This window comes from Eretmochelys imbricata, chromosome 5 (genome assembly GCF_965152235.1).
Source record: "Eretmochelys imbricata isolate rEreImb1 chromosome 5, rEreImb1.hap1, whole genome shotgun sequence".
Taxonomy (NCBI): domain Eukaryota; kingdom Metazoa; phylum Chordata; order Testudines; family Cheloniidae; genus Eretmochelys; species Eretmochelys imbricata.
In genome coordinates this window covers 50,144,586-50,277,736 of record NC_135576.1, presented here as the reverse complement: position 1 = coordinate 50,277,736, position 133,151 = coordinate 50,144,586, and the positions used below count along the sequence as shown (strand labels likewise).

Genomic DNA, 133,151 nt, shown 5'->3' with positions numbered 1-133,151 from the left:
ATCTAAAGTATGGTTACTTGAGGTCTCACTAGAGTGTAAACTCAGCAACATAACCTACACTTATTTATGTTAAAGAATAGAAGGGGACATACAATCTTGGGAATGAAATCTCACCACTTCTTCATGTTATCCTCTTAACCCTGGAAAGGTGGAGATTCCTTCCACACAGCTGGTCTTGGCATCGGTCACACTTGGGATTCTGCAGCTTCTTGTGTTGGGTTGACTCAACTCCCTTGAGCACATGGTGACCTCAGTTTGTATATCTTAGTTTCAGGGCTCATAGGAGAGGGCCACCTTCTGATTCCTATTGGACATGTGCCAAGTGGGCCCCAGATTTACCCTCTCCTAGTTTCTTTGCTGCTTACATTAGCATCTCGAAGATGGCATTGGTTTATAACAAATTTCCTTAATCCTTATTGGGAGGCTTTTTTAAGTTTGATTCATTTCAAGGATTGCATTTCATTATTTGCCCCTACTATCAATTGGGATTCCCTCTCCCCCCAAGCAATTTCTGTTAATATACCAAAGTTATACCCTGGTTTATATCTTTAAATATTTATCCTTCCTTGTGCCTGACAATTCCTATTACTGCTAGAATGCAACAATTATTTACAATGAAAACCAGCAAAATCCTTAGAATCTAAATTTGGAGGACACATTCCATACATTCTTTGATTATACTAAGCATTGCACATGGTTTAGAACTTAAAAAAGAATGAGACATTTTCCACATATAGAAGTATATAGATCTGACTCACAAGACAAACAAGTGTGCAGATTCTAATTAGGGGTGAAGAACCGATTATTCATGGTATATTTGATTTACAAGAAACAGTGTATAATTTATAATTTGGTGCGAAAATGTGGCTTGGATTTCTTGGGGTAACAGTTTGCCCAATTTGACCTTCAATCTTACAGGCACATTTCTAGTTTGTTTAACTTGCAACTTACCCATCCATCTCTTCTTGATCCACTCAATGTGCAATGGGCCACTTGCAGAGAAAAGTAGAATATGACTCTTGTTCGGTAACTTGGGAGTTTTTTGGCTAGGTTGGGAGGAAGAAAAAGGTTTATACATATGCAGATAATGAAAGGATCTTGCCTAGCTGATGATGCCCACATTTAGCCGTTTTCGTTTCTATAGTTGGGCAGGGGAATGCACAACCTTGGCTGATCTGTGACTCCTTAGACAAAAAGAAAAGGAGGACTTGTGGCACCTTAGAGACTAACCAATTTATTTGAGCATGAGCTTTCGTGAGCTATAGCTGTAGCTCACAAAAGCTTATGCTCAAATAAATTGGTTAGTCTCTAAGGTGCCACAAGTACTCCTTTTCTTTTTGCGAATACAGACTAACATGGCTGCTACTCTGAAACCTGTCCTTAGACAAAGTGACTCATGTGCTGTGAACTATTTTCCTGTTGTTTTCATAGGAGGATCCTATTTTGGGCTAAACAGGTGGGATATCTTTTCTAATTTTTGAAGGCCAGAAGGCATCATTAGTTATTAACCATTCAAGGCATAGCAGTCCCATACAGCATACATCTGTATTTGTAAGTTTTCCCTTTTCTTGAATCACACTCATCCAGTACATGAGTTTGTTGTCAACATATGGGTGTCAGTGTTTGAATTTTAGATAAGTTTGTTCCTTTTACATATTAAAAAAATGAGAATCTTATCTCCATTTAGAAATCAAAAAATATATAACAGATGTTACTTTTATACTGAACTATAAAACTGTTCTACATTATATTATAGTGTGTTTTTTCTTGCTTCCATTGTAATCCAGGAGAGTTTTCCATTATTGGGTACAGCATATGATAAAATACTGCATATTTAGGAAATACATTTTAAAATTACTGTTATCAGATGGCAAATTATGATAGATACGTTTTAGCTCTTGCTGGTTTGAAAAGAGGTGATCTTTTCAAAACCAGTTAGTTGTCTCCTAGACCAACAAAATACAGTGTTTTCAAATCCCCATGATAACTAAATTGATTGTTCAGAAGTCTCATTGAGAACGAATGGCATCAATTACAATGACATTTTTGGGGAAACTAGAGCTCAAGATGAAAGACAGGATTTCAGAAGAATCAATTTTATTTTTTCTGGCTCAATCTTATAAATGGTTGAGTGGTTCTCAACACCCAGGAGCATCAGGCCCTCCACTTTTATAATACGTTTGCATATTGCATGTGTTGTTTGCTATTGCAGTACGGAGTTCTATTTTTTTTATGCAATTTTTTTATTTATGCAATTTTTCTATTGCATAAATAATAGCGAAGGGGGATAAGGTAAACCCTCTGCTTATTTGAAGGGTGTTCCACCACAGATGGAGTGGTAGAAAGGGTGGGTAAGGTAAGTAGAAGTAATGGGCTGAAATGAATGAAAACTAAGGCTGAACATAAAGAAAATGTTCTTGATGGAGAGATCTATCAGACTGATAGTCTCCTATAGGAAGAAGTGGAAGCTCCATTGCTTGAGACATTTAAACAAGACAAGACAAAGCTCTAGATTAGAAAATACACTATAGGGAACAATCCTCACTCTCAGGGGGATGCACTTGGTGTCCTAACAGGTCTTTTCTGTCTCTAACTTCTATGATTTCACCAATAAGCTATTATGTTCATAAAATATACAAATACATTTTCTGTAGCATGAGCTGGCTTGAGCATGGCAGCGTGAGAGCAAAATGAAGACAACAGAAGGAAAGTCAAATAATACAAATCTTGAACTTGAACCTCCAGAATGATATATGTTCTTAGACCTATAGAAGTTTTTTCATGTTACTGAGGCGGACAAGCCTGATGTTAACACATGGACACTGAAGAAGATGCAGGCCAAATTCAGTTCCACTGGTGTAAATCCAAAATAACAGCACTGATTAAAGTGGCATTACTCTGGATTTATACTGGTGTAACTGAGACTAACATTTGACCCAGAGTGTTTTGCTTGGTGATGCCTGCGGTGAATCCATTTTCCACCCCGCTGCAGACCTCATGTTGTGTTTCATAGATTATAAAGCAGCTTTTACATTTTTACTGATGTTAACTAACAAATTTCTCTTGGTTGTAAAGTATTTTGGAATGCCATTGAATAGTAATAGACTGGGGTTTTCATCTCCATCAACGATCTCTTGGGTGCAGCTGAAATGGGGAAACATTTGTGGCTTCCCAATCCTGCAGCCAGCCCAGGGCCAGTGTGGCTACTACAGTTTAGAGTGGTCCTAATCTATCTCCAGTTGTCTTTGCCCCTCAAGGGGGGGATGATAAGAGTGCCACATGCTCTCTCCAAGGGAACGTCCTACATTGAAGGTTATGGGGGGAAGCAGCATAGAAGTCGTCCATATGCGTTCTAGGCCAGCCAGAGACTACCCCAAGTCAAGAGATTCCCGAGGCTGTAAAATTTCAACTTATTGTCATAGGTAGCTATAGGGACAAGGGGCCTGTTTTCATTCTGTTACCACACCATACACACTCCCGAAAAGAGCTAAATTCAAGCGCTATGCCACGCAGGAGCCTGCTGATAACAGCCCTGGCTGCTGATTCACAAACATGGAAAGAAACAAGGCAAAGCTATACAATGAGGCCTGCCTCGAAACAACATGGGAAGCATATTTTAAAGATTCAGCGGCAAGCCTGGTTATTTTGTTGTCTTTCTGCTTTAGCTCAGCAAACAGCTAAGGAATGGGTAAAACTCAGTAGTATATACAATACTGGATTCTAGTTTTTTCTAGTCCTAAGGAAAATATTTTTGATGTGGCCCAGGACTGCTTGAGCCTCCCTTAATGGGGCAAAGCCTCCTCCAGTCTGCCCCTTTGAGAAATACTGCCACAGAAAGGGAGACATTTTGTTATTGGTGAGAATCATAGTCCCACCTAACCCCTCTTCTGCATCTCAGCAAAGCTATTCTGCAGCTCAGCAGGCAGTTATACTGTATTTTACTACATGAGTAGCTTCCATAGTCTTCCTTCATGGTGATGATCTTTGGCCATATTCTGCCCTCAATTCCTAACTCCAACTCCCCTGGAGTATGGCTTCCTTAGTGAAAAGCAGCCCCTAACCTCTACCCTAAACATCTGCCTCCATTTTGATATACACATTTTTCTCAAAACAAAAAGCTGCTGAATATCTGCTAAGAAAAAGCTGAATGCCCTCAACTTGCCTTGGTTCACTGGAAACTTTTGACTGCAATGGGAATGCAGAGCACTAGGCATCTCGTAAGATCTGAACAGACCTTGGCTTCAGCATTTTAAATATCTCTAAACTGTGACACGATTTTGTATTTCTCTTTTTTAAATATTAAGAAGATGTGCTCTTGAACCGATAAATAACACACAACTATATCAACAATCCAGAAAAGTGGCTCATTGGTTTGCTTGGTCTTGATTCCTCATTGGTGTGCAAATAGTTTTCAAAGGTTAATACCTCAAGGCAGCTGCTTCTGTAAAACCTTAACAATCACCAGATGACACACTGATACACACAGAGTCAGAGTGTGCTCGTGTGTCTGCTAGTAACTTTGGCTGGCCGAAGGGTCATGCAAATCATGCTCGCTTACACCTAGCTTGCACTGAGGAGCAATGCTTGAGCAGATTACAGCCCAATCCATCACCTGTATTCATAAAATTTGCAGAAAGGATACATGAAACAGATGGAACTAATAATCCCAATAGCTCACTGTAAATACCTAACAATTGATGTATGTGCTGTTTTTATGTCTCGCTCTCTCTCTATATATATATATACCTGTTTAGATTCATAAACTGATCACAACTCGGCCCCAATCAATTTGGTATTATCTCAACCCAGCTGTGCTACTTATGACTTAAACAGCTGAAGGTAAACTGAAGCAGCCCTCCTAAATACTTAATATTAACCTCATGCACCTACAAGTCAGGATTTCCAACAGGAGTTTACGGTTCCAAGTACTCACTAGTTGTATTAGCGATGAACTGGTCTCAATGGTTCCATTCCAAATTCAACTTAAGGCAGACACTTGACAAGAACCTGAATAAACAAGCCAATCTGAAAGCTAAATTTTGTTTTGATGTTCAGAAATGTATAGAAACCTATTGTTGCCGGCAGGGAGGAGGGATGCTGTAAGTTAAAGCAGGATTTTTTAAAAATTAAATATTGAACTAGAGTTTATATTTTTATAGCAATTTTCAAAGTGGCTATTATAAATATACTGTACTTATTGGAGCTGTATGAATAATTTGTAATTACTGGAATGGTGTATAATTTTCTGTATGCAGATTAGCCATGAGCAGATTGTGCAATTCTCTTTATTCCCTATTTGAAATTATTCACTGGGCTATTTTCTGTGAATAATTTTTGCTCTGTAGCTCACACACAGGCAATTTATTGCAAATATTCCAATTCAGGCTGTGTGTCAGCTATGTCAGAGGTAGGTAGTTTTTTTTTTTTTCCTCAGTGGAGGAGGTTAATGCTCACAATCAGGTTTCCTGTGTAAATTCTCGTGACAAATACATTTAAATTCACTTTCTGAAAATCTACTCAAATATTCACTTAGGGCTAGATTTGTCACTTTAACACAAATTCAGTAGCACCTTACTACTCAAACAGTCCCGCTGAAACCAATGGGCCTACTCACAGAGTAAGCTACTCTTCAGGGGGTGTGATCTTGTTCCCATTGAAGTCAATGACAAACCTCTCATTGACTTCAGTGGTGCAGGATCAGTGTGAGTACAAGGGGATCAATGGCTCTCAGTATGTGCCTTTCCCGTGACCATTCCTGTCAGTAAGCTCCTTTGCTAGAATATTCACATACAAGTGGGGCAAATACAGTCAAAGCAAATTCATTACAATATTCCTGTAATCGCTGGTGGAAATGTACGTAGGCTTTGCCCAGCTCTCATTCCTACTTTTCATATAAAACTGCCATTACTAGATTGACCTTCAGAGTAAGGGTTCCCTTCACTGTAAACTGAGAAGTATTAAGTTGCCATGACCTGGGCCCAGAGTTCCGTGATTCCTCTTTAAACTGGTGATTTCAGAAGCGCCTGTAAATGACCTGAAAATAGGGGAGGGGATCTTGTTTAATGGATCAGCTCCCCTGCAAACCTCTGAGACTCCTCAGAGAGACCTCTTCAGCCCTTCAGGAAGCACGGAGCGCTCAGTGAGAGAGAGGCCAACATTTCTGTACTGTGGTTCCTTTTAACTTCTTCCCCAGCCTACATAAAGTCTGCTCTGCCCAGACTGACTGATTTACTAAAGGCAATAATAGAGAGCTCTCTGAGTTCAGTGGGACCCCAAAAAGTGCAATGGATGTGTGTCAACTAAGTATGCAGAGCCACAGGCTGTGCCTCTAGGCAGGGAGCAGCTGCTGAAGGCTTCATCTGGCATGTTCACATGTTTAAAAATAGATTACATTTGGCAAAGTTAAAGTTCTAATGAAAACGTCTTTTACCAATGACTAGACGGAAATGGAAAATGGCAAAGACTAATTTTGATCATCTAGACCCGCTTCCTGACATAGAGGATTGTTCCCTATTGTGCATTCTAAAGTGCTTTCTGTAGTCCAAGTTTCCATTACTCAAGTGATGGGGTTGCCATTGTTTCCCTTAGAAGGCTGATCCACAGTCTCATTGCTTCTTTACCTCACTTGTAGCATCTGCTATGGTCGACTTAGAGGAACTCTTTAGGTTCACAGCTGGTGACAGGCAATGGCGGATTAACTCACAGGCCCCCAGGCTCTGTGCACAGGGGTCCCAGCCAATTTGGGGGCCCCTGGAGGTGGGGGGGGCAAATGTTCTTTGTGCCCAGGGCCCCAGTAAATCTTAATCTGCCTCGGGTGACAGGGTTAGTTGAGTGTTTCTCACGGAAAGGAAACTTAGCGCTAGTTTGTGTTGCAGATTAAGCTAGCTGTCGCTGGGGGAGCAGAGCTACACTTGGTGGGAGCAAATGGAGCCTTCTCCGCCGGACTTTTGGCCAGGCTTGCTTGCTGAAGTGCTGCATGGGCGTACAGGCTACCACCGGCAAGTGAGCTACCTGTCCATTGTGGCTAATGAATGCAAGTGCAGGCACACTCGGGCCATTGCTGGAGCTGATTCTTAGTATCTCCCTTCAGAAAGACAAGATGCCAGCTGCTTTTATGAAACACTTGTTATATTCTTGCCCAACAACCCTTCTCTTGACATTGACAGTTTCTCCAGTTCTCACCTTGTTGCTATCACCTTCGCTGGTTATTACCCGTTTGTGGTGGTGAAGCATTATTGAGAAGGTTGCAGGAAAGCAGTGCAGGTAACATCTGCAGTTCTGGGAGCTCCTCAACCACAGCCAGTTTGATTTTGGGCCTGGGTGCCAGTTGTACAAATTAATGATCCTGGCAATGGCTGACGATCAGGTAGCTACAGGGATTCTTTTAGATCTGTCTGTCAGGTTGCCTTCATTACCATCGGCCATGAAGAGTTGTTGACTGACTTTAAGCCCTGGCCCGGAGTCAGTTTCTCTCTTTCTCAGAGATCCCAGCGAGTAGTAGTATTGAGCAATGGCTTGTCACCCTGGGTGCTCCCTCCTGTGGGGATCTACAGGGTTTTCTTCTCTCGTTCCGTTTTGTCAACATGCATATGGGCCTTTTAGGGTGGTTAGTGAGGCGGCATCAGCAGCAGTTCCTTTTAGTCTTTGGATGACACCCAGTTTTATATGGCCAGATCTTCATCTCTTCTGACCCAGCTAGACTGGCTGAGCATTTGGTACAGGTGAGGTGTTGAGGACGGCTACCTGGCTGAGATCGGTCCAGATAAGACTGAACTGATGTTTCCCGTTCATAAACTAGTAACTATGCCAGGGTTGATATCAACTCCTTACAGCGTGGGAACGTTCCCGCAGTTTGTATGTAGGCTCACAGCCTGGGTGAAGGGAGGGAGCTCCTTGGATCCCCTTGCCAGCAGACATCCAGGTAGCAGCAGTTGCCAAAAATGCTTTTCATTTCTTGTGTTGTAGAAGGCAGCAGCATTTTCTTTCTGGTACAGAACTTGCTAATTGTCCCTCCTTTGTCACCATGAGGTTGGATTACTGCAGTGTGTGCTACATAGGACCATAATTTAAGCCTATTCAGAAATCGCAGCTAGTATAGAAGGTGACTACTGCTTATTAAGATCACATTACACCTGTGCTAAATAATCTGCACTGGACACCAGTTGATTTCCAGGTGATATATAATGCGTTGTTTTTACCACATAAAGCTCTGAAAGGTTTGGGCCCTGCCTACCTTTGCGATTGATACTCCCCTTACGTGGTTTCATGGCAGGGCACTACACAGGGCATACTCGATGAAGGCTCCTCAGTGCAGGAGCTCACTTTTTCCCCTTGGTCCTCCAGAACCAGTTTTGATTATTTTCAAGGACATAGTTCTCTGATCCTTGGATTTGGCCAAGCTGCGCTCAGTTTGGATCCATCCACAAGTCAGAGCAGCTTCAGGCCTGTTCTAGTTTGCACTGGCTGATAAACTTCATCCATGTTTCCTCTTGCTCTGATTTCCTCTTCCCCTACACTGGGGACTGTATGACACCAAGCAAATTGTCCTTTTGGCTAGTTAAGCCAGCTTTATGGCCCGTTTGTTCTGCCAGAAAGGCACAAAGGGGCTGCAGAGGCGGTGAAGATCTAGGCACGAGTATGAGTTAAGGGTGGGGTATTTTGTCACATTAAGTTACAGATTAAGAGGAGGATCATTCTCCACTCTCTATGTGGGGTATTGAGTGCATACATTTCTGGTCACCAGATGCACATTTACATATTAATCTTACTTTAACAGGTTTATGTGTTACTGTAAATAAGTTCCATGATGCTGGAAGTGATGCTGAGCAACATTTATCTGAGCTGCAAGGGAATCGATGTATAATATTCCTCTTGTGAATTATGGATATTGCCCTTTAGTATTAGGGTGAAAATGGTCTGTCAGTAAACAAGGCAGGGAGAGCTACAGATTTGCTTACCTAATAGTTAAAGTATTTGGTGTCTGCCATGAATTTGAATCAGTGCTCTGTGTTTCAAATGAAAGAAAACTAACTTTAACCCTAAGAATGCTGGTATTTTCCAAGTACACGAGCCAAACTAATTCGGATATACACTAAGGACTAAGTTTTATTTTATTTTTTTAAAGGAAAGGTGCCAAGTCTTGTGTAACCATGTGTGTGCAATTAAACACCTATACATGTACACAAACTTATCACAACTCTGCCTGTGAATTAGGTGATTGTGCATGGAGCATCTACTGAGACTGTCTGGTCCCCTATTTGCATGCATGATTCAATGACTGTGCATGCAAATACAGTTCATACTATTGTGATGTTTTCTATACTGAGTGTCTTTGGCTGATCTGTATGTTGTGTCATTGGGTACAAAAATTATTCTAAAGCCTTTACAATGAAGGCTAAACCAGCATGATTTAGAAAGATAGTGGCAAGGGAGAAAATGTGAAGAAAACTCTCTAATTCATTTTGCAGCTGCAGTTAAGACAGAAAACAGGATGCGAGTGTGCACTGCTAGAGAACGAGGAGGACTTGTGGCACCTTAGAGATTAACAAATGTATTTGAGCATAAGCTTTCGTGGGCTAAAGCCCACTTCATCAGATGCATGCAGTGGAAAATACAGTAGAAGATATATATAAAACAGAGAACATGAAAAAATGGGGGTTGCCATACCACCTCTTAATGAGACCAATTGATTAAGGTGGGCTATTATCAGCAGGAGAAAAAAAAAACTTTTGTAGTGATAATCAGGATGGCCCATTTCAAACAATTGACAAGAAGGTGTGAGTGACAGTAGGGGGAAAATTAGCATGGGGAAATTGTTTTTAGTTTGTGTAATGACGCATCCACTCCCAGTCTTTATTCAAGCCTAATTTAATGATGTCCAGTTAGCAAATTAATTCCAGTTCTGCAGTTTCTCGTTGGCGTCTGTTTTTGAAGTTTTTTTGTTGAATAATTGGGATTTCTAGGTCTGTAACTGAGTGTCCAGGGAGACTGATGTGTTCTCCGACTGGTTTTTGAATGTTATCATTCTTGACATCTGATTTGTGTCCATTTATTCTTTTGTGTAGAGACTGTCTGGTTTGGCCAATGTACATGGCAGAGGGGCATTGCTGGCATGATGGCATAGATCACATTGGTAGATGTGCAGGTGAACAAGCCTCTGATAGTGTGGCTGAAGTGATTAGGTCCTATGATGGTGTCCCTTGAATAGGTAAGCGGCAGTTACAATTACTTACCTGTTCTTATACCTATATATTTACAATTACTGCCAAGAAAGACATAGGTCTGGCTTCATTAAAAAACTGTTTTCAGCCTTCTAACCCACTCGCAGTAGCTTCTATAGAATGTTATTCAAATGGGGCAGCCTGGAGCACTGAGATTTTTGAAGCATTGAAATGAGGTGGTCAACTTGAGAACTTCATTTTATCACTGGGGAATAGCTGACTACAATGTGACCACTATGTGACCATTTGTAACTGAAGAGGTGCTGAATTAATTAAATTAACAAACTTCATATTCATAAAGTGCACCCAGGGCTGTATTTTTTAAAAAGCAGCCTTGAGTTGACCAGGCCCACTTTTTAAGCAGGAGTAGCTGGTAATATTTGCATACACAAAACCCATTTTATCCCTTGCATAGATTCCACTTGTAGGTGCTGTCAGCTGCAGATACATGGCCATTATCAGACATGGAGCATGCAAATGTTTGTACACACAGATGAAGGCTGAGGTGAGACCATTTGAAAACCTGGGCCAAAATATCTTATTTTGCCATTGTTGAGCAGGCAAAACTCCTGATGATGTTATTAGAGATTACGTATCCAGATGCTAAAAAACTGACTGCAAAATCTATCATATTGGACATGAGCGAGGAGTAGGAGGAAGTAAATCTTAACCTAGGGAAGCAAGTGCCAAATAGAGTAAATGGCTGCTGATACTCATCTTCCTTGCCAGCGTTACACAATGGCAGTTATTGGACCTCTGGAACTTGAGCCATCCATCAAGAGGACTCACTTCACGCTGCATTGAACGGACCTCTGAATGTAACTATCCTTAGATCTCTGAATTTTTTTTTATTCCTCCTCACAGTTTGCCCACTGTACGGGGGATGGGAGAAAATAGACAGAAGCGGGGGATCCTTTGTGAAATAGTAGAATGTGTCAAAAATATTTATTTCCTAGAACAGATACTGATTGCTATTTCCAAGAGAAGGGATGAGACATTTAGGCAGGCTGCAGCTTTTAGCCGTAAAGCTTCTGAGTTTTAGATTCTCTGTGCTGTAATTCACGGAGCAGGTGGTACATCAGAGATAGTGATAAGGCCTTGGGAGCTGGGGATAGAGACTGAGGGCGATAGGAGGTGGGGGGGGAGCATAAAGGGAGATTGTTGGGTTGAATGTGGGGGGCACTGGTTTGGGGAAAAACATGGGGGGGTCCTGTGGGTTGGGGGCACTGAAGTTGGCAGGAGAGGTTGCTGAGGGATTGGGGAAGAGATGGATGTGACACTGATTTGAGGATGACAAGGGGGTTGCTGGGATTAGAGGCATGCAGGGTTGGCAGGTGCTGGTTGCTACTTAGTGTGAGAGAGATTGATGGGCTCACTGGTTTGGGAGAGCTGGACTAAACGTGAGTGGGGTTGTTAGAATGTCAATACAGGGCTTTGGTGGTAACAGAAGAGATTGGGGGAAGCATGGGGGATTCCTTGGGTGAGGCGATTGTGGCTGGCAGGAGGGGGTTGTTGAGTCAGTGTGGGACTGGGAGGAGATATATATGGGTGTGGATTGGTGGAAACATGGGGCTCCAGATGGCGATTAAGTGGTTGGTTATGACTGCTAAAGCCCTAAATGGTGTTGGCCCTTCCTTTGCGAGGGACCATCTTCTGCCAGGCCTTACTGCCACAACTACAGTTGGCAAATGTGCTCAAGTGGGAGCTCCCTCATTATAGAAGATAGGGCATCATTCCCTGTGATGGCTCCAGGACTGTGGACCATAGTCCAAAACAGCCCAAATTGGGCAACATAGAGCATACAAGCATAAAGCCAATGTTCATAACTTCAGATATGAAAATAATACATGTATATGAATAGGATGAATACATACAGAAGAACACAACCTTTGCAATGTTACATGGCATATCTAGCATAAAACATATTCCAGTTATGTCATATTTACACTCATAAGCATATTTCTATAAAGCATTATGGGGTGCAATGTCACAGGGAGCATACCTGAGACTAGAGGAGCCAGCACTGAAGCAGGAAAGGAGCACAGCAAAGCTTGCCAGGTGGCTGGTTATCAACTGGAGTGCCTGATTGAAAAGGGACCCCGGCATCTCCGGTCAGCATTGCTGACCGGGCTGTTAAAAGTCCAGTGGGTGGGGCAGGCAAGCGCCTTACCTGGGTCCGTGCAGCTCCCCAGAAGTGGCGACGTGTCCCTTGGCTCCTAGGCGGAGGTGCGGCCAGAGGATCTCAGCGCGCTGCCCCCATCCCAAGCGCCGGCTCTGCAGCTTCCATTGGCCAGGAACCACGGCCAATGGAGCTGCGGGGGCAGCACCTGTGGGCAGAGGCAGCATGTAGAGCTCCCACCTAGGAGCTGAAGGACATGTAGCTTCAGGGGAGCCCCCGAGGTAAATGCCACCTGGAGGCCACACCCAAAAACCCCGCCCACATCCCTGCCCCAGCCCAGAGCCCCCTCCCACATTCTGAACCCCTCATTTCTGGCCCCCATCCTGGAGCCCACACCCCCCCAGCCCAGAGCCCATACCCGCTACCACACTCCAACCCTCTGCCTCAGCCTGGAGCCACATGCCAAACCCCTCAGCTCCACCTCCCAGCCTGGAGTCCCTTCCTGCACCCCAAATCCCTCACCCACCTGGTAACCTCTCCCACTCCCTGAACCCCTCATTTCTAGCCCCACCCCAGAGCCCGCACCCACAGCCAGCGCTCTCACCCCCTCCCGTACCCCAACCTCCTGCCCCAGCCCAGTGAAAATGAGCATGGGAGTGAGGGTGTGGGCAAGTGCCCAACAGAGCGAGGGGAGATGGCGTGAGCAGGGGCCTCGGAAAAAGGGCAGGGTGGGGGGTGGCCAGGGTGTTTGGTTTTGTGCGATTAGAAAGTTGGCAACCCTAAGCACGGCAGGCCCCATGTACTGCCAGTGGGCAGGCAGTAGTAGCTGGAGAACCAGGGAGACGTCTGGCAGCATCCCTTGTGACCCAGCTCAGCAGCAACATGGCCTTGAGCATAGCCTCTGTCCTGCTGTTATAGTGCCTGGGGGGGTGGTGCTGGTCACATGACAATCATGAGATGGCAGGACTATAACAGCTGCCTAGGGCTCAAACCATTGGGACGTTGTGTCTTCTCACAGCGGTATAGGGCAGAGCCTAGGCCTAGAGGGATGGCTAGGACAGTCAAGGGGCCGGGAAAGCAGCTCAAGGAAGGGGAGGTGGTTGAGCTTGTGTGGGTGGTAAATGTAGCTGTCTACCAAGAGGCTGTGGAAGAAGTCCAGGGATAAGGGACTATTTGCGAGCTCCAGACCCAAGGGGCAGTGGGCCCTGTGCTGAGGAGTGAAGGGTTGGGGTTTTTTTTATGAAGATTAAAACCTGTGGGGAGCAGGACTGTTTGGTCTGAAATGGGTGTGGCAGTGCAGGCCTGAGGCCTGGTCTGTGCCACTGCTCTTAAGGAGTCTCAGTCTGGAGCTTCCAGAAGGGGTTGGGAGAAGGCTCCCTGGCTCCTTTGCTTTCCTGCAGCCAGGAAGAAAGACTTGTCCCAAGGAGGGACACAAACTAGTGTCAACCTGCTAACTAAGGAAAAGGACTCAGCCCAGGAGAGTGAGGGACTGTTTGGTTTTTATCTTGCCTGGGACAAGAAAGACTCATTGGTTTGGCCATGGGGCAAAACTCCAAATCATCTACCAACTTGGGAAAGATTGTCTTCAGTGAGGGGAAATGGAGGCGTGGCTCTGCAACTTGATGCCAAGACTAGGTGAGTGACCTTATTACGATCTTATTGAAACTGAGAGAGAAGCCAGGGCTGAATCTGAGCCGATGCACTGGGAATGGAAAGAGTTTAATTTTCAATATACACCTTACTTAGAACCCTCTGCGCATTTAAAATTTCACTGCACAGACATCTGAAGCATGTTTTTTAGGTTCTCAATCATGCTGACTTCACGACAGGAGTTTTATGTCCACAACAATAGACAACTGCAGGCTAAAGCAGAAGATACTTCTCAAACACTGTTAAAAAATAGTCAGCTGTAAATGCTATGGTAGATTGTTGTGTTCTACCAAGCCCCGACACACCCCCTCACCTGGGATTCCCTATTTCTAAAGGGGCAACTCCTGCCCTGCCACAAAGGAAGGAGGTTCTCTGGCAGTAGGTGCTCAGCTACTACAGTGAGGGGAGCATAAGTAGACAAGAGTCCTGACCCAGCCCCATCTTAGGAGAGTCCCTATCTGCCATGATTCCCTCGGCCCTAATCTTTTTCTGCTCTATGCTCACAACATGCCCCACTATCTGCTTATTAACCCACTCAAAGACTGGCACCAGTGTGTGAGGAGCAGCTGAGGCCAGGGAAGAACTGCGACTAAAAAGGGGGCAATGGTGCCCAGAAACTGAGGGGAAGCGGGCACACAGCATGAGGTACTCCCTGCCACCTTTCCTGGTGTGGTTGGAAGTGTCTTTTCACTGATCTTGGTGGTGGGGCAGAGGGGGGCTAGTGAAGCTGAAGGGGGCTAACAATTTATTTATAGTACCTGTACAAATAGTAAACATAGAGGCTAAGATCTGCAAAAAAAAGGTGCCTCAAGTTAGGCTACTAAGTCTATATTTAGTGGCCCAATTTTTCCAAACAGGAGTTGCTGGATGATTAAAATATTAATCCTGATGGTTCTCAGGTTTAAAGTAGCCACAGGTTTTCCTTTCTCTCCTGGAGATGATCCACATGCTCTTAACAAAAACAAAGCACAGGGGAGAAAAGATTGGACAAGCCATAAGTGTTTTGGATTTTATTTTTTTCAAACTTGCTCCAGTGTCAAAGCCCTATACAAATGACAAGCTCCTTTTTGCTTCACTGTGTTTCTGCCTTTGCCATGAGCCCCCCACACCCGCCTCATATACTCATTCTCCTTCTACCCCCTGTAAGGAGAGTTCATTCTAGGCAGGATCATAATTTTTAAACTGCACATGTACTCCAGGAAACAGGCAAAATGGATGGAAACGATCAGTTAGTTTAATTTGCATACCACAAATGTCACATTTACAGCGAGGTTGCATTGCAGTATTAATAATGACATGTGCTTAAGTTTATTACCAGAAGAATATGTAGCATAACAGCAGTCTCTGAGTTGCAATATTAAACAGATGCTTTAGCTAATTCCCTAGCTGCTTGCTCCTGCTTAGCCTTCTCTCTCATCTCTTTTTCTCTCTCCATCAGAAGTGCTTGCTCCCGCTCCCATTCTTTTAGCTTCTGCTCATATTTTGCAATGTCTTCCACTTCACATGCTGGCAGCTTTTCCTTGGTAAGTTGGGTGGTCAGGGTCAACAGGCTTTCAGATTCAACCTTGCCAAGCGAATGCAGTTTTGAATACAGATCCTGTCATAAAAAAGGGTTTAAAAAAAAAATCCAGTCAGTCCCAAAATGTCCACATTATTTCCTGACCTGAAAAAAATGGCTGTTTTTATTTAACTGTTGACTGTGCCATTCTTAGGGGATAATTTAACTTATACATTTATCTTGGCAAAGTGATTTCACTGCAGTAACTGTCCATTTTTGCCATCCTTCCCAAATACACAACATCTAAATTAGTTTTCATTTGGCAATAACCAAGCTGAGACAATCAATTTTTAATTCAGTTAAGTGCTGGAGTTGACTGAACTCACAAAACTAAAGAGAAACACCATAAATAAAACTCTTATGTATCAAATGATAGATGACCAACCAACTAAGACAAATGTAAACTAAACACCTCACTGGTATTTTTAAGCCACAGATAATATAAGGATTTGCCTTGGATTGCCTCTATTAGAATCCCTTTCAACAGATGCAAATCATTTAAATAGTCTCCTAGTAATGTCATACTAAATAGCTCCCATGAGTCCTTGCAGCCATTGCGAACTATCGAATGCCATTACAGACGTTTTCCAACTACTGTGATCTGAAGCTCAGCTATGCTTACACAGACTTTGCAATAGTTCTTGCTTTAGCGCTGTTTATTCAGAGATGGACTCTATGCTCGGTTACACCAGTGTCGTTAACAGCAGAGCTTGGTCAGGAAGCCACGCAGTATTTTTCTTCTGAGCTTTGTTATATATTGACTGTGCAGTATTTCTTGTGGAGTACCCTGATGAAGCACACAAATATTAATTTGCTTAAGTGCTTCAAGACTTAGATCATTCAACAAGGCCATTTGTGGCTTTCTGGAAGCTTACGGTATAGGATGATATTGCATCATTAAGGTAGTAAAATGCCATTGTCAGTGCAACCTTCCAGAGAATAGGGGGAGGGGTTCTTCCTGGTGGAGGAAGATGACATGGCATCAAGCAGCTTAAAAAGCAGTTATTTACCCTTTGCTCACTCTTCTGAAAGGATCACATTTTCTCACACTGTGGTGGTCGAAATAAAATTCTAATATCTATTTCATAGAGTTGACCTCTACCAGGAGATGCATGAAATAGTGTCTCCTCTTCAGAATGTGCAGCTATGTTTCTACCATAGCCCCTTGCACGAAGCCTGAATAAGGGCTTTGCAGTGTCTGTGTGTAATTCACTCCCAAACAAGAAGGCAGACATGGGGCACCTGGACAGCTGGGCTAGAGCTCCTGTTGCAAGCTAAAGCCCATGTCCCAACCCGTACTGTGTTCTATATATTTCGCAGACCCACTGACCACATTCCTTCTTCTCCTTTGTCTGCTCAAAATCTTTCCCCCCTCATCTCTTGCAGGGAGAGTTGCCATGGAGCTCAGCTCTGCAGTGCCCAGAAGACTACAATGTTCCTTTAGCAGCCTCTGCACTTCTTAGACTGCCTGCCCTTGATGGACGCTGCGGGGGAGGGGAGTGGGGTTGAACGCTACATACTCTGGACCGATGGGAATTTTTTAAAATGGTTGAGATAGCGGATTCTGTAAAACTCTGATGTGACAAAAGATCAAGAATTGCTTTGAAGTCACCAGACCATGCAAATGCATGCTCATATCTGGACATACAGCTCTCCTATTTTGTTTGAAATATTTTTAATAAACATACTGGCATGTCAGTGAGAAATGTGACGAGTTAGTATGTATCTAGTTGTGGGGGATGGCATTCCTGACAGCTACTTTCACGCTGCCAAATTAGTCTTTTTTTGTTTAAAAATCACTCCAAAACTTTTCCTACTGCATACCAGAAGGAGGGGAGTACAGACAGATGAGGAGAGGGACACCCACATGTCAAGACATTAAACAAAAAGAAATGCAAAAGAATGAGGAACTAGATGATCTTCCGTCACCTATAACAACTGAACTCTTGGACTGTCCGGAAATACTCTAATACAGAAATGAAACTCATTTAGGAAAATAACAGACTGTAGATGCCAGAAGGCATTTGTAAATAGCTAAATCATTGATTTGTTTTTTTTAAAGCAATTCCCCTGGGCTCCACATGCAGACAGTCCAAAAAGGAACGTTGCTTTTAGACAGAATGGTTTGTGTGTTGCTTGGTGCCTCGCATGAGCTGTCTGTAGAGCCTTTATGTAATGAAAGCCCTGCCCACTGATCATTTAAACAGCTGGAAAGAGTTACTAGAGGAAAGTTGTACTGAACTGTAGGCCTTGGTGTGGTAGCTGAGGACAGGTAATTATTACAGGACAACGTCAGATACAGTCTAAATTATAACTCTAAGACAGAGGTGGACAAACTACGCACTGCGGGCCACATCCGGCCCGTGGGACCCTCCTACCCGGCCCCTGAGCTCCTGGCCCGGGAGGCTCACCCCCCGGCCCTTCCCCTGCTATTCCCCCTCCCCCGCAGCCTCAGCTCACTGCACTGCCGGTGCAATGCTCTGGGCGGTGGGGTGAGCTCCTGGGGCAGCGCAGCTGCAGATCCTGGCCTGCCCCAGTGCTCTGTGCTGCATGGTGGTGGAGCTGTAGCCCCGCCAGCCACCAGGGCTCCAGGCAGCGTGGTAAGGGGGCAGGGAGCAGGGGGGGTTGGATAGAGGGCAGGGAAGTTCGAGGGGGTGGTCAGGGGCTGGGGATGTGGGTAGGGGTCGGGGCAGTCAGAGGGTGGGAAACAGGGGGAATGGGGGCAGGAGTCCCTGGAGGGCAGTCAGGAAGGAGAGGGGGGGTTGGATGGAGCAGTGGGGGGCAGTCAGCGGCAGGGGTTCCGGAGGCAGTCAGGAGACAGGGAGAAGGGGTGGTTGGATGGGGCAGTCAGGAATGAGAGGAGGGGTTGGATGGGGTGGTGAGGGACAGTCAGAGGTGGAGGGTCCGGGGCGGTCACAGGACAGGGAGTAGGGGGTGGTGGATGGGGCAGGAGACCCAGGTGGGCCATCAGGGGCCAGGGAAATGGGGGGTTGGATAGGGGTCGGGGGCAGGGCCATGCCTGGCTGTTTGGGGAGGCACAGCCTTCCCGAACCGGCCCTCCATACAATTTTGGAAAGCCGATGTGGCCCTCAGGCTAAAGAGTTTGCCCACCCCTGCTCTAAGGGCTTGATCCTGGAAGATGGTGAGTATCCTCTACTCTCAGTCTCTTTAGCAAAGATGGAGGGGCACTTAGCACCTCTAAGGAGGCACTCTGCCGAACATCTTCCTTGTTAGCCAGTCTGCAAAGGATTATTTATGCTGTTTCCAAAAACAGCCCCTTTGAATACAAAGCGCAGAAATGAATCCAAAAGCATGTGTGGAAAAGCCAGGCAGAGCAAGCCCAAGCATGAAACAAACAGTCCTAGTAATTTCTTGGAGTAAACATGGAATGAAAGCGTAGCACAGAGACACCATTGTCATCAGCTACCCCTATACAAACAGTATGAACAACAGAGCTAACCACTTTCAGCTGGAAAAACACAAGCCAATATCATCTGAGCAAAAGGAGAAACTCTACTACCTGTGAGTAGTGTTAAGGCAAGGGTTTGCCCAGACATTGCCAGACTGAGGGTAACCTGACAGAAGCCCAAATCTGCAATACGTTTGCATATGATTTCATACACTTTAAATTAAAAAAAAAATCCACACAGCCTTAATATGTGTATGTGAATCTTCCTTGTGCACACCGCTCTAATAATTTGTACTGGGCACATTAGTAGTAGTTTAAAGACCAAAAAAGGGGGTGGGCATGTAACTTCCCAGACTGAAGTTAAATATGACTGTTATAGCTTCTAATGATAACATACCTAATTGGCAACAAATCCTGGACAATGTCAGACCAACGGCATTTGTTTTAACAAGCAAGAGCCCACATATGGTCAAATAATGGATCTGTAATGACACACCATTTTAGCTAACAGGATTTTGATTTATCAGTCTGACGTTATGAAAAGAGAAGATAAAATCCCAGCAGACAGACAAAATAGACAAGTGGCCTTGAGCATTTGTTTCTTTGAAGGCAATTTCCTGTTTGGGGCAGTAAAAATGTAATTCAGTGTCAGTTTTAAAAATGCCAGCTAGCTTTACTGATGCAGGTGGGGGTATCAGTCCATCAGCATAAAAGGAAAACATAAAAGGAAAACATTTACTTGCTGCTGTACACAGTGGAAACCTACTATAGCTTGGTTAAAACGGTAAAAAAGAAAATCTTACTTTAAATTGGGTAAGGTACTCAGGCAGTTTAGACTGCTCTGTTTCTTCAGATTCTATTTGCTTTGGCTTGTGTTCTGATACCTTGACTTCTTCTGATGGTTCTGCCTCAGTTTTTACCTCAGGGACAGACTGCAAAATCGTCTCCAGAATATCAATCTGAACAAGAAATCAGAATTGTTACCATGTAGTTTGCAAACACAATCCAACATCATTTCATGAAGGTGTTCTAAATATAAACATTGATTTTGAGATGGCTGTACTATAAGTTGAACAATTCCACAAGGAACATGATTCACTGTTTCAAGAATTAATGCGGTCTAATATGTTTGGGAGTGTTAAGTTTGGGATTTTCATAAGCGTTGAAACTCTGTTCCCATTCAAGTCGATGGTAAAACTACCACTGACTTCATTAGGAGCAGAGTTAGGCCAATGCTTGGTCTTTCTGAAAAATCCCACCCGGCCACTACTCCAATTTCTGGCTATAAATATTTCATGGTGAAAACAGTACAGACACAACATACCACAGCATTTATATACTGGGAGCTATTTCGGAATGCTTCTGTAATTGAATCTTCACAGGACATTTCAATTCATCTTTGGCTAAAGTGCACTGGGAATTTATGATCTGTTTAACTGGCAGAAAAAACATCTTTAATTCAGCAATTTGATAATTTAATAGGAGGAACAGAAAGAAAACACATTGGCACGTAGCATCCACGGTACAGACTTGGTTTTAATTTATGCGAGATCCTGGTTCTCTTCAGATTGCTTTCAGCTAGATGTACTTTGGCTCTCTGAGAGAACTACCCTGTCTCATAACCTAATTGTAGCAGAACCAAAAGGAATGCATTAGGTTAATGAACTAACTCTATAAACAATTTTTGTATGTACGATCAATGCAAAGGATGGTACTGCTATCTTGATGCTGTTGTGGTATTTGGGGAAAATTTCAGGTTTTTGTAACAAGTTAAAGTTCTGTCTAGTCTGAATTTTTTTCAGGTTTAACTGTTACAAATGCAAGGAGCTGTTATCCTACTGAGAATCCTGATTCTGCAGGCATGCCACTAGGATGAAGTGGATCTATAAATAACCACTGAACATTCTAAGCCTCTGATACTTTCCACAGAGCAAAAGTGATCTTGATGCCTGCAGTTTGTTTATTTTTAAAAATTATTTTCCTACTGTCTGCATTTGTATAACACTTAATGAACCAACATCAAGCTTATTTGAAATAGAACATTTCTCAGTTGCTGTTTCTTGAGACGGTAATCTAATGGGACCATAAACCAGCTTGAAACTACCAATAATGAAACAACAAGATGAGATAAGTGGCAAGAACAAAAAAGCATGCTTAGAAATATGTGTACTCTCATTTATGGAATTCCTCAGAGTATCCAGAGATTTGTTAAGAGCATGTGTATCTTTTTTGTGCACAGCAGCAGTCAAATAATAGTTACAGTATTTATAATGATAACAAAAAGGACACTGAGTTCTTAGAAGAATAAGCTCAGCAGGGAAACAAAGGCCTTGCTAGTCAAAGATTAATGGAAGCTTTAAACCTTAGTAGGAAATTAAATATCTTTCTAGACCACTCTAGAGTTTGTAAAAGCAGACCACAATATAGACCCAGTAGCTTATTACTTACTTATTAAGTCATACTATTGAGATGGTTATTTTGAAGTTTCTCTTTAGATAACAAAACAACTCCAACCAGAAATACCTGCACACACTAAAAATGCATGGGACTAGGTTGTGGAATGGTTTAGAGGATCTCTCAAACAACTGTACTAACTGGGGTTACAGAAGTGTGGGTGAATTTAGTGGTTTTGATATGGCCCCTATTTACTGACATCCCCAAACCACCCCACAATTAATATAATTCTGCATATCTGACAGTCTCATTCAAGGGAGCCCCAGGGCACTGTGGGAAAGAACGTTTTACAGCACTTGATCCAGCTTCCAGTGGACTCGCTTCAAGATTTGCTGCTGATTTCAACAGCAGCAGGACTAGCCCCTGTGTCTCATCTGGTCAATGCTATTAGTTTCTCTCTCTCATGAATGCTACATTCACTCAGAGATAATGATTACAAATATCTAAAAGAAGCTAGCTCTTAAAATGAGCCTTTAAACGGAGATGGCCAGATCCTCCGCTGATGTAAGTCAGCATAGCTCAGTTGGGTTTGAATATGGCCCAATATTTTGCTGTTTTGTGTCATGTTTATGATAATGATTTGGAGATAAGTCACTGGTAACTGAGAGCAGAATTACTCCTCAGCAGAAATGAAGTTTCTTGGTGCTGACTACATATACCTCATGGGTTCTACTAGTTCGGCCCTTGAGGATACTAGTCATGAGTCTACAGACGAGTGTCTCTGATTGTGACTGGTTAAAAATCAGCACCAACTTTAATTTCTGTTACAGTCTGACCAAAAAAAGGTGCAATTTAGACTTGATAAAACTCTTCGGTGTAGAAGTTTCAAAAGTACCTAAGGGTGTGTCTATCCTGCAATGTAAACCCAGGGTTAATAGAACTCCAATTAACAGACTCTTGGTTTGTTAACCTAGGACTTGAGCAGCTACACTCATATGTAATCCCAGGTTAGGAATTGCTGAACCCTGGGTCCAGCATCTACATTATTCAGGCCTGAGTTCAGCCTCCCAGACTTCCTAACATCCTCCCAAAATGAAGTTGTTCTAGCTCTTTGTTAGTAGTGTAGTATGGGAAAATTTGACTGTCCACTGAGATTGACTGTCCAGAGGACACACAGTTGGCTTGTGGGATACTTTTGATGGACTCCCTCAACACGAATCCAGTGGAGCTGCATCTACACTGCAAAGCAATAGGGCTTGAACTCTGGATCCCAGCTTGACTCAGGCTCGTGGAATCCTGGGTTAGTGTGATTTCTGTGTAGACAGAAGGAGGGTTAGGCTTGAGCCTGAGTTTGAACTCTGGACCTACAGTGCAGTGTAGACATGTTCTAAGTCACTTATGTGCTCTTGAAAATTTTTATAATCACCCTGATGGTCCATTCATTAAAATTTGCACAAAGAGGGGTCTGCCAAATCAGGCCATGATTGTTATTTCATATGCAGATAAAAGAAACACAAATTTAGAAGGGACTAGATCAGATCTGAATTTCTATAAACAGAGACAAAAGTTGGTTTCAGGGTTGTGGCACCAAGGGCCATGTTGTCATTGCCCAAAGCAGGCTGAATGGGTGCTTATTTACTGTGTGATTATAAATCTAAACAAACAGACTTGCCAGGACCTACAAGGCTTCATCCTTAAGGCCTGAAAATCAAAACCAAATGCACGCACCGCAATAACTGGTGCTTTGTGGGGTTTGTTAGGATTTTTATATTCCTTAATGACTCAGATCACTGGTGTCCAAACTGTGGCCAAGGGGCCATCTGTGGTCCTTGGGACTCTGAGTTGTGTCTTTAAATAGTATTTCACATTTCAGAAGAAAATTAAGTATTTAATTAGGAATTGGAAATGCATCCCTCAAGCTGCACCCTGTAATTTCCAAAAATAGCCTCAAACTGAGTCCCACCTCCTCACTGCTTCCTCTGCAGCCCTAGAAACTGCTCTGTGGTGGGCCTGTGGGGTGTTTTGAGAAGCTGCTCAGCAACTTCCCAGTTGGCCACCTGCTACATGGCAGGGGCAGGTAAAGAGGTGCTCTGGTTGTCATCTCCAGTTCCCCCGTCAGGCTGTGAGAGCACTGGGGAGAACTGGACAGGAGCTTGGCTGGCTCTGCCTGAGCCTAGAGGAACTCCTAGCAGAGGGAAGTTACCACCCCACCCCCCACTCCCCGCCAGCCATCCAGGGGAGGGTATAAAAAAATTAAGCTGAAAACCAACAACTAGCTAAGGATTCCCTGATTCCATGCCCCCGCCCAGGCTGCTCAGATTTTCACCAGCTGCCAATGGTCCTTTCGAGTCCATTGGGAATACACTGAATGCAGCGCACTCCAACCCATTTCCCCTTTCCAGTCCCCTGAGCTGTGGGCTGTGAGAAGGGAGGCACAGGAGTAGGCTCTGCTGGCTTTGTGCCCATTGTGGACTCTCTCACACCAGGGGAATCCTCAGCAGATGGCTTGGCTCCAGAGCAGAGAATCTGTCCCTAAGTACTGACTGTGGCCTCATGACCTTGTAATATGTCTGGCTCTCAGGCTGGAAAGGCTGAGCACCACTGAACAGACATTGCTTGCTGTCAAAGATGCATCAGAAACAAAGATGCAGAGCGTCAGCTTTGGCCCCACTTTGTAGTGACCAAGACAGGGAGTCCATGGGTCATACTTCAGGATTCCATGGGCTGTGTGTGACCCTCAAGGCCATTATACTGTGCACAACTATTCCATGCTAAACTGTCTTTTACACTTACAGCTTCTTTGCAGAGCTTTATATCCCCTGGGAGTGAGGCCACATTGTCCATCACTTGCAAAGCTCTGCACAGGTATCCTGGTGTCCACATCAGTGGCATTTGATGGTACACAGCTCGCAGTCCTTTGTGCAACTCCACTTTTCCTGTTGTACAATAATATCTAAGAGTTAATACTTTACTGTTTGAGCCCTGAGATAAGGAATGACAAAGGGCTGCACTAAAAACGTGAAAGTAACTCTTGTAGTATCTAAGGAAATAATAACTTGCTCCAGAGCCTTACAAACATTTACTAATTTCGCCTTACCGCACCCTAGTGAGCTAGGTAAGGATTAACATCTGTCTTGCAGCTGGAGAAACTAAGACAGCTGTTAGGCCAAACTTTTCAGCAGAGGCCTTCATTTGGGTGCCCAACTTGACTCGTTAAGCCTCATTTCTGGGAATGTTGAGCACCACAACTCCCAATGACTTTCACTGGTGTATTAGGTGCTCAGCACCTCTAGAAATCTGGCCGATGTACCAAGAGTTAACACATTATAAAACATGAAACATCTATTCTACATATAGAGAAATGAAGATCAACATTCCACAGTGTGATTATATGTTGGTAAATGCTGACTTACAATGGTAACCAGTCTAAGCTCTTGACTCTCACCGCGGTAACTAATGGTGTATTTTTGTTATACCCTTTTGATCCAGCCTTACCTCGCTTACTGGAGTTCATATAACCTTTAATTGTCTAACTTAGTTAAAATTATGGCTCTGACAATGCAAGCAATTAAAACACACACTTTTCTTACATGGAGGAGGATGATTTAGGAAAAGCACTGTAACAAATGCACAGACAAAGCTTATTGGACTATGGCTAAATTTAAATTGCTAAAGTGCTCCAGGTCAGGCTATGCCTAGAGACATCTTTCACTCTTGCAGAGGTCTGTTCTGTTAGTGTTGGCAAGATTGTAGAATACGTGACATTGCAGTAAATAGCTTTTGATCCACTGAATGTCAATGTAATGGGATGAGGACTATTCCTCACAGACAACAGTAAAGTACATTTTCTAAATAGAACCACTTCCCAGCCAATCTATATGGCATAACAAATCTGAATGCCGACCAAACAGCAAAAATCTATCTGTAACAATATCTCGAAGGGATGGTAAACTAACAGCCCCATGGAAAACTTGTTTTCAAATTTACTTACAATTTTTATCTCCCTTTTGATTGAGTGTGCAATTTTTTCTTACAGTCAGGTTAAATCAGAATCAACATCCTTATTCTGCCATTACACATTTTACTTTGCAGTTACATTTTCAAAACATGTCTAGTTTTTATTACCTTTGATAGATTTCTAAAATAAACTGATACAATGATGGAGCAATCATGTAAAGCTTGCTGCTAAAATAGGTGTTTACCCAGAGGTAAATGGCAGTTTTGCAGTGGAGAGGGAAGAAAATCACTATGCATTTTATAGTCTTCTGTGAAACGCAGGAATTATGAAAGTTAAAAGAAGTACAGATGTGAAATTTCAAAAAAATTCAGATCGAACGCTATTTATTTAAATAACATTGCCTAACACACCACACCTGGTGCTACTTACACACATCCAGCATACTTGGTATGCTGCGAAAAATGCACTTCCTATATCAACTATCTCACTTTGGAAACACTGAAGTTCCAATGAAATGTAAACATCTAAAAGAATACCTCCTCTTATTCCATTGTAGCAGGGCAACCTGAAGGGGAAGCCCACAGGGAAGGGAAGGTGTGAAACTGATGACAATTTTAGGCACAATTTTCACAGTTAAATCTGTTCAACTCCATTCTTAGTTCACATCCTGGTGACCTCCCCACCCTGACTGACGCAAGCTGAAGATGGATGGAAAATCACTCAGATCTGGTTTGTATTTGTATCAAAACTTTCCCAATATTTAAGCCTAATTCTATTGTCTGTGAATGATGATATTTTAATATACCAAAGAAATAATGTAATAGGACTCTTTTTATTGAAATCAATGAGTACAGTTCAGGAAACAAATATTGGTACGTAAGGAACTTACAAACTTACCAAGGAATGTATAGCCATACAGCTGGGAGCTAAAACCCACAGTGTTTGTCTGTTTTAGGCCTGTAAGCAGAAGAGAGGCTCCAAGATTTCTTTCCTCTTCCCACTGTAAATAATTCAAAACAGATTAAGTCTTTCTTGTATAAAACATTAATTTACAATGGCTACAGTCAAACATAGCATGTGCTAGCCTTATATCATATAACATGGGGAGGTAAAAAATCCTTAAATAGGTCAGTAATACTGGAAATCACCCCTTACCAAAAACTCAAAGTTACAGTCTTAGCTTGTATTTAAGAGGATTTGTAACTTCTTGGAAGACAGTATTAATACAAATTCAGTAGCCCAGATCCTTAATTGGTATAATTAAGCATAACTCTGTTGAAATCAACAGAGCTATCTTCATTTACCAATTGAAGATCTGACCCGGTGTTCTGAAATTCATAGTATTCAGAAAACAAAATTGCACAGGTCTATGCACGGAAGCAGTCGCCCTCACCCTGCAAAAAAGGGGGTGGGAGCAGGCCAAGGGACCAGAAATTAAAATGTATGAGTCTTACAACCACAGTGAAGAGAATGCTAACAGGGTAGGAAATCATTGGGCAGAGGAAATGCCTCATCTACAATTGTGAAAGGAATATTAGGGCAAAACCAAACAAAATGCGTCGTACCAACACAATTGGTCTAGTTAGTAATGCCCTAGGACTCACTGGAGACATGCTCTGCTCTTAGGAAGGAGCACTGTATGAGCGTCTGTAAAGATCCAGACCACCCTTGAGGCTAGGAGACTGGGGCCAAATTAGTAAGTATACTAAAACCACATGAGTAGTTTGGCCTTGGGAAACATACAGTATTCTCCTTCAGCAGAACAAAAACAAAGAAGCAGACTTAAAGAATTAAGGGAAAGAGGATGAACAGTTGTCAGCCACAGACTGCTTTCAATTTGCTTCAGTTGTCTCTAAAAAAAGTTAATTGTAAGTGGATGCTTAACACAATTAATATTTACAAGGGGAAGGAACACAAGCCACAACAGGAAAAGAACAGGTTAAAGATTATTTAGATAAGTTAGATATATTCAAGTCAGCAGGGCTTGATTAAATTTATCCTAGCGTAGGTAAGGAACTAGCTGATGCAGTCTTGGTACCATTAGCAATTATCTTTGAGAACTCATGGAGGATTGGTGAGGTTGCAGAAGACTGGAAAAAGCCAACACAGTACCTATCTTTAAAAAGAGGAACAAAGAGGACCCAAAAAATTATAGATCACTCAGCCTACCTTTGATCCTGGAACAAATTATTAAACAATCAATTTGTAAGGACCTAGAGTATAACAGGGTGATAAGCAATAACCAACATGTATTTGTCAAGAACCAATCAAGCCTAACCAACCTACTTTCCTTCTTTGATAGGGTTACTGGGTTTAGTAGATGGGAGTGAAGCAGTAGATGTGATATATCTTGATTTTAGTGAAAGTTTTGACAGTCCCTCATGACAGTCTCATAAGTAATCTAGGTAAATATGATCTAGATGAAATTATTACAAAGTGGATGCACAACTGGTTGAAAAATTAGTTATCAATGATTTGCTGTCAAACTGAGAGACCATATTTAATGGGGCCCAGCGGGGTCTGTCCTGGGTCCAGTACTATTCAATTTTTTCATTTAATGCTTGGATGAAGGAGAGGAGAATATGTCAATAAAATTTGTGGATGACACCAATCGGAGGGGGATTACAAGTACATTGGAGTATAAGATTAGAATTCAAAATGATCTCGATAAATTAGAGATTTGGTCTGAAATCAGCAAGATGAAATTCAATAAAGATAAGTGTAAAGTACTTCACTAAAGTACTTTTCTACTTTGAAAAATCAAATGCACAAATACAAAATTGGGAATAACTGGCTAGACAGTAGTACTACAGAATAGGATCTAGGGGGTTACAGTGGCTCACAAATTGAATGTGGGTCAACAATCTGATGCAGCTTCAAAAAAGACAAATATAATTCTGAGTAATGCGAGTGTTGTGTCTAAGGCAAAGGAGGTAATTGTCCCACTCTACACAACACTGGTGAGGCCTCAGCTGGACTACTATGTCCAGTTTTGGGCACCTCACTTTAGGAAAGATGTGGACAAACTAGAGAAAGTCCAGAGGAAAGCAACAAAAAATGATAGAAGGTTTAGAAAACTTGACCTGTGAGAAAAGACTAGGCATGTTTAGTATTGATAAAAGAAGATTGAGGGGGCAGGGAGAGGATCTGATAACTGTCTTCAAATATGTTAAAGGCTGTTATAAAAAGGACAGTGGCTGACTGTTCTTCATGGCAAGTCAAGAAGTAATTGGCTTAATCTGCTGCAAGGGAGTTTTAAGTTAGATATTAGGAAAACCTTTTTAACAATAAGGACGGTTCAGTACTGAAATGAGCTTCCAAGGGAGGCTATAGAATCATCACTGAAGGTTTTTAAGTACAGGTTAGACAAACACCTGTCAGGGACAGTCTAGGCATACATGGTCCTGCCTCCACACACAAGGGGTTGGACTAAATAACCTCTCAAGGTCCCTTCCAACCCTTCATTTTTATTATTTCTATGAACACAAAAGAGAATGAAAGTAAAAGACAGTGAATTGAAGGGGCCCTAAACTCTTCAATAACTCTGTTTTATTGCATTGCACTCCAGTATCTTGGTGTATCCTCCTCACCCTTGAAAAACTATTAAACAAATTAATATCCTCATGGGGAGTAAAAATTGAGCCAAGAGACTCCTGAAGTACATGGGCTTTCAATAGCAGAGGGATTCAGCATCCTGAATTAACAAGGTATTTAAGGGCACATTTTCAAGACATGGCATTTGTGTGTGTATATTCTATCACCTGATGGTGTCTGAATATGCATAGCAAACACACAATGGATTCTGTCATGTTGACTAGCATTTGTGGTCATGGTAACAGTGCAAGCGATGTATGTAGGTGATTTGCATATACCCAAATAGAGGATGGGATTTTTGTTCCCCTAGATTCATGATTATGCAATCAGGAAAGACAACTCAAATGACTGACTTTTATAGACGAAAGGGAAGAAAGGAGAATAGGGCAATTGAACAAACAGGTATCAGCAATGAAAAATATATGAAATTACTAGCCAATTGATTAAAACCTTATGACATCTGTGGTTTCTTTTAATATGTTACTAAATATGTTTCAAGTAACAAAAATGGGGCCTTTAAGCACTCTTCTTAAAGAAGAAGTGCTCCGCCCAGGAGCTGAGTGAGGGGGATGTCGCCACTTTTGGGAAGACCCCCAGGGAAGCGCTGCCCAGAGCCCGCCTCACCCCATCCCATGCCCTAATCCCCTGTCCCCTCCCACATCCAAACTCTGCTGCTGGGAGGATGTGGGGGGTGCAATGGCCCGAGACTGCCCCAGCAGCTGTTGGTGCGACTGGCACAGGGGCTGCCTGAGCTGCCCCTGAGCCAGGCACACCAGCCACTGCAGAAGTCACGGAAAGTCACGGAATCCGTGACAAACTCGCAGCCTTAGTGATAAGAGACAAAGCTAGTTAAAAAAACCTGAGTATTGTATACTGAATCCAATATTTCCAGAACCCAACAGGTGTCAGAAATCCTCGTGAAAAAACTACACAGCACTAGACCCTTACCGCCATCATTGCCACTGAAGAACATCCCTACCTGTGAGTAACACTTACATTCTCTTTCTGTGGTGCTTCCCAGACTGCATTGTTTAGTTAATAAATTGTAAATGTATCTTTTTATAGCTTTTCTTTATTTGCATTTATAAAATTTTTCAAATGACTTGGAGCCCAGTACTAGTCAATCCTGCAGATAGAAAGAAATGATGCCTAATCTGCACCGTAAACTCTGGTTCTTCTTCATTTAATCTCCTAAACATCTAGAAATACCCAGCCTCCTTTTGAGAGACAGAGATAACAAAAGGGACACCGATTTTGCTTTTCCTATGCTGATAAAATCAGCTGAAATGTTGGCACCTGATCACTTCATTTTCTAAGTTAACTTGGATGGGTGTTACCTAGTTTAGTACCCCCACGGGGATGCAGTAACCCTTTGAACCTGAGGCACTGTAGATAGTTTTAATGTGCAGCGAGCTTACTGTAAATTCTGATTTGGTTGCCAGGTATTTGTATAAGACATGGAGGGAGAGAAGTTGTGTTGAGAATTCATCAAAGCTTTCCTGAAGCATGATCTCAGTAACTACTGACACAGCATCTATGGAGGAAAATAAAATAACAATTTACAGGCTGAAAACACTGGCAAAACTCACGGTGACTTCAGTGGATGCAGAATCAGAGTCATAATGAGATAGGAAAAAAAACAGCCTCCTTATACCTAGTACTAGAGAACTACTATATACAATTCAGGCTACTCTGAGCCCTGGTCTACACTACAATTTTATGTTGGTATAACTACATTGCCCTAAGCAACAGTTCTACGACCTAACCCCTGGTGTAGACAACTACTGTCTCTCAGGGAGGTGGAGAACCTGCACACATCTACCAGCAAACTGGTAAATGACTTCATGATTAAGCTGTTTGCAATAAATCTGCTATTAAATGAGTATTCTATCTCAGATATCTAATTAATACTCCCTACCCTCACCCCACCACATAATATACAATATGCTTGACTTCAAAAACATGGGGAAAAGGTAGTTTAGATTGAAGAGAAGTTAAAGATGGTAGAAAGCTGATGAATCCTAAGTGTTTCAAAATTATGCAAAGACACCAAAGGAAACAGAGGAACCAAATGTAATCATGTGGAAAAGTAGATTGGGGCAGGGCGGAAGATATGTTAAACTCCAGAGGGAAAAAAAGGGCTTTAAGAGAAACAATTTTGGTTTTAATTCACTATAAGACTTTTAAAAATCCAATGTACCATTGTTATGAAAAGCATAAAATTGATGACATAACTGATATGTGGTTTCTTACCTTCATAATTTTCATTCTTTATAAAATAATCCAATAATATATTGAAGATAAAGTTATCTGGGAAAATTCCATATTGTACCTAAAAAGGAGAGAGAGAAAAACACATTGAAAAATATCATGAGTGCTCTATGTTTGGAATTGTGATTTTAATAAGTGCTACAGTGATTAGAACATGGGAGAGGCATCTTGTATAATGTGGTGTTTATTTGTTTAAATTTAATCAACAAAAGAACTAACACACATGCTTGCAGACTTGGGCCATGGATGTAAGCGTTCAGAATCAGAGCCCATGTGCTTATCACCCTGATAACTACGTTTCTATGACATGTCCTTTCCTCCACCATTGGTGGTTTTCTGTCCTCTTTTTAGATTTCTTCAGGATTGGGTAGGAACTGTCTTCCCATCTGTCTGTACAGTGGCCAGCACATTTTGGACACTACCACAGTGCATGCGGGGGAAAAGACATCAAGTGGGGAAAAGTAAAAAAAAAAAAAAAGCTGGGAAGAGCTTTATTTCAAGCTCTGTTCCATCTATATTTTTAAATTCCACAAAAGTATGTAATCCAAGACTGCAGTCTATGGGGAGACTTGCTTATGATAGGAATTCAGAATAAGCTACACTTGTCTAATGCTGATCAAATAAAATCTTGCCTTTTCTCTTAAAAACCTCACCTTGTTTTTTAATGTGTACAAGGCTTTGTCCTGTGCACCATATTTGATGCACTGTCTGATCCAGCTGTGGATAGTCCAGTCTCTCAGGTACCAGCAGTTCGGACTATGTCGAAACCTAAAGGACAAAACAGAAGAGTCTTAAGTTACAATTAATTTCTTCCCAGAAGTCTCACAGATGCAAAGGGCATAACTTAAAACAATCAGCAGTATTTAAGAACACCACCATCACCTCACCCCACAAAAAAGGTGTATCTTTTTGTAGCTGCAGCAGTATGAAAGCTCTGCCTATACTTTGATGCCTTAGGCCCAACTTATTAATATTAGAATGGCAAATCTTTTATAAATTTATCCTGCCTACCTGAACTTTGATGAGTCAGATACTATGGGACCTGACCCCCCCCCCCCCGCCCATGATTTTGTAGTACACTTCTACTCCGATATAACGCAACCCGATATAACACGAATTCGGATATAACACGGTGAAGCAGCGCTCCGGGGGGGTGGGATGGGGCTAGGCTGCGCGCTCCGGTGGATCAAAGCAAGTTTGACATAACTTGGTTTCACCTATAATGCGGTAAGATTTTTTGGCTCCCGAGGACAGCGTTATATCGGGGTAGAGGTGTATTAGCAAGCATTATCTATGCTCATCAAAGAAAGGATCTAGCCAGTCCTTCCATTCTCCTAGAGGAATATAACTTAATCATGTTATGAAGGGGACAGAAAGGAACCGAAAAGGATTACTTAATTTTTAAACTGAGTTCATCTAGTTTGAGCTCTTGTATAACACATAGGACTTCCCTCAAATAATTCCTAGAGCAGATCTTTTAGAAAAACATCCAATCTTGATTTAAAAATGGTCAGTGATGGTGAATCCACTGCGACCCTTAGTAAGTTGTTCCAATGGTTAATTACTCCTACCATTAAAAATTTGTCTTATTTCCAGTCGGAAAATATTTTTGAGGTGCCTGGGCCTGATTCACATATCCCACCTCACATACCCCTGAGTACCTCAATTGCTTTCAGTGGCATTACACTGATTTATACCAATGTCAGTCTGATTAGACTCGGACCCATGGAAGTGCTCACTGAATAAAAACAAACATTAAATTTAAACAAGTTAATTAATTTTTCCTGTATTTACTTTTTGTTACAATCATAACTTCAAGTGGATTTCCTCTGGGGAGAAAACCTCACAAGCCAAGTTGCAACCCAGAACAAATCTCTATGCCTCTATCAAGTTGGGGTAGGAGGAGGTAAAGGAAAGCAGGATTTAAAATGGAAGTGTTGAGACAACCTTAAATTCTGATCAGGTACAAGGTTTTAGGACTAAATGTATTTTCCAGTGAAAGCCTATTCTTCCCCATCTCCCTCCCCACAAAAAAAAAAGAGCATCTGAAAATAATATTTTGCACCAGAGAATGAAAAACCTAGAACTCATGCTCCATCTTATATAGTAGCTCCAATTGGTTTTCATAAACCTCACAGTCAGCTTCCTGCTGCTGCTGGTCATTTTCACAAAGGCGATCAGCCTATGATGAACAGCTGAGGATTGGGGATGGTGCAGATCCAAACTTGCAAGATTAAATGCTGGAAGGTTCATCCTTATTCACCCAAATATGTCTCACAATTTGTTCGGAAAATTAGTGACCAAAACCTGCAGATTCTTGCAGTAGTTATAGTCTGTAAAATAAACTAAAAGCCCCTATGGTAGGGTCCGTCCTGCTCTTGGGCTGAATTACATATCTAAGTGTCAAGAGATACCTGAAACCTTTCATGTTTTGCACTGTGCATCAAGAAAAGGTTTTATGCCTAAAGTACAAAAGCTCCAGTTCCTGCAGAAAACTGCGATGGCTGAGTTGTACTAATGTGCAGATGCTAGCAGCCTGGAGCTACGCTACATCACCATTTAGTTGCAGGATTGGCTCTTCCATCTGAATGAGCATGCCTTCCAGAACATTTATCAGATTATTGTAGCACCAACCCTCTCCCCCTCTCCTCCCCCGTGAATTCCTACAAATTGTATCCTATGGCTAAAGGCTATACAGATCACCAAGCTTGGAAACCAGGGAGAAAATGTTCAAGTCTATAGAATCTGCAGAGTTGCTAGAGACTGGACTGCCAAAAGCAGTGACTTTGAGATGTAAGCTACTAAATAAGGTCTAAGTATAGAGTTATTTACGTGGCAGATGAGAGCACACTTTTTAAATATCAAGATATAACATGCACTCTGTTGATCTACTTGCTTTCTACTCTTCTCCCTCTTCTTCCCCCCAACTCTAATATTGGGAACAGCAAGATCCTATATTTGCTTTAATGAAAGTCCTGCTTCACTAATGCTTACAAAAAGCATCAATTACACACATTCAGACTTAATCATATCTTGACGAAACAATTATCTAATTGCTACAGACTATTTCACCAGTCATTTTAAAAAAAAAAGGTCAGAATGAAATCTTGACATCCACTGCCAGATAATTCAAAGTTGCTTCATTAAACAGCTAACATCCTTTCCTAAGTACAAAAATACAGTCCTGCACTAGAAAGACATGACCGTAATACTTTCAAATACACTAAAAATATCCCACTGATCTCTACCTGGTCTTTAGTATTTTTTTCCAGTGGGGTGGTAGTAAAGGCTTGAAGGGAACATTAAAAGAATTAAGACTAATAATGGATCTGAATATTCATCTTTAAGCAGAGCTGTGTTTCTCTTCTAAAAGATACCAGACACAGCGATGCCTCCATTATTTCTCCCTGCATGCTAGAAGCACTACAGTATATTGTAATGCTGAAATTTTTTTCTTGATTCAAGAGTTAAATTGCAAGTGAATGGTAAAGGGCTTTAGCAGGAAGTGCTATGTTGTCTAAAAACTGGAGTCAGCCTGAAATTAATTTAATTAGTGAAAGTTTCTGAAAATGACATGACCATCAAAGTCCTTGGAGGGTATACAGTAAAGATGACTAAAACACTGGTGATTGTGACCTGGGACTGGTTTTCCTTTGTGGGTGAACAGCACCCAATATGATGTGGGCACCACAAGTGTACAAATAATAATTATTTGTATTACTGTAACACATAGGAGCTCCAATCATGGACCAGGACCCCCTTGTGTTAAAAACCCTGTACAAACACAGAACAAAGCTTGTCCCTGTCCCAAAAGAGCTTACTATCTAAGAAATTAATAATTACTAAAGAGTTGTGCATGGAAAGGGAAGGCGGGGAGCAGTGCCAAATTAACTCACTTTGTCTCCAACACTCTCACAAATCTTGGGAGACAGGCCAGTCCTTGCCTACAGACAGCCCCGCAACCTGAAGCAAATACTCACCAACAACCACATACCACACAACAGAACCACTAACCCAGGAACTTATCCTTGCAACAAAGCCCGTTGCCAATTGTGCCCACATATCTATTCAGGGGACACCATCACAGGGCCTAATAACATCAGCCACACTATCAGAGGCTCGTTCACCTGCACATCCACCAATGTGATTTATGCCATCATGTGCCAGCAATGCCCCTCTGCCATGTACATTGGTCAAACTTGAAAGTCTCTACGTAAAAGAATAAATGGACACAAATCAGATGTCAAGAATTATAACATTCATAAACCAGTCGGAGAACACTTCAATCTCTCTGGTCACGCAATCACAGACATGAAGGTCGCTATCTTAAAACAAAAAAACTTCAAATCCAGACTCCAGCGAGAAACTGCTGAATTGGAATTCATTTGCAAATTGGCTAAGTCATTATGCAAGGTAGCCTATTTCCTCATGTTTTTTCCTACCCCCCCACCCCCCAGATGTTCTGGTTTAACTTGGATTTAAACTTGGAGAGTGGTCAGTTTGGATGAGCTATTACCAGCAGGAGAGTGAGTCTGTGTGTGTATGGGGGTGGGTTTTTGGAGGGGGGTGAGGGAGTGAGAGAACCTGGATTTGTGCAGGAAATGGCCTAACTTCATTATCATGCACATTGTGTAAAGAGTTGTCACTTTGGATGGGCTATCACCAGCAGGAGAGTGAATTTGTGTGGGGGGGTGGAGGGTGAGAAAACCTGGATTTGTGCTGGAAATGGCCTAACCTGATGATTACTTTAGATAAGCTATTACCAGCAGGACAGTGGGGTGGGAGGAGGTATTGTTTCATATTCTCTGTGTATATATAAAGTCTGCTGCAGTTTCCACAGTATGCATCTGATGAAGTGAGCTGTAGCTCACGAAAGCTCATGCTCAAATAAATTGGTTAGTCTCTAAGGTGCCACAAGTACTCCTTTTCTTTTTGCGAATACAGACTAACACGTCTGTTACTCTGAAACCTTTAAGACAAGGAGTCAGTGAACTAGAGAGATCATTGTGAAACTAAGTATGTAGAATGAAATAATGTACCTTGATTCTACTACCAAAAGTAGCATGTCTCCTCCTCCCCCTGTGTGGAAATAATCTACTTTAGTAAGGTGACTGATTCAAACTATTGCTTAATACTTGCAGAAACTAGTTATTAATATATCTTGGAGTTGGCAGTTATGATGTACAGATGTATTCAGCACAACTGACATGACTTCAGCTGAGAAACTCCCTACTATCAATGAGTTGTAGATAAAGCCTGCATATTACACTGAGAATATAGTCCTAAACTACTGATTTCCTGCATCAGGACTTTATTTGTTATTTATAGTAATACTGAAATATTTCAGTGTTTTAGACGACAGTGAATAATGAAGCAATTTATCAGATGCTGAAAATGCATTAGGGCTGGCTTTTCTGCTCAAAACCGTAAGAAGTGCAGAACAAGCTGAGTTGGTTCCTTTTTTAAACATAAGAATTGCCCTTTTAAAATTTGTCTGATGCCACCAAGTGGTGAAATTATATATTACCACATTCATATACAGGTTTCAGAGTAACAGCCTTGTTAGTCTGTATTCGCAAAAAGAAAAGGAGTACTTGTGGCACCTTAGAGACTAACCAATTTATTTGAGCATAAGCTTTCGTGAGCTACAGCTCACTTCATCGGATGCATACTGTGGAAAGTGTAGAAGCATTCATATACAGTTTTTCAAGGAAATTACAGTAGTCCTGAAGCCGACAACAGAATGGTAAAGAAGGCAGCAAATTCTCTTCAGTTAAAAAAAAAAAAAAAAAAAAAAAGTAAAGATGCCAGAACTTGCATGCTCCAGAACTAGTTCACAGAATCAGAGCAGTGGCAGATGGAACAGATCAATTGAGCTGTCTAGTCCTCTCTGTCCTCCAAACCATTCAAGATGGTTCCCTAGAAAAAAATTCTGATTTTTAAATTCTACTTTAAAATGTCCAGTTGTTGATGGGGCTTCTGTCACTACTTCCCTTGAGAGATTATTTCACATTTCAGGATGGCCTTGTGGTTAAGGCACTGGACTTGGACTCAAAGGTGTGGATTCAATTTCCAGCTCTGCTAGAGACTTACTTCTTGCGTGCAATCTCTCTGTTTCCCATCTGTAAAATGGGAACAACAACTTCCTTGGTCTTGTCTATTTAGACAGCAAGCTCATCAAGGCGGGGACTGTCTCTTATGAAGTGTATGTGCAACGTACAATGGGATCTCTGAGGCCTCGAGGCGCTTTTATAGTAATTGCATTTTGTAGAGGATTTTTACTGAATTTCACCTGAAATTTCCCTTTTTTTAAATGTCATCTTGTTATTCCTAAACAACTTTGAACGACCCTAAATATTTTTTTCTCTCTCTCTGGCAATGACAGTCTTCACATATTTGGAAGATTGCTATCATACTTCCCACCTCTACCCATAATTGATGCTCATAGCTTTCACTCATCTTAACTTTCCCCATAATAGTTAACCTATCAGCTGATTGGTGTATGTTTTTCTCCCTTTCATAGCATGGATCCTGTCTTATGTTGAACACTACAGTGAAATTCTTCATTTAACTTTTAAGATGTCTTTTAGTTCTCTAGAACCAAAATGGGGGATGGATCTGGATGCTAATCTGTTTTAATCTGGAAAAGGAACAGAGTCAGGATTCTTCTCATCCACTTCAGATTCTAAAAGGTCTTGGAGCAAAATAGAAATGGAAATAACAAGATGAAAAATGCCTCAACTCCTAAGAAACATCTCTAATTGCCAGGAAGAAGCGGCCTCTCTGGAATTAATCCAAAGCCACTCCACTTTCTAAATGCAAGTCATATGGAGATGCAAAGCTCCTTGGCAATGCCATGTTTTTTTTCTTCCAAGGCACATTTTTCAAGCTACAGTGCATAATGATCAAATAGACTTAGCTTGGAAACTAACATGCGAAGAAAAACGTCACCTAAATGTCTCCTTTGTTCGTCAGGTCAAGCTATATACCCTGGGAGAAATCCTCGGCATTTGAAATGGGCCCAGAGGCAGTGATCATGTGTCAACGTCAAGACAATTGCCCTGCAAAACTTTGTGGTTTGGAAATTTCCTTTTTAAAACATGAGTGAGTGAAGGAAGTGTCAGTTTTCTCTCTTTTCAGCTATATCCGTGTGTGTGTGTGTGTTTGTCTGCACGAGTGTGTATACTCTGTTTAAAATCCAAATCCAGTACAGTACGTAGTCATACCATTCATGCAAGAAAAAGACAAGTCATTTCTTAACATAATGACTCTAACTTCAGGTAGGAGCACAGGGAACAATTTTTTATTTTTATTTTTTTTACTTTTAAAGTAAAATAAAAACATTATATAGAATTAATGTAGAATACTGTTGCTACATAGTATAACGAATCAATTATCTTTTAAAAACAGATTGATCAAGTCAGTGCGGGGGGCGGGGGGGAAGAGCAGAATATTTGTAAATTGGGGGAGCAGAATAATTGCCAGGCACAACTGCTCTCTCCTACAAGTAGGCCACTATAGAAAAGGCTCACCGCACTACCTGAAAAGGGTCATGTGTTTAGATTATCAACCATTACGTTTTAATTCTTTATCTGCTTTCTCTAAAGGAGTTTAAACCTGTTATCCCTTGCCTCTGAGCTATTCTAAGCATTTGTATTCCACCCACTGCCACAGCATCTATATGGTTGCCTTTTTTTTCTTCCCCAAGTAATTTGTAATTTCTGTAGTATCTTCCTTCTTAGCATCACAAAGAGCTTTCCAAGCACTGATGAATTTAGCCTTACAATAAGGCTTTCAGGTAGGGGGCAATTATTAAGGTCTTTTAGAGATGGGAAACTGAGGCACAGAAGCATAGTTAAGTTTCAGAGTAACAGCTGTGTTAGTCTGTTTTCGCAGAAAGAAAAGGAGTACTTGTGGAACCTTAGAGACTAACCAATTTATTTGAGCATGAGCTTTCGTGAGCTACAGCTCACTTCATTGGATGCATACCGTGGAAACTGCAGCATAGTTAAGTCACCCAGCAAGTCTGTAGCAGAACAGGGAATAGAACCCAGAACTCAAAACCCTGTGGCCAGGCTTCACTACTTAATCATACTTGCCACTCCCTTCTCTCCCCTTCCGATTCCATTGCCCTTTTATTTTTATCTTGTCCAAAGTGTGGTTGGTTGGTTTTTGTTTTTAACACCCATGTGCAGTAATAATCAAGAGTGGTAAAAGCACCAGACACATTTGGTGTGGATTTTTGTTGGGAGAAGTACACACTTGCATATACCATCATTTAGGAAGAGTTTAGATGTGCATGGGTTTGCATGAGAAATTCATATGATCATGGAAAACAATCTCTTAACAGTATAAGGAATAGTATTTACCATTCAACAATCGTGAAAAGGCTAACATTTTGCTCAAAACTATTCTGCTGCATAGAAAGAACAGCTTCAAAAGGTCTCTTTCCGTCAGTGACTGAGGGGCAATCAAGCCACATGCTGGCAAGATCTGGTCCATCCATTACTGACCCATTTAGTATATTTGACAGTCATTTATGTGAATTGCCTTACAAATGACTGACAAGCTGAATTTTTGATATAACAAGCACTTCTGCCCAATGTTGTCAATCTCTAGCCTTATGTCATTTCAAATGCTCCTCTTTCTTTTGATAGAGTTAACACATCTCTCTGAACAAACCAGAAAAGAACAATCTTATGTTTAGAGAGGAAAACAGGATTGTCAAGCAGTTGCAAAAAAAGTAAGAGCTGCTACTCATTTCATACAAAAATATTAATGGAGACTCACTGCACAAAGACAAAGGAAATGCTGTGTTTTCATAAAAATACACAAAAGCAGCATTAGAAAAGAAATAGTAACAGCAGCAGTTCTAGAACCTGCAGCAAAGCCCAACAGGGAGAACACACAAGGTGCCCCCCTTCAGGATTTGATACTTTCTCAATTGATGGAAAACTCCCCTGGCTGTTACTGCAGTTCCTCCAGAATCTTCTAATGGCCACATCTCTTCAGAACAATATGAAACAATACACTAGCGATAGTCTTAAGATGCATCAACAAAAGTTCGGTTCTCAAAACAAGGTTCTCATCATGCCTCAAGTCCTCCTCAATATGATTTTGATTAAGGGACTGTGGGTGTTTTTCATAACCCAGAATAACAGTTCTTCAGACTCAGGCATTGTCTAGACCAGGATTTAAAGGTGCTAACTAACATGCTTTAAAAAGTCTAGAACAGACAAGACATATTGCCTTTAACGCAGTTGAGGTGACTGAGTTAAAGCCGTGTCTCCCAATTGTTTGCTGTGCAGTTTATATTGCACTTTGGGAGCCTACAGAAGAAAAGCACTGGGGAAGTGTAAACACTGCTAATAAACTCAGAAGATGGCATTTAGCCTAGTTTCCTGTAGAATGTAAGTCAATTATTTTATCAGTGTTTTAATTTTTTTTTTTACATTTGAACAAAAACTAATGAACAAACATCTTTTGGATTTTACTTTTTCAGATTCTCAGCAGGACAGAAAGATGCATTAGAAAGAGATTAGTTTCACTCCTTGTTGCTCAAGGATAAACCCCCGATGAAAGACAGAGACCCAACAAACACTTTAAAATACTGGCCCTATTCTCCCCAGTCCTTAGGATGAACAGAGTATCTGATTGCACATCTCCCTCTCTCTCAATCCTAACAGAAAAGAAAAGGGGATAGGAGGAGAGAAGAAATCAGAATTTCTTGCCACGGGTATGAAGAACTTTCATCATGAAGCTGAAACTCCTTTGAGGTGCAGCAGTTAAGTAAGTAAATGGGGAAAGCCTTTTCTTAACACAAAAAAATCTTACTGACAATGAAGGACACAGCTCCTAGGAATTCTGCCTCTTAAAAATACTTCTGGGCTTTTACAGTTGAAAATGACCAGATTTGAATACAAATGCCACTAATAATCTAGTGTTAGGATGCAGAGAACGATACGCTCAGGAAAACATGGAGCATGATGGGGTGAGCTGTTGCTATAGCAATTCTACCAGAAGATAATCTCTAGTGCCTTCCTTAGTCCCCAGTGCAACCATAATAAAGTCTAATTTACAACCAACACTTGCATTAATTATATCTTCCCCTAGTATACTGGCATGGAAATACAGGTTATAAAATTATGAGCTGAGCAACACTTTAGAGTTCTTGCTTTGGGGAGGTCTTTGAATCTCAGCAATTTCAAAGTTTCAGGCTAAAACTTATTTGTTTTAAGGTTTGTTTTAAGGTTTGACAAAAGAGCAGTTGTACGGCGCCATTGCGTATCTGCGTATCTCTGAAAATTAATTAGACACAAAGGCTATAAAACTACAGCAAATGTAAGTAAAACTTTTTCCTTCTGCCCTTTTAGTCACTCAGCCTTTCTGGATGCTCGTCACCGTCCTTACTGATTCTCCATTTGTCTGAAACTTGGCACACAAGTTATCAGCCAGATACATTTTTCAAAAACAAGTAAACATGTTGTTGAAAACGTACTTAAATTTTCTATTGCAGTCATCACCTTCCCATCTGGGCTCATTATACAATTAGAGAGAGAGAGAGAGAGGAAGCCTTCCCAAAACTGGCAACAAGCCAATTAAATCCACTCCCTGCCCCTGCTAATCTCATATTGAAAGTTATTGTTAATTTACAGAGAGTGTCAAAAAGGTATGTTTCAAATGCTGTATTACTCAAGCACTAGCTATCAAATGACCTCATTTTTGAGAATGACAGCTTTATTTTTCAGCTCCTTGCTTGTTATTTGCTCAGATTGCCAATATTTCAGCCTATGGCCAACCCTCCATACTTAGCTGCTTCGAAAAGTTTTGCTCATTTTAATCTTAAAAAATGAGTTTTACAAGTGATGGCCTACTTTTTACTTTGTGCTAACAAAAGCTGTGCTGCCTCGCAGGAGGAAAGGAAGGCCTAAGGGCTATGTCTACATGGTCCCACAGGTTAGATTATGGGGTGTGAACTGTAGCGCACACTAGCATGCCATGCTTTGACTCCCCGTTGTGGACACTGCTGGGGTGAACTAAAAGGTACCTAGTTTGTTTTAACTTAGGAATGGTCTATACCTAAAAATTTCAAGCTGACAGGACCATTAAATAATTTGCTTAAGGCCAAAGAAAGAATCTGTGCCAGAGTTTGGATTAAAACTTGGGGTTCCAGGATTCCAGTCCCATGTTCAGACCACTACCATATGCCTTTCCATTTCACATTATAAAATAATACACTGTGGGTGCCATTAAAAAGAAAATATTGCCAACAAATACTGCATTACCACCATGACCTTCTATTCCAAGAACAGAAAAAACTGCAATAAATTATTGTGGGAAGCACTTGTAAATACTGACTTTTTAATGGTGGCTAATATATAGCTCACCTAGAAAGCCTTCACTTTGTAACAGACGTGTTGCGAAATCTGCTTATTCTATTCAAATTACAAATACTTCACATAATTTCTTTCTGGCACAGACTGGATGCTAGTTTGAACTGTGCCGCTTGCCACAATTACTTACACACTTGAATATCACAGGGGCAAAACTGAATCCATGCAGATTACGCAGCAACCTTTTCTTCTGGCTTCTGTACCAGAAACTTTAATTAATGCGTTCTGAGACCAAGCCATTTATTCTGCAGTGTCGTTCACTTTCAGACCAGATGCCCCAGAGGCAGAAAACAAAAAAGGGCAGTGCTGCAACAACGTAACTACTGAACAGATTTTATAAGATGATTTAACCTTTCAGGGGTGAACTTCACAATTGCTGCCACAAAATTTTAAGTAGCACTGGCACGAACCAATTTCCAAATTTAAAAATTCACCGCAATGATCATTCATTTCAAAATGTTTTAACCCAAAGTGGGTGATACCATTTCCCTGTCCCTGCTCCACATCTCAGAACAAGAGTCCATGTGGCAGATGAACATGGTTTTACTTTACTATTCTGTACTCACAATTCTTCACTATGACAATCTGATTCCATTATGCATTGCTACCTGAATTCATCATCAATAGAGTGGTGTCAGAGCTAGAATGAATGAGATGAACTGCTAAGGAATACAAATGAGATTTTCATATTAAATGCACACACAACACTGACCAATTGATTCAGGCTCATTTGATGTTTTGGCCACAAATTGGCAGCTATTTCCAAAATGTAAAATGTTAGCGCATTGTTAGTAGATCCTGAGGCTTCCCACCTATGGGAATACAGAGAAAAATTCACTCATGGAGACAAAATCCTTATCTGACCACACTCTCTGAAGGCTGCTACTGGGCTGCTTACCTTGAATCAGTGCTGTATCTCAGCATTACAGTCATGTCTAAGGTTTATCATGTATAATAAGTGAAGTAGAAAAGCCTTATTATACTATTAACTGAACAATATTACATTGTACAATATTGTCAAGGCCATATTGTACTATAGCTCCGGATAATGGGTTCACCTCTCTCCTCTTCCTTCTTTGATACTGTTAACGTTACCACCTCCCCTCATGCCGCTCATGTCTATAATCTGGCAATCATCTTTGACTTGTCCCTCTCATTCGCCTCCCGCATCCAGGCTGTACTTAGTCTTGCTGGTTCTCCACAACATTTTGAAGATCCAGCCTTTCTGTCCTGCTTACAAAAAATCTCATGCATGCTCCAATCAGCTCCCCGCTTACTTACTGTGCAGCAACCCCCTCTTTTCCAGCCTCCCCAACATCCACAGTGTCTTCCTCTCTCCGGTCCATCCAGAATCCAGCTGCTAAAATTAAAACATTCCTCTGACCTCACTAACCCCTATGAATCTCTCCACTAGCCCTCCCCTTTTCCTTGGTATCAATTGTAACTTCTTGTCCTTGACTTCAAGGCCATATATAATTTTGCCACTCCCTACTTATCCAGCCTCATCTCTTATCACCTTGCTCCCACTCTGCCCATGGAGAGCACTCCTTTAATCCAACTCTCCCGCTAACACCTCCATGCTTTTTTTTCCAGCCTCTACGTTCAGAGCACCGTTTGTGAGCTAGCCTGACAGGCAATTAGCATTTCCTCATTTAAATCCTTCTGAAAACTCCCTTTTTTTGTGATTCTGCCAATAAGTGAGTCAATAACATTCATCACAGTCTTTATTTTAAAATTAGATCAATCTCAACAACTGCATGATTTTACGGTAGTAACATCTTTCCACCTGTATCTCCTCTTTGCTGTTTGTCACATCACTTTTTGTGACATGTCTGATGTCCAGATGTCAGCTTTGAAGGACTCAGACCATCCATTTCTTATACAGCACCTACCATCCTGTTGGATGCTATGAAGTAATATGCAGTCTAGTTAAGGATTTGATGATAACAATCTATTTGTATCTCCTTCTTTACAAACCACTCATCTATTTAAGCCTCTTTTATTCAGTTACCAAACAAAACCCAAACCTTGAGTTCATCAAAAACAAAAAAAAACAAACAATCCAACCCTGCATCCAAACTATGTTAGCCAACCTGAAGATTTCCCAGTACATCCTGTCTTCTGTGTGCCTAGCCTTCTCTAATTTTTTGGGGACAGGGGCTGTCTTTATTACTGTACTGTGCCGTGCCAAACTTGTTGTGAATACTAAACAATTAATAATGATAGAGCTGGTCGAAGCATTTTTCCCCAAAAGAATAGTGGGGGGGGGGGAGGGAATAAAGGTAAATGCCCTAAAGTCAGTAGTAAGTCACAGTTAATACAACTTACAGATATGTATTGTAACTAATTTACTAATGGTGGGGTGGGGAAACACTACATTCTTGGATTTACAGCAACTGCTTAATATGCCAGTACTTCCTTATCAAATATTGAATTTAATCTAACAAGCATACTTATACAAGGAATATGGCTAGTTTTGCATTTTACACAGTTCTTTAAAAAAAAAAAAAGTCAAGGCTTTTGTTTAAAAAGAGACAGCAAGAACCTAACTTGAAGTTCTGTATATATTACTGGATAAATGGTCAGAGCTGTTGGTTTTTCCAAGCTGCGTAGTTCCCATGTTCATTCAATTAGGCTGTGTGGCTCAAAGCTCAGACAAATGACTTGAAAATGCCGGGGGATATTTTATTGTCCTTTCCTTTCCCATTCGAAAATGAACACTGTCAAGTTTGGTAGTCAGAAAATATGACCCACCTGTTGGGTTTGTGATTGCTGATGAGCATCAGAACATGGTGCAAGTGTGCGCATGCAATGCTATTCCACCCCACTGTGCTGGCTTACTCAGCTCTTGCATTCAGACAGTGAACTGACATTTACAAGCATCCAGCTTTCTGAAGCGTTCATCGTGCATAAAGCTTATAAATGTCATGTTACCCATTGCATACAAAACCAGAGCAGACAGGCAGAACGGGCGAAAGTACTACATGTGTGCCTATCACATTCCTGTGCCTGTGATCACAGCTAAAATATTATGCACTGGTGAATCAAAACAGTTACTGGCACTGATTTATTTTCCAGGCAGGCTCTTTTAAAACCCCCAAAGAACCGTGGCTTTCCAAACAGATTAATAAAATCCTAAAATTAAGTTAGGAGCTACAATCTTTTGCCTGGATAAAGGAAGCCATCCGGGTGTGTGCGCCCATTGCAAAATAGTAGTTTGGTGGAGCATGAAGAGGTGTAGTCTTCCTTTATAATGCAATAACGCCATATTCCAATGGATACTCAGGTGAACATTTTAAGATGTTCATGGCAGGCAACATGTCTTTCTAAGTTTTTGTATGACCTTTAAATACTGTGACGATCTAGACAGAGAGCACAAATGGGGCCCTAGCCCTGATTGGGGCCTATGGACATTATTATTTATTTCTACTATAGTAACTTGAAAAGTGCAACAAAATCAATCAGAATAGCTACTAGCAGTGGTAGAGGGATAATGATCGTAACAGAACCAGGATCATCTTCTTTCATCTTTTTAAAGAGAATCTTCATGATGGCAAAAGAGAAAATCTGCAGCCTCAGAAAAGAAAGACACCAAATATCTTTTAAATTCATTAAAATCCTTTTAGTTTTGGCTAGTTGCAGGACACACGAACCCCAGCCATGGCACCTTGCCCACCTCTCTTTTTCTGACACGTTTTTGTCCATCTTACACCAAGGCCAAACAACACAATGTGTGCTAATAGACCATACTATTTTATATAGTAGCCCCCTTGCCCAATTCATAATTTGGTGGCATATCAGAACAGTTCAGAAATATTACAAGTGCAGCACTTCCACCATGATGCTCACTTTCTTTTCGTATGGCTCTACCTCCTTTCCCCACCACCTCCCACACCTGGACTGCCTCTTCACTTGCCCAGCCAGGTGGCAGACTGCTCCTCCACTGTACATGGTCAGTATGTAGTTCCTTCCCAAACTGGCTGGCATACCTAGAGCAACTAAATACATGCCAACCAACTATCCCTCAGGATTCCCTCTTCCTGCCTGCCTGTGTCTCCACTACAATACACCCAAATCAACACATAATAGGCCTGACACTATTAAGTCCTTTGATTTTTATACAGCCCTGCCTTCCTTCTACCTTTCCCCAGCCTGGCTGCTTTTACAGAATGTACCCTTCCTACATCTTTACTAACCTCATTCAAAGTGATCCAGAAAACGCAACCTGTGATAGCCTTGATGGGCTTGGACTTCACCTGTCCAAGAAGCAAGTCCTAAAATCATTCCCTAAGCTTCATTTCCAGCACAGCTGAACAGCAAAATGACAATTAGAATGGAGTAAGAAAACGTCTTTTTCCCTTGGTAAAAAGTTAATGAGAACTGCAGTGAAGACAAAGGAAGATCACAATGAAATAAGTGACAGTTTAAAGAGGATGATCAGCAAGTTGACTTTAGAGATTAAAGCAGGCTTTAGAAACTACAATTCTTGGAAAAGTGTATTATTCAAGGGCATGTACCTACTTACAAAACCAATTGCCAAAATCTGAACCCTTTCAGTTTGAGGAGATCTAGACTTAAAAGAACAAAATCCAAAACTCCATTCATGTTTTTTTTCCAGAAAGAGAAATGACAAAGGACATACCTTTTGCATCTGAGTTTACAGCTGAGAAAACAGAAGATTCCATCAACTGCTCTCTGAAGTGCTTTGAATAAACGCTTCTAATCCAAATTACAATGACCAAAGAAAGTGTGCAAGGGCCCCCTAAAAACACTCTGGACCAAATCCTAAACAACTGTAACCAGACATAGCATAGCTCCATTGACGTCAGTGGACCTGAGGATCTCGCGCACTAAGCATATATGTGAGGTACTTCACCAGAGCTGGTCAGTTATAACAGTGCGGGAAGCAAGGGCCACAAATTCTAACAGGAACATACTGAGGGGGCCCACATCCCATCCATGGACAGTTAGAGGGTGAAGATGGAAACATACACCAGAAAAAGGCCGTGGTGGCCCTCCTCCAGAGAGGACCAAGCTTCTGTTTTGCAGAATCTCTGGGCTTCAAATATTTTATATCTGGCATAGCACAATAGAGAGAAATTGATAGCTGAGTGGGTTGAATTGGGGACACTTAGCATTTGAAGGGGACAAGGTTTTGGGAGGTGAGTGGACTCTGGTGCTGTCACTGAGGAGGATGTTTGTCACAGGAAAGCTGTAGGATTTATTATTTTGGGATGAAGAGATGGGGTTGGTAGAAAGAAGGGAAAATAAGTGATTGAGCGTCTGCCAATAGCTGCACATAATGGTTGGAGTGCTTGCTTCAGAGAAGCAAAGGAAATGCATCTGGCCTCACTCCAGCACAGATGCTGTGGGCATGTTATCTTGGAGCATACAGCTTTACAAGTGATCACTATTCAAACAGCATTAATAAATACCAGGCGGTCTTAATTGGCCAGTTTTACTACACTGCTTTAAGGGTTTCATAGATTCCAAGGTCAGGAGGGACCATTGTGATCTGTCTGATCTCCTGTATAACACAGGCCATAGCAATTCCCTCAATAATTACTGGAGCACAGCTTTCAGAAAAACATCCAATACTGATTTAAAAACTGCCAGTGATGGAGAATCCACCACAACACTTGGTAAATTGTTCCAATGGTTAATTACTCTCACCATTAAAAATGTACAGCCTTATTCCCAGTCTGAATTTGTCTAGTTTCAACTTCCAGCTACTGGATCAGGTTAGACTTTCTCTGCTACACTGAAGAGCATACTTTTAAATATTTGTTAAATATTTGTTCCCCATGTAGGCATATTTTAAATGTCTCACTTTCAGAAGTTATTCTCCTTAGTTTCCCATTCCAGGGAGAGAGGATACTAACCTAAAATGTCAACTCAGCAAATTTTTAAGCTGTAACTTGGGCTTATCAGTGCCGTTATAAAGTATACTAAAACATTATTTTGTTCTATTTGCACCATAAGCCTTTTTTTCCTGTAGGAAGAGAAGTGACGCTGGGGTGAAGGCTTGTTTATGTACCGTGTTTGGCCTCTAACTAAATAAATCAGACCCCTGAAGGGGCACTATTCACTGCATCAAAGCCTCACTGAAAGCTCACCGTGGCAGTGATGTACCTGCAGTTCCACTCCAGGCCATCAGAGGGCATGAAGGAAGACACCCCACTCTTGGGGATGCTCAAGGGTGAGTGCCAGCCATAACACTTAAATTTTTAAACTTCTTTATTACTGGACAAAGAAAGAAATCTATTGGCCTGCAAGACATGCTTAGCTGATTTTTAGAATATCTTACCTACTGGTCTTTGAGCAACCACTTTCCATCCTTCAAAAATTAAAACATTGCTTCTGTGTCTACTCTTCCCCAGACATCTGAAAATATATGGGCCAATTCACCTCCCTGCCACTTTTCCAAGAACTGTAGTTTCTAAAGCCTGCTTTAATCTCTAAATTCAACCTGCTGGTCATCCTCTTTAAACTGTCACTGAATTCAATGTAATTTTTATCTCTTCTTTGTCAAAATCAATAGGAATCATAGAATCACAGGACTGGAAGGGACCTCGAGAGGTCATCTAGTCCAGTCCCCTGCACTCATGGCAGGACTAAGTATTATGACCATTCCTGATAGGTATTTGTCTAACCTGCTCTTCATGATGGAAATTCCACAACTCCCTAGGCAATTTATTCCAGTGCTTAACTACTCTGACAGTTAGGAAGTTTTTCCTAATGTTCAGCCTAAACCTCCCTTGCTGCAATTTAAGCCCATTGATTCTTATCCTACTCTCAAGAGGCTAAGGGGAACAATTTTTCTCCCTCTTCCTAGTAACAACCTTTTATGTACTTGAAAACTGTTATGTCCCCTTTCAATCTTCTCTTCTCCAGATTAAACAAATCCAATTTCTTCAATCTTCCCTTATAGATCATGTTTTCTAGAACTTTAATAATTTTTGTTGCTCTCCTCTGGACTTTCTCCAATTTGTCCACATCTTTCCTGAAATGTGGAACCCAGAACTGGACACAATACTCCAGTTGAGGCCTAACCATTGTGGAGTAGAGTGGAAGAATTACTTCTCATGTCTTGCTTACAACACTCCTGCTAATATATCCCAGAATGTTTGCTTGTTTTGCAATAGTGTTGCACTGTTGACTTGTATTTAGCTTGTGATCCACTATGACCCCCAGATCCCTTTCTGCAGTACTCCTTCCTCGGCCGTCATTTCCCATTTTGTATGTGCACAACTGATTGTTTCTTTCTAAGTGGAGTACTTTGCATTTGTCCTTTTCAAATTTCATCCTATTTAATGCAGACCATTTCTCCAGTTTGTCTAGATCATTTTGAATTTTAACCCTATCCTCCAAAACTCTTGCAACCCCTCCCAGCTTGGTATCGTCCACAAACTTTATAAGTGTACTCTCTATGCCATTATCTAAATCACTGATGAAAATATTGAACAGAACCAGACCCAGAACTGATCCCTGCAGGACTCCACTTGTTATGCCCTTCCATTATGATTGTGAACCACTGATAACCACTCTCTGGGAATGGTTTTCCAACCAATTATGCACCCAACTTATAGTAGCTCCATCTAGGTTGCATTTCCCTAGTTTGTTTATGAGAAGGTCATGCGAGACAGTATCAAAGGCTTTAATAAAGTCAAGATATACCACATCTACCGCTTTCCCCCATCCAGAAGGCTTGTTACCCTGTCAAAGAAAGCTATTAAGTTGGTTTGACACAATTTGTTTTGGACATATCCATGCTGACTGTTACCTATCACCTTATTATCTTCTAGGTGTTTGCAGATTAATTGCTTAATTTTTTGTTCCATTATCTTTCCGGTACAGAAGTTAAGCTGACTGGTCCGTAATTCCCCAGGTTGTCCTTATTTCCCTTTTTATAGATTGGCACTATATTTTCCCTTTTCCAGTCTTATGGAATCTCTCCTGTCTTCCATGTCTTTTCAAAGAAAATCACTAATGGCTCAAATATCTCCTGTCAGCTCCTTGAATATTAATACAATACAGTTGTATTAATTCAGTGTATCATCTTTGTTTTACATCTATGTTTTGTTTGCCACAAAAAGTAAATGGAAAAAAAATTACTTGATACTGTAAAGGAACCATGAAAGTTGGCAGGTAGTGTGGAAGTATAACATTGTATAACGTTGTATAAAGGGACATGCTGGATACATTGTATATGAGAGGGCATGCCAAAACATGTTACAAAGTATCTGAGGGCGCACACATAGGGACAGTTAGCTTTTGAATGGAGAAGCAATTAAGATAGAGCCAGCACGTCTAAGAAGTAGGCATCAGAATGGAAGGTGTGAAGGGCAATTAGTTAATTGGAAGCTGTTAAAGGAGATTGTTAAGATACGTGACTGGTCTCAGGGATCTCGAAGGGTGGTGACTAAAATCTTTTTCTTCTTTTGTCTGTAACTTCTCTGTAACTTGTTCTCCAAAAAACTGTATAAATTAAGAGACACAAGCCCCACTCGGGGGGCTCACTTCTAAATGTATTAGCAGAGCAGCTTTGCTAATAAAACAGAGTGGTCTGATAAATTGTGAGTCTGAGTCAAACTTTGACAGTAGTAAGCACTAGCTTATGAATGTTTCTTAAGTAAGCGATTATATAGTTTACACAGATCTTGCAAATAAGATGATCAAACTCCCTATGCTAACCTAGGAGCAACTCAGTGCAATTCTGGAGTGGGGGTGGCTTTGTGTGTGTTTTGTGCTCACCTGAGGCTGCTCTGCCTTATACTGGCTCCCTATAGTCCTCCGAGGGTGTTATGGCAGCAGATGGTCATTTCAATGGTAGCTGGATAGGGCTTAAGTCTCAAATATATTTTGCCCGTTGTTAGATGTCTGATTTGGCTTCTGGACACATCTCTGTCTCTTAAAAATGTTTTTCTGAATCTCATGTCTTGCTCATTTATATTCATCTGAACTACTAGCTCTCTACGTTTTTTGGCTGCAACTTTATTTTGTCTGTGGCTCATCTCTTAAAATTTCTAAAATATGATTCACAATCTGTCTCCAGTAGGGCTTTTGGCTGTTATGAGTCCAGGCTCTGAAATAACCTTCAGACTGATATTGAATGCACTCCACTTTAACTTTGGGAAAAGAGCCAAATCCTGAGACTTGCTGCAGCAACTCATAGACTCAAAAGCCAAAAGGTACCATTGTGATCATCTAGTCTGCCCTCCTGTGTAACACAGGACACAAAACTTCCCCAAAATAAGTCCCATAGCAGATCTTTCAGAAAAGCATCCCATCTTCATTTTAAAACTGTCAGTGATGGAGAATCCACCACCACCCTTGGCAAATTATTCCATAATGGGTTGTCCACCCAAGGCAGAGCTGGTTAGAAGAGGCCAATTAACTTTATAGGCTGCACCTGGAGGAAAGCTGGGGCCTGATCAGGCACAAGGGCTTAGGAAGCCTAGCTGGGATAAGCTTATAAAGAGAGGAAACTGGTAGTAAGAGAAGGCTGCAAGAAGGAGCTCTGCAGTCACTCCTTAGAGAAAAAGGAAGGCAGCTAGGTACAAGGAAGAGGTCTAGAAGGAGAGTAAGCCCTAGGATCCTTCCTTTGATAATAGACACTAACAAGAGCCCGGGGGGGAAGTAGCCACATGGAGAAGAGGAAGCCCCAGTGGTAACCTAAAGGGCCAGAAGATAGGGAAGAAAGGTAGGAAAAGGCCCAGGAAAACAGCAACAAGGTCAGAACTTGCACAGACCTTAGTTGCTAGGCAGAGTCCCTAGGCTGGAACCCAGAGTAGTGGGCAAGCCCAGGTTCCCCTACTGGCCACTGGGCAAGCAGCACAGACTGGGCAGTGGATAGGAAGACTGGGACTTTCCTACCCTGGAATGGAAGGACTAGAGTGACCTGGCCAGAGGGCTATTGCTGAGAGGGAGCGACTGAGTCCAGAGTGAGAGGCTGAGTATGGGGCAAGCGAGTGAAGGAGGGGGGCATCAGACTCCTGAAGAATTAAGGAGGCGCGCCTCAAGGGTGAGTGAACCTGTTACATATTTCAATGGTTAATTACCCTAACTGTCAAAACTGTGTGCCCATTTCAAGTCTGAATTCATCTAGTTTCAACTTCCAGCCAATGAATCATGTTATACCTTTCTTTGCTAGACTGAAGAACCCATTAATAAATATTTGTTCCCCATGTAGGACTTATAGACTAATCAAGTCACCCCTTAACCTTATCTTTGTTAGACTCTAGGAGCTAAATCTATTTATTTTATCACTGTATGACATGTTTTTTAATCATTATTGCGGCTGTTCTCTGAAGCCTCTCCAATTGATCAACGTGCTTTTTAAATTATCAACAGCAGAACTGGACACAGTATTGCAGCAGTGCCAAATACAGAGGTAAAATAACCTCCCTCTTCCTACTCAATGGTCTCCTGTTCATGCATCCCAGGATCACATTTTGGCCACAGTGTCACAAGGGGCTTATGTTCAACTGATTATCCAACATGAGCCCCAAATCTTTTTTCAGTCACTGCTTCCCAGGATAGAGTCCCCCATCCTGTAAGTATGGCCTACGCTATTTGTTCCTAGTTGTATACATTTACCCAGTTTATGAAGTGATCCAGATCGCTCAGAATCAATTACCTGTCCTCTTCATTATTTACCACTTTCCCAATTTTGGGGTCATCTACAAACTTTATTGTGATTTTATATTTTCTTCCAATTCACTGATGATGATGTTAAATAGCATAAGGCCAAGAACTGGGACCCTTTGGGAAACACACCCACTCTGTGTTGATTCCCTGTTTAGTTTCCTAATCTATCAGTTAGGCAATCTCTAATCCATTTAATATGTGCCATGTTAATCTTATTCCAGGATTTTTTAAAATCAAAATGTCATGTGGTATGAAGTCAAACACCTTACATAAGTCCAAGTTTATTTCATCAACACTATTACCTTTATCAACCAAACTTCTAATCTCATTTAAAAAAAAAAAGCAAGCTAGTTTGACAGGATCTATTTTCCATAAACACATGTTGATTTGCATTAATTATATTACTCTCTGTTAATTCTTTATTAAAATAGTCCTGTATCAACTGCTTTGTTATCTTGCCCAAAACTGATGTCAGACTGACAAGCCTATAATTACCTGGGTCAGCCTATTTACCTTTTCCCCAAATGATTCAAGATTTATTGACAATCAACATTAGAGATCCAGCAATCTCCTCAGCCAGCTCTTTAAAAACTCTTGGATTCAAGTTCTCTGGACCTGTTGATTTTAAAAATATCTAACTTTAGTAGCTACTATTTACCATCCTCTAGAGACAATAGTGAAAGGGAAAGAGTGTTATCACTGAGACTTTCATCTGCTTTCCCCCCAAATATAGAACAAACATTTATTGAACACTTCTGCCTTTTCTGTAATGTTAGTGATAATTCTATTATTTGCATCTAGTAATTTATCAATACCATTGTCAGGATTATTTTTGTTTCTAATTTTTAAAATATGCCTCTTATAGTCCTTAACTCTGCTGGCCATAGACTTCTTGTGTCCCTTTACTTCCCTTATTAGTTTTCTACAACCCCTAATTTCTAATCTATGTTCATTACTATCAACTTCCCCTTTTCTTCCATTTGTTTTTATTTATTTTTACAGCTGCCTTCACTTCCTCTCTAAATCAAGTCTATTTTTAATTAGTATGGCCTTCTTCCTTGATTTGTGGCTTTTGAGACATCTAGTAAGGGGTTCTTAAAGGAGTCCCAATTATCATTCACATTTTTCTGATTAAATTCTTCCTTCCAGCTGATCTGGGTCAATTTTGAAACTGGCCCTATTAAAGTATCAAGGATATATATTTATCTGGACTAGATTCTGCTTGCACAATGTAAATGTGATTGTCATGATTACTTATACCTGAGCTACCATTAATTTTTAGTTCTGTGTTCAGTTCCTCTATCAGTTAGGACAAAGTCTAATATAGAATTCTCTGGGTTGGCTGCACCACTTTTTGAATTAGGAAATTGTCACCTAAAATGGTTAGTAATTCCCAGTGACTTCCACAGGCATCAGAAGTGATCAGCACATCTCAAGATTTGACTGTAAAATGCCTCTTATGTTGCATTTCAAACTGTTACTGATTTAATCTACTATACAAAATGTTTTGGGATGCTGGCAGGAAAAAGATGTTTTATTTTTTGCAAGTATGGCAACAAATAGCTATCTGAGTATGTGACAAGAAAATGTACCTAACCTATTCTATATTGAGTATTTCCCCTCTGGTATAAAAACAGCCTTTTTTCCTCAGTCACTCTGATTCAAGACACGTAAAGCCAGATCCATAGTTGGTGTAATCGGGCATTGCTCATTTAATTTCAATGGAGCTATGCCAATTTACACTGAGAATCTGGTCCTTAATTTTCAACTCACTTCCATCCCTCATTGGGAGTGACAATATTTACCTAATGCTCCCCGTTACCCAGTATTAGCATGAGGTGAAATCTTAGCCTTACTGAAGTCAATGGCAGTATGGTCATTAACTTCAACAGGGCAAGGATTTCACGGCTACTTTTTGGCTAGATTTCTCATGTGGCTGAACAGCTCTGGAGTCTGAGAAATGACAGCTTAATAAAAGGAAAGAATCTTACCTTGTTAATTGAGCAAAGTGATGCCTCCCCAGAAAAGGGTTTTTCCACCTGAAGTCTGCATGAGTTCTCCTACACACACACAGTTTTAACCATTTGCAGGTCTTCAACGGTTAACTTCAAAACTTGACTTCCTAAAAAGCAATTAGTCTACCTTTTTTGGACATTGAATGTGTAATCTAGAAATTCCAAATTCAGTACATTCTCCAGGTCTGAGGGAGAACTAATGTACAGGGCTAGACTGAGTTGATCAGATAATTGAAAAACTATGTGTTAGAGGAAAAGACAACTTCTGAATGCTGTGAAAGACTCTTCTGTGAGGGTGCCTTGCACCTCTTACTTATGCAAACAGCTCCAGTGATTTAAGTGAAGCTACTCAAGTGAATAGGGATTGCAGCATTCGGTTCTTACTGAGCACTGAAGATTGTGAGATTTGTAGACACTTTGGCTGAAGTGCTCGGGGCCCTGAAGGTTAGAGACTGGTTACCAGTCCACAATGATTCCTGCAGAGTTTATGAACTCAGGAATGCAATGTACAAACTCTGAAAGACCAGGTTGGGACCAGGGCTCCTACGATGTTGCTATGACCCAGATTGGAATCTATAGGAGGTGTGGTTTCATGGCACCTCAAGGAAGAATTGAGCATCTCACAAGACCAGGTCCCTAGTTTGCATGGTAATATGTTACAATATATTATGAAATACCAGTATGTGCATACACTACAAAGAAAGGAAGTGAAACTATAACAGTAGTGCAAAAATAATACACCTAGACAAAGGTGCAGGAGCAATTGCTATTTAATGCATTGTGATCATTTTATTAAGTAACATTCTGGGATGATGTGTGGCTTCAACTGCTTGACTTGTAGGAAAGTATCTAACCTAATCTGTGGCAGCAAATAGAGGCATGCATGCGTACATGCTCACTTCAGATGAAACTTGTTTTGTAACATGGAATATTAGATCAGATCGATACTTTGGCACTGTGAGGAACAAAGTTAATTTTATGCATCTATAGACTTGTGGTCCTGAAATGGTTTGAGAGCTGAAAATAAGTTTTAAAAAAAATGTAATTTGCTACCAGCAGAGCTATAAGAATAGAATACATAAAAAGCTCTCTAGTTCAATATTGCATTATTTTGCAATTATAATCACATACTGATTTTTTTTTTAAATCTTGTAATACAGTCAAATCTATGGAAGTGCCTTCATTTTTCAAAGGACAAAGTTTCATATCCCCACCCTGATATCAGACCAGCAGGGCTAATACACCACTCCACAGAAATTGTGTGCTTACACAGTATATCCATGTTCCTGCTCCTTTGAGTCTGGCATATATCGGATCAACACTGTTGTTAAAGCTGACTCATCTACAGTAGATGTAGCATGCTGGATTGGTACCTTTGTAATAGATCACATTTTCACCTTCAACTTTATGGTTGTGTGCTTAATACCAACAAAACGCCTGTAAAGGGGTCTCCATGTAAAAATTCCATGTTACTGCTATGATACACTAAGGGTCATTCTCTGCTAGCATAAAGCCTTAAATCCATGAAGTTATGACAGCAAAAAATTCAGCCCCAATATACTAATATTTATATCATCTGAGAACATGAGTCATGAACTGAGGAAAAGTGTTCAGTAAGACAGGACAAAGTGGGGCAAATCGTCTGCCTTTGATGCAGACAAAGTGTTTTGAATTCTGATTAGAACTCATGTTGGGATGCTAGGAGACTAAAGGATTTTAAGTCGGACGGTAACAAGAAAAAAGGTATTGAAAAGAGAACAAAAACAAGAGTATTGCAAGCAGCTGACACCATGCTTAGAAATGGGATTTCTTGTTATTGGCATTCCCCACAGTTCAGCACCGTCTTTTCCGCACAGCTATACTTAAGAGCGCAGGATATTGTGGTATGGCTAGAGACCCCACAGTTCTAAAGCAGATAAAGTTACATAGGCTTAAATACATTAAGCATATTGTATTTCAATTCACTAAATATATTAAGCAATGCTCTGGAATGCCGCTGTATTTACTGAATGTGCACTGTTTTTGGCAATGTACAAAAAGTCCCTGTCTATGCAGCTTACAATTTAAAGGTCTAGTACTCCCATATACGGGAATAACCACAGAATGGGAGTGAAAACTCTGTATATTTCCTTCAGATTTTTGCTCCAAAGACCTCTGCTCCTCTGCAAAAGGGACAGGGCTCCACATCCTAAACATGCAGCCCCTTTGCAATCAAGGTCTGTCTTAGAGGATCTATGCAGTGGCCAAGGGCATCTGAACTGCTGTTTGCCACTGCAGGAGCGATGCTCCCTGGGCCCTCAAGTTTCCCTTCATGAGGGCAGTGTTCTGCAGCATGGAAGAGGAAGTGTTAATTATTGCAGACTCCATTGCTGTAATTTATTCTGCTGTGCCACTGGGATTTTTTTGGGTGGGAGGTAGGAAAATCCAATGGAGACCAGGTTGGTGCCCCAGGCCCTTCACACTCCAGAGCCTCTGACGGGGTTGAGGGAGAGAAGGAGGGCACTGAGGAGGCTCTCCTCTCTTCTGTGTCCCCAAGGCCACTTCCACAAATGGAGTCTTCCTTTCTGTACATATAGGAAGGGGAGCATGGGAGAATAATTTAAGCATAGGCAGTAAAACCAAGCACAACCACATATAAATGGTTCACCCTCTAGCTAAAGTAAGCTGTATATGTAACATCACGAGTGAGGGATGGTATAAATCTACAGCAAATACACAGTGGGTTATTGATGAAAGGTCATGCAGAAGAAATGCAGAGGAAGGAGGTTCCTTGTTTGCCAAAAAAAGAAAAAATTCCAAGCATAGGAAATGGAACAGAAGATGGTGCAAAGATTAGTATGGTAAGGTGATGAAGGGTCTGCAGGAGGTGGAAAAAGTAGAAAATGAGAACTGGAATATAGGAATTGTACCTGAGGGTCATTTTGCATTTTTATTTCAAAGCTGCTCAGCTCCCTTTTTGAGAGTTAAAATATTAGTCATCAAAATTCTGGCTCAAGTATTGTCAGCCTGGCTGTATTTTATTTCCCCCAAAAAACATTGAGAGAATAATAATAGTAAATCATGTTTTGAAGTACCACAAAAATGTTGAATTAGCATGGTTAAATGTTGGCATTAAACCTAAACACTATCTCCCTTGTTCTAGTTCCTTGATTCTCATTTTCCTTTGTTGTGCTGCTTTTTAAACCTTTTTTTTGACAACGTGGTGTATTCCCATTCCACCATATCACTCCTGTTTTCCATCTCCCTCCACACACACAAACTTGTCCCCCTGATACATGCCACATCTATCCTCATGATTCAACACACTCCCTTATTTTAGCACTCCTAATTCGCGCACAATGCAATTTTGTGCACAAATCCGCTAACTACACACAAACTGCTTCAAAGACCGAGCATTGAGTCTTACTGAATGCAATAGCAACTCTAATAAGTTAAGGTTTAGTTATTAATGAGCCATATTCTAACATCTCTGCATGTGAGATTTGCTGTGGATAAGCAGCATGGTCTTTGTACCATTAACCCATGAGTCAAAGTATAATATGGTCCTTTCCACAGAATGAGTTTGACAGCCCTGTGTTGGGGGATATCAGCCATCCCTTTGGAAGTTCCACCTCCTCCTGGAAGTGGGCGCAGGGCAAATGCCATAGGAAGTGGCACTCCGTGGAAAAGGTTCCCCATTACTGATACAGGTTTAGACTCTAGTTAGTAAAAGGAAGAGAGCTGTATGGTGGGTGGTTTGGGAGCCCTCTGTTTACCTGCATTCATCCAGTGACACAAACAGGTTAGTTATAATGAAATTTACAAGCCATTTGCTCATAAATAGGACCAATTCTGTAAACTTTACACAGCACCAAAGAAAAATATTTTCCATTCCTTCCCTTTTTAAACATTTCCACTAATATTTAAAGAAAAGGAAAATTAAATGCACAGAGCTATTTTACAACATTAAGGATGTGACTACCCAAAAAGAGAGAGTGCTAGTTAAAGTTGCTATTCCTTCTTTAACTCCCCTGCTCCCTATATGCCTGATGGCACTGGCTGGCTGAACACTGCAATGTGCACGTGCTCTCTAACAACCTCCCAGCTGCAGAGAGATCTCTTTATAAACGTGTCCTTCATGTGAACTCTAGCCTAAGTGAGAAATGTGCAGAACAATAAAGCAGATCCGACCAATACTATTTCTCTAGTTTCCTCAAGCTAGTGCATTTATTTTAATTTAAAAGGGAAAATGAGGTTATAATTGAGTTTTATTTATAATTTCACATGGATTACAGACTTCTCTTTACTGTTGGCTTCTTGCTTATTAATGCATTTTGAGAACAAATCACGTGACAAAACAATACATTTCTATTATCATCTTAAAAGGTTAATCATACTAAAGTCTAAAATAGTGATAACCAGCCAAACTGTATATGCAAATAACTACATCCCAGTTTATTAGCTATGGGAAATCTATCATTTTTTCAAATAAGTAGCAAATAGCTGTAACTGTTGTTCTGGACTGCTGATCTCTTCTTTAGAATGTAATCTGAAGAGAGGCTTTTTTTTTTTTTTAAATGCAGGATCCTAGTTAGACCTGGGTGAGTAACAGCGGAAAATATTTATGAAGTCCTCCCAATCTATTCTCTCTCCCTTGCTATGGAAGCCACTGCCAGAGGATAGGAAATAGGGTATCCATACCAGCACCAAGAATATAAAAATGTCCCTCAACTAAGTTATAAGAACAACAGATACATGCTTTAAAACACAGAAATCCAAGTCAATGAGTGGGGAAAGTGTCATTCCTATAAACGGAAGGACTTTGATTTAAAGATCAGGTTGGGCAAAAAGATGCTTACTTGTAAAGGTAATACTCAGCTTGATCCACCTCTTCTCGTGAAGAAATGTTGTCAATAAACTGATTTTAAAATAAAAAAAATTCTTTAGTGTACAGCAGTCACAATGCATATTAGAACATTAACACATTTGTTTTGGTTCACATTTAAGTGTCTAGCCACAAAATAATCTTCACTTTGTTTAGTAACTGACTTCACTTTTGCAGTGTTTTCTTAAATGCAAACAAAAATATACAGCATCTCTTGATGTTTTAACCTTAAGGGTCATTGATTGTCTCCATCTACATCTCGTACAGTCTGGAAAGACTGAGACTGGTGTGATGGTTAAGGCCCTGGACCAGAAACTAGGAGATCTAGATTCCATTCCTGGTTCCATCCTCGGACTTTGGCCAAGTCCCTTCATCTCTCTGTGCTTCCATTCCCTATCTTTAAAAATCATCCTTTTCTTCCACTTTGTCTTCTCCATTTATATTGCAAGATCTTACCCTATCTATATACACTGCCAAAAACAACAGGGACTAGACTTAGCTAGTCTCTCGGCATTAATAGTAAAAAGAAAATGGGAGTGAGAGGGCCCAATTCTGCTCTTATTTACACCAGTGTAACACCATGAAGCTATGCTGACCTATGCCAATGGAAAACTCTCTCTTTAGAGTTTTTAGACAATCTTACAAAAAATTCTTAAAATTAAATTCAGACAACCGGAGCGGAGAACAGGAGGAGTTGTGGGAAGCTGTTACACTGAGTGGTCTCCATGCGATACACAATTTTCCAGCCTTTCTGAATTCACAGAATCAAAAATTGACAAACGCTGTTTTTATTCCCCAACATCCAGTAATGATCTCAGAACGTATCTGCTTCTCACAAGCTTGATATTGGGCCAGAGTACAGCTCAACCCAAAAAAAGGCAAAGCTGTCTGATCCAAAGGCCACTCAAGTCAATGGGAGTCTTTTCACTGACTTCTTCAAGGGGCTTTGGATCAAGACCATACTGTGCTGCAAAACTGTTCACAGGTTCTCCCAGTGGAAGCAGCTAAAAGCAAGAGGACTACCAGAACTGAGGCCACAAAGTGTTCAGTAACTGCATGAAGTGTGTTTCTGAATTGTATGAAAACCCCCACTGGTGATTCCAGTGATCGCTAATGGGTGAGACTAGTACTGCTGAGTTTCCAGTATAGCCAGTCAGCCTTTTCCTTTCTGACCTAGTTCTGTGCTTTGAAATTCTTTTAAAAGCAAGTGTCATATGGGCTACACTTACTAGCAAAGTCTAGAAAAACCATCACAATCTCTTTAATAAAGAGAATTTAACACATCTCCCTCCTCCACCCCCAAAATAAATGTATGGAGAGTATGGCAGAGGGTAAGATTTACAAGATTTAAGAATCGCTTATTGGCTTAATATAACCCAAGCCAACTTGCTGGTGGAGTCTGCTGCAGGTGGAAGGCAATACTGCAGTGGTAAAAGTGGCCACAACCCCCACTCTAGTGCAAGCCTTGAAGTGGAAGAGGGAGCACACATGGCAAGGCAATACATTAAGTGCATTTCCTGTAGATACCTATGCAGAAGGGGTTCCTATGGAGCATTGGCTCTAAACAAAGGGTACATATATCTCTGGCAGGTATGCAGAAGTCTTCCGGGGGTACTTCAAATCATCTAGATATGTGCCTAGTTTTAAACCAGGCTACATAAAAAGCACTAGTGAACTCAGTACAAACTAAAATTTCATACAGACAATGACTTGTTTATACTGCTCTATATATTATACACTGAAACGTAAGTACCATACAATATTTATACTCCAACTGATTTTATAATTATATGGTAAAAATGAGAGAGCTTACAAAAATACAGAAGTATTTGCTTACAAGTCATTTAAGTGAGGTGAAACTTGGGGGTACACAAGACAAATCAGACTCCTGAAAGGGGTACAGTAGTCTGGAAAGGTTGGGAGCCACTGCTATGGAGCACTTGTTGGATTTTAAAGCTGTTGCTATCGCAGACAGAAATCACAAAAGGGCAGGCAACAGCAGCTTTGCCGGCACTCCACTAGGATGGGTCTTCTCACCTCTGGTGCACGGGGCCAGGCTGGCACAGGGGATTGTAAGTTACACCCTTCTGTGCCAGTTTCAGAGACTCTGATCCAATATATTGATCTGTATTGTGGGAGTATCTGGGGACCCCAACAATGGGTCAGGGTTCCCTTGTGTTAGGTACTGTACAAACACAATAAAAAGACAGTTTCTGCCCTGAAAAGCTTACAATCCAAGTACAATAAATAGTTAAAGCAGGTGGATAGAGCCAACAGTTTTACAGAGCTAAGGCTTCAATTTAGCAATATAACAAGATGTTTACAACTTGAATTCTCAGCACAAATAATTATCCCTTAGGATTTCACTTGATTTCTTAAGTATTCTCAGGTCACTCCCATCTTTGTTAATAGTGGAGTTTTTTCTTACCCGTGATATTGTCAAAGAGCTGACAGGAAGCTTTCTTTCATAGGTTCTGTCCATTAATGTGGCCAATTCAGCTGTAGAAACATACAAAAAATTATTTTCCACTAGTTAAAGTTAGTGAGAGAAACTGACAGTAAAAGATTTAAGTCTTCTGCAAACTGGAACAGGGCATGCAGTAATGAAATTAAACACCAGTTCTTAGCAATGTATTTTATTTTCATTTGAAGTTAGAACAAAATCCATGGAGGATTTTTCAAAATGTTTAATACTAGGGAAAAACTTAAAGTATTCGGTGAAATTAATAAGTGCCTAAACAAGCTGGACAGATGCCTTGAAAGTTCACTGTTGGTTTCAAGTTTGGTGTTTACTGGACAGCGCATCTGTTTTGTTTTTTCTTATTTTATTATAAAATAAGTCCCCAACAATCAGCAACTCCTAGAAGCAGAAAGAAGATAAACACCGAGTCAAATGTAAACTGGGCTATATGTCAGTATCTTATTACCCTCCCAGTAGCTCAACATGGTAATTTTTTTTTAACTGTCTGCACAGTGGTTTTAAACTTTGGGGCTAAATACTGAATTTGATAAATCTAAGTTGGTATCTTCTTTTTGCATTTTTCTTGAACAACAATGTCTTGGGAAAAGCTCTATTGCAGCATCTCAGATATGCCCCAAGGGTATCCCATCCATGATACTAAGAGACAGATTCACTGTCTCTCTATTCTCTTGTGTATCAGCTCCATTGCAAAGTCAGGGATACCAAATGCCTCCATGGTTCTGGCAGCAGCCCCAGGAGTACTTTCTCTGTCTCATAGGTCTGGTGACTCGCAAAACCTCTCCTCCAGCCCCCTTTCCAAACAGCTCTACTCACTGACCCCTTTGCAACTCACTTAGGGCCTGATCCAAAGCCTACTGAGCAATCAAAGAGTCTTTCTATTGATATCAACAGGCTTTTGATCAGGCTCTTGCAGTGCAACAAAGAGAAGGAATGTGTTGATTTTAAAATTTGTTTTCCACCTGTTATTGTAATATGCAACGGCCATAATTTCTTTCCAGCACAAAGGATGTTAAGCTCTATACTTCAGCAGAGCAGGAGGGGAGGTGGACCATAGCCAGGAAAGGGGGGGAAGAATGGCTCCACTACACCTGATTCTCCAATGGTGTAAAGTCTTTGAGGGCCCTACCACCAGAGGCATAACTTATTCTGTACCTGTGCAGTCTCCACTTACCCGAGGCAGCTCTGAATTACAGAGCTGCAGCTGGCTTCCTGTAGACCCAGCCGTTCCACCTGAGTTCAAGCTCTTACAACTGGATTTTTAAAGGTCTTTAGATGCCTGATGATGCAGATGGGCTCCTAGGCATCTAGTGGGATTTTTAGAAATGCCAATCTGCATCTTTAAAAATCTAAATACCTTTGAAAATCTAGCTCATTTACAAGTGTGGATAGGATCTTTTGCCAAATTTTCAAAAAAGGATGGCTAAAGCTACACACCTAAATCTGTATTCTGGCATATAAGTAAGCAGCTTGACTTCCCAGGTGCTAAGAAGGTGCAGCTCCCACAGACTGTTCAGCATCTCTGAAAAAGGCCACTTATTTTGGTACTTAAATGTGGATTTAGGTGTCTAAACACAAGATATCTAAGTAGGAAAATGTAGGCCTTTCACCTCAAGACCATGTCTGAATTACCATACTCAGTGAAATGCTGATTTTTAACCTAGCCATAGTTACCGCCATAATTATTGTTAACTTCAACTATCTTTCTCAAGTATTTTTCCCCCCACCCTTAGATAAATGTTATACAAGATTCTCCTAGGGAAGGCATGGAAAATTGTCAACAACCTATTGCCTTGAGTCACTAAGATTAAGGGCAAATGTACCTGCTGTACTTTTCTTTTTTTAAAACTCCTTTGAAAATGTGTAGAAAAGGGAATGGTAGAAGGGACTGAATAATTCAATTCTCCCACATCTGATCAATTGATCTAGGTCTAGACAACTGATAACAGTTGGAGAGGCCATTTTGATTCTTCACAGCAGTGATAAAATTCAAACAGTGGAATGAACAACTCTTCAAGGGCAACATATGTATCAGCAACAGCAGGTTGACAGCAATTAGCTAAAGGCTAGTTACAGAAAGGTGCTCACCTGAGCATGATAAGACTATCTAGAGTTCTTAATCTACACAGTGAATAAGACAGGAAAGTATACAATAAGAATATGTTCAGTATTTAAACAATACCACAACATGGTTCTGTGGTGAATGAATATACAGCTTGGGAAACACACTTGTAGCAGGTTTCAGAGTAGCAGCCGTGTTAGTCTGTATCCGCAAAAAGAAAAGGAGGACTTGTGGCACCTTAGAGACTAACAAATTTATTTGAGCATTTGTAGCAGTCATTTTTCAGACTTCATTGAGTTGTTGAGGATTTAATGCATCTCTATCTGAAGCTGAAAGATGTCTAGCACAGCTTTGAGTGTTGGTGTCCAATCCTAAAAGGCACACAGAGAACTCGCCCTGAACTATCTGATCAGAGTTGCACACACAGAGGACTTGCAGGATTAGCCCCTTGATCTGTCAATGAAGCTGGAAATCTGTCAGCACTTTACCACAGAAAGTAACTTGCACTACTGACACAGCTCCCTCAGCCCCAGTATAAAAATCACACTAAAATTAAAGCTTAACATATAAGTAACAGAAATCAGGTTAACTGAAAATTTAACATTGTCCGCCAAACTGCAGCTTCTATTGTAGTTACTAGAGATGAATGAATATTTTGCAGTGAACATATTCCAGATTTGCTTCTGTCTGCAGAGCGTGAGAGTAGATTGATTTTTCTGAAATTCATTTTAAATTATTCAGTGGTTTTTGTGAATTTAATTCTGTGGATTGCTATTTAATAAAAAATGTAGCTGTGTTGCAAATTATAAATGGGCTGTGGGTAGGTGTGGCAAGCTGATCAGTTGGCCAGTCAAAAGCTCACGAAAGCTTATGCTCAAATAAATGTGTTAGTCTCGGTCATAAATATAAAGGGAAGGGTAAACCCCTTTGAAATCCCTCCTGGCCAGGGGAAAGCTCCTCTCACCTGTAAAGGGTTAAGAAGCTAAAGGTAACCTCGCTGGCACCTGACCAAAATGACCAATGAGGAGACAAGATACTTTCAAAAGCTGGGAGAAGGGAGAGAAACAAAGGGTCTGTGCTGTCTGTCTATAGTCTGTCTTGGCCGGGGATAGACCAGGAATGGAGTCTTAGAACTTTTAGTAAGTAATCTAGCTAGGTACATGTTAGATTATGATTTCTTTAAATGGCTGAGAAAAGAACTGTGCTGAATAGAATAACTATTTCTGTCTGTGTATCTTTTTTGTAACTTAAGGTTTTGTCTAGAGGGGTTCTCTATGTTTTTGAATCTAATTACCCTGTAAGGTATCTACCATCCTGATTTTACAGGGGGGATTTCTTTATTTCTATTTACTTCTATTTTTATTAGAAGTCTTGTAAGAAAACTGAATGCTTTTTCATTGTTCTCAGATCCAAGGGTTTGGGTCTGTGGTCACCTATGCAAATTGGTGAGGCTTTTTACCAAACCTTGTCCAGGAAGTGGGGTGCAAGGTTTTGGGAAGTATTTTGGGGGGAAAGACGCGTCCAAACAGCTCTTCCCCAGTAACCAGTATTAGTTTGGTGGTGGTAGCGGCCAATCCAAGGACAAAGGGTGGAATATTTTGTACCTTGGGGAAGTTTTGACCTAAGCTGGTAAAGATAAGCTTAGGAGGTTTTTCATGCAGGTCCCCACATCTGTACCCTAGAGTTCAGAGTGGGGGAGGAAACTTGACAGTCTCTAAGGTGCCACAAGTCCTCCTTTTCTTTTTGTGAATACAGACTAACATGGCTGCTACTCTGAAACCTGTCAAATAACGTCAGTTAACCACAAATATTTGACCACTGTCAAATATTCCAGCAAGAATGCCTTGAAGTAGGCAGCGGCCTATCTTTTTAGATTGCATCATGGTGCCATTCTTTAGAACTTCATTTCATTATGTTTTGCATTTTTCTACATTAAAGTAATTCAGTTAAGTAACTTGTTTGTTGTTATTAGGCATAAGTATCTAAGGCTAAGCCTGCCAGAGACCATAACGTCTTACTCTTTTATTAGTGATCTAATAAATTAGTGCTTAAAGCATTTTACCATTTTTTACACTGTTTGACAATATCTTACTGGTCAAATGATCAACCCTACTGGTGGGATAGCTGAATGCAAGTGCATAATTTACATTTCTTAGCTTTCATGGCAGTAAAACCTGACCATATGTGTGTGGAAACACAAAAGGAGTGTTTACATGCCCAAGTGAATTTGTATTTAAATTCTAACAAATATCCACAGAAAATGTTTTTACACTTTGTCCAGCAGAGGTAATTATCAAATAGGAGATTAATATGATCAACTCTCATCCAAGGTTAATTTTTACTGAATTATTTCAGAAGACAGTATAACCATATATTATGTCATTATTTAAAAAAAAAGAGTGGGGGTCACTTAAATTCAACGCATCCCCTTCCACCCTTAGTCATGGAAATAATGGGCTCTCCTATTTCTTGTTAGTTTATTTTTAAATCTGTTTGTGGAAACTAAAATTCCTGCTCCCTATAATTGGGTGGCTCAGGGAACCTACTAATGAAAGTCTTTCACCTCCTAAGTTACTGATTTTCAAACGTAATTCAGGCCAACAGTGGCTAACATCTGACTGCTGTTCAGTGGCCTGTCTTATATGAATGTGGTCTCAAAAACGAGGAGTCCGGTGGCACCTTAAAGACTAACAGATTTATTTGGGCATAAGCTTTCATGGGTAAAAATCCCACTTCAGATGCAACATGAATGTGGTCTCAGTTCAGTTCCAGATCTGTCCATCACAAAAACCGCTCTGACAACTGGCACCCTTTTGGCAAACATGTAATTAGCATGGAGACTGAACTATCATCTCACTCACTCACAATGGTGATCATCAAGAACAAGGTTGAAGCCCACTGACGAGGCAATGTTGGGAAGCTGGTACCTATGACATACCTGTCCTGTGAGTGAAGTCCTACTTCAGTGCAGAATTGTTAAGTGCTCAACTTCAGTTTTTATAGAAACAAAACACTTTGGAGGAAAAAATTCTGTCCTATGTTGGGAGACTGAATGATGGCTCGAGTCAAGAGCTCACCCTACGTAACTTTAGTATTACATCAAATGTCTCTCTGCTCCCAACTGCCAACATGCAAATAAGATGCAGCACACACAACTGGCCCTGGCCTCTACATTCCTGGGATCCATCAGGAAAGGACTGATTTTTATAACAAAGGCCTTGTCACTGAAGTCTACAAAGAGAGCACTGCCATCTACTGTTCTGATAGGACAGTTTTGATAAGTAAAATACCAATGCTTTTTTCAAACAAAATGAACAACTTATTTTGCTGCCCCACTTCTGCGGTCTCTACTTCCCATCAATCTACTGTCAGTTAATTTGATCTTTTTTGTTGATAGATCAACTGAAATTTTAGAGAATGTAGGTCCATCCAATCCTCCTTTTTGAGCATCTAATTTTCAGAAGAGAGTCTATTGTTAAACAGATTTTTTCCCGATCAGTAGGCTATTTGAAAACCATGACCAGGACATGTCAATCTCATCTTTTAAAAACCCACTGTTCTTTAGTTAGCATTTGTTCCACATCCAAAACTATGTTCTCCTCTGCAATATTTGGATGTCTCAATCCTATCACTCCAGGAACATTAACTTTAGGCTATAATCATCATTTATTTTTATGGAGTCAAGTTTGTAACAATACACATACAGATAACACAGTAAAGGAACAAGCCTGAAACACAACCATGTCATCAGAGCAGTGGAACAGAGGGAATTTGTGTAAAGAACACTTTTTGTTTGTTTATATCAAAAATATTACTTTCTTTAAATCATCATGAGATGTGCCATATTGACAACCATAGAGATTATAGGCGTCTACCAGCAAAACAGATACAGAGGGGTAAGTGCCAATTTAATCATCTTTCTCAGTGTTCTGCAGGAGTTGAAGAGTCCATGAAAAATTCTTCAATATTACTAAAACAAGTTGTCTTAATATGAATAATTCATCCTAGTAGTAATTATTTTTTTGCTCTTACACACATGATTAAATGTGCAGCAACACAATTAGCAAAGACTAATTACAGTCCAGATGTCTGATGTCATCTCTGCCAACATGCTATTAGAAATGACATGGTTTTACTAACTTCTTTTGTTCCTTCCAGGAACAAGACACCAAAACCCAAACCAAATGAATGAATTTGTTCTAATAACCCTGAGAAAGGGAAAAGCAGTCTTGACTTTCAGAGGCAGCCAGGAGTAAGGTAACTGCTTTGGACCAAGGTCTCAGGCAGAAAAGAGGTTGTAGTCTCCCTCCCCAAAAAGTGTCATAAGAGAGCTGTATGATCAGGGCTATAGTCATTGATATAAAAAAACTCTGGTAGCCTATGTACAGTAAAATGAGTTAGTATCAGTCCAGTTTTCTATGAATAGATGAAAAAGTTATGCACTATAGAGAGCAGTTCACAGATCCATAAACATTAATGCTACAAGGGATTCTGGTGATCATGACCTCCTGCACAACACAGGCCATAGACTTTCACCCAGTAATCCAGTATCTATCCTATAACTTCTTGTTGAGCTACACCACATCTTTTAGAAACATTTCCAATCTTGATTTGAGATGACATCTTACAGTGGCAAGAAAACTGACTGGATACTGCAGTACATTTCCTCTCCCACCCCCTCTAAGCTTCTACAGTTGCAACACCCTTCTCCTCCTCTTCTGCCGCCCCCCTCAAAATCGCAACTGGCACTAACTGGTCCTTAGTGCAGATCTTCTGGATTTATCAAAGCATAATCGAGATCAGATTACAGCCTCATTCATGGCTAGGAAAATCCCTTTGCCTAAAGGAAGCTGAAAGCTTGCCATGAAACTACCCTACGATACGCCATGCAGCTCAGAGTGGATACTGTGGTGCACGATGAGTAGGGCCCTACCACATTCACTGCCATGAAAAACGTGTCACAGATTGTGAAATCTGATCTCCCACTGTAAAATCCAGTCTTTTGTGTGCTTTTACCCTATACTATACTGATTTTTGCAGGGAAGACCAGAGTTTCTCAAATTGAGGGGGTGGGGTCCTGACCCAAAAGGGAGTTGCAGGTTATTTTAGGGGGGATCACGGTATTGCCCGCTTACTTCTGTACTGTCTTCAGAGCTGGGCAACCGGAGAACAGCAGCTGTTAGCTGGGCACCCAGCTCTGCAGGTAGCAGCACAGAACTAAGGGTAGCAAAACCATACCATGCCATCCTTACTTCTGCGCTGCTGGCGACAGCTCTGCTTTGAGAGCTGGGCTCCCAGCCAGCAGCCACTGCTCTCCAGCTGCCCAGCTCTGAAGGCAGCACTGTCACCTGCAGCAGCACAGAAGTAAGGGTAGCAGTACCACAACCCCTCCCCCAACTCCTTTTTGGGGTCAGGACCCCTACACTTACAACATTGTGAAATTTCAGATTTAAATAGCTGAAATCATGAAATTTACTATCTGTAAAAGCCTATGGCTGTGAAATTGACCAAAATAGACTGTCATTTTGGTAGGGAGATGTAGTCCAGCCCAGGAGCTCAGTCCAAAGGAGATAATACAAGTGCACAGACTACAACTCCCATGAAACACCATAGCAGATGGTTTAATGTTGAACAAACCCAAAACTAAGTTTCAATTTTCCTGATAGAAAATTAATAAATCTCAGCAAAAAATGTAGCAGACACTGAGATTTCAGTCAGTCTTTTTGAAAATTATCCTCCAATAGTTTACAAAATGACATCTTGCACATCTAACACATCTTACTGTTAATTGTAAGTAACACAGACTGCCTTCTAAATTTTGATATCAAAACTTAGAATAGGCACTTGAACTTCTCAGATAATAAAAAAAATCACATCCATGGAATGTGTATTTTTTGTGGGGAAAAAAAACAATTTACAGAAAAGACATTTTTCTAATTTTAATGAAAGGTATAAAGTCTACCCTTGGGAGAAAGTATCTGCATATTTTTGTTTTGGATCAATAGTACAGACAGGCAAGATATTTCTAACTTACAGGATTGGATTCTGATCCTCTTAGTCAATCTTAGTAGCATTTTACTCCACAAATACTCAGTGTTAAGTACTAAAAAATGTGAGTAATGGTATTAACTCTTCCTTAATGATTTTAGATATTTTCAGTTAGTCAACATGAGTAAATGTAAAAACTCTTTCCTTACCCAAGCTGTGCACCTCTTTTTCTCTTTCTTCCCATCTTGAACTGTCCACGTAAGCTGCAGAAAGAATAGATCTTCTGCCTAATTTAAAAAAATATATATATTGTCAAAGTCAGGTCACTTAAAGGAGTCAGTTTAACTAAATGAACATTTTATTAGAACAATTTTTTATATTTTTCCATTCACTGAATTAACTGTAACTGTTTTGTGAGCACTCCATATTTCAAGCAGTTAATTCATCATATATGCATTCAAACCATAGTAAGAAAAGACATTACCGTGGTCACTTTCTTTTCCCTAGAAGCATCTATAATCCCCTCCAACATGAAATTAACTTCCACAACACTTAACTTGATTTTAGCATTTGAGAGAGAGCTTTTGGGCATTAAAACATTTATTGTTCACAAACTACTTATTTTCTCTATGCCTCTAATAAAAACCTAAGGCCAGGAAACATGCATGAACAAAAGCAAGAAGTAAAAAACCCACTTGGCATCAAGCATGTACTTTTCTCCACATACTTCTCTGTTCATACACATTTGTGATTAGGACTTCAATTTTTCAACGGAACCTTTTTTTGGCAAAAAAAAAAACGCAGATTCAATAACATAACTTCATGTCAGTTTGTAAACCGATGTCTGTTTCCCCAAATTGTTTCAGAATATAAATCTGAAACTCAAAGCATTTTGTTTTGATATTTTCCAAACAATGTTACAATTTTTCAGTTTGAAATGACTTCAGGTTTTGAAATGTCATTCAATTTTATTCAGCAAATTCAAAAATGTTAAAGCTCAAAATTTAAAGGAAAAGTTTCGTAAACAATGTTTTGTTCAACCCACAATTTTATTTTACTACTTCTATTTGCCTAAAGTTTTCATTTTAGAACCAACTCAAAAGGATTTTTTTTTTTTCAAATTGCCAATAAGCCAAATAAAAAATGGTTATTCTCCAAGCTCTCTTTGAGAGACACTGGCAGCCCTGTGAAACATGAGCAAGACTCTTCATATCTTCTGGAAAACAAGGGCAAGTGCTGAATCCTGGAGAACAGGGAACACCATTGTGCAAAGGAATACATGAGAGGTGCAAGAGCAGCATGTCATGTGTTGCTGAAGGGAAAAGAGGTAAAGATATGGATGTAAAATGCTTTGAAAGAATTGGATGAAATATTTAAGTACAAATTAATATTATGGTTCCACACACTACATAGCACTTGTTTTCAAGACCTCATCTGAAAGCACTAACAAACCTCATTAAAGTCATTGTTTTTCATTTTACTCCTACAGTTATTTTCCTGCTATAGCTGGAAGCTAGAAAATGAACCTCTCGCTTCACCACCCTTCTTTTTAAAGATGTCCAGTTCTGCATTTCTTTGCAAATGTGCATCAAACAGATCTGGTGGCCTGGAGTCCTGTGGAATACATTTATTGTATGCATTCAGCTGTACAAAAAGGTTTCAAATCACAAGAAGCATTTAATATCCTCCATTCTTCAACGTAAGTGGTAGGTGTGTTAAACAGTGATAACTTTAGCCATTTTAGAACAATTTTCCCTTTTGTTTGTGTCTGTGTGCACAGTGAGTTGGCTAAGAATACCAGCTGTAGAGGCTGAAATGTGATGTCTCCACACAGTACAGACATCATAATGAAGGGACATTATGCAAAAGGGAGTTGCTGGAAGGTCACCAGGTTATTTTAGGGGGGGAATCATGGTATTACCACTCCTACTTCTGTGCTGCCTTCAGAGCTTCATCCCTAACCATGAGGGTAGTTCAGTCTCCATGCTACTTCACTTTTGTCACAAGAATACCAGTTAGTGCCAAATGAAAAAGTGGTGATTTCTGTGACATGGACACTGACCTACTATTAAGCAACAAGGAGAGATTTCAAATTACTGAAATTGTAAACACACCCAACAAACTCCACCACCAGAGCTGTTTATGTACAGGGTTTTAAGGAGAACTCTAGTTCAATTTTGCCCCAAATTTTGCTTTTGTAAAAACAAGCTTTAATAAAAATGGTTAAGTTGGGTTGCTGCAGGTCAGTAGTCTCCAACCTCTTTTACACCCAAGATCACTCTCTGAATCTAAGGGCAACCCAGGATCTACCCCACCCCTTCCCCAAGGCCCTGCCCCGCTCACTTCATTTCTCCCCACCCCCGCCACCCCTGTTGCTCGCCCTCCCTCCCTCACTTCACTTTCAGTGGGCTGGGGCAGGTTGCTGGGGTTCAGGAGGGGGTGTAGGCTCTGGACTGGGGCCAAAGGGTTCACAGTGTGGGAGGGGTCTCTAGGCTGAGCCTGGGGGAAGGGGTGAGGAGTGCAAGCTCGAGGAGGGAGTTTGGGCACAGAAGCAGGCTCCAGGATGGGGCAGAGTGTTGGGATACAGGAGGGCGTACAGGTGCTGGCTCTGAGAAGGGGGTCAGGGCAGGGGCTACTGGCTCTGGGAGGAGGGTCCAGAGTGTTGGGGTGCAGAAGGGGGTACCACATGCTGCCTTTGGGAGGGGGGTCAGTTTGGGGTGCAGGAGAGGGTTCAGGGTGCAGAAAGGGGTATGGGATGCTGGTTCCAGGAGGAGGCTCAGGGTGGGGCACTCACAGAGATCCCCTTAGGACTGTCACCTGATGTGCTGAAATTACATCTGAGCCCATTTTCCCCGCTAGCTTAGGACTCCAGAACCCTGCCTTGTTGTGCCAGACACCCTAGCCTGCTGCAACACAGACCCAGGGTCTGGGCCATGCCCCCAAAAGCTGCAGATTAACTAAAAACAACTCAGCAGGTTACCTGTCCCCAGCACCCAGACACCTAGCTCCCAAGGGGATCTAAATCCATTTTACTCTGTATAAGGCTTATACCGGGTAAATTTGTAAATTGTTCGTCCTTTGTATCACTGATAGAGATGCACAGCTGTTTGCTCCCCCAGGCATTAATCACTTACTGTGGGTTTATTAATAAATAAGTGATTTTATTAAGTATAAAAAGTAGGATTTAAGTGGTTTCAAGTAATAATAGGCAGGACAAAGTAAGTCACAAAAGCAAAATAAAACAAACTCACAAGTCTAAGCCCAATACATTAAGAAACTGATTACAGGTAATATCTCAAGCTCAAAGATGAGCCAATAAGCTTTTTTTTCCACAGACTAGACCCCTTCCTCATCTAGGCCAAATCCTTTCCCCCCTGTACAGTCTTTGCTAGATCCAGCAGACATCTCAGGTGTTAAACAGGGGTTTTCTCATGACTGGGAGCCTTTGTGGCCTGCTCCACCCCTTTTTATAGCTTTGGCACAAGGCAGGAATCTTTTGTCTGTGCTTGTCCCCACCCCCACCTCACCAATGGAAAAGTACAAGGATTAAGATGGATTCCAGTACCATGTGACATGGTCACATGTCACTGTAAAACCCCTAGTCTCCATTCTTCCTGGGTTGGCCTACAGTACAGAGGAAGGCTTGCATGTAAATAAACCATTTACAATCAATTGTTCTAGTCAATGGGAGCCATCAAGATCCTAAACAACCATTCACGGCCCACACTTTGCATAATTACAATAGGACCTCAGAGTTATACTTCATATGTCTAGCTTCAGACACAAGAATGATACATGCATAGAAATAGGAAAAATATATTCAGTAGTTTATAACCTTTGTTATGATAGCTTACAAGAGACCTTTTGCATAAAGCATATTCCAGTTACATCATATTCACACTCATAAGCATATTTCCATAAAACATATGGAATGCAACATCACAGTGCTGACTCAGGGAGGAGGGTCCAAAGTGTTGGGGCGCAGGAGGGAGTACAGGGTGCTGCCTCTGGGAAGGGAACCAGGGCTTGGGGTCTAGGAGAGGGTTTGGGGTGCTGGTTCCAGGAGGGGGCTCAGGGCTGAAGTGCAGGAGGGGGTTTGGATGATGGCTCTGAGAGGGGGCTCAGGGTGGGGCTTGGGTTGCAGGAGGGGTATGGGGTGTTGGTTCTGGGAGGGGGCTCAGGGATGGGGTGCAGCCTCCCACCAGGCAGCACTTACCTCCAATAGCTCAGTGAGGCTAAGGCAGGCTCCCTGCCTACCCTGACCCTAAGCCGCTCCCAGATGGGGCCAATGCACCCCTGCGGGAAGGGGGGGAAGGGAGGAAGAATGTGTCTCCGTATGCTGCCCCTCTCTCCAAGCACCGCCCCTTAGTTCTCCTGGCCAATGGGAGCTGCAGGAGCAGCGCACAGAGGGAGACGCCTGCCCCCTGGGGCGTCACTGGCTGCTTCCGGAAGCGGCATGGGTCCGATAGACAGGGAGTCTGCCCTAGAGGCAGCCACACTATGCTGCTGGAGATCACAATCAACCACTCAATCATGATTGACAGGTTGGTGACCACTGCCGTAGGTGGTGGTGTTATAGCCAAATTGGTCCCAAGCTATTAGAGAGACAAGGTGGATGAGGTAATACTATCTCACTCACCTTACCTCTCTAACTTTTGTTGCTGGATGGATAATTTTTGGTAAGCGTTTATCCCTGCCGATTTTAGAGCCCCAGCATTACAGCAGGGTGCCAATTCATGTTATCCTGAAAAGCAGGTGACTGGATAGATGATAGTATGGTGGTGAATGCGCAATAAATGTAGGTCTACATTCGCAACTGTAGTCAGAGTTGGTGCTAGGCAGAAGCAGACTCAACAATTGCTTAAGGCCCTGAGCAGCTCAAAAAGGCTCCCTATTAATTATTAGTATGTGTTGTGGGCCACCCCAAAAAAATATACCTGCTTGGAGCCCCGAGTGGACTAGCACGGGCACTGGCTTTAGTAACCCCCTTATGCCAGATGCAGGAGCCATAGGAGGACACTCAACTCTGACTCGTCCTTTGCACGCAGAGCTCCCAGAGCACTTTACACTGGCGGGGAGGGGCATGATTATCCCCATTTTACAGGTCACCCCAGCAGTGCGCTTAGGGTGACTAAATGTCCCAATTTTATAGGGACAGTCCCGATTTTGGGGTTTTTTTTTTAATATAGGCTCCTATTACCCCCCACCCCGTCCCCATTTTTCACACTTGCTGTCTGGTCATCTCCTAAGTGCACTACGGAGCCAGAAGCAGATCCCAGTTCTCCTGCACTGGCCTTTGACGCCCGGGCATACAGCAGCCGTGCGCGGGCGGCGAGCTCGGACCTGCTCCGATCCCAGGGGCACGCAGGAGGTGATGGGACCAAGCGGTGCCCGACAGCCTGACTGATTCCGCCCGGGAGTCCGCACCCCCCAGCGAGCCCCAGGGCAGGTGGAGCCTGCGGGCTGGCCGCCACGCGCTCTGGACCGTCACCCACCTGCCACGGCGCGAGGCACTCTCGCACCCCCAGCCCGGCCCCAGAAGACCACGGCTCGCTGGAGCATGGGGGCCGCCATCTCGGAATGTACCACTCCCTGAGGCGTAGAGGGGAGACGAGAACAGCCACAGAGACAGTGCTCCTCTGACCTAGCTATTTAGCTACCGAGGAGTCGCGCACCTCCCTGCCCCTGGAGGGACACCAGCACGAGCGAGGGAGGCGGGGGGAAGGGCGGGGTGAATTCCATTTACGGGTGGCCTCTTTCGCCGCCCCGCCCCACCTCTGAGCGCAGATGGTACGTTCCGAGGACAGAATGGCCGCCGCGGTAGCGAGAGGTTCCAATGGAATCCTGCGGGAGACAATGAAACGTTCCATGCTGGTCTCAGCTGCCGCAGCGCCCAGCTGCTGGAGCTGCCCGCACGGAGGTACCCCCCGGGCGTCTGGCCTAGGCTCGGGAGAGGGGTGGGGGCGTCGTGTGCGCGCAGGCTGGATAGGCTGCGCACTCCAGGGACGGCGTCACGGCCCAGGAGGACTACGCTTCCCAGCATGCACTGTAGCGCTTGGGTTTAGTGGACTAGGCAAACTGGCGCTGGGGCTGCTGGGACGTGTGGTCCCTTCTGAGCTCCGTCTGCTCGCTACTGGGCTGGCGTGGAGCGGCCCCTTGGCCTGTCAGCGGCGTGCTTCGGAGCGTGTGCGCCACTGTATTTGGGGTTAGGCTCCGCCGGGAGAGCGGGGCTGTTGGAGCTGGCTGTCTGACCTGCCCGCAGCGGTACAAAGGGCTAGAGAGCCGCTTGTGTCAGCAGCTAACAGCGCTCAGCGTCGGGCTGCGCTGTCCGAGGGGAGCGTGTAAATCCCCCCCCCCTCCCGCACTGCCCGCCATATGGGGCCTCAGCCCGAAATAGGGATTCCTGGGGTGGGATCATAGAATATCAGGAAGGGACCTCAGGAGGTCATCTAAGCCAACCCCCTACTCAAAGCAGGACCAATCCCCAACTAAATCATCCCAGCCAGGGCTTTGTCAAGCCTGACTTTAAAAACTTCTAAGGAAGGAGATTCCACCACCTCCCTAGGTAACGCATTCCAGTGTTTCACCACCCTCCTAGTGAAAAAGTTTTTCCTACTATCCAACCTAAACCTCCCCCACTGCAACTTGAGACCATTACTCCTTGTTCTGTCATCAGCTATCACTGAGAACAGTCTAGAGCCATCCTCTTTGGAACCCACTTTCAGGTAGTTGAAAGCAGCTATCAAATCCCCCCTCATTCTTCTCTTCCGCAGACTAAACAATCCCAGTTCCCTGAGCCTTTCCTCATAAGTCATGTGTTCCAGTCCCCTAATCATTTTTGTTGCCCTCTGCTGGACGCTTTCCAATTTTTTCACATCCTTCTTGTAGTGTGGTGCCCAAAACTTGACACAGTACTGCAGATGAGGCCTCACCAGTGTCGAATAGAGGGGAACGATCACATCCCTCGATCTGCTGGATCAGGGGTGCTGGAATTAGGAGTGCTGCAGCACTCTCTGGCTTGAAATTGTTTCCATCACATACAGGGTTTATAGTTTTGTTCAATGGCTTTCAGCATCCCCCCTATAAAAATTGTTTTAATGCTACTGGCTAGGTTAGGGACGTGGTGGGAGATGTGGGTTCTGTTTCCAGCTCTGCAGCTGGATCCCTGGGTGAGTAATATGCAGATCACTTCATCTCTGTGCCTCACTTTTCCAATCTGTAAATATAAGGTCATGCTTACTGGCCTTGAAAAGTGCTTTAATTTTATTTTTTTATGTAAAAATTTCCCAGGGACAACAGCGCCCTTGCCCAAACCACTGTTGCCTCTGCTTGTTGACACCCAGTCGTTATTTTGACCAATTTTCCAAATGCCCTAATCTGAGACCTATTGTGTTCATGGAAATAAAGGAAAGGGAATCCACCCAAGAAAAGTTGCATTTCTGTTTCACAAAAAGAAAAGGAGTACTTGTGGCACCTTAGAGACTAACCAATTTATTTGAGCATAAGCTTTCGTGAGCTACAACTCACTTCATCGGATGCATAATGTGGAAAGTGTAGAAGATCTTTTATACACACAAAGCATGAAAAAATACCTCCCCCCACCCCAAAAATACCTCCCCCCACTCTCCTTACAATGTGTATGATAATCAAGTTGGGCCATTTGCAGCACAAATCCAGGTTTTCTCACGCCCCTCCCCCCCAACAGGCACACAAACCCACTCTCCTGCTGGTAATAGCTTATCTAAAGTGACCACTCTCCTTACAATGTGTATGATAATCAAGGTGGGCCATTTCCAGCACAAATCCAGGGTTTAACAAGAACGTCTGGGGGGTGGGCGGGGGTTAGGAAAAAACAAGGGGAAATAGGTTACCTTGCATAATGACTTAGCCACTCCCAGTCTCTATTTCTGTTTCAGTGCTTCTAGCATTTAAGAGCAACAGAACAGCCTGTGTAACAACATCCTTGTTGCATTCCTTACCTACAACTTGTGATGTTGGAGGTGCCTTAACTGGGAATGGCCTTCCATTTATTATTGTCCTATCTTTTTAGAAATGAGAATTCGTCGATGGGCCTTCCTTTTATGGAAGCTTCTGAACAATGAAAGGCCACTTCAACAAAAGCAGGTTTCTTAACAGAGCTGCTTTTCTTAGTGAGTGGAATCTCCATGATCCCACAATGTACATTGCTAGTGATCAGTTCAATACTTACTTTTCCCCTCTAAAGTTTCTTTTCAATTTTCTACTCTATAAGTTACAAATTTAAGGCTATAGAGTACTTCAGAAGACAAAGAATTGAATTCAACCCAGATAAAATCATTCAGTCCCATACACAGACTCTCTGTCCCAGCGCTGATTCAGTGGCTACTGAATGTCTGCCCTGTATGATACCCAGCTTATCTGCTTTAGAAGGTTGAAGGGATGTCTGCCTTGCTGGGATGTACTTCCAGAGAGTCTAGATATTCCAAACCTGATATTGAAGCTTTGTCTACACTATCAGTGCTTTGCTGATATTTGCTATGTTGGTGTAGATACAGCTTACACGAGTTAATTTGTCTATCGGCATAGTAACAGCAGCTTCTTGAACTGTGTTAGCTATTCCAACAGAAGCACTTTTATATCAGCATAGCTGTGTCTCTGGGGTGGGGGGGGTTGTCAGCATAATCGTGCCTGTTAGGGGATGTGGGTTTTTTCACACCCCCGACCGAACTAGACATGCTGAGAAAACTTTGTAATGTAGACCTGGTCTTAGATAACTAAAGGCTTGTTTTCACTGCAGAGTTGTTAACTTGAGCTCTTATTGTTGCTCCCATCCACACACACAAACCTCTCACTTGACTCAAGCTGAGATATATGATAAAGCCTGAAGGATGTTTGCTCTTGGGCTGGTAACCCACCCATTTTGCAGTGTGGATGCAAGCTAAAGCATTTGAATGCTGATAGTCCTCCGGTGCTTTCAGGGTTCCCTCCCCACTCTGAACTCTACGGCACAGATGTGGGGACCCCCATGAAAGACCCCCTAAGCTTATTTCTACCAGCTTGGGTTAAAACTTCCCCAAGGCACAAATTCTTCCTTGTCCTTGGAACGGTATTTCTGCCACCACCAAGTGAGTTAGACAAAGATTTAGGAAAAGGACCACTTGGAGTTCCCGTTTCCCCAAAATATCCTCCCAAGCTCCCTTCACCTACTTTCCTGGGGAGGCTTGAGAGTAAACAAGGTGAGCACAGACCAGACTCTTGGATTTTTAGGACACTAAAAACCCCAAACAGAACTTTTTATTATAAAGAAAAAAAAAGTAAAAGAAACACCTCTGTAAAATCAGGATGGAAGATAATTTTACAGGGTAATAAGATTTAAAACACAGAGGATTCTCCTCTAGGCAAAATTTTAAAGTTACAAAAAAACAGGAATAAATCTTCCTCCTAGCATAGGGAAAATTCACAAGCTAAAACAAAAGATCTAATCTAATGCATTTCCTTCCTATTACTTACAATTTGTAATCTTAGATGCTTAGTTCAGGTATGGCTTTAGGAGATGTATTTTCCCTGCCTTGGTTCCTCTCTGTCCTGGAGAGAACAACAAAAGCCCAAAACAAAAACCTTCCCCCACAGATTTGAAAGTATCTTCTCCCCTTATTGGTCCTTTTGGTCAGGTGCCAAACAGGTTATCTGAGCTTCTTAACCCTTTACAGGTAAAGGAGGGATTTTATTGCAACCCTTAGCTGTATGTTTCTGACAAGTTTCTCACAATTAGCCCCAGGTGGACAGAAAGACAGCCAAGTTCTAAAGTTTACTGGGAAAGAACTATAAAGCAGCTCAGTTTACTTCAGCACTAACAGCCATGAGATGAGCCCCTCAGAAGTCCCAGTAATACATGCACCAGGGACGCTCTTGAGTATAGCTTTGCAGCGTGGCCACTCACACCCAGGTGAGGCCAACGCAAGTGCTCATCACCCTCAGTTAACTCTGCAGTCAAGATATATACTATGCCATCCTCTCCTGTCTTTTCAGCAGCTTCTAGGAAATGAGTTTGTTTACATAGAATAAACATTTCTTTTCACTTTTAGAAAATATTATGGAAATGTTTAAAAGACCCACTCAGTTGCAACATGTACACGAATTTTTAGATAGGTAAAGAGGCAGTTTGCAGGAGGTTTTCCATAGGGATAAATAGTAGCTGTATTTTTCAGTGCAGCATTAATAATGCATGTACCAGTCACCCCACCAACCTCTCTACTTACGATTTTTATTCTGTTCCCTCCTGCTTCGTTTTCTTTTATCTTTCAGATTGTAGTCTTTTCGGGGCAGGGATTTGAGGGCATTTGGGATTTAGCAGGATCAAGCCCAAAGATAGAAGTACCTGGGTTGAAATCACAGTTCTAACACTGGGCTTTATAGCTGCAGTTGTAACTAGTGGTAGGATACACTAGTAACTTCTTAGTAGTAATCACTGATTCTGGGTGGAAGCTGTATATGTGTAATTAACGGAATGAAGGGGAAAAAGACATCGTTTCACATGAAGAATCTAAAACAGGAAGTGTTCTGTCAGCTCCAGAATTAGGCCTTTCAGAGCTTTACTGTGTATGATTCATGGTGGTTGGTCCAGTCCTATTGTTTCCCACTACACTTTACACAGTCATGACTACCAGGGCCTCTGTCTGCATTGTCCTCCAAATGTTTCTAATTACCTAATGACAAACTACCTTACACCCTTTGAACCCCTTGCTAATTTATGTAGCTTTGAAAATCTGCGTATTTAGTGCCCCTTTACTTAACTTTTTTGCTGGATAATATGGTTAGGCTTCAGTATTTGTCTATTTCCGCTGTGTCTGCCAACATGATATCTGGGTGCCATATATGAAGTAGACTTCTTGACTCTTCCTGTGTTGGATACTCAGCAAGTATAACTTGAAATCAAGAAGTGACCTTCCAGAGTTCTGGAATCCTGGAGTACCATGGGGACTATTTTGTAAGGGTTTCAGAGTTTTTAGCATCTGCCTGTATAATCCTCTATTTTCAAATTATCGAGAATCTTGCATCTTTCCTTTGCAATCAATGTACACATCAGGTTGCTCTGTACAGCTTGTTTTTTCCCCATTAAAATCAATTAAGAAAATGACACAGCAAAAAAAACAATTTGGACTAGTTTTTGTGCTGTGGAGTTTGTACTAGGTGAGTTTTTTATCCAGAGGAAATTTGAATGCTAGTCAGAAATAATATTATTTATTATTTGTGTTGCAGTAATGCCTAGGAGCCCCTGTCAGGGACCGGGACCCTGACCCCATTGTGCAAGGCACTATCCAAACACAGAACAAAAAAGACAGTCTCTGCCCCCAAAGAGCTTATACAGTCTAAGTATAAAACGAGAGAGAACAGGTGGAGGCAAGCAGAGAGATGGGTGAGAAAAAGTACAAAAAGTGACTAAAAATGGTATTACGGCATTCTGTACTTTTTTTTCCTTTCTCTCTCCCCATGATTTTCAAATCAAACTTGTGCAATTTAAAGTCAAAAGATGAATTTTCTAAATGTGAGGGCTAGACTCAGCCATGGACCTGATAATCTGAATGCGTTCTTTCTGCCTTGCAACAGAGAGGTACATTTTAATATGCAGCCCTGGGACATTATTGTCTCCTAGCTGACTGCACTCCATGCTTTGGACAGCTGTGGATATTAATATCGCTTGCTGTGGTGTAGTTCCTCACCTTCAGAAATTTTGTTTGTGAAAATCCAATAAATGAAATCTCAGTTGCCTTAATTTCTCCAAATCAGAGGATGATACTTAATAAGTAAGGCTACAATTTTGTCACAGAGGTCATGGATTCAGTGACTTCCAAAGACCACCGGCAAGTGGTGGGAGCTGTCCTGCCGGCAGGTGGCTGGGGGATACCCCACAGTTCCTTGCTGCTCCAGGTGCTGGTAGCATCTGAACTGCCGTGGGTGGGGGGGGAGATCCGGCAGCTCCAAGCCACAGGGGGAGGGGGACCCTGGAGCTCCGAGCTCTCCCGGGTGGTGATGGGAGCCCCCAGAGCTCCCTGCCGGCCCCTGCAGCGGCTCCCCATTTTGTCACGGATATTTTTAGTAAAAGTCACAGACAGGTCACGGGCAATAAAGAAAAATTCATGGAAGCCCGTGACCTGTCCGTGACTTTTACTAAAAATATCTGTGACAAAATCATAGCCTTATTAATAAGACCACCTCAAAAATAAAGAAGTGTTGTAAATTATTAAACTGATGATCTCTTGATGAGATATGTTAGAAATGGCACGTTTTGGGGGTGGAAGGAGGAATGAATATACCAATTTTCAAGATTCTAGTTCAGTGGGAACAGAAGAATTGTCATTTAGTCACCCTGTTATAAGAAAAAGAAAAGGAGTATTTGTGGCACCTTAGAAACTAACAAATTTATTTAAGTATAAGCTTTCATGAGCTACAGCTCACTTCATCCAAAAGCTCACGAAAGCTTTTGCTCAAATAAATTTGTTAGTCTCTAAGGTGCCACAAGTACTCCTTTTCTTTTTGCGAATACAGACTAACACGGCTGCTACTCTGAAACCTGTTATAACAGGTTACCATGAGACAAGACACACTTGAAAGAAATGAGGTGTATTTATTTCAACTGTGTTGGGATGATTTGCATTGGTGTATATTTTAATATGTATAGATGGGCCTTTATTTTCTTATGTAAATAGAAATTTTAGGATTTTCTTTATTTTTTTCTCGTTCCTTAGAATTTTTGGTTTGTGTGTATGTATAAATAAAACTATCCTTTTTTCCTACTGATAAGAGCTGCTCTATTAGTTAGGCTACTTATTTCCTTTTTGTATTCTCCTAACTTCTGATTAAGCTAACACATAAAAAGGATTAGAATGATTCCATAAGCAGCCTAGAAGAGTGGATTGTGTCAGTGTAAACTATTACAGTAACCCTGTTAAAACTGCTTTGTTGCATATAGCTTCTGTTACTTAAAAGATGTCTGTGATGGTAGAGATTTTGCAAACAGAACTTAGCTGACAATTAGCTGAAAAAGATGAGATGTAAAAAAAAAATTGAGTTCAGCATTGAAGTCTTAAGATTGTAAACTCTCTGGGGCAGGAACCATGTCTTCCTATGTACTTGAACAGAACCTAACACGAATGAGCTCCAAACTTGATTGGGAAGTTTGGGTTCTATTGTGATGCATAAAATAATACATGCTCATCTTTCAGTTCCCCCCCCCCCTTTTATGAAATTATTTTGGTACTTCCTGGCTTACTCAAGAGATCCCAGAATCATAGAACTGGAAGTGACCTCAAGAAGTCATCTAGTCCAGTTCCCTGCACTCAAAGCAGGACTAAGTATTATCTAGACCATCCCTGACAGGTGTTTGTCCAACCTGCTCTTAAAAATCCCCAATGATGGAGATTCCACAACCTCCCTAGGCAATTTATTCCAGTGTTTAACCACTCTGACAGGAAGTTTTTCCTAATGTCCAACCTAAACCGCCCTTGCTGCAATTTAAGCCCATTGTTTCTTGTCCTATCCTCAGAGGTTAAGAAGAACAATTTTCCTCCCTCCTCCTTGTAACAACCTTTTATGTCCCCTCTCAGTCTTCTCTTCTCCAAACTAAACAAACCCAGTTTTTTCAGTCTTCCCTCATAGGTCATGTTTTCTAGCACTTTAGTAATTTTTGTTGCTCTTCTCTGGATTTTCTCCAATTTGTCCACATCTTTCCTGAAATGTGTCGCCCAGAACTGGACACAATACTCCATTTGAGGCCTAATCAGCGCAGAGTAGAGCGGAAGAATTACTTCTCATGTCTAGTTTACAATACTCCTGCTAATGCATCCCAGAATGATGTTTGATTTTTTTTGCAACAGCGCTACACTGTTGACTCATATTTAGCTTGTGATCCACTATGACCCCCAGATCCGTTTCCATAGTACTCCTTCCTAGGCAGTCATTTCCCATTTTGTATGTGTGCAACTGATTGTTCCTTCCTAAGTGGAGTACTTTGCATTTGTCCTTATTGAATTTCATCCTGTTTAATTCAGACGGTTTCTCCAGTTTGTCCAGATCATTTTGAATTTTAATCCTATCCTTAAAGCAATTGCAACCCTTGCCAGCTTGGTATCGTTCGCAGACTTTATAAGTGTACTCTCTATGCCATTATCTAAATCATTGATGAAAATATTGAACAGAACCAGACCCAGAACTGATCCCTGTGGGACCCTGCTCATTATGCCCTTCCAGCATGACTGTGAACCACTGATGATTACTCTCTGGCAACGATTTTCCAACCAGTTATGCTCCCAACTTATAATAGCTCCATCTAGGTTGTATTTCCCTAGTTTGTCTATGAGAAGGTCATGCGAGACAGTATCAAAAGCCTTACTAAAGTCAAGATATACCACATCTACCACTTTCCCCCATCCAGAAGGCTTGTTACCCTGTCCAAGAAAGCTATTAAGTTGGTTTGACACTATTTGTTTTGGACATATCCATGCTGACTGTTACTTATCACCTTATTATCTTCTAGATGTTTGCAAACTGATTGCTTAATTATTTGCTCCATTATCTTTTCAGATACAGAAGTTAAGATGACTGGTTTGTAATTCCCCGGGTTGTCCTTATTTCCCTTTTTATAGATGGGCACTGTATTTTCCCTTTTCCAGTCTTCTGGAATGTCTCCTGTCTTCCATGACTTTTCAAGGATCTATCATTCTATGATAGCACAAATATCAAAGTCTCTTCACTGCCGCTATTTGTGCTGTCATAGAGTGGTGCATTCTGGGATCTCCTGAGAAAGCCGGAAAGGACCACTACTAAGAGGATTTCACACATAGGGGAGCTTTTCTCCGCCTTTCTGCTCTGACTGCTCTCACAGACTGGTTAGTGGGGAAAGACACATCTCAATTTTAATTATTCTTTTGCAGTTTAATTATGCATGAAGCAAAACTATTATACTGCTCACTCCTCCTTGTCTATATTTGCCCTGCAAAACTGTAGGAGTAAATATTTATGTTTGTCAGTAAAATAAGCAACTATGGCTCAGAGACTCAGTTGAGAAAGAAGGTACCATGTTTACCATCACATTTTGACTATGATGCACTTTAAGAGCCTGGTTTTTAAAGGCACTGAATGCCCACAGCTTCCATTGACTAAGCTGCAGGTGCCTAGCACTTCTGAAAACCAGGCCCTGAATCTTCTTGTGGTCCTGGATTACATGGTAAGTAATAGCAGCAGTTCCTAAATGAAAACTTCAGTGTCGTCAAACAGTAAATCTAATATGATGGTGAATCTTCCCCTTCCTCCCCATTTTTAGCAAAGCGATATCTGTTAACAGATGATATTATACGATTGCAAGAATTTCAGCTGAAGAAGGTAGCAACTGAACATCAAATTTATGGCAATAAAGGTACAAGTCTTTATTTTACTGAGCAATATCATCAATATTAAAATTAGTGCTTGAGATTTCTGTTTGTTCCAGTCAAGGCCACCAAACCACTGTGCAACTTTGGAAATTTTTAGAACAGATAACTGTTTTCTTCTACAGGGAAACTTAGTACAAAATTTAGTAAATGCTTAGGTATCTAGAGGAGGGTTATGCCAATAATTCTGTCTTAATCCACTTTGTAAATTAGCAATTTTGTGCTATTCAGATATTTCCTTTCTCCCAACCTCTACTCTTGTATCTCATCTGATTCTAGTGACACTTGTAAATTAGAAATATGAAAGATTTCAGGCTCTCCAAAATGAATGAGAAGTAAAGTCTTGGATTGTTATTGTTAACAGACAAAGTCCCATTAGGAAAAATCTGTAGTGGTTCCTTCTCCCTTTAGTTAATGAAACCTAAATCTGCCCTGAGGAGTTCAGAAAGGTTATGCAGGACTTATCTTCATGAAGCTGTCTGATTATACACAGATTTTATTTCTGTTTAATGCTAACCTGCAAGAATTATTCCAAAGAACAAAATGAGGTTTGTTGGGGGGGGGGGGGATGTTCTGTGAAGGTGAAGATATAAAACCCAATCTTAAATGACCCATTCTTTGTGGGGGGCAGGGTGGGAGCTGAGAGTTATTTCCTGAGATAAAAGATAGAAACAAGTGTTAAAAAATTTAATTGGCAGTATAGTGTCATAATGCAAAATAGGGTAAGAGTGAGATACCCATAATTTAAACATGGGATGAATGGCATGAAACTGTGTCACATTAGTGCCCTGGGGGAGGAAAAGAGCAATGCAGGTGAGACATAATCTGTGGTTGGCCATTTCACAATCCTAAAAATAATCAGTCAATTGACTGGTTATACCAGGGATCTCAAACTCAAATCACCGCAAGGGCCATATGAGGATTTGTACATTAGCCCGAGGGCCGCACCACTGACACCTTTTCATATAAAGATACAGAAGCCCCCAGCTCTGCCCCCACTCCACCCCTTCCATGAGGCCCCGCCCATGTCCTGCCTCTTCCCACCCCTTCCCTGCCCCTATTCCAACCCCTCCCCCAAATCCCCACTCCTGCCCGCTTCTTCTCCGCCTCTTCCCGTGAGCGCGCTGTTCCCCGCTCCTTCCCCCTCCCTCCTGGAAAGTGCTAAGTGCTGCCAAACAGCTGTTTGGTGGTGGGAAGCACTTGGAGGTAGGTAGAGGAGCGGGGAAGCGACGCGCTGGGGTCGGGGGGAGAGGGCGGTGGGTGAGGGGAGCTTGGTGGCCACAGGAAATAACTCCGCGGGGGCAGGGAGCTTGGCGGGCAGCAGCAAATAACTCTGCGGGCTGCATGTTTGAGACCCTTGGGTTATACATTGGTCAAATATTTTAAAGCAGTGATTTATTAGAACACTAACCTAAAAAAAGTAAAACTTTATGGTCTCCAATAGGCTTCGCTGTAGGTAGATAGTTATGACTAATAACAAAAAACAAGTTACTTAACAGTTATTTTAACTCAGAAAATTGCAAAACACAATGAAATGAAGTTGTATAAAATGAAAGAATGGCACCAGGATGCAGTCAAAAAGATAGGCTCCCACCTGCATCTGGCCATTCTTGCTGGAATATTTAGCAACATTTGACTGTGGTCAGATAAATCGGTGTCAAATGACATTATTTGAGCAGTCAGTTGACTGGCTTGCCAAGCCTAACATAATCACAAATCTGCTGTGGAAATTTGCTTTCTTTCAAAGCAGCTTAATAAGTTTCTTCACACTTACTCATTTTTCTGGTACTTTGTGTGGATATACCATTATTTAAACAGTATTCTTTAAAAATATTAGGCAACAGGGCAATTCTTAAAAGCTTTTCATGTTGAAAAAATAGTGCTGCTTCTTAAAACATGAAATGTTTGTTTTGTGTCTGATTTGTGTAGCATTTATCAGATGAATTCTCCTTGGAGAATTGTGGTTTTACATCCTGTGATGTTTACTTTGGGCTGCGCAAATTTGGACTAGTAGCCCCACAGTCAATCAGGCTTTTGCCACAAGGAAAGCAAAGGTTTGGTGGACTAATAATTACAATACTGCTAGTATTGATTTGCATAGATCTACTGTTAAAAGTACGTTTGTTTTTTATGTTTAAAAGGGCTCTCTTCCCTTTCCATTTCCACTGTTTGCTTCACTCATAAGATCCCTGCTATAGTGGTGGAATTTCAGTATGCAGAAGATGTGGAATAAGATTAATAAGATATATATTGAACTTATTAATGTGGGTCAGGCACTGTTACTAAATGTAGGAACTAAGTTTTATAGGGATTCAGGTCATACTTCACTTTGTTCGTCTACTTAGCTGAGTTATATTATCCCCTGGGACATAATGGATATATAATATGTCAAATTCCTAGTTTATGGTGCATATGTTATATGTTCTTATTTCCTGCACCCACCATAGCGTTTGAGAGACCAAGAGAAGTAATTAAGTTTTTTACCCGGATCCTATGGTTATAGCCTGTGCATTTCTGTTCTAGCTTTAGAAGAGTATGAGACATCTCTTCTCCTTGCTTCTTTCACTTATCCAGGAATATGAATCCCCCAGACCAATACTGTTATCTAGTGATTGGTATAGGTCCCATGCCTGTTTGAGTCTACAACTGGGACTGGAAGAAAGAAAGAAGAGTATCAAAGCTCTTGGGGGTTTTTACTTTTATATCCCATACAATACATGGTGCAGAAGAGTCTAGAAAAGCTTCAGATTTGGAGCCCTTTTTAAAGTTGCTGAGTCCCCCTCTCTTTCAGACATTCAAGTTTTCAAGGAAACCCCCAGATATGTACTTCGCTGTGGGAGGTATTATCTCATCTACACTACCGGTTACTGCGGTATAACTTACATCGCTCAGGGGTGTGGATTATACCGACCTAAGTGCCAGTGTAGACAGAGGTATGTCAGCGCGAGAGCTTCTCCCACCAACATAGCTATCGCCTCTTGCAGAAGCAGGAGTTATTAAGCCAATGGGAGAGCTCTCTCCTGTCAGCTTAGAGCATCTCCACCACAAGCAATGCAGCTTCATCGGTGCTGTAGTGTAGATGTAGCCTATGAAATTGTCATACTTCTGGTACAGAGGTATAGTATGCTTACTGAAGGAGCTGTGTCCAATAGACTACTGCAACAATTTGTTTACTTTCAGATTCATATTTTAGAAATATTGAAGAAAAATTGAAGAAAAATGGAATAATCCTCAAAGGTGAATTAAAAACATTGTTGCATTTGTGCCATACACCAGACGATGTGGAAATAGCTAAAAATGTTATTTACAGGTAATTTAGAAAAAAATCCAAAGCAAATTGTTTTCTCCGTCTCCCTGTATTTTTCATTTATGGCAGTTTTATTTGTAATGTATCTCTCTAGCAACGATGAAACGTTGAGCTCAGGAAAAAGAAAAAAGGCTATGGAGAGTGAAAAAGCCGCTCACGCCTAGATGTTACCCTGCAGAAAAGGGTGGCAGCATGTTGGCATCAAAATAGCCCTGCTACTGCCTGTACTGCTTTTGCTTTGTAAATAGAGGACTAGAGTATTTAAGGCTTTTACATTTTACAAGTAGCATGTGTACTAAAAAAATAATGCAACAAAATCGAATACAAATAAATGCTGTAGCAATATATAGGCCCACTCCATCGCTAAACTGATAGAGATTACTTTGTGGGCAACGGAAGAGATGACATTATTATTATTACTGTTCACTTCAGTGTCAGCTCCAGCCAATTAGTAAATAATGTTCTTTCCATGCAATGATCTTACTGTTGTTCTAAATGCCATTGACTGCATACAGACAGAACAGTCTGCCTAAGCCATTTCATATGCAGATTTCATTGCCTCTTGAAAGTCATAATTTGTCATAATTTTCCACTCCTAATGTATTTACGTTTTTTAAACCTTTTCTGATCAGGTACCATACAGAGAACAGAAATGTGGCCTTTGGTGAGTTTAAATTTGGACCCCTTTTTATGAGGCTGTGCTATGAGCTGGACCTTGAAGTAACTGCAATAGAACTCATCAAAGATCAGGTAGCTTCCCTTTATATATATTTTTAAATTATTTTCCATTTCAATTCTAATTTTGGTCAGTAATATGTTGTATGTCCTGACCTCCTGTGAGCTCAAAGTTATACTGAAGTGGAAGATTTTTAGAAATAATGGGAATTTATTTTCTAAGATGCAAACACGTGTGGGCTGATTAGCCTGTGCTGATTTTTCAGTCTCTGCTCTTCTCCATTAGGAACAACAATTGAAAACATTGAACCAAACTATCATTTCCGTTGTAATTGGGAGGTTAGCTGTATTTCAGAGTAATTACAACATTTTCTATAAAATGCTTTGAATAAAAGTTCTTCAATCTACCAAACTCACCTAACATTGGTAAACATATTTCACTGATGCATTGTTTGTTCTATATAATCATCTGTCACGGAGTGTGGGGGAGTCGGGGCCCTGCACCCCCTTCTTCCTGTGATTCCCTGTGACTCTCAGCCAGCCAGTAAAACAGAAGGTTTATTAGACGATAGGAACACAGTTCCAAACAGAGCTTGTAGGTACAAACAGGATCCCTCTGGCGGGCAGGGAGCTTAGACCCCAGCCTTGGGGCTCCCTCCGTTTCCCCAGACCGGTCCAAACTGAAACTCCTTCCAGCAGTCTCACCCAGCTTCTCCCTGGCTCCTCCTCCAGCCTTTGTCCAGTTTCCCGGGCAAAGGTGTCACTTGGCCCCAACCCCCCCTCCTTGCTCAGGTTACAAGCTCATCCCTCAAGTGAAGTCACCCCTGCTATCCCATCCCCAATGCAGACAGTCCCAGTAAAACTCCCCTGCGACATCCCCAGGTCAGTCCTCCCCACTACCTGCTCCGTCACATCATCTTTGGACATCAGTGATTCTGAGTTTTTGTATAGAAGATTAGGCACAGATTTAGAGATGCTGAGCATTTGCAGCAACTCTTGAAGCTTATGAGAGCTGTGTGTGCTCAGCACCTCTGAAAACCAGTCCCTTAATGCTTTACAGTTATAAAGACTAGTTTTTGAATAACATTTTGAAGATATAAAATCGTGTATGTATATGCTACCTAGGTCATTATTACAGGGGAGGATGCACTTTGGAGCCCTATAATGTAGAGAGGGGAGGCTATGTATTATCAGCCCGTTCCAAAGCCCACTGAAGTTGATGGAAAGGCTCCCTTTGACTTCAGTGGGATTTGGATTAGGCATTAATTTAATAACATGGTTGAGCACATGCCTAGCTTTAAGCATGTAAGAAATCCCTTGAAATCACTGAGGCTGCTCACATGCTTATTCAGGCATGTCTTTGAATAAATATCTCTTCAAATTGGGGCCTATGTAAGAAAGGCCCTGAGTACTTGCAGAACTGATGAATGGTATTCGATCACGGAAGGCAGCTGTCACAGTAACTGGGCCAACCACATCTTAGATACCTTTGTGTCTTTCTCAAGTGCACCCCTCAGGTGACAGGCCTGGCTTCCTGCACCTCACTCTCAGTGGAACCATGTGGTCCAACCACTCCTAGATTGAGTCTTGAGGGTGTAGCACACCTGTTTACCCAACCATGTTAATCCAACGGGCCCAACCAACCAAGTTTGGCACCTGTAAGTCCCTTTTTCTTCAGGCACCAGTGACATCAGCTGATTAAAGTGACTCAGAAACAGTGTCTTCAAAACAAAGTAGCATTTAATTGCCAAAGGGAACACAGCATTTAGGCAAATGGGTCAACACAACAAAGAGTTGAATGTATTCCCTTACATAAGCTTAGCCTCCCTATCCATAGCTCAGGTAGGTCTGACTTATTCCCATCTGTGGGTTGAGAGAGCCAGCTTGCTTGCTGCAGTCCCTGTGTGTGTCTCCGTCAGTCTGGGTGACAGCCTCAGGGTAAGTCTACACAGTAAAAGTGCACAGGCTAGCCTATCCAAGCAATCTTGAATCCAGCTCAAATTAGGGTGGTAAAGATAGCAGTGTGGACATTACAGCATGGGTGGCAGCCTGGGCCAACCACCTGAGCTCAGACCCACCATGACCACCTGGGTCTGAGCTCAGGGTGGTTAGCCTTTGCTGCCACACGTGCCATAATATCCATACTGCTATTTAGCTTGAGTGAAACTAAGGAATGTCTCCTACTTGGGCTGGTAGGCATGATCCCTGCTGCAGTGTAGACGTACCCTGACGGACCAGCTAGCTCAAGCTTAAAGCACCACTTAACTCGAGCTAGAGATTTGTGTGTGTGGATGGGAGTCAAATTGTAGTGTAACACTCAAGTTGTAACTCAAGCTGACTGTACTGTAAAGATATACCCTGGATTTTAGGAACAGCTTGAGCCTAGGTTTTGGTTTGGGAACAATATATCTTGCCAGACGATCTGGAGCGAGGCAAGGGCTATTCTCAATCCATAGGTTCCCCATTGTTTCTCTGAGGAACCTTATCTTTGTCACTGCTGTGCCTTTCCTGCTGGTTTCTCCCTTAACAACCTCTTTGATTTAACTTCTGGCAGTCAAGCAGGCTAATGTGGAACAGATAACCAGAGGGGCATGCCATATTTATAAAAAATACTACATGTAATTAAGGCTACAATTTTTTTCACAGAAATTTTTAAAAAATTTATGGCAAAGGTGTGTGGAAAACAAGGCCATTTCACGGAAAGGGGAAGAGCAGGGGGCCTATGGGAGGGGTTGGAGAGTGAGCCCACCTCTGTGAGGAGGGAAGACCCTGAGGAAAAATGGGGGCTGGAGAGGAAGCCTGCCTTGCACTCACTCCGCAGCAGCATCTCCTGTCGTGTAGGGCTGGGCCTGGCTGCCTGCTCCAGACATTGGTACTTAGCTCACTTGGACACAGCGCCACTAAGGTGTGGCTCGTCTGTCCCTCCATAGGGAGGGGAGGGATGGAGGAGGGGAGGGCCAAATTGGATTGTCATTGTGACCTAGTCCACGGGTCACAATGCCACTCAGGTTTGGTGTCTCTGCCCCTCTGTCCCCACCTGCAGAGTGGCGTACACACCAAACCTGAGTGGCCCTGCGACCATGTGGGCCAGGTTGCAACTTCCAGAGGGGAAAGGAGCTGTTTCTGCGAAGATCGCGTACTTTATTCAGATTCATGATTATCAGAAACACTGATTTCCCCACCAAAGTCATAGCCTTACATGTAACCCCTTCATCCTCCGCAGTAACATTCAGCAGTCGCTGTCACTAATGCAGCCTCTTTGGATAGAAATTCAAACTTAATATACCTCTATTCTTGTCAGCAAGTTAAGGAAGTATGGGCTGGATGAATGCACTATAGGGTGGGTAGAAAGCTGGCTAGATTGTCGGGCTCAACGGGTAGTGATCAATGGCTCCATGTCTAGTTGGCAGCCGGTGTCAAGTGGAGTGCCCCAGGGGTCTGTCCTGGGGCCGGTTTTGTTCAATATCTTCATAAATGATCTGGAGGATGGTGTGGATTGCACTCTCAGCAAATTTGCGGACGATACTAAACTGGGAGGAGTGGTAGATACGCTGGAGGGGAGGGATAGGATACAGAAGGACCTAGACAAATTGGAGGATTGGGCCAAAAGAAATCTGATGAGGTTCAATAAGGATAAGTGCAGGGTCCTGCACTTAGGACGGAAGAATCCAATGCACCGCTACAGACTAGGGACCGAATGGCTAGGCAGCAGTTCTGCGGAAAAGGACCTAGGGGTGACAGTGGACGAGAAGCTGGATATGAGTCAGCAGTGTGCCCTTGTTGCCAAGAAGGCCAATGGCATTTTGGGATGTATAAGTAGGGGCATAGCGAGCAGATCGAGGGACGTGATCGTCCCCCTCTATTCGACATTGGTGAGGCCTCATCTGGAGTACTGTGTCCAGTTTTGGGCACCACACTACAAGAAGGATGTGGATAAATTGGAGAGAGTCCAGCGAAGGGCAACAAAAATGATTAGGGGTCTAGAACACATGACTTATGAGGAGAGGCTGAGGGAGCTGGGATTGTTTAGCCTGCAGAAGAGAAGAATGAGGGGGGATTTGATAGCTGCTTTCAACTACCTGAAAGGGGGTTCCAAAGAGGATGGCTCTAGACTGTTCTCAATGGTAGCAGATGACAGAACGAGGAGTAATGGCCTCAAGTTGCAGTGGGGGAGGTTTAGATTGGATATTAGGAAAAACTTTTTCACTAAGAGGGTGGTGAAACACTGGAATGCGTTGCCTAGGGAGGTGGTGGAATCTCCTTCCTTGGAAGTTTTTAAGGTCAGGCTTGACAAAGCCCTGGCTGGGATGATTTAACTGGGAATTGGTCCTGCTTCGAGCAGGGGGTTGGACTAGATGACCTTCAGGGGTCCCTTCCAACCCTGATATTCTATGATTCTATGATTCTAGCATTGTATTGTCTCGCACACATTCATTTCCCTGAATGCTCCATGTTCGGTATAATTTCAGTGAGGGAAGATACGCTCATTTTTCATGCTAAGGCGCTCTCTTATTAAATTTTCTGCTCTTGGTAATTCCAGCCCTAGTCCTGGTCAGCTCACCACTTTTGTTCTGTGTTCAGCAAAAAAACCCTCCTTCAGTTTGAAGGTGCTGGCATTTTTTCCCCTCAAAGACATCATTAATCAGTGTTCAGCTACAAGAAAGCACAAACCTGGATTTATAACTTTTAAGCTTTCAAAGTAGCCTGTACCCAATCAGTTCTGTTTGTATTAACTTAAAGGGCATATCCTGCCATCAATCTTTTTTGAAGTAGAACTCAGTGGGAGGTTCTTCTTCAAAAATCAGTGACACAATATGATCTAAAGTTCAATGGAAAATTAAAGATTACTCCATTGGGGGAAACAAGGAGAGCTTTGAGAGCCAAATGTATCACTTATGGGGACATGGGCAGTTCACAGCTGGAGGACATGCTGTATGTGGTAAGGCAGGTCCTAATAGCAATTTTGTTTAAAACCTGCTCTGTTTATATTTTTCTTCACCAGACTCTGCACGGCTTCTTCTCTGATAGCACATCGTTCAATATTTTGATGGATATGTTGTTTAAAAAAGGTCATTACGAAAGTAAGTACTAAAATAAATGTGTCAAGACAAATGCATTTTGAGCAAGGTACACTTCTGAAATATAACCATGAATCTATTTTAAAGCTATACAGAACACTGAACAGTGTGCTCCTTTTGGCTCGCTGAGCCATATGTGATCGCTCTTGGATTTGAAAGCTGCACAGCAGTCTGCAACAGCATTCAAAGGGCTCCATAATGTGTACTCATTAAGTACTTGCAGCAGCGCTCTAGCCTCCCATTAACGATACTGTACAATTATGGTTGAGGCAAGAGCCTTTTGTTTTAGACTCCTGTTTTCAAGGGGCTTAACTTCTCTAAAAATGTCCTTTAGACTGAAATTTCTCATGTTCCCCCCCCCCCCCCGCCCCCACTTTGTTTTGTTTGTGGGATGGGGAAGTTTGAAGAAAATTTATTCAGGCATTTTTGTGGGTGTTACAGCATGTGGAAAAAAATGTTTGTAAGAAAATTGTTCAGAGGCTCTGTTTGTTTGATCTGAAACATATACAGTCAGAGGGTCTCCCCCACAACACTGCCATTGTCTTTAAAACCACAGTCTCTCCCTATATGAAGACCTGGGAGGCGTCACATATGGCCTAAAAAGGATTTTCTAACATGAAAATCTAAAGCATAATGTAAAGGAAGGTTGGGACAAATCCTTTTTTTGGAATTTGCAGTATACACAGTACAATGTCTTGGCATTTGGCAAATCTGATTTCAAATATTTCCAGGGTCAGTAGGTCAGGAAGGCAAGCTACCCTGGAAATGAACAGATTAGAGACTGGATACAGGGCCAGGATGTAGAGAAGCAGCTGGAAGCTTGTGGGAATTCTGTACAGGGTTGGTGAAGGGAGTTTGGCCATTTTTTTTAAATGGCTACCGCATGGTGTCTCTTGGGATCTGAGAGGCTGATAGGCAGGCATATGATATGAGAATCACATTTGTATGAATATTGATGTGACAATAAGACAGGATTTAGATACAAATTGAATCCAAATCAAGTATTCATCACATCCCTCTTATAAAGCAACAGTTTAAACCACGTAACACTGATGCAAGCATTCTGAAAATATATCATTTATATGTAAAATCTCTTTTTAGACTAATAGATCTTAATCTGCAGCAGCATTTTAGTTGGGCTCATATCATATTGTAATCTTGCGTTTTCAGTGGTAGATGGGTTATGCATTAAGTATAAGAACCCCAATTAGTGAAGTACTTAACTACTGGATGAATATCTGTTTTTTGGCAGGTGCCTTGGAAGTGCTGGGAGAAATGAGAAAACAACATGTAAAATTCATCAAAGACACCTATTTACTTGCATTTGCAATATGCTACAAACTGGTAAAAGGTTTCATTATTTCCCTGAAGAAGTGTTTTGGTATTTTATTTTAATTAGATTTATCTTTAAAATTTCTATTTGATACCCTGCCATTGTTTCTCATCTGCTGCAAACAGTTCAGTTGGATACGTAAGTCAATCATAGATGGCTTCTTTGTCAAGTGTACAATATATATTGCACACACCACAAAAAAAATGTTAAGTTTGCAAAGTTGAGCACTCATAAGTTAGGAAGTGCCAGAATTAAGATTTCTTATGCAACTGTAATTCATCTCCCTTGTGCACATGTATTATGATTCAGTCTATTATTATATGATTACATACTATTTTTTCCACAGGACTCCTGCCTCATTCAATGGCAGTTCTGCTACTATAACACACTCCAAACTTGGCATTCAGCACTTGTTATTTCCTGGAATATCTGCTCCTTGCAGAAATGTCAGTGTATGCTCAAATCATTCACTAATTTTACATTATAGGCAAACATTATCTACGGACTAGACTGAGGCACCCAAATTGGTGTCACTGATGTTCTCTGTTTCTCTCTAAATTTGAACCCAGTTCTGCAAAAATGAAATGTTAAGGATATTAACACAATATTTTTTCTGCTATGTGTGCCACCCTAGAAAAGACTGTCCTTTAGTTATAGCTCTGTCAGAAATCCATACTTAGTTTTCCACCATGCTTTTTGGTAATACAGCCACTGGCTCCGGAATAATGACTCCACAGTAAACTCCGTTGCCCAGAATTTTTCAGCTAAATGTAGGAGATATTTTTTAATTGCACTCAAGAAAAAGAGTTGACCTAAAACACTATCATGGTAGTGAGTTTTACAGTCAAGCGTTCTCAAACTGTGATCTCCAGTGGCCTGAGGAGCACCTTCAGGTGGTCCATGGAGAGCTGGCTGGTCACATGGTGATGATATTTGATGGCCTATAGGATGGGAGGTGGAAAGTGCTCAAGAATGGGAGAGGAGATTGTCCACTGGGTAAAAAAAGGTGGGGACCTTTGCCTACAGGCAGATTTGAAGCTCAGACCTAATAATTTAAATGTAGAAAGTTAATATTTGGGAAGTTATGAGCATCTAAAAACTTGGGATATAATCAAACTGGTTTGTAATCTAAATTATAGAGGTTGCTACTAGGTATCTACTGTAATAAGTTAGTAATTATATAGGGCCAGATCATGGACCAAGGAGCAACCCCCCATTAAAGGGCTTTGATCTTAACTTATACCAGTCCAACATCTCTAAGGCATCCTTAGCCCCTACCTGCAGTAGCTGGCATGCAATAGGTTTTGAGGAGTACCAGCAACACATACAGTCCACTGCTTCTACACCCCTCGCACCCTCCCCGCAACAAGTCAACATACGTAATTTTGGGCTAGAGGATCCTGCTGTTCATACCCCTAAAATTCTAATGAATCTCCTTGTATAGTCTCCTGCAGAGAGCTGCTGAAGAATTTGGTTTCATTGCACACACAAGAGTGTAGCATCCTGCAAAGGTTCAGTGGAGATGCTTGATTTCTACTGCTTTTGGCCCTAGCCATGCTTTTAGAAGAACTTGGCCCATCCTCACTTATTGAACATAGCTAAAGGAGGATGAACTGAGGAGTAAAAAGAAAAGGAGTACTTGTGGCACCTTAGAGACTCACCAATTTATTTGAGCATAAGCTTTCGTGAGCTACAGCTCACTTCATCGGATGCATACTGTGGAAAATACAGAAGATGTTCTTATACATACAAACCATGAAAAAATGGGTGTTTACCACTACAAAAGTTTTCTGTCCCCCCACCCCACTCTCCTGCGGGTAATAGCTTATCTAAAGTGATCACTCTCCTTACAATGTGTATGATAATCAAGGTGGGCCATTTCCAGCACAAATCCAGGGTTTAACAAGAACGTCTGGGGGGGGGGAGGGGGGGCGCGGCGGTAGGAAAAAACAAGGGGAAATAGGTTACCTTGCATAATGACTTAGCCACTCCCAATCTCTATTCAAGCCTAAGTTAATTGTGTCCAATTTGCAAATGAATTCCAATTCAACAGTCTCTCGCTGGAGTCTGGTATTGAACTTTTTCTGTTGTAATATCGCAACTTTCATGTCTGTAATCGCGTGACCAGAGAGATTGAAGTGTTCTCCGGCTGGTTTATGAATGTTGTAATTCTTGACATCTGATTTGTGTCCATTTATTCTTTTACGTAGAGACTGTCCAGTTTGACCAATGTACATGGCAGAGGGGCATTGCTGGCACATGATGGCATATATCACATTGGTAGATGTGCAGGTGAACAAGCCTCTGATAGTGTGGCTGATGTTATTAGGCCCTGTGATGGTGTCCCCTGAATAGATATGTGGACACAGTAGGCAACAGGCTTTGTTGCAAGGATAGGTTCCTGGCTTAGTGGTTCTGTTGTGTGGTATGTGGTTACTGGTGAATACTCGCTTCAGGTTGGGGGGATGTGTGTAAGTAAGGACTGGCCTGTCTCCCAAGATTTGTGAGAGTGTTGGGTCGTCCTTCAGGATAGGTTGTAGATCCTTAATAATGCGTTGGAGGGGTTTTAGTTGGGGGCTGAAGGTGACGGCTAGTGGCGTTCTGTTATTTTCTTTGTTAGGCTTGTCCTGTAGTAGGTGACTTCTGGGAACTCTTCTGGCTCTATCAATCTGTTTCTTCACTTCCGCAGGTGGGTATTGTACTTGTAAGAATGCTTGATAGAGCTCTTGTAGGTGTTTGTCTCTGTCTGAGGGGTTGGAGCAAATGCGGTTGTATCGCAGAGCTTGGCAGTAGACAATGGATTGTGTGGTGTGGTCAGGGTGAAAGCTGGAGGCATGTAGGTAGGAATAGTGGTCAGTAGGTTTCCGGTATAGGGTGGTGTTTTTGTGACCATTGTTTATTAGCACTGTAGTGTCCAGGAAGTGGATCTCTTGTGTGGACTGGACCAGGCTGAGGTTGATGGTGGGATGGAAATTGTTGAAATCATGGTGGAATTCCTCAAGGGCTTCTTTTCCATGGGTCCAGATGATGAAGATGTCATCAATATAGCGCAAGTAGAGTAGGGGCGTTAGGGGACGAGAGCTGAGGAAGCGTTGTTCTAAGTCAGCCATAAAAATGTTGGCATACTGTGGGGCCATGCGGGTACCCATAGCAGTGCTGCTGATTTGAAGGTATACATTGTCGCCAAATGTAAAATAGTTACGGGTAAGGACAAAGTCACAAAGTTCAGCCACCAGTTTAGCCGTGAATTATCGGGGATAGTGTTCTTGACGGCTTGTAGTCCATCTTTGTGTGGAATGTTGGCGTAGAGGGCTTCTACATCCATAGTGGCCAGGATGGTGTTATCAGGAAGATCACCGATGGATTGTAGTTTCCTCAGGAAGTCAGTGGTGTTTCGAAGGTAGCTGGGAGTGCTGGTAGCGTAGGGCCTGAGGAGGGAGTCTACATAGCCAGACAATCCTGCTGTCAGGGTGCCAATGCCTGAGATGATGGGGCGCCCACTATCACCCAGTTAAAATTTAACAGCAATAATACTTTTGCCATTTCATTAAAGATAAGGTGCCTTTGATAAGGGGATATGCCAGGGTAGCCCTTTATGCGCTAAAGATGATTGAAAGGAGATTATTTGAAATTTTAGTCTTTCATTGATTCTGCCATCTGTCTCTTAAAGTGGTACATGCTAAAATGATGGTTTGGGGAAAGCATATTCCAGAAGCTCTATAGAAGTTCAAAGTACTACTGTTAATATTGCAATATAGGAAGCTTCAGGAAAGCGATAAGCACACTCTTACAAGGAGAAACTCTTAAAGTTGACAGCCTTAGGATGTAAAATTATGATGCTACTATAAGTAATAGTAATGCGTAATTATAGGTGTATAGATTTATTTTGAATAGCAATACCAGGAACCTGCTCAGAGATAGATATATAGATAGATAGGATTTAAAGATGGGATTATTGCTCATGGATAAAAAAAGGAATTGTTGTTTACTCTTTGCACAGAAGTGTTTTTAAGGTTAGAAAACTGAATATTTCAAATTATTGTAAGGGATGGCTATCATCTGATTTCAAGAGGTAGTCTTTTCTGTTGCTGCCATGAAGGGCACTACCTCTCTTACGGAGAACAAAATCTTTAGATAATAAGTCTGTCTGCTAATCATTGGAATAAGTCTCCAAAAACATACTTTAAATAAAATAACAAATGAAGGATCATTAACATTAGTGAAGACTATCCATCACTATAATAAAATAACAGCCTTAAACACTGAAAAACCCAAATCATAAAACAGTCAGCGGCTACATCGCAGGTGTAACTCTTGAAGCCGTGGCAACAGAAAGCAGGAACAAATATTAGAAAAAACAATTGAAGGTGATTAACTAAGCAGAAAATACATGGACAAACAAATTATATGATCCATTGAAAATAGTGATGTAATATCAATGAGTTCCTTTGGCACATCGATCCGCACAGAAAGGCCCTGATCCTGCTCACTTCAGTGGGACTACTTGTGTGCATAAAGTTAAGTGTGTGTGTGTAAGTCTTTGTAGCAGCTGGCCCTAACAGAGTGTATGTTTAAGGCATTAGTGGAACATCTATGTGATTATTTATTTCCAAGAAATAATGCAAGTTATCCATACTGAAGAACTAACAAAAATCTAAGCAATATTAGAATTCCTCCTATAGAACAATCTTTCAAAATGTATTCTGTAATAATTCTTATGGAAACAATGAATTCTCAAGTGCCTGGGTACAGACTTCTTTTAGATTAATGATATCTAGAAGGCATGTTGGTTTCCTTTGAGATCCAATGCAGCTCACAAAGCAATGTAATGATGAAAAGTCCATTTGCTTAGGAGGCATGCTGGCGGTGGGAGGGGCAGTGTCCATAGCGCTAAGCACAATGGTTCATGGGGCCGTTTTAGCCCTCTGAGCAGCCCACAATCAGGGCAATGCAAAGGTGGTTTAAAGTCAGCTTTGCTCCCACGATCGTGCCTCCCCTTGATTATACCTTTGGTGCTGACCTTCTCAGGAAGCGCAGCACAGAATCTGCCCTGTAGTGTGGTGTAGTTTGGTTCAGGTGTGATGACCATTTGAAAAGATGTTTGTCTTGTTAGTCTTATGACGCATAAATTTTTATATGCAATCTAGGTAATAAAATTCTGAAATCATGTGAAGCATTTGCTGCTTCTCTAAATGGACAATTACAATGTGGATTTAAATGTCTACACAGAACAGCCCAGAGTCTTGCAAAATCTGCACAAAGTTATTTGAAGAGGCTCAGTTAAAAGGAGATAACATGTCAAGACGAGCATACTGCTTTGCTGTAGCGTTTGCTCTGAAACAGGTACTGGGGTTTTATTTTTATTTAGTCTTTGATTCTGTTGACTTTCTGTGCAATATGGTAGCAAGCAGAAGGAAAAGGAAAAAGAAGGAGGTGTGTCTGTCTCTCCCCCCCCCCCCCCAGGGCCTCTTCCAATCTGCCCTGGAGGAAAATTCCTTCACGACCCCAAATATGGCAATCAGCTACACCCTGAACATGTGGGCAACACTCACCAGCCAGACACCCAGGAAACAATTCTCTGTAGTAACTCAGATCCCACCCCATCTAACATCCCATCACAGGCCATTGGGCATATGTATTGCCAATAGTTGAAGATCAATTAATTGCCAAAATTAGGCTATCCCATCATATCATCCCTTCCATAAACTTATCAAACCCTGTTAATGCAAAATCCCAACATAGTATGAATTGAGATGGCTGTTAACAAAAGTAGTGCTCAGAGGCCAAAGACATAAACGTGGACCCTGCCCTGAAGACGTTGGGGAGGGTGTTATTGATGGCTTAACTCATGACTTCCTTGCTATTGGGGTGTGTGTGTGAGACAGAGAGAACTGTAAGTTCAGTTATGCTCTAGGAAATACTTTGGGGAAGTTCTATAGCCCTTGTTACATGACAGGTCTAGATGATCGCAATGGTCCCTTTTCGTCTGTGAATCAATGAAAAAATTAACAAAGCCCTTTGGTAATAACTAAATACCCACAGAAATAGTAACATAAATACAAAGACTGCTGTAAATTAGTTGTCTACTAACAGCTTTCGAAACTGAAACAGAATACCACAAAATAGGAACAGCACCTACAGAGGCAGTGCCGATATCTCTATGCTGCCCTGACAGCATGCTCCAAACCTGACAGAAGGGACCACCTTTAGGTGTCTGAGGCAGCATAGTCTGGAGGATCGAGGAATTAGAAAATTCTGAGTTCTAATCCCAGTTCTCACAGTGGATTGTTATGCAATCTTGAGCAATTCATTAACCCTCTCTGTGTCACTTTCCCCATGTGTAAAATGGGAATTATACTTTCTATCTCACCAGAGTGTTCTAAGGACTAATTAGTTGATGTGTGTGTATAGTGATTTGACTGTGTAAAGTGGTATTTAAATATTCAGTCTCCATGCTCATTCAATCCTTGGCCCCTGTGGTGCATCTCTATGAGCATAGAGACGGAATGATAATATCAACAGGGGTACTTTTATTAGTATCTGTTGTGGTGATGCTTCTCGTGATGTGGACTTCTTTCCATGGCCTTTAGGTTAAAACCAAAATCTCATTCCACGTACAAGTATGGAGTCTCATTCTTTTGTATTCATAATGTCTTTATTTTGCTCACTAAAATATTTTAAATTCCTGTTTTACAAATGGAACAGCACTCTTGGACATACCTCCGTATTCCTGAAGATATGGGGACTATGACATCATGTTGCATTATGCGCTTAAGAAGCGTATATAGTGATTTGATCACACATCAGTGCTGCCATATAATAATAGTACTGTAACATTGTATTGTATGACAAATTAGCTGATTTATATAGCATAGTAAATGTGCCTGGCTATGTCCACAATGTTAAAGCACTGAACAGTTAAGAGCTCCCCTTTCCAGCAGTTCGGCAAGGTATTTAAGGAGGTGAAAGTCCTATTGTCTCCAAGCTACACACCCTTCAGTACCTTGCTGAACTAGGGCCTTAAATTCTAAAGGCTCAAGATGCTACCATAGAGAGCTTCATGACGAAAGAAACACTGAGCAGGGTGTGTTTCTTACAGAGTGAACGCTACATAGAATGAGTGGGTCTTTTGGAATATTTTGAAAGAGCATGGGTGGGGGTGTGTGGATATTTAATTGGGAGGCTGTACAAGCTAGCTGTTTTTAAGTTTTTGTAATAAAATTAGGTTTTGTACAAGCATAACTTGATATTTGTTCGGGGGGGGTGGTGGTTTTTTTTCTTTCTTCCTTCCTTCTAGAATGATGCGGTAAAAGCCCAGTCCTTTTATTCTCAGATTATGAACACAGAGGGCAGACTATGCAGTAATCTTAATGTAAGTGTGCTTATTTTGCATGTTCACATAGGCTTATGCAGCGAAATATACTAAAGGAGTTACGTATACATTTAGACCCTGAGTTTCTACTGTCTCTTGCATCTTGTGTAATCATAGAGGTGTAGGACTGGAAGGGCCCTTGAGAGGTCATCTAGTCCAGTCCCCTGCACTCAAGGCAGGACTATGTAATACCTATTGATGTCTATGTATGATAGCACTTTTAGTACCTTTAGCTGAAAGAGCTCAGAGGAATCGAGCATGTGTATTTAGAAATGTAGAAAACATTGGTGATTTTGGGATTGCAGATAAATCACACATCTGCAAAATGAGCGCAGTCTGGATGTAAAATGCCACCCCTCTGATTTGGTGCTTATTATTTATTTGTTTATTATTTGTAATACTGTAGCCTATAGGAGCCCTAGTTATGGATCAGGACTCCATTGTGCTAGGCACTATAGTGCTTGCAGTGTGGAGTCTCTAAGCTGACAGGAGAGAGCTTAATAACTCCTGCCTCTGAGAGCAGTGGTAGCTATGTCAGTGGAAGAAGCTGTCTGCACCAGCGTTTAGGTCAGTAGAACTTACATTGCTCAGGGGTGTGGATTATTCACACTCTTTAGTGAGATAAATTATACCAAAGTAACCTGTAGCATAGACAAGGTCTAAGGCCTGGTCTACACTACGAGTTTAGGTCGAATTTAGCAGCGTTATCTTGATTTAACCCTGCACCCGTCCACATGACAAAGCCCTTTTTTTGACTTAAAGGGCTCTTAAAATCGATTTCTTTACTTCACCCCCCGACTAGGGGATTAGCGCTGAAATCGGCCGTGCCGGGTCAAATTTGGGGTACTGTGGACGCAATTTGACGGTATTGGCCTCCGGGAGCTATCCCAGAGTGCTCAGTTGTGACCGCTCTGGACAGCGCTCTCAACTCAGATGCACTGGCCAGGTAGACAGGAAAAGGCCCGCGAACTTTTGAATTTCATTTCCTGTTTGGCCAGTGAGGTGAGCTCACCTGCACAGGTCACCATGCAGAGTTCATCATCACAGGAGACCATGCAGTCCCAGAATTGCCGAAAAGCTCCAGCATGGACTGAACGGGAGGTACGGGATCTGATCGCTGTGTGGGGAGACAAATCCATGCTGGCAGAACTCCGAAAAGACGAAATGCCAAAATATTTGAAAAAAAAATCTCCAAGGGCATGAAGGACAGAGGTTATAACAGGGACCCACAGCAGTGCCACGAGATAATTAAGGAGCTCAGGCAAGCCTATCAAAAAACCAGAGAGGCAAACAGCCGCTCTGGTTCAGAGCCCAAGACATGCCGCTTCTATGATGAGCTGCATGCCATTCTAGGGGGTGCAGCCACCACTATCCCAACCCTGTGCTTTGACTCCATCCAAGGAGTGGCAGGCAACACGGAAGCGGGTTTTGAGAGCGAGGAAGATGATAGCTTACAGCAAGGAAGCGGAGAAACCGGTTTCCCCAACAGCCAAGATCTGTTTCTCACCCTGAACCTGGAGCCAGTACCCCCCGAACCCACACAAGGCAGGCTCCCAGACCCTGAAGGCGGAGAAGGACCTCTGGTGAGTGTACCTTTGTAAATATTATACATCGTTTAAAAACAAGTGTGTTTAATGATTAATTTGCCCTGGCATTCGAGGCCAGTACGGCTACTGCAAAAATCTGTTAACGTGTCTGGGGACAGGGCAGAAATCCTCAAGGGACATCTCCATAAAGCTCTCCTGGATGTACTCCCAAAGCCTTTGTAGAAGGTTTCTGGGGAGGACAGCCTTATTCCGTCCTCCACGGTAAGACACTTTACCACGCCAGGCCAGTAGCATGTAGTCGGGAATCATTGCAGAACAAAGCATTGCAGCATTTGGTCCCGGTGTTTGCTGGCATTCAAACAACATCCGTTCTTTATCTCTCTATGTTACCCTCAGGAGAATGATATCATTAATGGTCACCTGGTTGAAATAGGGTGGTTTTAGTAAGCGGACAGTCAGAGGTGCCCATTCCTGCTGGGCTGTTTGCCTGTGGCTGCACAGAAATCTTCCCCGCTGTTAGCCGTGCAGTGGGGGAGGGGTGAAGTCATCATCCCAGAGAATTGGGTGGGTGGGTGGGTGGGTGTGTGTCCAGAGCGGGGGTTAGTTGGATTTCTGCTGCATGTGAACCCGGAAACCGCAGCCCCTCCTTTTAAATGGCCAACCCATTTTTAATGGGCAACCCAATGGCTGTTTGCTATGGGAAATGAGGGCGCTGCTGTTTGAAGCCAGTCCCCCATGTTATGAAGGTTAAAGAAGCCAAAAGACTGTGGCTTACCGTGGCTGCCTCCAAGCTGAATTCTGCTGCCCGGCCCTGCGTGAGTGATCTCTCACACCAAACCGGCATACCTCAATAAGAGGCAAAATGCAACCTTGTAATGAAAGCACATGTGCTATGTAATGTTAACAGCAAGGTTTACCATGAAAGAGTGTACCCATTGTTCTATAAAATATGTCTTTTTAACTACCACTCTCCCTTTTTTTTTTCTCCATCAGCTGGATATGTTTCTCCTTCCCAGAAGCTAGCGAAGATTAGAAGGCAAAAAAAAACGCACTTGTGATGAAATGTTCTCTGACCTCATGCTGTCCTCCCACACTGACAGCACAGTAAAATACATGGAGGCAGACAATCTCAGAGTGCAGGAAAACACAATATGACCGCGAGGAGAGGTGGCGGGCTGAAGATGGTAGGTGACGTCAGCTTGCTGAAAGAAGGCAGGAGTCAATGCTCAGGCTGTTGGAGGATCAAACTCATATGCTCTAGCGTATGGTTGTGCTGCAGGAAAGGCACCAGGAGAACAGACCGCTGCTACCGCCCCTGTGTAACCGCCCTCCATCCTAGGTTCCATAGCCTCCTCACCCAGATGCCCAAGAACGCAGTGGGGGGGCCTCTGTCCACCCAGCCACTCCACCCCAGAGGATTGGCCAAGCAACAGGAGGCTGGCATTCAATAAGGTTTAAAGTTTTAAAGTGCTGTGTGGCCTTGTCCTTCCCTCCTCCACCACCCCACCTGGGCTACCTTGGCAGTTATCCCCCTATTTGTGTGATGAATAAATAAAGAATGCATGAATGTGAAGCAACAATGACTTTATTGCCTCTGCAAGCGGTGATCAAAGGGGGTAGGGGAGGGGAGGGTGCGTAGCTTATCAGAAAGTAGAGTGAAACCAGGGCGGGGGGGCTCCATCAAGGAGAAACAAACAGAACTTTCACACCATAGCCTGGCCATTCCTGAAACTGGTTTTCAAAGCTTCTCTGATGCGCACTGCGCCCTCCTGTACTCTTCTAACCACCCTGGTGTCTGGCTGCGCGTAATCAGTGGCCAGGCGATTTGCCTCAACCTCCCGCCCCGCCATAAACATCTCCCCCTTACTCTCACAGATATTGTGGAGCGTACAGCAAGCAGTAATAACAATGGGAATACTGGTTTCGCTGAGGTCTAACCGAGTCAGTAAACTGTGCCAGTGTGCTTTTAAACGCTCAAATGCGCATTCTACCACCATTCTGCACTTGCTCAGCCTACAGTTGAACAGCTCCTGGCTACTGTCCAGGCTGCCTCTGTATGGCTTCATGAGCCATGGGAGCAAGGGGTAGGCTGGGTCCCCAAGGATAACTATAGGCATTTCAACATCCCTAACAGTAATTTTCTGGTCTGGAAAGTAAGTCCCTTGTTGCGGCTTTTGAAACAGACCAGAGTTCGTGAGGATGCAAGCGTCCTGTACCTTTCCCGGCCATCCCACATTGATGTTGGGATATGTCCCTTGTGATCCACTAGTGCTTGCAGCACCATTGAAAAGTACCCCTTGCGGTTTATGTACTCGCTGCCTTGGTGCTCCAGTGCAAAGATAGGGATATGGGTTCTGTCTATGGCCCCACCACAGTTAGGGAATCCTATTGTAGCAAAGTCGTCCACTATGACCTGCACGTTTCCCAGAGTCACTACCCTTGATATCAGCAGCTGAGGGATAGCATTGGCTACTTGGATCACAGCAGCCCCCACAGTAGATTTGCCCATTCCAAATTGATTCCCGACTGAGTGGTAGCTGTCTGGCGTTGCAAGCTTCCACAGGGCTATCGCCACTCGCTTCTCAACTGTGAGGGCTGCTCTCATCTTGGTATTCATGCGCCTCAGGGCAGGGGAAAGCAAGTCACAAAGTTCCATGAAAGTGCCCTTATGCATGCGAAAGTTTCGCAGCCACTGGGAATCGTCCCAGACCCGCAACAGTATGCGGTCCCACCACTCTGTGCTTGTTTCCGGGCCCAGAATCGGCATTCCACGCCATGAACCTGCCCAATTGATACCATGATGTGCACATTGCAGGGGCCTGTACTTTGTGAAAAGTCTGTGTCCATGTCGTCATCACTCTCGTCACCACACTGCAGTCACCTCCTCCTTGCCTGGTTTTGCTTTTCTTGCAGGTTATAGTCCTGCATATCCTGCTGGATAATGCACGCGGTGTTTATAGTGCTCATAATTGCCACGGTGATCTGAGTGGGCTCCATGTTCCCAGTGCTATGGCGTCTGCGCTGAAAAAAGGCGCGAAACGATTGTCTGCCGTTGCTTTGATGGAGGGAGGAGCGACTGACAACATGGCTTTCAGCGTTGGCTTACAGGGAATTAAAATCAACAAAGGGGGTGGCTTTGTATCAAGGAGAAACAGAATGGCCCCCTCAAGGATAGAGCTCAAAACCCTGAGTTTAGCAGGCCGTTGATTTCACAGGGGGAGGGAGGAGAAAATGAATACAAATCCAATCTGGTCTATTTCTTGTTTTGATCCACTTCATCTATCTTTATACATCTTGCCGGCAGAAGATGATGCAGTATGACTGCTGGCCATCGTCAGCTCCTGGCTGTTCATTAAAAGACAGTGCAGTAGGACTACCAGCAGGACTGAATCACCATGAGACGAAACTTAAAAGGGTAATGACCTGGCTGAGTCACTCCAATGTTTGCCCAGGCGCCCCTGACCTCACCAAGGTTGGTTAAAAGAGCACCCTGGAGTACATCAGTGATGACTACCAGTCATACTGCACTGTCTGCTGCCAAAAGGCAATAAACTGCTGCTGTGTAGCAATGCAGTACCACGTCTGCCAACACCCAGGAGACATATGGTGATGGTGAACTGAGCGGGCTCCATGCTTGGTATGGCGTCTGCTTGGGTAACCCAGGAAAAAAGGCGTGAAACAATTGTCTGCTGTTGCTTTCACGGAGGGAGGGAGGTAAGGGGGGCCTGACGATATGTACCCAGAACCACCCACGACAATGTTTTTGCCCCATCAGGCATTGGGATTTCTACCCAGAATTTAAATGGGCAGCAGAGACTGGGGGAACTGTGGGATAGCTACCCACAGTGCAACGCTCCGGGAGTCGACAGTTGCCTCAGTACTGTGGATGCACTCCACCGACTAAATGCTGGATAAATGCACTAAGACCATTTGTGTGGGGGGACACACAATCAACTGTATAAAAACACTTTCTACAAAACCGACTTCTATAAATTCGACCTAATTTCGTACTGTAGATATAGGCTAAAAGAAAGACAACACTGTTTTACTTACTTTGCCCTTGCATTGTTCAAGTGTGAATGACTACACAAGGTGCAAGGCAGTGGAGAAGAATCTGGTTTTTAGTACCTTGTAAGTATTTTAATGATGCAATGGGCTGCTCCAAAAATGGACTCCGCTGTTTCTGTCATGGTCACTTTTAAAAATAAGTCACATTCTGGATTGTTAACAAAAATAGTTCGTTTTTATTGAATATTTGTAGTAACAGAGAGAGGGGCTGCATGACCTAGTTTGGTGAGGATACAGCTGGGACCCAATTCTCATTCAGCTATTGCTTTTACTCTGGGCCCTTGGGCAAGTTACTTTAATAATGCTGTTTTCTCCCCTCTAAAACTGCCCTTTTAAAACACCATGATTTAGACAGGCAAAAACTCTTAAGTAAACTTATAGCTAGCCCTGCCCAGTTCCACCCAAGCCCTGCCTCGGTTCTGTGCACACGTACATGCAGTGAATCTTTCGTTAGCTGCACATTTTACCAGCTTAATGAGGAAAATCCTTTGTATGTGATTTTCAGAAGTTAATAAGTCAGTAAAATCAAAACCAGTTTCCCCCAGAGCAACAAACATAGCTGTCTGTGAAGCCCACTGTCTCCATGACATAGTTCACCTTCCAAGGCCCAGTTGTTACACTGTAGAGGCTCTTCTGGTTAAGTCCTCCCCTCATAATTGGTAGAGGATCAATAGAGCATTTAAAAATTTAAACCTTTACAGTTAGCTTGTATTTAGTCCTGTCATCCTTGCCAATGTCCTCCTTTTAACACATTTAAAGCATGCTTTTTGGTGGGATGTATGATTTTCTATTTTTTCCTTTTTAAAAAGATTCTTGTACAGGCCAAGTCTGGGGCATTAGAAGACCTTATGCAGACACTGGAGGCAGCGTTGGATACAGGTACTTCACAATTGGTGAAAAGAGCTGAGTTTTCTGAGCAAGTGGTGAGTACTCCATAATTTGGTTAATTAAAAATCATGGAATCATTAACACTGAAGGTGAGACCTATTAGGTGATCATCTAGTCCAGGGGTCAGCAATCTTTTAGAAGTGGTGTGCTGAGTCTTCATTTATTCACTTTAATTTAAGGTTTCGCGTGCCAATAGTACATTTTAACGTTTTTTAGAAGGTCTCTCTCTTTAAGTCTCTATAGTATATAACTAAACTATTGTCATATGTAAACAAGGTTTTCAAAATGTTTAAGAAGCTTCTTTTAAAATTAAATTAAAATGCTGATCTTACACCGCCGGCCCACTCAGCCTGCTGCCGGCCTGGGGTTCCGTCCACCTAGGCCGGCAGTGGGCTGAGCAGGGCTTGCGGCCAGGACCCCGGCTGGCAAGGGGCCAGCAGCCAGAATCCCGGACCGGAAGTGGGTTGAGCGGGGTTGGGGGCGGTGGGTTGAGTGGGTTGAGCGGGCTGAGTGTCCCCAGCAGACAGCAGCGTGCCATTAAAAATTGGCTTGCGTACCATCAGTTGCCAATCCCTGATCTAGTCGATTCCTTTCCCCTGCCAGAGCAGGTTTTCTTTTCCTCCAACATGTTTTCTAGTGGTTTGGCTTATTTAAGTAATTATTTTAGCATAGTTTGCAGATACTGAACAAAATAAGTGAAAGAACAAACATTACTTCAAAAACCTCATTATTATCATCGTCAATGCTGTTCATTTATCTAGTTTATCATCCTTTCTCTATTATACTTACTGTATTTAATGTTCGAGATAGCTTAATGTTCTAGATAGCTTAACCCGATAAGTGAGTAAACTTGATGATCACTTTTCTGTTTCTCTTCAAACATAACAACAGCTCTGTTGAATAGGAATGGGGAGGAAGAATGATCTTGTTTAAAAACAGGACTGGACATCATGAGACCTGTCTTATATTCATGGCTCTGGCAAAACCTTCCTTTGTGACCTTAAGCTACTAACTTGCTCTCCCTGGGTAAAATTTTCAAAGTGCCAAATAACTTAGGAGCCTAAATTTAATTTTCAGAAGTGACTTAGGCCCAGATCCACAAAGCAACTTAGGCATTGTGATGCGCAGTGTCACAATGCTGAAGTTTTAGGCTCCTCCAAAATCATAAGAACAACACTGTGGTCCACAAAGCCTGAGTTAGGCACCTGAGCTCCCCGTACAATGAATGGGCAGAGATAGACACCTTAGTATACGATCCACAAAAGCCAGCATGCTAGGCAGGGAGCTACCAAAGTTAGCCTGTGAGAGATGGCAATGAGAAAGGTGTGTGCTACACACCGCCTCTCTCAAGGAGATAAGCACCTAAGTCTGAGCTGCAGGGAAGCACCTGTCTTTGCTGGCAATCTACAACTCGGGGGAGATAGGTGCTCCTCCGCCCAACTCGAATGCAGGGCCTGATCAGGTAGGCATGCTCAGAGGCCACCTGACTCCACACAAAACAGCCGGAGGAAGAGGTCCTCTTACAACCTTTATCCCAGTGGTTAGGGTACTCACCTGGGATGGGGGAGACCACTGGTTCAAGTCACCCCTTCACCTAAGTCGGGGGGAGCAGGGATTTGAACAGGAACTGGCCACCTCTGAAATTGGTTATCTAACCACGGGACTATAAGATATTCGCGTGAGTCTCCTTCAATCTGTCCTATTGAAGTTGTTTCTCTTTAATTGAATAATTAAATATTAATTGGGCCAAAGAAAAAGCGAGACTCATTCTATAGTCCAGTGGTTAGGGCACTCATCTGAGAGGTGACAGATCTCAGTTCCCTTCTCAGCAGGCAGAGGGCGGGAGGTGGGGACACACATCTCGGATGAGTACCAATAACCTTTCACCCAGTAGTTAAAGGAAGCTGCTTCTCCCTCCCCTCCGCCCATTGGCTGTTTTGGGGGGAGTTAGGCAGCCTCTGAGCACACCTGCTGGTTCAGACCCCACATGCGAGTTGAGCAGAGGAATGCTTATCTTCCCCTGGCTTATGGATCCCTGTGGAGCTGAGGCAGAAGAGAGGCATCTGGATGCCTAGAGCAAGGCAGCAGTTTGCATGCACAGAGACAGAACCTAGGTGCCTAGGGAACTTCTTACTGCTAAAACATAGATATCTATAGGGTCAGGTGGCAGCCAACTGGGGATTTTGTGGATCACAGTAGCACCTAAAACCAGGACTTAGATGCCTAAGTACTTTTGTGGATTCAGGCCTTACTAGCCTAAGTCTTGTTTAACATCAGTGGAACTTAGTGTCCTAAGTCACGTAAGTGCTTTTGAAAATTGTACACCCTGTGTCTTACCTTCCCCATGAGGATGTTGGGAGGCTGACTACTGTTTGTAAAGTATTTTGAGATTTCCTACAGAAAAAGTATTATCATTCCATTACTATATTAATCAGTAGGCAGAATATGTTCAAGGAGAACGCTGATCTAGTTGGGTGTGGCAGCACGGCTTTTCCTTTTTCTGCAAATCTTTAGCAGCATATTGAACTTGTTCACTTTGAACACGTTTACTGACTGAGCCATTGTCAGAATACAAAAATACCTGCTTAAACACTTTTCTGTAGGATTAATGGGGTGATGGAGAAAAAGTCAGTATCAAACACAATTGTTGGTAGAAACATTATCATGTAGTATATGTATCTTTTAAACTACTACAAACAATAAGATATGTAAAATAAGGTTTTTAAAAAGCAGCATCCTGGTTTTGTAATTTAAGTGTTTTCATGATCAAACCTCAACTCCCAGGGGTTTTTTCCCCTCCATTTTCTTTACCAGGTTACAAATGTTTTGTTTTTTAAATAAAAGATTTATAAACTTGTCAAAGACCAAACACAAATCTTACCCCTTTCCTGTGCAGAGTGCATTATTCATCAAATCCATATCCAGCAGATTTTCTTCTGAATTCATCTCTTTGTACAGATTCATGGTGTACAGAACTTTTGAGCATTATAGCAGCCTAATTTTTATTGATGGCATTGTAAGTGTAACATGCTAGATTACGTTCATTAAATTATAGTGTTGATCTGGGAAACAGATTCCAGGATACAATTATACCACTTGGGTTTAAAGAAGAAATAACTGTGTTTTTACAGTCTGTACTAGGACTGAAAAGAATACTTGGATACTTTACAGAAGCTCTTAATCTAATAAACTCTCGTTCATTGGTTTTCAACACATGGTCAGTGGTCTGTTGCCTTGTAACAGGCTGTTTAACAATCTCTTCTTGCTGATGGTTATGCTAACCTTGCGTCTCACTGTCACCACTTTTTTTTTATTGAATGGTTGTTTGTGTTGCCTGGAAGGCAATGATTAAATGAGATTTTTATTTGCCGGACTGTTACAATGTGCCATTATCTCTTCTTCAAAGCTGGCTACAGTCAGGGAAGAGTTGGAGGAAAACTCTGTTTTTCGTGCTGGCTTAGAAGATATTTGTGCCAAGCTGCAAGCAAGAGGACAGGTAACCAAGCTGACTCTGGATGACATGCTGTGCCAGATTCCTTATGGAAAGAAGCGCCATATGCAATTATTAAAGCAAGAGCAAGTGAGCCGTCGGACTTTCAGACCACTGAAATCTGCTCTGTTAGCTGAGTAGTTCTCTATTTGACTGAAAATTATACTAACAATAGCATCACTTTAAAAAATGTGTGAATAAGGCATCTCTTCTTCCCCTATCTTGCAGACAGATGTTTTAAGCCATTTGTTTGAAACAAGTGTTGTGTTTTCTGACTGCTAGCCCTGCATGCCCAACCAGGGATCTGAGAGTCAAGCAGAGTTCTTTCCTTCTTGTGTGGTCTCCCCAGTAATAAAAGTTACGAGTCCAAGTTATGACCTTGGTGATCTATGTATCTCTATTGCTTTTGGTTGGTTTTGCACATATTGAAACAATCGGCCCTATCAGTGGAAGTTAGTAAATAATCCAATAGACATACAAGAAAGAATAGAATCCAACTCAGTCTCCTCTGTGTTGACTTTGCAGAAGCAGCAGGAGTAAAAGCTTAGGCCCTGATCCTGCAATAAAATCCACACTGGCAGACCCCTGCGCCTATATGTAGCCTCACTGAAGTCAGTAGGGCTATATGCAGAAACAGGACTCTTCCCATGCAGGGTCAGAGGCATAGTCATTCAAGTGAGCCGGTATGACTCTGAAAACATGTGGGGCACAAGTTGTGTAAAACTGGCATCGTCTTACTCAACCAATCACTTCGTGGTGCAGAATTCCACGTGCAGCTCTGACACTACAACACATTGCATAGCTGACGCACATGTTCACTCTGTCAGCTTGTCTTTTGTTCACTAAGTCTTCTCCTGCTTTGTCCCCTTAGTGTTGTCTTCATTAGTTACTGTGGAAACAGTGTCATGGGTATGGGCTTGGTTTTGTGACCTCCACAAGTGCAGCATAAAGGATTTACCTAATCATTTGAAGTTCAGACCATGATTTGAGAAATGTAGGAGTCTGTGTGCTGGTTTCATGACCACATGCATGTGGTCAAGATAAAATACCACACACACACATTTGTGTTGGTATTACAGTTGGTTTTGGAAGACTTGTTCTGATGTGCAACATGTTTAACTTTTTGTTAGATGTGTAATTCATTGGCTTACTGATTCAGGACAACTTCCTTCTTATCCTCAATTGGGAATTTTCTCATTAGTTCTAACTCAATATGGACACTAAAGAAGCTTAGAATGTTTTCTTTTGAAATGCAAATTCATACAATATTTGTAAATGTATTTGATAAAGGCTGCGTTTCAATGCAGTAATTGCTAAACGTTAATTGAAGTTAGACTGAAAGGAGCAGAGTATTGTGTATGCACTCAGAAGGATGCATTTGACATTTAGGAGAAAAATAGCTTCATGCAAAATGCACTTTTATGTATAATGAAAAATAGTATGACTTGTTTTTGGTACATTACTAATGTCTCTTCAGTTTTGCTAGATTACTTTTGGTAAATCTCCAAATGTATGTTTAGTACAAAAAGGTGTGCTTCTTGTACGGCTGCTGTTCCTAGGTATGTATGTCAGTATTCTGCAGATCAGCTTTTCTCATTGGCCAGGCCGCTCTTTCGTTTTTCAAACCAATCCAAGCCACTGTCCTGTCTGCGACTTGGAAGGTTTATTTTTAATGTTATTTTGTGCCACTAAAGTCCACCATCAGCATAGGTCCTGGCTGACTAATCCTCCACCTTTGCTCTTCTTTGATCTTGCCAGAGTGGAGGATAAAGCCAACAGGGCATGGTTAGTCACCAGCTTCCATCTGCCCAGCCAAGTGTTTCTGTCAATCTGTCTCTCCCACCCTCCACCCCCGTTGTATTGTTTAGGATGGAAGTGAATACCATGTCAATAGCATGAGGGGCATTTCTCCACTCTGGTTGTTCCCATCGCTCTATTGAACATGGAGGTATGAACATAGAGGTAAGAGAAATGGGGACCAGAGAGAGGGTTGCTGAAACCAGGTTACACTCCCTTATCCTCAGGGGCAGGAGGGAAAAACTGTGACTATAGTAATTGAATCTGGTACCTCTTTTGATGGTCATTTGTAAGTGAAGCAAAGATGCGATGATCTCACCAGGGGTGGAATATGGTAACTGAGAATGTATAAAATGGGAAGCATGTGTTTATAGGAGGGGAGGTGGGAATCCTCTTTTTCAGATTACTAGGCCTAGAACAAAGCAAGAATGAAAAATTGTCTAGACTAACTCTTGTTGGTACTTTAAAACACATGTACTTTACCTGTTAGATATCTCTTAGGTAATAAATAAAATCAAGCATACATCAGTCTATTAGATTAATAATCTCCTAGCAGTAGAGGCTCTTTTTTCCCCCTTAAGTACGCTATTAGTCTGTAATAAGTATTGATAGTGTTTTTGAAAGGTTTGAAAATCATGGAAAGAAACTTATAATGCAAAAAAGAGAGAGTCAGTCTTTGAGAAATGCTCTCCTAGAACTGCTACATACCACACCGGCAGCGCCACACCCTTCCAAAAAACTGAGGGAAGTGTGGACCTCGAAAACATGAGCTTGTGTAATTCAGCACCGTAATAAAATTATAGGGCTTAATAATGGTGGACCAAAATTGTGTGGTATAAAGAATAAATAACGCCTTAGTGGAAACTAAAGGAGGGAGCCAAATACGAATAGTAAGTTCAGAGGAGAAAAAAAATAAAGGTAGCTAAAATTCAGAATAAGTTGATACTTGCCAAGATGTTTACTGTAACATTTCTATAACAGTCTTAAACTGGAAACATATTCATGTATCAAGGAAGATAAGAGTACAAGCAAACTCTATGGTTATGTTCTTATGCTTTGTTACATTCATGCACAGTTATGTTTAAATTAAATGTAGTCAAGTTCTAAGCAAGTTGCCAGTGGTCTCACAAATTGTGCATGTCCTGGAGTTGTAATAAAAAAACCTCAGTGTATTATAATATTGTCTATTAATTTAGGGCTCAGCCGAGCAAAGTGCTGACCGCTCTGGTTCTGATTCAGCTGCATACTTAACCATGTGCTTATTATAACTATGTGAGTAATGTGACTGAATGTGGGCCATGTGAGCCATCGGTGAAACTATTCATGCTTAAAACTAAGCACACGCTTAAGCGCTTTGCTGGATTGGAGTCAGAATGCTCAGAATCCTGGAGAAGCAAGCCTTTCACAGATACAATGTACCCATCTATTATACAATACACTGTACAATATTGCATCCAGACACAACAACAAAATACCATACAAATTAAAAATAATTAGAATAAAAAAATCTGTGAAGACAAGCCATAAAAACAAAGAGAAACCAGTGTCACAAAACTCAACTGGTAGAGTTATCTTGCTTGACAGATGACTGCAAAAGAAAGGAAATATTCTATTTCAAAGTAATAAATAATCTGATGACATTTCCTTGTTTATCTTTATTGTGTTATTCACGCAAAAGATAAATGATGGATCATGCCGCTTTAACCATTGATAGTCTGATGGCTCTATCACACATTATGTATTTTTATTTTTAAAACAAACTAAAATCCTTTTGCTGCACAATATAGACTGAAAGAAGAAAATCTGTATGCTCCTGTCTTCCACTAGCTGCTTATGAGACACAGCATACAACAGAGGGCGCTCCAGCTCATGCCTCCTAGCAATATAAAAGTCTGATTAAAAGTGGGTATTTTTAATTAATGAGATTACATGTAAAACAATGACAAAATGAAGTGTTTGACCTCTAGCAACCCAAGCCTGCTTAAACAATCTGAAATAGGAAATTGGGGATTTAATTGATAGTGATTTTTTGTTTGGTTATTGGCATAGACTCAAAACCCAGACATCCGTGGCATTTAATTGGAAAATTGCCTCAATAAATTTACTAAAGCAAAATAATCTCTGACATTACTTCATGACAGAAGGTTTTAAAGCATTCTGAATGGCATGCATGAGAAGGTATCTACCCATAATCAAAGAAGAGGGAATAATATATAATGTTTTCATTAGGAGTTACAGAAAATTTCCAAATGTTTTATTGCAAATCATCAAATTTTGAGAAGTGTCTTTTAGGCTCAGCACCATCTTGATGACTAAAGTTGGTACCTCTTGAGGTTATACAAGGGATTAATATTCATATACTTTTTACAGTAAAATAAGATGTGCACCTGTGATGCCTTCTAAAGATTTTTCTTTTTACTGTCACTCTGTACATTCTGTCATTTCCTCTTGGTTTAATATCTTTTTAGTCCATTTTCCCTCTCCCAACAAGTAATTTGAGAGAGTATTTTAGGATTCCCCCCACTTTATTTTCCTTCCCAACAAAACCCTCATTTGTCATGTTATTGGTAGAAGAGAAGGACTGTTCCCAGGCCTCAAAAAATAAGTCTTGATTCTGTTTTACACAAGGTCATAACTAGTTTAAATAACTTTAACCTTCATTAGATCTTTGTAGTGTTACTTAAGGTAGGCATGGAATATAATATGTATGACTAGTGCCATCCTATTTTATTTTATTTTTATTTTTTTTAACAAAAGCTGGGAGCTCCAGGATCTGGTAATCAGGTGACTCCAAGAGCTGAAACATTAAGAAAACACCAGTTCTTTGAGATGGTGTCAGTGTCGCTCCACTGTAGATGTGCATGCTATTTTTGAATACCAGTATCTGTTGGGGCCATGCTCCTCCTGTGCTAGAGTATAAAACAGAGGTTCTCAAACTGTGGTCCATGGACCACCAGAGGTCCGTGAGCTCCGTTCAGGAGGTCCATGGATAGTTTCCGCTAAGGTGCGTATCTGGGCAGTTGCACATGAGACAATGAAGGGCCACCCACTTAATTAGTGGAGCTGTACAGGTGTGGCTCCACTAATTAGGTGCCTGGATCCTGGAGAAGACGCACAGGTGAGGTGGTGGCCTCAGGAGGAATGAGGGGCAGTGGGGTTAGAAGAGTGGGTGGGGGGAATTTGGGACCTGCAGGGCTGCGGCAGCTCCAGGGCTGCGGCTGCCGGGGAGAGATGGCCTTCCTTCCCAGCCTCAGCTCTGTGATTGCTGTGGTGTGGGAGAGAGGGAGAGACCCCCCTCCTTCTCAGCTCCAGCTCGGAGGCTGCCGCGGCGGGGGAGAGAGGGCACATCCATCACATTAGAAAGGTAAGACTACTGATATTAAAATATGAGTTGTGTGCTTTTATTTATAGAACAAAAAAAGGTTTTTTTTTTATATAGCGCTTTTATCCAAAACGCTTTAAAATAGTTAGCTAACGGGACAAACAACATTTGGAAAGGTCATTAAGTGGTCTTCCAAGACCCTCAGCAATTTTCAAGTGGTCCACAGAAAAAATAAATTTGAGAACCACTGTTTTAAAGGATGGAGCAGCTGTGACCCTCCTTCAGTTTCCTCTTACTGCCCAGGGTAGCAAGATGTAACCTGGCCAAAGTCCAACTTGCTTTTATTTGAGCTTCAAACTCAGCTTTTAGACTAGTTGGCTTAATCCTTCTTCACCCTCCTTATCTTTGTTAATTTTCTTTATTTGGACATCCCAAAACATAAAAAGATATCCCCCCTATATACTGCATAATACAATGGGGCAAGGCACTTTGCATGGATTCTAATCCTTCAGGGTCTAAGCTGTTTCAGAGTTGCAAAGGATTCGTTCCCCTGGTCAATAGGCATAGCCAATATCTCTCCTCTCTGAGGGAGAGTATGTCTAAGGTAAGTGTTCAGTGTGTAAATCTTTCTCATTGAGGACTCGCAAGTTAAGGGAATGGATTAATAAAAAAAGGGATGAAGTATTCCACTCCCTGAAGAACTCAAAAAGACCACTCTAAGATCACTGAGGATACATCATTAACCCCCTTCAGGAAGCCCTCCAAATATCGGCCCCAACAAAAACAGAAGGCTCACCCATGCTCTTGGGGCACATAGCCAGAGCATCCATTGTAGAAACAACCTCAATACTTGAGGAGTTATCTGTCAACTGCCTCCTTTATCACCCACCCCACCTCCCCATCCAGACAAATGGGCGTGTTGGGAGCCACACTGGAACCAATCAGGAGCTAGTCTTCAGGAGCTGCCTTTTCTTGTTCCCTCAAACAAATGGATGTTGGAGATGATTGCTGACAGTTATCACAGTTGCTTTCACTCTTCCCCCTGTGTATCTTCCTTCCCCAGCCCTCATCAGGGACCCTTCTATTTACAGCCTATTAAAAAAGAAGTAGTGTTTTTGCTTTGCTGTAGAAGATGTTCCTCAGGACTACAAGAGAAGAGGCTTCTACTCGTGGTACTTCCTTATCTCAAAGAAGAAAGGGGGTCTTTGTCCTATCCTGCACCTAAGGCGGCTGAACAAATACTGCCTCAGATTCAGGATGGTAATGCTTGCCTCCTTCATTCCTGTCACTTGAGACTCAGAACTGGTTTGTGCCTTTTGACTTACAGGATACATATTTCCAAATAGCCTCAGGAAGTACTTGACTCACAGGAGGATAAAATCATTACCAGTATGAGGTACTACCATTTGGATTCTCCACAGTTGAACCATTCGCCTCCCACAACATTCCATAAGGCAAGGTAGTACTCTGACATATCCCCAAATTTCATTCCTAAAGCAGTCTCAGATTTTCATCTAAATCTGTCTATCAATCTGCCTGTTGTCTTTCTAACAACACACTTCATGCTGGGAGAAAAGAAAGTGTACACACTAGATGTATCCAGGACTTTGGTTTATTACATTGACAGGACCCAACCATTCAGACTGTTGCCTTGTCTGTGTATTGCCATAGCTGGGCATTCAAAAGGTAAAGCCATCTCTTCACAGCGAATACGAAAACAGATAACAATGCATCTTGCAGTGTCACCAGTTGACTGGTGTACCTCTGCCGCTGAACATCAAGCTAACTCCACAAGAGCAAAGCAATTGTCTTCTTCCAGCTTCAGGAATGTGCCAGTGTCAGAAGTCTTGCAAGGCAGCAGCATGGAGTAACTGCCTGACTTTGGTGAATTTAGCTACTACACCAGATGCCAAGTTTGGGAGAGCGGCATCTACCATTGCTGTTCGACTGATGTAACTGGTACTCCTCATTATCAGTATCCTGAAGAGGATACTGCCTGCCAGTCACCTCAGTGGGATTCCCCACAGACACATACTTGAAAAAGAAAGTATGGTTACTTACCTAACAGTAACTGTGGTTCTTCAAGATGATGTAGTCAGTGTGGATCCCACAGCCCATCCTTCATTGCTGCTTTTGGAGTCCTCAGCTACCATGGTGCTCTAATTACGATGGAACTAAAGGAGGACTGCAGCCCTGGGAAGGGCATACACATTTAGAGTGGGATCCTCATCATCCCCACTGACTGCATCATTAAGCCCTGCAGGAACTGGGTTCAAGAAACCATTCTATAGTGGGAGAGTTGGTGATGCAACCTGAACAAACCAATTTTAAAAGTTGGATAATGGAAGAGGTAACTGAATATATTGTACTCCTGAGACATTGAGGCCTAAATTGTCATGTACGTTAACAATCCCTTGTAAATGACATTTACATTTAATATAACTTACATACACTTCAGTGCCTGATTGTGCTGTCAGAGTGGTGTAAAGAGACCTTAGTGTGAATAAGAATCAGGACCTTAGGATTCTTCAGTTGATTGTTGTTATTTTTTTGTTCGTGTGGGGCGTTTTTTGGAGGGGGGGGCTGTATCTACTTAGTCACTGTAAATGTCCTACCCCGTCCTGTGACGTGTTGCATATAGGTGGACCCCTGATACCATGCAGAGCTCCACTGAAGTAACTGGAGTCAGTAGGGCTTCAGTCAGGTGCAGAGGTCTGCCCATGTACAATATATGGCAGGATTGGGGTCAAAAAGACTGCCCAGTGTAATTGGTTAGAATGGAAACAGAAAACTGGTTCACATAATTTCACTTTACCTAATTTAAAAAAATCCCCAATACATTAAGTTGTTAGGAGCATTAGTAAACTTCTCAGAAACGTCTCATTGCTATTCCTTACATCACCACCTCAATGGCAAAAAAAGGAGAAATAAAAGGCATAGACCTAGGGAAGAACTTCTTCTTTATGTTTTATCAGTTCTCACATCAGAATGACAGAAAAAGAGAACTATGTTGGAGAAAGGATGATACATGTACAAAATTGCATTAGTGGTAAAGTACTTTCAGGGGAAATTCAGACCACAAAATCTGTTCTGCTCTACTTTTACTACCCTTTGTAGAGGTTTAATTTTGCAAGTGCTGACAGATGCAAGCTTTCAAGCCACAAATATCTCAAAATGGTAAAATACAATTACTGTCTATAGAAAAAAGAATCTGTTGCATCTAGTTGACTCTAGTAGACGTTTAACGACAACCACAAAAGTGAAAACAGATTTGCATAATAAACTACAGCACAGTAAGATTACACAAGTATTCACCATCACACAGGCTTTGTGAGTGCTGATGAATGTTTCAACAAATACTGGGTCTGACCCTGTGAGTTGCTGAGCACCTTCCACTTCTATTGACATCAGTGGGAGTTGCTCATCACCTCACAGAATTTGACCCAAGGTGTCCAGTCTCCTGACTGAAGTCAGTGGAGTTACTTTGCATTTACACAAGTGTTATTGTGAGCAGAATCTGGCTTATTAGTCCAATGTAAGGCATATTGCCCACAGAGGGACTCAGCAGTATTATGAACTTCAGAAATTGCTACGCCTTCTGTTCTCTTCCATCCCTCAGATATGCCCCTATATTAGCTCTTGGCCCCACTCCATGCTCCTGAGGCCAGTCAGCTGATTTATGGTTCCACTATGGGCCTGGCTCCATGTATCTTCTTTCCTCTTTAGTGCACCTGTCCAGGGCCAGCAATGATTTCCCCATTGTGATCTGTTTCTAGTACTGCTCTTTCCCTAAATTTGAAAGATCAGTACAATATCTAAGAAAACAACACTTCATGCTCGATTTGCAACTGGGATTATAATGCACGTTCTAACATTTTGGTCACATAAACATTTAGTCTTCTTGTCAGCTGTGGCATGGGAATAAATATGCACGTTTTTCTTTATAAATTTTCAAGGACAATCTTATATAGCCAATGGGTCAGACCATTAATGTGTGTGTTTTGAGGAAGATTTATAATCAAGTTAATCTGGGCAGTTAATAAGAAGGCATGAATGATGCATGTTATAGAAATACTATCCTATATTTTAAAATGATTTCTTTAAGTATGAATAATCAGATAGGGGCCCAATGAAGGGTGGCGGGAAGATAGGAATGTATCACCATCTTAGAACAAATCACACTGTTAATGTTCACTTCGTCAGAGCTTTTGTTTCTTTGCCAAGATGCATTTGGATTTCTGCCTTATTGAATTAGGGTAGAGCAAGCACATGGTTGGGAATAAAAGCAAATGAGCATGTTCACAGGGACAGTGGGAATAGATGATTTAATAACCATGATATCCTATTAAACAGCTCAATGAGCTCCTGATTGATATATTCTTTTACAAAAACATGGAAGATGACTGTAATGATAATTAATAAAATCAATTTCACTATGTAATACAGTAATTGAGGAAAATCTCCTGTAAATGGAATAGTGGATGGAACAGCATCTCTTGCTTTCTCATCCATTCTGCCATGTTCATAATCAGTGGCTGTCATGAGAAGTGAAATGTTTTCACTAGCCATGGATGAATTAGTTTGAGTAGAAAAAGAATATTTTGAGGATCACAGATATGTAGTTAGCTTGTCTCCATTAGTGTCTATTTTTATATACCTCTGCACTCAGTAATTCCTAGCACTTAAACAATGCTTTAAAAACTTTCAAGCTGAACATTAGCCATTGAAGCCTCCACACCATTCATGGGATGGAATTATTATCTTTTTTCCTTTTACAGAGACTGTCAAACACTTGGGAAGCATCATAGACAGGGCTGAAGGATGCTCAAAGGATGAGGACGCTCGTATGGCAGCAGCTGCTGCCATGTTTTGAGCCCTTTAGTGGACTCTGTGGGGATGATTTCACATCAAGCTTATTTCAAAGATGTGGATTTGTAGATAGCAATGCTATTGTACAGCAGTAAAATATGAACACCAAGGAAGGCTGAAGAACAGCAGAATGATGTTTTAGATTCTCATTTTCTTTGTCAGCTGCTCCATACTAAATGACAAGATGAGATCAGAAATGAAGATATTCGGAGCCAAACGCAGCAACCACCTCAATTAGCACTGATTCCATTTCAGAAGCTTTCTTGGTACAGGCATATTTTTAGGATGGCAGACCAATAAATTACGGAGAGAATACTGCTACATGGACGGTGATCATGTGGTAGCCAAAACTTTGGTGGTGCGGTAAGATCGTCACTGGTAGACATAAATTGAATATCCTCCAAACTACTTTAAGGACCCAGTTAGAAAATGATCCAGGTGGTGCTCAATCTGAAAGGAAGATACATCCTTTTGGGATTTTCCACAATGATGATTTTACAGAGACCCAGAGAGATTTATAGCCAAATTTTCCAAAGTAGCCTCTCATTGTGGGTGCCTCAGTTTTTGGGTGCCTAGCTTTAGACACCCAGGGCCTGATTTTTCAAAGATGACTTCAGCTGGAATTGTGGATGTTTAGCATCTCTGAAAACCAGGCACAAGGTTTCTGTAGCTGGACATCTAAAAACAGAGACACCCCAAATTAGAGGCCATTTTTGAACAATGCAGCCCTAGTACTTGCTGAGAGCCACACAGTGAGTCAGTGGCAGAATCCTGACTAGAACTCAGTTGGTCCTGGCACCCAGGTGCATGCTGTCTCACTTCCATGACCCATTCTAGCACTAGAAGCAGAAATGCCACACTACCATTGGAAAGGGCAAGTTCTCTTAAAAATTTCACCTTGGCTGCAAGTAAGAAGTACCAGAAATCTTGACAATTTGAAACGTGTGAAATTTCCAAGTTAATTTTTCAAACCCAAGATAATTCAATAAAGTTGACTTTGCCTCAACATTTAATTATTCATATTATTTAATTAGCACTTATTTGTATTGCAGTAGGACTCACAGCCCACAGTCAGAATTAGGGGCCCACTGTGCCAGGTGCTGTAAAAATACATAGAGCACATCTTCCACTGGTACAAAATGAAGTCCATGGAGACATGACAATTGATATCAGCTGAAGATCTGACCAGTGGATCCAGCCCTGAAGAACCAGTCCATACAGAACTAGTCCTTATAAAATTGATTACAAGACCACTATGAAGAATCTTATTCAATGAGCAGACATAAAATAAGTAAAGATGCTTTCTGTTTCCACAGGAGATCTTGAGGAAACAAATGAAGGTATAAAGCTGTAATATATCGGTTGTTTTGAAAAAGTTATTTTTAAAGTTAAAGGGCCAAATCCAGCCCTGCTGTAGGTGAAAGGGAACCCATTTAACACAACTGATTTACACTTGTTTATATGAGAGCTAATTTTGGCCCAAAGAATCTAATGTATTCACCATGTAATGGAAATAAAATGTTAGAATTTTCAAATATTTATGCCACATTGTTGTAAGCCTCATTATTAGTGAGGTTGGTTTTGTATTCCCTAACAATTTTCCTTTTTTTTGCTCTTTTTCCAGACAGATATTTTTCTCTGGGTTGAAAGATTTCATTTAAAGTTTTAAAATGGATAGCTAAGCATTTGCATGGACAGAGTGGCAAAATCAGAACAAACACACGCATGGAATTAAGTGAGAGGTGCAACTTTTCTTAAACTATTAACAAAGGAGAGGGGTGCTACCGACCTGAAGTGAGGCCTTATTGGATATTCTGGGAGGCGGGTGGGCACAAGCCCACCCATGGCTAAAGGCCCCTCCTCCAGCCTTGCAGGAGGGACCACTGGATGCAGGATCTAACTAAATATGGGGGGCAACTAAAAAATAACAGGGCAAGGAGTTTCAGAGTAACAGCCGTGTTAGTCTGTATTCGCAAAAAGAAAAGGAGTACTTGTGGAACCTTAGAGACTAACCAATTTATTTGAGCATGAGCTTTCGTGGGCTACAGCTCACTAGGTCACAGGTTCAAAACTAGGGATCCAGAGGGGGACACCGAGCAGAGACCCCTGGACAGCACTCACTGCTCCTCAAAGCTGTCTAGGGAGCCAGCGGATGCTACCCAGAGGAACTCTGCCCAGATGCGTGAAACCAGGGAGGAACGGAAATAGGCCCCTGTCAAGGTTCCTCCCCCACTCTGAACTCTAGGGTACAGATGTGGGGACCTGCATGAAAAACCTCCTAAGCTTATCTTTACCAGCTTAGGTCAAAACTTCCCCAAGGTACAAAGTATTCCACCCGTGGTCCTTGGAATGGCCGCTACCACCACCAAACTAATACTGGTTACTGGGGAAGAGCTGTTTGGACGCGTCTTTCCCCCCAAATTACTTCCCAAAACCCTGCACCCCACTTCCTGGACAAGGTTTGGTAAAAAGCCTCACCAATTTGCCTAGGTGACTACAGACCCAGACCCTTGGATCTTAAGAACAATGAACAATCCTCCCAACACTTGCACCCCCCCCTTTCCTGGGAAATGTTGGATAAAAAGCCTCACCAATTTGCATAGGTGACCACAGACCCAAACCCTTGGATCTGAGAACAATGAAAAAACATTCAGTTTTTTACAAGAAGACTTTTAATAGAAAATAGAAGTAAATAGAAATGAAGAAATCCCCCCTGTAAAATCAGGATGGTAGATATCTTACAGGGTAATTAGATTCAAAAACATAGAGAACCCCTCTAGGCAAAACCTTAAGTTACAAAAAAGATACACAGACAGAAATAGTTATTCTATTCAGCACAATTCTTTTCTCAGCCATTTAAAGAAATCATAATCTAACACATACCTAGCTAGATTACTTACTAAAAGTTTTAAGACTCCATTCCTGGTCTATCCCTGGCCAAGCACAGCATACAGACAGACACAGACCCTTTGTTTCTCTCCCTCCTCCCAGCTTTTGAAAGTATCTTGTCCCCTCATTGGTCATTTTGGTCAGGTGCCAGTGAGGTTACCTTTAGCTTCTTAACCCTTTACAGGTGAGAGGAGCTTTCCCCTGGCCAGGAGGAATTTCAAAGGGGTTTACCCTTCCCCTTATATTTATGACACGCCCCCCAAATCTCAGCTAGGGTGAAACACTGGCTGGGATTTCTTCTTGGAGCTCTAGGAAAACAGAGTTAATAAGACACATGCATCTCTAAATATACTACCAAGTACATAAAGACTAACAATATTTTCCACATCTCAAGGACGATTTTAACCAGTTGACTCTGGGAAACTTTCACGGGAGAGTGCATCAGCCACTTTGTTAGAAGCTCCTGAGATGTGTTGGATGTCGAAATCAAAATCTTGGAGAGCTAAACTCCACCGAAGAAGTTTTTTGTTAGTTTCCTTGACGGTGTGAAGCCACTTCAGTGCAGCATGGTCGGTTTGCAGGTGGAAACGCCGTCCCCAAACATATGGGCGTAGCTTTTCCAGAGCGTAGACAATGGCATAACATTCTTTTTCAGTGACTGACCAGTTGCTTTCCCTCTCAGACAGTTTTTTGCTGAGAAACACTACAGGGTGGAATTCTTGATCAGATCCTTTCTGCATTAAAACTGCTCCCACACCACGCTCGGATGCATCTGTGGTTACTAGGAACGGTTTGTCAAAGTCTGGGGCCCTTAGTACAGGGTCAGACATGAGTGTCGCTTTAAGCTTGTTAAAGGCCTTCTGACACTTTCCGGTCCACTGAACAGCATTTGGCTGTTTCTTTTTGGTTAGGTCTGTCAGTGGGGCAGCGATTTGGCTGTAGTGCGGTACAAATCGTCTGTAATAACCGGCCAAGCCTAAGAAGGATTGAACCTGTTTCTTTGACTTTGGGACAGGCCACTTTTGGATAGCATCCACTTTGGCCTGTAGGGGGCTGATAGTTCCTTGACCCACCTGGTGTCCAAGGTAAGTCACTCTGTTTAGGCCTATTTGACACTTCTTAGCCTTAACAGTTAGTCCTGCCTCCCTTATGCGCTCAAGGACTTTTTGTAGATGTTCCAGGTGGTCTGCCCAGGAATCCGAAAATATGGCCACATCGTCAAGGTAGGCGACTGCATATTCTCCTAATCCCGCTAGGAGACCATCTACAAGTCTTTGGAAAGTGGCGGGTGCATTTCGCAGCCCGAAAGGGAGTACATTAAATTCATACAGCCCGAGATGTGTGATGAAGGCTGACCTTTCCTTGGCAGATTCATCTAGCGGTACCTGCCAGTACCCCTTTGTTAAGTCCAAGGTAGAGATGAACTGGGCCCGTCCCAGTTTCTCTAACAGTTCATCTGTGCGTGGCATTGGATAGTTGTCTGGGCGAGTTACAGCATTTAGCTTACGGTAGTCCACGCAAAAACGTATTTCCCCATCTGGTTTGGGAACTAGAACCACTGGAGATGCCCATGCACTTTCAGAGGGGCGGATTACACCCATCTGTAACATATCCTGGATCTCCCGTTCTATAGCAGTTTTAGCTTGAGGAGACACCCGGTAAGGTTGGACCCTAGTTGGGTGAGCATTACCTGTGTCAATGGAGTGGTATGCCCGTTCAGTCAGTCCTGGGGTGGCTGAGAACGTTGGCGCGTAGCTAGTGCACAGCTCCTGGATCTGCTGTCGCTGCATACGCCCAAGGGTCATGGAGAGGTTCACCTCTTCCACACCACCAGCACATTTCCCTTCGTAGTAGACACCTTCAGGCCACTCAGCGTCGTCTCCTCCCTGGTCTGTAAACTGACAAACCTTTAATTCTCTGGAATAAAAGGGCTTTAGAGAATTAATATGGTACACCTTAGGCTTCCGGTTGGAGGTGGGGAATGCTATGAGATAATTAACAGCTCCCAGGCGCTCCTGGACCGTGAATGGCCCTTCCCACGATGCTTCCATTTTATGGGCCTGGAGCGCCCTTAAGACCATGACCTGGTCTCCTACTTTGAAGGAACGCTCTCTGGCATGTTTATCATACCAGGCTTTTTGCTCTTTTTGAGCATCCTGTAAGTTTTCCTTAGCAAGGGCTAAAGAGGTTCGGAGGGTGTTTTGTAGGTTGGTTACAAAGTCCAGAATGTTAGTTCCTGGAGAAGGTGTAAATCCCTCCCATTGCTGCTTCACCAACTGCAATGGCCCCTTAACCTCACGGCCATATACAAGTTCAAATGGGGAAAACCCTAAACTGGGATGTGGTACAGCTCTGTAGGCAAAGAGCAACTGCTGCAACACTAGGTCCCAATCATTGGAGTGCTCATTTACGAATTTACGTATCATGGCCCCCAAAGTTCCATTAAACTTCTCCACCATGCCATTTGTTTGATGGTGGTAAGGAGTGGCAACCAAGTGATTTACCCCATGAGCTTCCCAAAGGTTTTTCATAGTTCCTGCCAGGAAATTAGTCCCTGCATCTGTGAGGATGTCGGAGGGCCAACCTACCCTGGCAAAAATGTCTGCTAGTGCCTGGCATACACTTTTAGCCCTGGTGTTGCTTAGAGCTACTGCTTCCGGCCATCGGGTGGCAAAATCCATGAAAGTCAGTATGTACTGCTTTCCTCTGGCTGTCTTTTTCGGAAAAGGACCCAGAATATCCACAGCTACTCGCTGAAATGGAACTTCAATGATGGGGAGTGGTTGTAGAGGGGCTTTGACCTGGTCTTGGGGTTTTCCCACTCTTTGGCACACCTCACAAGACTGGACATAGGTAGAAACATCCTTGCCCATTCCCTCCCAGTGGAATGACCCCCCCAAACGGTCTTTGGTCCTGTTCACCCCAGCATGGCCACTAGGGTGATCGTGGGCTAAGCTCAAGAGCTTGGCCCGGTATTTAGTTGGAACTACCAACTGTCTCTGAGGATGCCAGTCTTCCTGGTGTCCACCAGAAAGAGTTTCCTTGTATAAAAGTCCTCTTTCTACAACAAACCTGGATCGATTAGAAGAGCTGAGAGGCGGTGGGTTGTTCCGTGCCACCGTCCAAGCTCTCTGGAGGCTTTCATCTGCTTCTTGTTCGGTCTGGAACTGTTCCCTTGATGCTGGGGACATCAGTTCCTCATTGGATTGTGGACCTAGGCTTGGTCCCTCTGGAAGCGATATAGGGGATGGAGCTGTTTCTGTTGACTGTGAACCGCTCTCCGCTGGTGCACTAGGTTGGGATTCAGGCTCCGGCTGAGCCTCTTGTGTAGGGTTATCGGCTGCTGCCAGTTCAGGTTCGGTGGGGCCCTCTGGTGTTGAGGTTGCAAGTACTGGATTCAGTGCTGGCACGGGGTCTGGTGTTGGTTGTTCGGCTGGTTCCGGTTCTGGGACTGGTTCCGTCTGGGTCTCTGGGACTGGACCCACTACTGCTGTTGCAGACATTGGCCTGGGGTCCGGGTCCATCACCTCTGACTGGGTCCTGATAGAAGTTTCTGGAACAGAGCTAGGCCTCACGGCTTGTTTAGCCTGGCTGCGGGTGACCATTCCCACCCTCTTGGCCTGCTTCACATGATTGGCCAAGTCTTCCCCCAACAGCATGGGGATGGGATAATCATCATAGACTGCAAAAGTCCACATTCCTGACCAGCCCTTGTACTGGACAGGCAACTTGGCTGTAGGCAAATTGAAAGAGTTGGACTTGAAGGGTTGAATCGTCACTTGGATCTCTGGGTTGATTAAATTGGGGTCCACTAAGGAAGCATGGATAGCTGACACTTGTGCTCCGGTGTCCCTCCACGCGGTGACCTTCTTCCCGCCCACACTCACAGTTTCCCTCCGCTCCAAGGGTATCTGGGAGGTATCTGGGCCTGTGGACCTCTGGTGTGATTCCGGTGCAATGAACTGTAATCTGTTGGGGTTCTTGGGGCAGTTGGCCTTTACATGCCCCAGCTCGTTACATTTAAAACATCGTCCAGCTGACGGGTCACTGGGGCGAGGAGGGTTGCTGGAGAACGGGGTGGCAGGACGATAAGGGGTCTGGAGGGTTCTTTGGGAGGTAGGTGGGGCCTTGGGCGGCCCCCGGTAATAGGGTGTGGTCTGGGGTGGTCCCTTCTGGTCTCCGCTCCAACTGCGACCAGTTTTCTTCTTCTCTGCCACCTCCACCCATCTGGCTCCAATCTCTCCTGCCTCGATTACAGTTTTGGGTTTCCCATCTAGGATGTATCTTTCTATTTCCTCAGGAACACCCTCTAAGAATTGTTCCATTTGCATTAGGAAGGGCAAATTTACTGGAGATTCAACACTTGCTCCTGATATCCAGGCATCCCAATGTTTCACAATGTGGTAGGCATGTCGGGTAAATGACATGTCTGGTTTCCACCTTAGGGCTCTGAACCTCCGACGAGACTGCTCGGGTGTTATCCCCATTCTGACTCTCGCCTTGGATTTAAACAGTTCATACTTGTTCATGTGTTCTTTAGGCATTTCAGCTGCCACCTCAGCTAAGGGTCCACTGAGCTGCGGCCTCAGCTCTACCATGTATTGGTCAGTAGAGATGTTGTACCCAAGGCAGGCCCTTTCGAAGTTTTCTAGGAAGGCCTCAGTATCATCGCCTGCCTTGTAGGTGGGGAACTTTCTGGGATGGGAAGTGGTACTTGGAGAAGGATTACTAGGGTTTGTTGGGATATTCTGCTGAGCCTTTATCTTCTCCATCTCCTCCACATACTTCCTCTCTTTTTCCTTCTCCTCCAGTTCTTTGTCCCTCGCTTCCATAGCTCTCCTGTGAGCAGCCGCTTGGTGTTGTTCTGCTTCTCTCGCTGCCTCCCTTTCTTGTTCCTTCTTCAGCCGCATGAGTTCTATCTGTCTTTCATGTTCCCTTTGTCTTTCCTCAGCCTGAAATTTGGCTAATTCGAGCTGTAGTCGAGCCGCGGATTTTGCCATTCTAACCTCTCTGTTTTTAACTAACTTTACACCCGAGGTTTAGAAATAAACAAACAAAACTTGGCTGTAAAATTTTGCTGTGCTGGAATAGAATACCTATTCTCTGATAGTGATTGTCAGCCTACAGAAAAAGACAATTCCCTTGTCTCTGCTCTGGGCCCAAATTAAAGCAAAAAACCTCCAACTACTTGGAAACCTGCTTACCCAGCCCAAAGAAAAAAAAATTCCCTTTCAAACCTGTGCTCCTTGTAAAACAAAAAAAATCAAAATCCTAAAAAAAACACCCTGTCACTTTTGTCTCCAGGCAAATGGGTAGAGCACACCCCCCCTATTTACTTTTTGGAAGAAAAGAAAAAAAAAAAACTCTGGGTTGGAAGACTGTGAATTTCCCTGCAGGAGTTAAGTACCCTGCCTCCAGGCAAAGAAAACCTGCAATTCACAAAGATAATTCCTTTTTGTCTCTGCTTGGCCACAAAGCAGGGAAAACCCAAGCTGCTTTCAGTTTCAAAGCTGCTTCAAAGCCACAGGAAAAAAAAATTCCTTTTTAAAATCTGTATTTCTAGTTCAAAAAATCTCAACTGGATCTCAAAATGATTTCAGGTTAATCCCACCACTATGCCACCATGTCAAGGTTCCTCCCCCACTCTGAACTCTAGGGTACAGATGTGGGGACCTGCATGAAAAACCTCCTAAGCTTATCTTTACCAGCTTAGGTCAAAACTTCCCCCAGGTACAAAGTATTCCACCCGTGGTCCTTGGAATGGCCGCTACCACCACCAAACTAATACTGGTTACTGGGGAAGAGCTGTTTGGACGCGTCTTTCCCCCCAAATTACTTCCCAAAACCCTGCACCCCACTTCCTGGACAAGGTTTGGTAAAAAGCCTCACCAATTTGCCTAGGTGACTACAGACCCAGACCCTTGGATCTTAAGAACAATGAACAATCCTCCCAACACTTGCACCACCCCCTTTCCTGGGAAATGTTGGATAAAAAGCCTCACCAATTTGCATAGGTGACCACAGACCCAAACCCTTGGATCTGAGAACAATGAAAAAACATTCAGTTTTTTACAAGAAGACTTTTAATAGAAAATAGAAGTAAATAGAAATGAAGAAATCCCCCCTGTAAAATCAGGATGGTAGATATCTTACAGGGTAATTAGATTCAAAAACATAGAGAACCCCTCTAGGCAAAACCTTAAGTTACAAAAAAGATACACAGACAGAAATAGTTATTCTATTCAGCACAATTCTTTTCTCAGCCATTTAAAGAAATCATAATCTAACACATACCTAGCTAGATTACTTACTAAAAGTTTTAAGACTCCATTCCTGGTCTATCCCTGGCCAAGCACAGCATACAGACAGACACAGACCCTTTGTTTCTCTCCCTCCTCCCAGCTTTTGAAAGTATCTTGTCCCCTCATTGGTCATTTTGGTCAGGTGCCAGCGAGGTTACCTTTAGCTTCTTAACCCTTTACAGGTGA

The 133,151-nt window shown here is 42.2% G+C and overlaps 2 protein-coding genes across 7 annotated transcripts; one reads left to right on the top strand and one right to left on the bottom strand.

Moving 5' to 3' along the window:
- Window positions 1–15,201: 15,201 nt before the first annotated feature.
- Window positions 15,202–76,258, bottom strand: MRPS27 (mitochondrial ribosomal protein S27). Of its 3 annotated transcripts, none has more exons than XM_077817085.1 (12): window positions 76,120–76,258; window positions 70,834–70,911; window positions 62,524–62,594; window positions 60,070–60,128; window positions 55,208–55,276; window positions 31,827–31,941; window positions 31,156–31,234; window positions 30,321–30,436; window positions 26,206–26,308; window positions 24,144–24,286; window positions 19,760–19,915; window positions 15,202–15,586 (listed from the first exon to the last, which is right to left on the bottom strand). In XM_077817085.1, exons 1-12 carry the CDS (start codon window positions 76,196–76,198, stop codon window positions 15,347–15,349), a joined length of 1,308 nt encoding a protein of 435 aa, XP_077673211.1. In that variant the 5' UTR covers window positions 76,199–76,258; the 3' UTR covers window positions 15,202–15,346. The 3 variants fall into 3 exon arrangements, with proteins under 3 accessions (XP_077673211.1, XP_077673214.1, XP_077673213.1); XM_077817088.1 differs by lacking the exon at window positions 76,120–76,258 and adding an exon at window positions 74,841–74,976; XM_077817087.1 differs by lacking the exon at window positions 55,208–55,276 and having other exon boundaries at window positions 76,120–76,257.
- A 153-nt stretch (window positions 76,259–76,411) lies between these two features.
- On the top strand, window positions 76,412–114,160 carry PTCD2 (pentatricopeptide repeat domain 2). 4 transcript variants are annotated; one of them, XM_077817089.1, is made up of 10 exons: window positions 76,412–76,544; window positions 85,923–86,015; window positions 89,209–89,338; window positions 89,968–90,085; window positions 95,013–95,091; window positions 96,341–96,432; window positions 101,651–101,764; window positions 103,719–103,793; window positions 110,218–110,331; window positions 113,703–114,160. In XM_077817089.1, exons 1-10 carry the CDS (start codon window positions 76,412–76,414, stop codon window positions 113,925–113,927), a joined length of 1,173 nt encoding a protein of 390 aa, XP_077673215.1. In that variant the 3' UTR covers window positions 113,928–114,160. The 4 variants fall into 4 exon arrangements, 3 of the variants coding, with proteins under 3 accessions (XP_077673215.1, XP_077673217.1, XP_077673216.1); XR_013346144.1 differs by lacking the exons at window positions 110,218–110,331; window positions 113,703–114,160 and adding exons at window positions 105,147–105,376; window positions 106,334–106,923 and having other exon boundaries at window positions 76,427–76,544; XM_077817090.1 differs by having other exon boundaries at window positions 76,427–76,544; window positions 103,755–103,793.
- The last annotated feature ends 18,991 nt before the right edge of the window (window positions 114,161–133,151 follow it).

Bases quoted from the DNA above. Each gene is read 5' to 3' on its own strand.
- MRPS27 (XM_077817085.1), bottom strand. From the start codon at position 76,198: ATGGCGGCCCCCATGCTCCAGCGAGCCGTGGTCTTCTGGGGCCGGGCT. The intron at 31,942-55,207 runs GTAAGATTCTTT...TTTGTCCTTTAG, and splicing joins CACTTTGCTCAATTAACAAG to GTTTCGACATAGTCCGAACT. The intron at 15,587-19,759 runs GTAAGATTTTCT...TTTTTATGACAG, and splicing joins AGTACCTTACCCAATTTAAA to GATCTGTATTCAAAACTGCA.
- PTCD2 (XM_077817089.1), top strand. From the start codon at position 76,412: ATGGTACGTTCCGAGGACAGAATGGCCGCCGCGGTAGCGAGAGGTTCC. The intron at 76,545-85,922 runs GTACCCCCCGGG...CCCCATTTTTAG, and splicing joins CTGGAGCTGCCCGCACGGAG to CAAAGCGATATCTGTTAACA. The intron at 95,092-96,340 runs GTAAGTACTAAA...GTTTTTTGGCAG, and splicing joins TAAAAAAGGTCATTACGAAA to GTGCCTTGGAAGTGCTGGGA.